The sequence below is a fragment of the Sus scrofa genome, chromosome 1 (assembly GCF_000003025.6).
Source record: "Sus scrofa isolate TJ Tabasco breed Duroc chromosome 1, Sscrofa11.1, whole genome shotgun sequence".
Classification (NCBI taxonomy): Eukaryota; Metazoa; Chordata; class Mammalia; order Artiodactyla; family Suidae; genus Sus; species Sus scrofa.
Window position 1 is genome coordinate 62,842,876 of NC_010443.5, and position 144,179 is coordinate 62,987,054.

General features: G+C 35.9%; 1 protein-coding gene across 1 annotated transcript; it reads left to right on the forward strand.

Moving 5' to 3' along the window:
* MANEA (mannosidase endo-alpha) lies at positions 44,814 to 102,711 on the forward strand. Its single transcript, XM_001927384.4, has 5 exons — positions 44,814 to 45,110; positions 59,354 to 59,932; positions 73,387 to 73,496; positions 96,497 to 96,573; positions 97,392 to 102,711. The coding sequence occupies exons 2-5, from the start codon at positions 59,392 to 59,394 to the stop codon at positions 98,047 to 98,049; spliced, it is 1,386 nt and encodes a 461-aa protein (XP_001927419.1). The 5' UTR covers positions 44,814 to 45,110; positions 59,354 to 59,391; the 3' UTR covers positions 98,050 to 102,711.

Here is a 144,179-nt window from a genome sequence, read left to right on the forward strand (position 1 = left end):
GTTTCACCACCCTAAAAATCCTTTATAGCCCTCTTATTTATCCTTCCCTCCTCCTAAGTCCTGGAAAACACTGATCCTTTTATTGTCCTCATAGTTTTGCCTTTTCCAGAATGTCATATAGCTGGGATCATACAGTATGTAGTCTTTTCAAACGGACTGTTTTCAATTAATAATACACATTCATGGAGTTCCCATTGTGGTTTAGCGGTAACTAACCCAACTAATATCTATAAGGATGCAAGCTCAATCCCTGGCCTCGCTTAGTGTGTTAAGGATCCAGCATTGCTGTGAGCTGTGGTGTAGGTTGCAGATGTGGCTCAGATCTGGCATTGCTGTGGTTGTGGTGAGTGCCAGCAGCTACAGCTCTGATTTGAATCCGAGCCCGGAAACTTCCATAAGTCAAGGGTGCAGCCCTAAAAAACAAAAAGCAAAAAAAAAGACACATACACACACACACACGCAAAATAATATGCATTTAGGGATTCTGTTGTGGTGCAGCAGATTAAGGATCTGGTGTCACTGCACTGGTTTGGGTCACTGCTATGTCATGGGTTCTGTTTCGGGCCTAGGATTCTCTACATGCAGGTGTGGCCAAAGTTTTTTTTTTTAAATAATATGCATTTAAAGTTCCTCCATGTCTTTTCATGGCTGGATAACTCATTTTGTTTTACTGCTGAATTATATTCCATCATTGTGTATAGAATAATTTATTCATTCATTCCTGTTGAAGGACATCTTTGTGGCTTCCAAGTTTTAGCAGTTATTAATAAAGTGGCTATAAACATTCATGTTGAGGTTCTGTGTGACATAAATTTTTGGTTCCTTTAGGTAAATACCAAGGAGCATGATTGCTGGGTTGTGCGGTTAGAATAAGTTTTGTTTTGCCAAAAATATACCATACTGTTTTCCAAATTGGCTGTACCATTTTGCATTCCCACCAACAATGTATGAGATTTCTTGTTGCTCCATATCCTCACCAACATTTGATGTTGTCAGTGTTCTGGACTTTGATCATTCTAATAGATGTGTAGTTATGTCTCGTTGTTTTAATTTGCTTTACCATGATGACATATGATTTGGAGTATCTTTCCATAATGCTTATTTGGCATCTGTATATCGCCTTTGCTGAAGTGTTTAAGTCTTTGCGCCTATTTTTTTAATGGTGTTTTTTGTTTTCTTATTCTTGAGTTTTAGATTTCTTCATATATTTTGAATAACAGTCCTGTATCAGATGTGTCTTTTGCAAATATTTTCTCCGCATCTGTGACTCATCTCCTCATTCCCTTAAGTCATTATATATTTAGCATCAAGTTATGTATACCAGTTTACAAAGCTGTCATTGACCTAGGTTAATTGGACAAAATATTATTAATTTTGTTTTAAAGAAAATATTATTGTGATTATGGAGAGATACAGTAATAAAAACAAGCTTTTCTGACTGCAGTTAGAGGGAGATAGCTTGCTGACTGCAATTAGAGTAAGATAGCAGAAGAAAATCCGCCTCACTAGCTGCAATGCTTTGGTGTCAAGGGCATAATCCTTAGGTTTATGGATAAAAGATACTTGAATTTCTCAGTTCTTTCATATTATAATGTCCTCATGTACTGATTGACATTAATAAAGTCATAAATTAATACATGGACACTGATATACTAGCCTACTCACCAGAACTCTAGTACCCACCATCTGGGTTATTCCTTTATTACATAAAAGTGCCCAGGAGAAAGATTTGAAAAATAACTCAAGGATAATTAGAAGATTGCCCAATGAACATAAAATTAGATCAAAGTGATACAGAGAGTCTTGGGATGTAATTCATTCATGCCATGATAAATCCTGAATAATTATCACTGCCTCGTAACGAAGTACATCCTTTAAGGCAGGTTAGCAGAAATTGGGTAAAGTTCACAGCGGAAATGGGACATTGTAAACAAAGGGGGAAATGTGGCAAATGGTCGGGGATAAGGAAAAGCTATTTCTTGGAAGTACAAGTCTTCTAAAATATTTATCTATATATTTTTAATAGATAGGTATACAGAGATTAGGAATGAGATTATAAGAGAGGATGAAGCTGGGTCACATGGTGAATAGATGTCTCCCTAAATGGTCTAGATGTTTTGCATAAATGGGTTTTCTTTTTATTTAGCTTTATGACATGATTCAGGCAGAGGGATTCAGAGTTATAGCATCTTCTTTCTCAGCAACCCCATGTACATACATTCTTTTGTCTAGCACTCCACAGGATGTTTGGGTTCCACTTAATAAGAGCCAAAGTGTGTGGGGGTCACCTTGTTGCATAGAAGCTACTAGCTGTATCTTCTGCCAATTCTTGATACCATTTAATCCCCAGACCTGCTTGCCAACATGCACTCCCATCCCAGGGCTGACTTCACACAGCAGACACTTCATTTCTCATTTTTTCTGAGCTCCATTCCTTCCAAGGAAAAGAGTACTCTGGGAAACTGAGGTTGTTCTCTGAGAGGCTGTATCAGACCAGGCTGATTTTAAATTCTTTCTCACAGTTTCACCCCCATGACCTCAAGTCAATATTTTCAAAAAAATATATTCCTTAGATGTCCTGCAATTTTTTTTTTCTGATGGGCACATCTGATATTTTATATGCAGGAAAAAGCAAGCTAACATATCTGAAACTACCATGATATGGGCTATCCAATAAAGTGTAGGTATCATTTTCCTAAAATGTTTTAATCTTGAGCAATGTGCTTCATAAATCTTTGATACTTTCTTATGAATTGCACATCTTCCTCTCATTTATTATCACTTGTACCTTTCAAAAATCTTTAGAGACATTTATATGTGTGTTTAGTTTCTCAAAGGCCAAATTCACCATTTTGTCTGGACAATTAGTTTCCAAGGGGTTAAGGGAAATTGAAAATTTTAAATCAGTTTCCCAAAATATCTTTTCGTCCTGGAGGTCATCATCAGTAAACATTTTATTTTCTTTAATTTCCATATGTAAGCCCATAAAATACTTTATTATGCCAAATAGCAGTAGATGAGACATTAAAGTTATGCTTAGCACACAAATTGCTTGTTAATATTACACCAAATAGCGGTAGATAAGATATTACAGTAATACTTAAGTACACCAAATATTTGTTTTTATTGCGGTGTAATTTCCCCATCCTTCCCAGCAGAATCATCTCTTACCCATAGACTATATATTTTCAGTGACAGGGATGGTCACTAGAGTGTTCAATAAATTCAAGATTCCTTCTGGCCTGGAGGCCTAATCATACTCAGCTATGAAAGAATAGGTTTTTATTGACACTGGTTCCACATATTAATGTAGAGTACAACTCATTTACCCTGCAGAGAGAACACAGTGTTGGTCTTTTATCTGCTCAATACCCAATAACTGTATAGCAAGAAGTTGCCCCTCATTTTAAAACCTGGCATGCATGCAATAAGGGAATGATAAAGAGCACGTGTTCCAGTGACATCCTGCCATGATTTAGATGGCCCTTAGCATTTCAATAGGTATAGCTCTCTGGCTGTGCTTTAAAATACCCCAGCACTGGCCTTTAAACACAATAGCCATCAACAACCATAGACATCCCTTTCTGAACATAGAGCCCCTTCCCAGAACTGTTTCTGGGCATAATATCCCAAGTGGCTCTTCCTTCCTTCCTGGTAACGAGAGGTCCTTTCATTCCTAGAAATAGATGGTATGTTTGCAAAGATAAATGACAATAGCTCAGGAATTCCTGTTGTGGCTAGCAAGTTAAGAACCTGACATAGTATCCACGAGGATGCAGGTACGATCCCTGATCTTATGCAGTGGGTTAAGGATCCGGCATTGCCGTAAGCAGATCACAGACATGGCCCAGATCTGGCATTGCTGTGGCCCCTAACCTAAGAACTTCCATATGCTGCAGTTGTGGCAGTAAAAAGAAAGAAAAAAAGAAAGAAAGAAGAAGACAACAGATCAGTCTCCACCACCAGGCAATAAGGCTACATTTAGAGTGAGTCTTAGCTTGATCACATTAGGCAAAGTGACACTTTAGGGTCACTTTAGGAATAAATAACTGATTAAAAGGAATAGAGTATCTTAAGGAGGAATGCTCCATTCAGCTGGAAGGAGGGCAAATGTAATTCTAATGTAAACCACTAGGTTGGATAACCCCAAAGAAAAAAAAGCCTCTAGAGGTGTAAAAGACACAGATGAGTGTCACAGCTTCATTCCCCACTCTCTTACTCCCAGTCCACACGAACCCTTCCTAAGGCCGTTCTTCCCTCAGTTCTTCTTATACTCAGATGAAGCACACACCCACTGAGCTGCTAGCCAAGCTTTTCTCATCCTTCTTATACTTTGCACACTCTGTCATTCAAAACTAACTGTTTTAACTACTTATCCTAATTTTCACTTAAGCCACTCCTGTGTAACTGATAGGAGTACATTGTATATTGTGCTCTTTGTCCCATTTTGGTAAACTGGCTATGGTGAAATGCATTCTCTATGAGACATGTGAAAGGGACCCCAAAGACTTATCTATTCCTGAAAAGACCCATTGGAATAGTTCGGAAGCTATGAGAAGTTTTCTTCGTAATCCATCTGTCAGTGATGTCCTTGGCCCAATGCAATGCCATTTTTGGAAGTATTTTTTCTCTTGATAGCATTTAGGACAGTCTGTTACCATACTAGTGACTTTTCCAGGTGACACTAGTATATACCATTCTTTCATCCACCATGGCATTGCTTGAACATTACTGTGCCAGCTCATCTCATGAACACAACTTTTTTCTCCAGGGGCAGACCAGGGCATCTGCCTTGGCCTTCTAATGCCATAAAGGGGTCTCTTGGTGGACATCTACAAATGCAGTTCTCCCTAGGAGTTTCTTCAGGGACATTCACAATTTCACTTTCACACAACGCTTCTATTAGGTACGTGTTCATCAAGGAACCATGTGCTACCTGTTTATACAGCACAGCCCTGGGCATGGCCCAGGAGCCTCTATGTATTCAGACATTTCCTTGAAGCCAAGAACCAAATTTTTCCTGCATAGTAATACATACTGCTCTCAATTCACCCTACTATGTATACTTACTGCCTTCTGTTTCCAGAACTGTTACAGACTCTCAGACAGCAGCAGCCTTCCATACACACCTCATGGCAATGCCAGATCCTTTCATCCACTGAGCGTGGCCAGGAATCATGGATTGAACCCACATTGTTATGAATACTAGTCAGGTTCATTACCACTGAGCCACGGTGGGAACTACAGCCTTCCATACCAAGCCCAACCATTCAGTAGGACAACTCCCATGAAGGAATCTGGCAGAGGTTTTGCCTCGACATGTTTCAGACCCCAGGGCGACAAGAGTGGGTGGGTCTTCAGGAGCTCCACTGTAGAGGCAGAAAGGCTACCTACTCATGCACATAATGTACTCCCTCAGAGCAGATCTCTCTAGCATGTTCCCAAACATACCATTTATATTTTATCAGGGAGAGTAAACAGCTCCTTCTTGTTGGAATTGTGTTTGTTTTCTGCTATCCACCCACGACATCATCAGTAACTCAAGCCTCAATATAATCTGACGCTCTTCAGGTTATACCCTTATAGGGCTATTTCTTCTAGAGCCAGATAGTGCACCAAAATCTTTCTCTCACATGAGCTGTTTTTAGACATAGTATCAGGGAGATTTTTAGCCCAGAATTCTAGCAATCACCTTTAAGCAGCATTCTAAAGCTTTTGCCAGGGACTTGAGTAGCCACTTTAAAAATCTTGGCACTTATTATGTCAGGATTATCAATCCCAGAGGGGCAGCTTGGGCTACTCTCTGCTCTGGCTCACATTCAAACCCACTGCTTTCATTAGTCTCTTTGTATATCAGGGCCAACTGGATTCCCAGATATGGTGTATGTGTCCGCCTTTGAGGCCTTGTGCCTCTCTCTTACTGTAAAGACCAGAATGGATAGCAGTTTTCCCTTTGCTGTTTGTGAAATGCCTCTTGTGGTCCTTGCCTATATCATTCCTAGAAAAAGGACTGACTGGGATGGGTCTTGATTCTTCTTAGCCAGATTATCCAGGCATCCTCAGCTATAGCTTTTAAATTACCCTCCCTCCAGTCCCAGCTTTCTTTCTAAGAAGGAAAGTATATTATCAGCTTAAGGAATCAACAGACAGGGCAGTAACTGAATCCTGCAGAATGTGAGTAACTTTAAAAGAAGAGAGTAGAAGTATGCAGAGTGGCATCTCTCTGGTATAAATATACACAGTGCTTAACATTTTTGGAGATTCTGAGGCTATGAGCACATGCCACCACCACTGGCCTGCTTAACTTCCTAATAGTTTTTATAATGCCTGCCCAGTAGAAGCTTTGGGGAGAATTGTTTTCTTCATCTCTGGAAATTTCTCGTAAGCCAGACACAACGAAGATGGCAAGATCTGGAGTTCAATTAGGACACTTGATTCCAAGACTTCTTTTTTTTTTTTTTGTCTTTTTTTTATTACTCAATGAATTTATTACATTTATAGTTGTACAATGATCATCACAATCCAATTTTATAGGATTTCTATCCCACACCCCCAGTGCCTATCCCCACCCCCCAAACTGTCTCCTTTGGAAACCATAAGGTTTTCAAAGTCTGTGAGTCAGTATCTGCTCTACAAAGAAGTTCACTGTGTCCTTTTTCAGATTCCACATGTCAGTGATAGTATTTGATGTTGGTGTCTCATTGTCTGACTTCACTTAGCCCACGCACCTGCAGCCAACTAATCTATGACAAAGGAGGCAAGAATATATAATGGAGAAAAGAAAGCCTGTTCAATAAGTGGTGCTGGGAAAACTGGACAGCCACATGGAAAAGAATGAAATTAGAACACTCCTTAACACCATACACAAAAATAAACTCAAAATGGATTAAAGACCTAGATATAAGACCAGACACTATGAAACTCTTAGAGGAAAACATAGGCCAAACACTCTCTCACATAAACGACAGCAACATCTTCTCAGATCCACCTCTTAGAGTAACGACAGTAAAAACAAAAATAAACAAATGGGACTTAATTAAACTTAGTAGTTTCTGCACAGCAAAGGAAACCCTCAACAAAATGAAAAGACGACCCACAAAATGGGAGAAAATCTTTGCAAATGAATCGATTGACAAGAGATTAATCTCCACAATTTATAAACTCCTCCTACCGATTCCAAGACTTCTTTAACCAGGATGGAGATTTCCTGTTGCCCTCCTGGAGGTAGTACAGTTTAGTCTTTACTACAAAGGAAAGTTAGGGGAATTGCAAGGGCTTTGATTAAGCTGATCAAATTAAAACCTGGCAAAGGGCAGATGTCCCCAACATTCAGCTACAGCTCAATAAGGGCAAGACCTCGGTTCATGTGTCAACATCCTCTCCACTTATAGATTCAAGCACAGGGGATGGCTCTTTTGGATATCTCTTCCTTTATTATGTTTCTATCTGGAGTTTTCTAGGACCATTGTACCTCCTATTACATCTCCTTCATCTCCCATTAACTTCCTTTTTAGCTTATTAATACTGTCATCTTGCTTCCTGGAGATTTCTAGTACATTACGTACCAATACCCACTCAACTAAAAAAGTTTTACCAAACCTAGGATATTCTACTTTAATCAAGGCACGTGGTCTTGGCATTTCCACTGAAGGTAGGACATATGTCGTAACCTTTAAGTCAGTCCTTTTTGGTTTCTACTGCCTGAATTTACAGAGTCAGCCTGAATCAACACCTTTTGTTATCGTTCCCCAAAAACATCATTGAATTTAAATTCATCCACGCTGATTAAAGGAAACATAGCTCATGGGATTTATTAAGGAAGGCAGCTACCAGAATGGAGCAGATTCTCCTCTTTCCAACTACTGTTAATGAGCTAGTAAATCTTTTGAAAGAATTCATTAAATGTCTTCATTTTTTAACCCCTTGTCCTAACTTCCACCTAATAATGGGTCTATACAATTGACCATTTCCTTAATTCTTTAGTTGCCACTTTGCCAGCCTGTCCCACTTTGCCTTTCCTTGACTATTTTACCAGTAATCCAGGAGATAAATCTATGTAATGCTGCTACCCAGGCATCAAATTCTCAACAGAATTTTTTCCCCATTCCTACCTAGTCCTATTTCCTGCATCACAGTGTTTTGACTCAATGGTTTGAAAGCCAAATGTACTTCCAGTACCATCCTCCAGCACCACAGTGGGACTGTGGGTATGAGAGGGCAACCAGACCCAAGAGACCCAGGGAGGAGTGGACACAGTATCAAGCTTACTTGGCATTACACAAGGAAATTAAGCAGTAGGTTCAGCATCTTTATCTCATCCCCATCTCATCTCAGAGCTACATAAGTATAATAAAAAGAGGTTTCATTTGCAACCTCAACCATATGGATGCATATGCCTCCCACAGATAAGAGCCAAGGTATATGTGGGTCATCTTGACACAAGGAAACCTCAGCCTCTTTCCCCACCAAGCTTTAGATCATAGTTATCACATAGGCCCTATGTAGACTCACCACCCCCCTAATCCCAGGCAGATGTGTGTTCCACACAACAAGTGAGGGAGACAAAATATTCCTCATTCATCTTTACTCTTTCCAAGGAAATAGTGCTAAGAGAATAAGAGAACTTTCTGAAAGAGGCTTGATGTTCAAGCCTGATAATAACCCGTTGTTCACAAAAGTTTTATATATATATGCATTTTTATATATAACATATATTATATATATATATGATATATACAAACACACATATACTGTCAGTGTGTTATTCACATTTTCCTATTTCCTATGCCTACACTTAGTTTTCATTGATTACATTCCCTTTATAAAAACTTTTCTAATTTATAAAATGTAACTATCATACAAAAATACATAAAATAATAATCCATAAAAATTGTTTAATATAATCTACAGTATAATAAATCCTATTTATATAGAAATATCCATGCAACTTCCTTGCAGATTGAGAAAACTAACATTGTCAGCAACTCAAAAGCCTTCAGATCATCACTTCCCAGACAAACTCTTTTCAGTAGTTCCTGGCCCCATTTGTGTGTTTGACTTATGGTAATTACAACCACGTGCTTCCCTTTGGTTTCACCAAGAGGTATACCTCACTAAACAAGAGTTAAGATTTTCCTATTTTAATTTTTATATAAATATGTAAATACTATATATTGTGTCTTGATTTTTTTATGTGAAGAGACTCAATATTACCTAAGACTCGGTCATGTTGAAGTGTTCAATAGTAGTTTATTTTCATTGCTATGTGGCATTCTGTTTATGAAAACATAATAGTCTACTTAATTCAGTCTTTTATTAATGGTCATTTGTATTATTTTAAGTTGTGGATAACACAAACAGTGCTTTCCTTGTAATAGTTTTTGCAATCTTCTAAGGTAAGCAAAACAATTTTTGTTTTCCAGGCCAAAAAAATAATAATAATAATGAATAGAGATAGGAAATGTAATTTACCCAGTATCTTTCAGCTAGTGGACTTGAACTTCAACCCAGCTCATGTTGACCCCATAGTTCATGTTCTTCATTTCTTAACTGGTCTCTTGTAATAAGAGATATGAGATTAAACTAAGATAGCGGCAACAGAGAAGAAGAAATTGGACACATTCAACCAATTCTAAGAACACAGATTCACTATGATTTGGTGATTAATTTGAAGTAGTCACTATAGGAGATGGAAAATCAATGATAACGTCATTTAGTTAGGACTTGAATCCATTTCCTTTGGTAAAGGCAAGATAGCCTAGTGACTAATAGTAACCAGCTAACATTTATTTTGAACTTATAATGTGCCAGGAATGGTTGTAAACTCCTTACGTGCATTAACTCATTTGATTCCGCACACACCTAGGAGGTAGATCCTATTCTCATGTCCATTTTATGGATAAGGAAACTTATGCAAAGAAAGACTCGATGGTATCCCAGCTTTACTAAGCAGGCAGGTGAGTTAAAGTGCTTGCAAAAGCAGTAGTTTCCAGAGTTCATTTTCTTAAGCACAGAAATATAATGTCTCCTGATAAAAGGATTCAGCCAGTAGGCAGTTAGTTATATAGATTTGATGCTTAGGCAAGAGATCTGGGCTGGAAATATGAATTGAAGACTGTCAGAATATACATGCCCATGAAAGCATGAAAATGGAAGAGTTAACCCTGGAGCATGATCAGAGTTGTAGGCCTCATATGGAACTCGAGATATGAGGAAGAAAGAATGACATGTCAGAGCTGTCCAGACAGAATTAGAGTGAATGGGTGAGCCTTTATATGCTTAGGTCAGCAGTTCTTAACCATAGGGGATTTTGCCCTCTCCCAGCACCCTCACCCCAGGACATTTGGCAGTATCTGGAGACATTTTTGATTATTGTGACTAAGGTTGGGTGCTACTGGTGACTAGTGAGTAGAGACTGGGAAGGCTGCTAAACATTCTACAATACACAGAGTAGACCTCCATGATAAAGAATTATCCTGTCCAAAACGTCAATAATACATACCAAGGTTAAGAGACCTGTGCTAAGGCATATATAAATCATTGGAAAGGGAGAGTGCTGCAGGTGAGGAAACTCTTCAGCTAAGAGGTGTTTGCTGACAGCACTGCCAGCAGCTGATAAGTCATTTATTTCTAAGTAAGAATGCGGCACTGCATCACAGCATTTGCCTTGGCTGTGGAAGGGAGATAAGGAAGCCTGCTTTTGACCACCTGCTGGGATCAGCCGTGTATTAATCATGCCTTTTTATTTTCTTAGTTCCAATGCTTTGACATCTTAGAGTCTTTCTGACCCTGGGGAGATTGCTGTTTGCAGGTGCTAGGGGACCTAGAGGTGGTAAATGATTATCCATATGCAAACCAACCAATTCAGAGCTCTCAAACCTCACTACCTCCTCTCTCATGCTCAGGGCCACAATCCCCCTGCCATAATCACCTCGGAGTTAGGTACTAGAGAGTTTGAGAGAGCACCTACATCCCAGAGCCTGCTGAAAGTATTCAAACTAGCTAATCCTAGACCTGCTTACCCTGCCATGCTCATTACTTCCTGAAGGCATCACAGTAAAGGCTCTTGCCCAGATTTTCCCCTTGTAACTTCTGCTTCTAGACCAACCCTGGTGCTTCCCCATGTGGCCCTGTCTCTCTTGGGAAATGTGAATAACAAACTATCTTCTCCATGGTAATCTCCTTTTCTGTTGACCTCACCATACCTAAATAATAAAACCTACATTTTAAAACAAGCAGGTTATTAGAATGATGAGTGAATTTTTGTTCAGTGTTTTAATTTATTTTCTTGTTTTATTTTCTCATATTGAAAGATTTTAAAAGATAACTTAGTTTTGGCTACAGACTTACATTTTTTACTATATCCATGAATATTTTTCTCTTTTAAAATACGCTTATTCTCCATGATAAAAATATAGTCACACCAGGCATTTGGCCATGAATATTATAGGTGAATTGCATTAGTGTTACTGACTCTCTATGTAGTTGCTAATACATCCCATCTTCTGATTTTAAGCCAAAGTGTTTGTGGACATAGAGCTTCTATCAAATATTTAATAATATATTCTCATTTGTATTACCTTGTAAACAGTCAATAATCCCTTTGATTGATGTTAATGAGCCATGCATTGTTTATTTCCAAATAATTAATTTTCAACATTTGTTACCAATGGCTATTATTTTATTGTGATCTCTTATCATGACAGGCACAATATCAGCTTTTCCATGATTTTTTTAACTTTTCTTATGTCCTATTAGACGTCCAGTTTTTGTAAATGACCCATTGGCTTTTAGAAGGAATGTATACACTGCTTATTTGGATCTTACTTGGTCTTTCTTTTAAATTTAAGTTTAGATTAAAATATTTATAGCTGTTACATTTAGATTTTTTTCCTATATGGGTCTTCAAAACCTAGAAAATATATATCTAAAGTTACATTATTTTTTTCTTTTCAAATTTTTCCTTATAATGTTTTATAGCATAGTTTTTACTTTAAATATTTTGTAGCCATGTTAGCTGTCATATAAAGGTTTATGTCTCTAATATCTCCATGGTGAATGTATCATTTTCCAATATAAAATGAAAGTCAATTTTTTTCTGATCTATGATTTATGTGCCTCAAAATCTAATATAGCTGATTTTAATATTATACTATATCTTTTGTTTGCCTTTATACACTATGTCTTTGCCAGTTTGTTTCTTTGTTCTTGTCTTTTTTATTTCTTACTTTTTCTTTCCTAGGTCATATTCCATGAGGTATGTCTTTTGGGAACAACATATAATTGAACTTTGTCTTTAACCCATCCAACTTTGAAATTTTTAAGCTTGTTTTACCTGAAAAGCTTGTCCATTTGCCCATTAGTTTTTGTGTTCCTCTCTTTCGCCAACCCCCACTACTCCCACCCCAATCCACTTTTAACTGATTCTATAATTTTATTACCTTTTGTCCTAGTATTTTTTTAAAAAATACATCTTATTTTGTAATTTGACAGACACATACAAGTTAAAAAATGAATTCCAATAATTGGAGTTCCTATTGTGTTTCAGACATAGCAAATCTGACTAGTATCCATGAGGATTCAGATTTGATCCCTGGCCTCACTCAGTGGGTTAAGGATCCAGTGTTGCCATGAACTGTGGTGTAGGTTGTAGATGCAGCTTGGATCTGGTGTTGCTGTGGCTGTGGCATAGGCCAGAAGCTGTAGCTCCAATTCGACCTCTAGCCTGGAAACTTCCATACGCCACAGGTGCAGGCCTAAAAAGCAAAAATAAATAAATAAATATCAATAATCAATTTCACAAGTGAAATAGTGTTTTGATACCACCCAAGGTAATTATGGATGTTAGTATTATTTTGCTTTGCTTCTTTCATCTGTCATTTACCTCTCAATTGGAAAATAGGGGACTGTTATAATCTGGAATCTGAGGCCCAGATTATTACTATTCTTTTTACATGTTATATATTTTATTTCAGTAATTGCTTTTGTATTTTGTCTCATAGCCTATTTGTAATGTTTAATTCAGCTTATTCTGTATCATTGCTTTTAATGCTTAATATTAGGTATTCTTTAGTCTTATTTGAATTCCTCTCTTATCTAGATTTTTGCATATCTTCAAGTACTTTTTTCCATAGAGAGTCCTTGTTATTCTATTTTTGGTTTTAATTTATACCTTCCTCTCAATTAATGCCTTTCCTTTGTCAATCTATTGAATTTTCACCTCATATTTTTTTCTTTTGCAGAGTCCCTATTTTCTTAAATTGTATTAAGGTCACAAAGCAGATGCTTTTTTTAAAAAGTACCTTAAATTTCTGACAATAGACTTTTTCCAAAAATATGTCCTTGAAGCTTACATACTGTTATTTTTCTTTTATGTAGCATTTGTTATAACACCCACGTATCTTTTACATCTGCTTATCTTGATAAGGAAAATGTATCCAAACATGGTGAGTTTGGATAAGGAAAATGTATCCAAACATTGTGAGTAAATTTATGAACCATCTGACTCTATTACAATATCCCCTCAGATGGATGTTGAGCCAGTGGATTTATGAATGTGCAGAGCCTCTATTAAAATTTCTTACATCTAGCCAAAAGACATTTATCTTTTGTGTCTATCTGATTGTCTTTCAAAAAGGATCACTTACACCTTGATGATGGAAACTATTCTTTCAGTCTTCCCTTGTTAGACACGGTACAAACAATAATAGCATACAGTGTGCAGTGTACCATAGCTCCTGATCACAGCCCCTCCCCACTGGTACTTCCACATCCCGGAAGGGCACTAGTACCTTCCATGTCTGCCGCTGACTTGCCTGGAATAATAATTATGCTATTTCCAGAATGGACGGAGAGAATGATGAATGGGAGAAATTGGAGGATTGAGTGGTCTTATATGCTTGGGAAAGCAGCTCTTTCCTTTACATTATAGGAAAAGAAGTTCAGTAGTTGGCACAGACATTGGGCACTGAGGCCAAGAGGCTATCTGTGGCAGAACAGTGAAGACTAATGACCTTTAGGTTTACACTCTATCCCTTGTGAAAATTAATTATATGTGTCAACCTGCCTGGATTAGGGGGTGCCCATTTATTGTGAGGTTTGTGAGATTGCTTCCAGATTTCATTAGCATTTGAATCTGTGAACTCAGTGGAGTAGAAGGTCCTCCCCAAAGTGGGTGGGCATCATCCAATCTATCAAAAATCCGAAAGGACCAAAAAAGAGGGAAGAGAAATGTGCCCCTTCTTTTCTGGCTCAATGCTTGAGCTGGGACCTGTCGTCTCATCTTCTCCTCCTCTTGGACTGGGATTTACATCATCAGCTTCCCTGAGTCTCAGGCCTTCAAATGCAGACTGAATTACACCACTTACTTTCCTGGATCTCCAACTTGCAGATGGCTGATTGTGAAGTTTCTCAGCCTTTGTAATCTCAGGAGCCAATTCCTTACATAATCTATATCTGCATCTATAGCTATATAACCCATTGGTCCTGTTTCTCTGGAGAATACTTCCCTCAAAAGGCAAAGTATCACTCATTAATTATAGTTCCTCTTTCAGGTCAAAGAAAATTTGTAATTTGTGTAGATAATACTGGTTCTCTTTATGTGGGGGATTATGAATGTTCATATTATAATATTTTTATGGCTATCAACTTGGAAGTTGGGAAAACTTGATCAAATACTGTTAATAGAGGTGATTTTTGTTGTTGTTGTTGTTGTCATTTTTAGGGCCTCACCTGCATCATAGGGAAGTTCCCAGGCTAGGGGTTGCACAAGAGCTACAGCTGCTGTCCTACACCATAGCTACAACAATGCCAGATCCAAGCAATGTCTGCAACCTACACTACAGCTCACAGCAATGCCAGATCCTTTACACACTGAGTGAGGCCAGAGATTGAACTCGCATCTTCATGGATATTAGTCAGGTTTGTTACTGCTGAGCCACAATGGGAACTCCATAATAGAGGTGATTCTGATGCTTGTATTCATCACTTTAAATGTGCAGCACAAATCCTTAGCACATTTTAGGTTTGCGTAGTAACATTTATTCCATAATTCATGTTGCGCTATCATCATCCAGTTATTTAAAGCACAATGTATTTTTTACCTGTAGAGACTTACCATCTCCTGCTCCCTATTTTCCTGCAGCTAGTTTTTCCTAACCCCCACACAGCACTGCAAATTTTAGGACAAGCCTGATCCAATGACTTCTGGTCCCACCTTCTGAAACCAAGCTCATCACCTATGTCTCTGGTCTCACTGGAGTTTTGAAAACTGTGCTTTGGTTTAATTCTCATATGTTAGTTACATGAGCTCTGCCTTTTCCTCTGTGGGTTCAAATCCCTCTCTTGGTTACCTAAGCATTACTTTAATTCATCTGGGTTTAATTTTCTCCTGTAACAAAGGGAGAGATTGTAATTCTGCCCTATTCAAAGCCTGATGCTTGGTCAGAGGAGGATATTCAGCTGCTGCCTGGCTGCTTCTCTGCCTCTGTCTTCCGCCTGGAATTTCTTTCTTTCTTTCTTTTTTGCTTTTTAGGGCCACACCCATGGCATATGGAGGTTCCCAGGCCAGTTCTATTCAGAACTACAGCTGCTGGCCTATGCCACAGCCACAGCCACATCAGATCTGAGCCACATCTGTGACCTACACCACAGCTCACGGCGATGCTGGATCCATAACCCATTGAGCAAGGCCTGGTATCGAACCCAAAACCTCATGGTTCCTAGTCAGATTCATTTATGCTGTGCCACAATAGCAACTCCCATCTTGGAATTTTTAAACCTGGCTCTCTCAGTAGGCTTCTTCTGACACCATAGCCTCTAAAGCTAACACCTCTCATGATTTCTTTTCAACATTGTACTCTACTTCCCAAAATGCACTTTTCTTAACTCCTGGAAGCAAGCTCTATTTCAAGGTTATGGTTAGACCTGGGTCTCAGTCAAGATTTTTCCAGGAATATCCAAACACTATTTCCTGGGCACGTCTGGTCATATTAAAAAATGAGAACATGTCACATAAAAAAGACATTCTTATCTCTGGGTTATGCTTGATGTTCCCTTTACTCTCATCCTAGACAACTCCATAGCTAATCCATCCCCAATTTAGGTGGTTGTATATTCAATATATATTTCTAATTTCACTAGAAGACCCTAAATGTAGTCACCATTATTTTTACCTAGAATAAAATAGTCTCTAATATGTTCCCCAAGTTTGCTATTTTCTCTGCTCCCATTTCTTCTCCATGGAGCATCCAAGAGGATCCAGTCACTCCCCTGCTTCTAATCCTTCAGGGGCTCCCCATGGTTTCAGCATGTGCTTTTATTTTCTTTCTTTATATGGCCACATCTATGGCATATGGAAGTTCCTGGGCCAGGGGTGGAATTGGAGCTACAGCTTCTGGCCTACACCACAGCCATAGCAACACCATGTCTGAGACACACCTGTGATTTACACTGCAATTTGTGGCAATGTCAGATCCTTAATCTACTGAGGGAGGCCAAGGATTGAACCTGTATCCTCACAGAAACAATGCTGGGTCTCTTGGCATGTGCTTTTAAGCCTTTTCTTTGACTCATGACTTCAGCTTCAGCTTCTTTTCCAGTTATTCTTTCTCTCTCATTCATTAAGTTCTAGCCATACTGGACTGCTTTCTGGATATTGAAGACATGGTTTACATTCTCTATCTGGAAATTTTTTACCCTCATTCTTGTAGACAAATGTTAGAGAATTTTTCCTTTAGGCACCAGACAAATGGTGGTGAATTTATCCTTTAGGCACCAGGTATCATCAAAGGGTATCATCAAAGATACCCTCACTGACCTCCCTGTTAGTTAACTGTCATAGTCTCTGATAGTACCTGGTACTTTTTATTTGGTAGCACTTCCAGCTTTGTAAAAACGCAAATTAAAAAGACCATACACCATGATCAGGTAGGATTTATCCAAGGAATGCATGGATTCTTCAATATCTACAAATCTATCAATGTGATACACAACATCAACAAACTGAAAAACCATATGATCATCTCAATAGATGCAGAAAAACCTTTTGACAAAATTCAACAGCCATTACTGATAAAAACTCTCCAGAGAGTGGGCATAGTCTCTAGAGAGTGGACACATAGGGTAACTACCTCAATATAATAAAAGCCATTTATGACAAACCCACAGCTAACATCATTATCAATAGTGAAAAACTGAAAGCATTTCCACTGAGATCAGGAACAAGATAAGGATGTCTTCTTTCACCAGAGTTATTCAACATAGCCCTGGAAGTCTTAGCCATGGCAATCGGAGAAGAAAAAGAATCAAAATGAGTCCAAATTGGAAAAGAAGATGTAAAACTATCACTGTTTGCAGATGACATGAGTCTATACCTAGAAAATCCTTAAGACACTACCAGAAAACAATTAGAGCTCATCAATGAATTTGGTAAAGTTGCAGGATACAAAATTAATACACAGAAATAGATTGCATTTCTATATAATAAAAATGAAAGATCAGAAAGAGAAATTAGGGAAACAATCCCATCTACCATTGCATTAAAAATAATAAAATACCTAGGAATAAGCCTACCTAAAGTGACAAAAGACCTATACTCTAAAAACTATAAGATGCTAATGAAAGAAATCAAAGAAGACACAAATAGATGGGAAATATATACCATGTTCTTGGATTGGAAGAATCAATATAGTCAAAATGACAATGCTACCTAAGGTGATCTACAGATTCAACTCAATCCCTATCAAATTACCAATGACATTCTTTATAGAACTAGAAAAAAATATTTTAAAATTTATATGACAACACAAAAGACTTCAAATAGCCAAAACAATATTGAAAAGAAAAAATGGAACTGAGGAATCAGGCTCCCTGACTTCAGACACTACTGCAAAGCTAAAGTCATCAAAACAGTATGGTACTAGCACAAAAACAGAAATACATATCAATGGAACAGGATAGAAATCTCAGAAATAAACCCAGACACCTATGGTCAATTAACCTATGACAGAGGAGGTAAGAACATACAGTGGAGGAAAGACAGTCTCTTCAATACATGGTGCTGGGAAAACTGGAAAACTGCATGTAAGAGAATGAAATTATAGCACTATCTAACACCACATACAAAAATAAACTCAAAATGGATTAGAGATCTAAATATAAGGTAAGACACTATAAACTCCTAGAGGAAAACTTAGGCAGAACACTCTTTAACATAAATCACAGCAACATCATGTTTGATCCACCTGCTAAAATAAAGAAAATAAAGACAGAAAGAAATTATTGGGGACTAATTAAACTCAAAAGCTTCTTCGCAGCAAAGGAAACCATTAAAAAATGGAAATACAACCCACAGAATGGGAGAAAATTTTTGCAAATGACTCAACCAACAAAGGTTTAAACTCTAAAATATACAAACAACACATGCAACTCAACAACAAAAAAAACAAACAACCCAAATGAAAAATGGGCAGAAGACCTAAATAGACACTTCACCAAAAAAGACAAGCAGATGGCCAGCAAGCACATGAAAAAATGCTCAGTGGAGTTCCCGTTGTGGCTCAGTGGTTAATGAATCTGACTAGGAACCATGAGATTGTGGGTTCGATCCCTGGCCTTGCTCAGTGGGTTAAGGATACGGCATTGCCGTGAGCTGTGGTATAGATCACAGACGCAGCTCAGATCCTGCATTGATGTGGCTCTGGCATAGGCTGGTGGCTACAGCTCCGATTCAACCCCTAGCCTGGGAACCTCCATATGCCATGGCAGCAGCCCTAGAAAAGGAAAAAAGACCAAAAAACAAAAACAAAAAAAACTCAACATCACTAATTATTAGAGAAATGCAAATCAAAACTACAACAAGGTACCACCTCACGCCAGTTAGATTTGCCATCATTAATAAATCAACAAAAAGCAAATGCTGGAGAGGATGAGGAGAAAAGGGAACCCTCCTACCCTGTTGGTGGGAATGTAAATTGGTACAACTACTATGGAAAACAGTATGGATATACCTCAAAAAACAAAATATAGAACTACCATATGACCCAGCAATCCCACTCCTGGGCATATATCCAGACAAAAATTTCATTGAAAAAATACATGCACCCATATGCTCATCGCAGCACTATTCACAATGGCCAAGACATGGAAACAACCTAAATGCCCATCAATGGATAAATGGATTAGGAAAATTTGATATATATACACACACACACACACACACACACACACATATATATACACACACACACACATATATACACACACACCCGCACATATATATACATATATACACACACACACATATATATACTTATATACACACACATACATACACATATATGTATATACATATATATACACACACACACGATGGAATGCTACTCAGCCATAAAAAAGGACAAAACAATGCTATTAGCAGCAACAGACTCTCATACTGAATGAAATGTCAGAAAGAGAAAAATAGAAACTATATGATATCACATGTGGAGTCTAAAATATGACACAAATCATCTATCTACAAAATAGAAAAGATCATGGACATGTAGAACAGACTCTCATTTACCAGAGGGAGGGGAATGGAGTGGGATGGATTGGGAATCTGGGGTTGGTAGATGAAAACTCTTGGATTTAAAGTGGAAGGGCAATGATATTCTGCTGTACAGAACAGGGAACTATAGATCTAATTACTTTTAATGGAACATGATGAAGGATAATGTGAGAAAAAGAATGTATATATATGTATGAATGGGTCACTTAGCTGTACAACAGAAATTGACAGAACATTGTAAATCAATCATAATAAAAATTTTTTAAAGAAAAATTTTATTTTAATAAAATAAAAATGCATTAGTTTTAATACCCATCTGCTACTTGGTTCCTCCATTATCCTGTAATCTTCCTGTTGGTGTCTATTTGGTTCATCACTTCCTAACAGTGTCTTGTACAAGTAGATACTCAAATTATTTGGTCAAAAAAATGAATGAAGAAAAATAGGTGAACATGAAATGTGAATAAAGTGTTAGCAATTTACCACTAATTATTTCTTATGAATAAGTTTTATGCTTGGTGACAATGCTAGGTATTGTGTTAAAATGTCAGTTCATACGTCTACTAATATTTTCTTCATAAACAGAAAAAAAGGGAGAGAATGTAGGAAGTGGGGTGGAGTTTAATGAAAGGAAACAATTGTTTGTATGACAAGTTACGGACCTAGTTAAGAGAATATCAGTTTTGTAGACATACCAAAACTCCTTGAAACATTTACTTGTCCATATAAATATTTATCTATGGTTGGAAGAGTGCAAAAATTATTTTTATTCTTTTATACCTGTGGATAAATAGATGTCAAACCCTATTTTTTCCAAAAATTCAGAGATCAGGTAGGAAGGTAAGTACATTTCTTAACTTTCTGTCCTAAATTTTATCTGCAAAACTGCTGATAAATCATGTTCCTGCACCCTCCACCCTCATGTTGTTCTGAGCATCTAACTCTCCTGAGTTCTGTCTTCCTAATGCAGTTACTAAAGCATCTATGGCACATGAGACTTGTAAAATCAGCTGCTCTCAGAGAACCAATCAGTGACCTGTGTTATCTTCCTGTGCTTTTTCTTTCCCTCTCCTGTGGATTCTTGCCTCACACCGTGCAGACACTGATTGTAAGACTTCTTGGAGGTGTTAGTAAGGCTTTGGGTAAATGCAAATTTCTGGGTTTTACTGCAGAAATTTGGCTTTGGTTATTCTAAACCAAGGCCTATATATCTGGATTCCCTAAAAAGCACAGCAGGCTCTCCTTATGTTAATGGTCTTCAGAAAACACACTGGAAAACCGTCAGCTACTTTTGTTGTTTTCCCTGGTTACATATCCTCTGAAGTTGGCACAAGCATTCTTTTGTCTAATGTCACCAAATTATATCACCGAAGCAGTTGCCTCTGTACACGGTCAGGCTTATCTAAAAAAACCAGTGTTATCCACACAATAGCATTCAGTAATTTAGAATTACTTTTGAGAATTCATATGCATTTTTCAGTTAATTTTTAAACATTTAAATTATTTAATTCTTTTATTTATCCAGCTATCAACTTAATGAACTTAGACAATATGGAGTCAATTTTTGAATTTTTATATAAATCTTTTATTCTACCACTTTGATAGTACCATTTAAAATGCTTCCAAATAATGAAAACATGACCTAATAAACTTTAAATGAATTTGGCAAGAAAAATAAATGTCCATTAATTTGTTCTTGAAAATTGTTTTAACAGCTCAAATATACAGATAAAATTGGCATTATGTTACAGTTTCGTGGCTATATTGTGCTGGATTATCTCCAAGAATCCCCTTTCCAATCAAAAATGATGATAGAAATGTGGTTTTACATCAGACACTTGACTAGAATATCCTTACTCATCAGACTTCTAAGAGTCAAACTGCAGGTGGTCCTGAATTTATATGTCTGCTACTTTTCTCCATTTGAAATCTCTTTCGAGCAAAACAACTTGAATATCAGGAAGTAATTTGTTGGAGATTATGTCTTTATTTTAATCAACATAGAGAATTAACTCAATGACTGTAATACATCATCTGGATTCAGCTACATACACGTGTTTTATTTCTAGAGGAAAGACTAAAATTTTCAGTGGTTCATTAAGTGTGGTATGGTTTCTTCTCTTTTTAATTAAATTTGAATCCAAATCAATTATTATTTTTCACATTAAGTACTATTCTTTACTCCACTTCAAGATATAAAGTTACATCTCATAATCATGTATTGCCTCATACAATTTTTCATACTTCTAAAAATTCTTATAAATTCTACTATGTTTATGCTTTGGAAAAAACAAAATTAAACCTATACTTAATTTAATTATCTATGTCAAAACTAATGCAGTGTATATTTATTTACTTCTTTCTTTTTTTTTTTTTTTTTTTTTTGTCTTTTTCTAGGGCTGCACCCTCAGCACATGGAGGTTCCCAGGCTAGCTAGGGGTCCAATCAGAGCTGTTGCTGCTAGCCTTCGCCACAGCCACAGCAACACCAGATCCCAGCTGCATCTGTGACCTACACCACAGTGCATGGAAACTGCGGATCCTTAACCCACTGAGCAAGGCCAGGGATCAAACCCACAACCTCATGGTTGCTAGTTGGATTCTTTTCCACTGCGCCAAGACAAACTCGTATTCACTTCCTTTTAAGATGAGGAAATCGGTATACATTTCATTCACCTTCTCGTTTTCAACATAATCTGCATGTTTGAAACAACTTACTATAACTTTTAAACATTGTTTATGTTTTCTTTCAAAATGTTTTTTGTCATTTTTCCTATTTTACACCAAATTAGAATTGTTTTTCTACTTATATATTTAACTTTTTAATGATCACAGTTAAATGACCTAATTCTTATTCATTTAAAATAATTTTTTATTGGAGTTCCCATTGTGGTGCAGTGGAAACAAATCTGACTGGGGACCATGAGGTTGCAGGTTCGATCCCTGGACTCACTGCTCAGTGGGTTAAGGATCCAGTGTTGCTGTAAGCTGTGGTATAGGTTACAGACGTGACTCTAGTCTGGAGTTGCTGTGGTGTAGGCCAGCTGCTACAGCTCCGAGTAGACCCCTAGCCTGGGAACCTCCATGTGCTGTGGGCAAGGCCCTAAAAAGACAAAAAAATAAAATAAAATAAAATAATTTTTTATTTTAATAGAAAGAAAAGCTCATTGTTAATCAAAAAATATAACAACAAAATGAAAAATTTCTATAATCCAGAGAAAAATATCTTCGTGTTTTTCTTTTCAGAAATTTTTTATAACATATACGTAAAAAATTTTCTGTAAGTACCTAAAGCATTTCACTGTATTTTTTGTTACATAGCCTGCTTCTTACTTAGCAATGAATTATGGACATCTTTCCATATCATTATGTATCTTCACTTATATAGATGTCTTTATATGTATATACAATATATCTATCATTTCAGGTTAAACTATAATATGCAACTACATAAGTACATCTTTCCATGATCAATAATTTTATGGACATTTAGATTTTTTGATGGTTTTGCTATTATAAACAATACCATGGTAAATATGCTTATTTTTACATATCAGTCCAATTAACTCCTGTAGATTTAATTCTGAGGAAAAAATGGATCAAGGTATTCATTTTAAATTTTGGTATATGATTCTAGAATATTTTCAAATGGTGAAACAAAGAATGTCTGAGAGTGATGCTTTATCTATGCTATGGATATTATATGATATAAAGTTTTTTATCTTTTTCAATCTGAAAACAATTTTTAAAATTTAGGGTCACTTTGTATTTTGTTTATTTTATGTGAAGATTTATCAGAACTGGCTACAGCATGTTCAGGACCCAGTGTAAAATGAATATCCAGGGCCATTGTTCAAAAACATTAGTAATTTCAAGACTGTGACAGCAGAATGTTACACTAAGCATAGGGCCTTGATATTGATGGGGCTCTGTGGACTCTAAAAGTTTTACAGTAATAAATCTGGCCTGATTAGCTTTTTAAATGCATATTATCCCTTTTAGTTAGATTTCTTACTATTTTTTATGAGGGGTTTCATCAAGTTAATTTATTATTTTTTTCTTTTTTGGGGGGGCTGCACCTGGGGCATATGGAGGTTCCCAGGTTAGGGGTCGAATCAGAGCTGTAGCCACCTGCTTACGCCATAGCCACAGCAACAAGGGATCTGAGCCAAGTCTATGATCTACATTACAGATCACAACAATGCTGGATCCTTAACCCACTGAGCGAGGCCAGGGATCGAAACTGCATTCTCATGGATGCTAGTCAGATTCGTTTCCTCTGAGCCATGACACTGAGCCACAGAAACTCCCACCCAGTTTTTTTAAATTCTAGTCTATCTTTTCAGTGGTTTGTAAAAAATTTTTAGGTAGCCCCATGCCCAAATTATTGAAGAATTATCTAATTTTTTTTGTTTTTTTGGTTTACATTTAAATATTTAATCCTCATGTTTTTTACTTCAGGTCAGATTTAAACTGTATTTTAAACTGTAGTTATTCAATTGACCTGATATCATTTATCTTGTAACTTATATTTCCCCAGTGATTAGACATTCCTCATTTTTCATGTGCTGATAGAAATGTAGGAGCAAATTTCTAGATTTTCTGTTCAGTTTCCTTGACCTGACAGTTCTTTCCCCCAAACCACACTATATTAATTATTATAGTTCTATGATTTTTTTCACTTATCTTCCTTCAAAATGTTTCAGTTATTTTCTAATTGGTTAATTTTCTAATTTGTATTTTTTAATTGTTTTATCAAGTTGGGAAATGGAAACTTTGGGATTTTGATTGCAAAAACAATAAATATGTTGATCCAGCTGACTAGGTCACTGTCTTTAAACATTAACTTTTCACACATGAAAACAAGATATGAACCTCCATTTATCCAAGTCTTTATTCATGTACCTCAGTAAAATATATCTTTCTTCTTAGAGGCCATGCATATTCTTAAGTTTATTCTACTTTTAGATTTGATCTTTTCCAAGGAAAAAAAAACTGGTTATTTTTTATATTAACATTGTTAGTGGTCACCATGCTGTTTGCTTCTGGAAGTTCGTTTTTCACCTTGCCCCACACTGTGCCAAAAGGGAAAGTTCACTGTGCCTTGAATCAGTTGGGTTCCCTTGTATTCTGATTGCCAGGTAAATTCATCTGAAAAGGATAGCTTCAAGCTCTTTTCAGCCCAGAGGCCCAGTGTCATTTACTATTTGCAAATGAGTGATTTATCTGATACAAGAATTTGGTTGACACTTCTTAAGTCTCATTCTATTTAGTCAGCCCCATTTGATCATTCCTTTAAAATTTAAGTTTTTATTACCTATTCAGTTGTTTAGCTGCCTGATGATAGGGGAATGAGAGCTGTACTCTCAGACCACCAGAGCCTAGGGAATTCCATTTCTAAGATTACTTCATTGGGTACTATATCCACCACCTATTGCAGTTATGTGTGATGTAGATTGTTCTTTCATTTTGTTGTGAACTTGCCACATTGCTAAGAATTTTGAAGAGATTTAAAAAACAAAAAAACCTCTCTCCTGGTTCTGTTGCATGGATGCATATGTTCTCTGCATTTGCACCTTTTTTTTTATGTATGCCTCCATTTATGGACTCTGAACTAAGCAATTTGGAGGTACTCTTGCACCCAAGTTTTATCCATCCTTCTTCTAATGAAACTCTTTGCTATTAGCCAACTGGCAGGTCAGAGGAGCATGACAAAGAGTGTCCCTTTGAATATATTCTCCTCTAGCTACTCCTGTCTTAGGTAAATAGTCTCTTGCTATGACTGAGGCCTGGGAAGGATGCCTCAGTTATAACCCACATCATCAGCCCAAATCCTTGACAAGGAGAGATAATAAGGAGAGTATTATAGGACTTGAAGGTAGTATTTTGATTATCACTTCATTTTTTTTCTTTTCTTTTCTTTTTTTTTTTTTTTTTTACTTCAAGCGTCCATCTGGGAGTTCCCACTGTGGCTGAGCAGGTTAAGAACTTGACATAGTGTCCATTAGGATGTGGGTTCAATCCCTGGCCTTGCTCAGTGGATTAAAGATCTGGTGTGGCTGCAAGCTGCAGTGTAAATCACAGATGTGGCTTGGATCTGCTGTTGCTGTGGCTGTGGCATAGGCCAGCAGCTTCATCTCCAATTTGACCCCTAGCCTAGGAACTTATATTTGCCTCAGGTGCAGCCCTAAAAAAAAGAGTGCATCTGATTTTGTTGACAGCAGGAGAGACAACAAATAACAGGGTGTGGCATGCTATTTTAATTAATTCCCTAATATCAAGCTATTATTCCATTGTTAAGGTGAATCTAAATGTGTTGTGGTGTATTTTTTTTTAATGTACTACTGAGTTCTATTTGTTAATGCACTTGTATTTATTTATCTCTTTATTTTACTAAGGTGTAATTAACATATAACATCATATCAGTTTCAGTTGTATAACATGATGATTTGATATTTGTATATATTGCAAAGTAATCACCATAATAAGTCCAGTTAACATCTGTCACAACCAAAAGTAGTTAAACAGAAATTCTCTTTTTTGTGGTAAGAACCTTCAAGATCCCCTCTTTTAGCTATTTAACTATAGCCACTACTTTTGTCCATTATATCCGCTTAACTTATTCATTTTAGAGTGAAGTTTGTACCTTTTGAGCCCTATCATTGCTTTTGCCCACCCCAAGTCCTTCCTCAGGCAACCACCCATGTATTCTTCCCCAGCACAGTTTTGTTTGTGTGTTTTTTGTGTTTTTTACATTTCAATGTAAGTGAGATCATGTAACTTTTTCTGAGGCAGAAACTTTTAACATAATTTTTATTTCTCAGGAAAGTTTTCTCAAGAACCTTAAGAGAGTTGTATTCTTTTTTATTAGAGCAAACTATTCCTTGTGATAGTCTTGATTTCTTTCCTTATTCTTAATACAAAAAGGTCATGTATGGCCTGGTATTTCTCCTGTGTTACTACCCAAGCCACTGAGAAAAAATTATAGTAAATTAGGGAGAAAACCATGACCTGCTGGCATCCTCCTTGAGTAGTTTACATTCTTAAATGTCTCCCAGTGCAGATCATTCAGAACCCTGCTGATCAGAACAAGTAAAGGAACCCCAGTGGTGCCTCCTATTTATTCTATGCTATGGCACTGCCTTTATCCCTCTCTCTGGGAAATTGTGAAGGGCTAGAATCTCCCAGATTTATTTTCTCTAATGTCACACTGTAATCTCAGGAAGAATAAGAAGCAATGGGTCTTCCCTTGTTTGTTTCCAGGTAAATTAACTCAATTGGACATATACTGATTAGTCATGATTTCTAATACTACGTAGGCCCTTTACCATTCTTATGTTTTTTGGGCATTTTGTTATTAATTACTAGCTCACTGAGAATGCTGGGTTGGCACAGGGGCTAGGTATACCCATACTCAGGTCATTTGCTTATGGGAAGTCATCATCGATAGCATCTCATTTACAATCCCTCATCAACTGTTTATGGTCTGGAATCCCTAATGGAGTTTTTAATCAGGTGTACTGTGCTTTCACCTAAATATAGATATAGGTATTATCCTACTGTTTTATTTTTAGTTCTGTGCTCCTTTTCCCTATAGTTTCCTCATACAATTTCATCCAGTTTTGTAACTTCAATCATCTCTACTTTGCAGGTAACTCCCAGATCTTATCACTACTTTTGCCTTTCCCATAGCTGCTGGTTCTACCATTCAGATGAGTGTCTGCTCCTGCTTTGATTATTATGATTATGCCTTAAGTCAAAGCAATGTGTCCAAAATTGAGCTCATCACCCCCTACCTTCCCAAGTCTATTTCTCTACTTATTCGTTCACCTGCTTATTCATACATTCGTTCATTACTGTAGTTAGTGAATACTTTCTTTGTATCAAGTTCTGCTGCTGAGTGTGTATTAGCAAAAATGGTAGACAAGGTCATTCCTCTGAGGAAGTTTGCACAGAATCAAGGGACTTCTATGCACACAATTTAGCAAGCAAGTGTGGGATGCTATGATAAGTGCCAAATTATGATAAGGTTGGATTGGGAAGAAAGAACAATGGGAGTTTTGGTGTCAGGAAAAGTTTCTTAAAGAAAGTAATGTCTAAGTTGAGTGCTAAAGCTTGAGTGGTAATTTAGCCATGTAAAAGAGAGAAGAGAGTGTTCTAGGTAAAGAGGACAGTAAGTATGAAAGTAAGAAAGATCATGGCACACAGGCAAGCCTAGAAATAGAGAACCGTTCATTATAGCTGGACTGCAGTAGAGATGAAGTAGTGAGTTTCACACTGGAAAGGTAATCAGCAGCCAAATCCTTAAGGGCTCTTTAGTTGTGTTAAAGATGTTGTTCTTGATCCTGAGGGATAGAGAAAACGTTGAAGGATTAAAAGGAAGGGAGATACATGATCAAATTTGAATTGAGAATTGTTACTTTGACTGCAGTGTGAAGGTTACATTGAAAGGCGAAAGGAGGGGGAAGAACAATTAGAATCAAATGAGAGGTGATGAAGTGGTGCTATCAGAGATAAGAAAAGCTAAGGATCTTAAATTATATTTTGAAGGACATGGTGATTTTTTCAGTTGGGGCTCTAGGGGAAAAAAAAGCCCAAAGATTTCTGGCTTGATTAATGGTGTGTATAAGGATGTGTGTGTGTGTTTGTGTGTGTGTGTGTGTGTGTGTGTGTGTGTGTGTGTGTGTGTGTGTGTTTTCTTCTGATGTCAGACAACTCTGACATCAGCTGGGTGTCCTGCAATTCAGTTAACTTCTGACATTAACTTACCCTGGAGGTAGCATCAGACTCCAGAGGCTTAAGGGCTCAGTCCACAATTCTGTCCTCACTTCAGATGCCAGTTGCAAGTATTGAGTCACCAGGTTATCTACACTTCTGATCCACTATGCTAGACAGTCAGGGGTTTCCTTACTTCAACCCCTCTTCTATTTTCCAGGCTGAATAATTTGCTCGAATGACTCAGAAGGACCAGGAAAACACTATAATTACTATTACTTCTCTGTTAGAAAGAATACAACTCAGGAAGAGCCAATGGAGCAAATGCATAGGGCAAGGTATAGGAGAAGGGATAGGAGCTTCCATGACCTGTCCAGCCAAGATGGCACCTCAACTTGTTTACCAGTCCAGCAACTTTCTGAACCCTGTTATTTTAAGTTTTTTTGGTTTGTTTGTTTGTTTTTGTTTTTTGTCTTTTTGCCTTTTCTAGAGCTGCTCTCACAGCATATGAAGGTTCCCAGTCTAGGGGTCAAATGGGAGCTGTAGCCGCCAGTCTATGCCAGAGCCACAGCAACGTGGGATCCGAGCTGCATCTGCAACCTACACCACAGCTCATGGCAATGCCGTATCCTTAACCCACTGAGCAAGGCCAGGGATCGAACCTGCAACCTCATGGTTCCTAGTCAGATTCATTAACCACTGTACCACAATGGGAACTCCTATTTTAAGTTTTTTTATGAAGGTTTCATCAGAATCACCTCATTAGAACAAAAGATGCTCCTATAACTGGTCACTTAGGAAATTTCAAGGGTTTTAGGAGCAATGTTTGGGAAACAAAGATCAAATATCTGTTTTTTTTTGTTACAACCTTCCTACTGAGAAATGGAACAGAAGAAGAGGAATGGGTTAGGGAGGAAAACTTGAGTTCAATCTTGGACATGTTGCATTTGGGTTTCCCAAAGTGTTTATAAGTATAAATAATCACTAGAAAATGAATGGGTCTGGAGTTTAAAAGAAAAATCTCCTTGCCTTAGTGATCCATAGGATACTAATGGTTATTGAAACCATGAAACTTAAGGGAGATTGTCAACAGTAAGTACCATGCATGAGAAGAGTGAGGATCCAAATGTCTACTTAAGGGTTGAACCAAGAAAGGGAAGCCAATAAAGGAAATACTAGAGTCATCAGAAAAGTAGTAGGAAGACTCACAGGACTTTGCAAATATATTTTGAGAATGTGTGTGCCCTGAGAAGTGAGAGCAGTGAACACTTTCCATGGATTGGTTTATGTAAACCAGAGAGTGTAGAATTAAGAAAATCAGAGGAAGAATGTGTTCAAGACACATGGACCTGGAGATAGAGCTGAATGCAACCAAGACATTAGATATGTAGAGACTGAAATGTGTTTATTGTATTTAGTGCAAGGAAGTCACTGGAGAACTTGAGAAAAGCAATTTCTAAGGAGTATTGGAAGTGTAACCATCCTACAGTAGGTCTGAGAAGTAATGGAAGGGAAGATGTTTCTCATGACTACTGCTAGGAACTCCACCACTCTGTGTATCCAGAATTGAAAACCTGGCTTCGTCTTGGATCTGTTTTTCTTTTGTCTTCTGACGTTAATTCTAAATGTATAATTACTCTTGCTTCTCTTTGACTTTTCCTCAGCATTGCTCTAGGAGGGCCACTTTTGTTCAATCCTAGCCTCATACCCCACACCTTTATTATAGTTCATGTTTAGGGAAAATCACGCTATTTAGGGTCCAATTTAAATGCTACTTATTTGATTAAATCCCCCAATAGGATCATACTCAAGCAATTTACTTCTCTCTAAACTCTTCTAACACTTTGTAAGTATCCTTTTTATAATACTGATAACTTTGTGCCTCGAGTGTGACCATCTGCATACATGTTTTATCTTCCTTTCTATACTGTTAACTTCATTAGAGCAGAAGTCATAGTTATTTTTACATTGTATATACTTCCTAACACAGAACACCTAAGTACTTATTTTGTTTCTGTGTGATTTCAATCTCTTGGACTTGGCCACTCCTATCTTGGTGTTCTGAATATTATTCCTTCCAAAAAGTGATGATAATATTTTTTTCTGCCTATTCAGTATTGTAGAATGGTTTTTAGGATTTTAAAAATCTAATGTTTGAAAATGCTTTGAAAATGGTAGCAAAATACCGTTAAGATAAAAACAATTTATTATTTGCACTGTTATTACCATTGCAGTGTAATAGTGTTATTAGTGCTATTATTTTAGTAGTGATACCAATATGGTTATTCTCTGCTAAAAATTGCTGATTTATTTAGATATGCAGCAGTTCAGCCAATTACTAGTTTAAAGTTTTTTTTTCAATTCATAGCATGTATATAACATCTGTGATGAAGTGTCTGCCAATTTATTTTGATGAATAAGTCAAGAAACATATATTTTACTCAGAGACTGTTTCTTTCCCTAGGTGTTTATACTAGGAGACAAAGCTGGTGATTTTGATCAAGTGTCTTGAGGCTCATTTATCAATTTATTATTCTTTTATTTTTTAAGCACAAAATTAATGTGTGCTTATTGTACAAATGCAAACCATTCTTAAGTGTGTATATAAGAACTGAAACTCCAATTCCCAGAAATATCCACTGTTTAAAAATGTTTGGTATATTTACTTCTAGAAATTTGTTCTACATATATACATATTTATATTTTGCTGTTGTCACTGTTGTTCTCTATCTTTCTCTTTCCTCCCCCCTGCAGTTAGTTGTGTGTATGTATATGTGTGTGTATGCATGTATATACATACAAAAATATGAGTGTGTGTAAATATATACATATATATTTGTATAGTTATATATTAAGTGTACATATAGACATTGTGATAGTCTTAAAAAAAGGTCCCCAATTATGTCCACATTATTCCTCAGAACCTGTGACTATTGTACTTTATGTAATAAAAGGGACCTTGTACATGTAATTAATATTAAGGATCTTGAGATGGGGCTATTATCATGAATTATTTACTTGGGTCCAATACAATCTCATGAGTCTTTAAAAGTGGAAGAGGAAAGCATAAAAGTGGGTCATGTGGAATCTAAAAAAAAAAAAATGAACTTATTTACAAAACAGAAATAGACTCACAAGCATAGATACAAAATAGATAAACAATAAGGAGTTACCATATAGCACAGGGAATCATATTCAGTATCTTGTAATAACCTATAATGGAAAAGCATCTGAAAAAAATATATGAAACTAACACAATATAATAAATCAACCATACTTCAATTTTAAAAAATGTTAAGTCAGATGAATGTGACATGAGGAGACACTGACCTACCATTACTGGCTTCAACAGCAAAGGAAGTGGGCTATGAGCCAGATAATTCTATGGTCTCTGGAAACTGGAACCTGTCCTCAGTTTACAGCCAGCAGGAAAACGCAGATCTCAGTCATGCAACTTTGAGGCACTGAATTCTGCCAATAAGTTGAATAAGCAGGAAAAGGGAATCTCCCCTGGAGATCTTCTCTCCAGTAAGGAAGGCAGCCCTTTTGACAGACACCTGCTTCTCTAGCCTAAGGAGACCTAAGTATGACTTCTGCAGAACTGCCAGATGATAGATTTGTGCTGCTCATGACATTAAATTTGAAATAATTTTATAGGCTAATAATAGAACGCATACAGATATAAATATATTTCTACACAGTTTTACAACTTCAATTTTTCTTAAAAATATGCTTAGATGCCTTTTCATGTCATTTACAAAGACAGCTAGTTATGTGCACAGCTTTGCACACTACAGTGCAATTTTGTAGAAGAAATTGATAAACATAGAATAGCTCAGACAAAGAACAGATATACCACTTTATCAGAAGCATCCAATTTTCCCTTCAAAAAGATTCTTTCAACTAATATTTCTACCAATGTATAAGAATGTCCATATTCTACCTAGCCCAAACTAGATATTTCAGTCATTTTAAAGCCAGGGCCTTTACCTTTTCCAGGAATCAAAAGTTGCTTTTTCAACTATTGAGTGCCATTAGTATTTTTCTGAGTCTCACATTTATTCCAATGTGAAACATTAGAGGGCTATGTATGATTTTAAATTTATAAGTAAATTTTCCTGGTGTCTGTGATGAATTAGTATTGTTATATTAATTATAAACTCAAAAATATTTAAATACAATTTTGAATAAAAGGTCCATATTTCTGAGTCCTGAAGCTTTGGGCTTCGACTCAATTGATGGGATAGTTAACTGTCCACGTGCAATGGAAACTTCATGTACCACAGTTGATGATATTGCGTTCACTTACCCTCATCCCCCTGCCACTCTCCAGCCTCTTCCTACCATTTCTACCCTTCCCATCCCAAGTTCTGAGAGTATTAATTCTTAAGTAATTTAAATAAAAACATAAGAGGTGTCAGGATATTTTTATGAACATATAATAGCTAATATGTAGTGTGTGAAGGTCAATCCCCAGTCAAGAGGGGCCACACAAAAATAGAATATCTTATAAAAAGAGTGGATAAACTTTATCAGAAAAGGCTTTCATAAGGAATTTATTTAAAATTGTACTTGCTTACCAAGTGTTTCCAAGTTTCTTCTAGAATCTGCTTAGTTTTTTAAAATCATGAAATATTTTGGTTTACCTTAAAATTTACTTTAAAATATATTTAAAAATATAAAATGCATGTACCTATAACCCATTTACAATTCAGTCATATTTACCTGAGAGTTTTTTCTTGTTTATGTGAATATTTTTAGTACATTTTCTAAAACTGTCTACATTTAATGTTTTGTTACTATTATTTATAGTGTTGCCTTTGTTGTTTGGGTTTACACTCCATCTCTCTCTCTCTTTTTTTTTTTTTTTGTATTTTGTCCTTTTATGGCCTCACCCATGGCATATGGAGGTTCCCAGGCTAGGGGTCTAATCAGAGCTGTAGCCACCGGCCTATGCCACAGCCACAGCAACGCCAGATCCAAGCCACTAGTGTGACCTACACCACAGCTCACAGCAATGCCGGATCCTGAACCCACTGAGCGAGGCCAGGGATCTAACCCACAACCTCATGGTTCCTAGTCAGATTCATTTCTGCTGCGCCATGACGGGAACTCCTTCATCTCTTCTTTATTTTATTGGAGTATAGTTGACATACAGTTTTGTGTTAGTTTCAGGTGTATAGCAAAGTGAATCAGTTATATAGATACAGATGTCGATGTAGATATATACAGATTCTTTTCCCATATAGGTTATTACAGAATATAGACTAGAGTTTCCTGTGCTATAGAGTAGGTCCTTGTTATTTATTTTATGTATAGTAGTGTGTATATGTTAATCCCCAACTCCAACATTTCCCCTTTGGTAACTATAAGTTTTATTTCAAAATCTTTAAGTCTGTTTCTGCTTTGTAAACGTTCTTTTGTATCATTTTTTATTAGATTCTACATATAAGTAATATTGTATGGTATTGTCTTTGTCTGGCTTACTTCAGTTAGTATGATAATGTTTTCTTTTTTTCTTTTTTTTTTTTTTTTTGTTTTTTTTTTTTTTTTTTTTTTTAGGGCCACTCCTGTTGCCTATGAGGTTCCCAGGCGAGGAGTCCAATCGGAGCTGTAGCTGCCAGTCTACGCCACAGCCATAGCCATTCCGGATCCGAGCCACGCCTGTGACCTATACCACAGCTCACAGCAACTTAACCCACTGAGCAAGGCCAAGGACAAACCTGTGTTCTCATGGATGCTAGTCAGGTTCGTTAATCACTGAGCCACTATAGGAACTCCAGTATGATAATCTTTAAGTCTATCCATGATGCTGCAAATGACATTATTTTGTTATTTTTATGGCTGAGTAATGTTCCATTGTATATATGTAGCACATTGTCTTTATCCAGTCCTCTATTGATGGGCATTTAGGTTGTTTCCACATCTTAGTTACTGTAAATAGTGCTGCAGTGAACACTGGGCTGCTTGTATCTTTTTGAATTATGCTTTTCTCCAGATATATACCCAGGAGTTGGATTGCTGAATCATATGGTAGTTCTATTTTTAATTATTTATTTATTTACTTATTTATTTATTTTTGTCTTTTTGCCATTTTTTGGGCCGCTCCCGCAGCACATGGAGGTCCCGAGGATAGGGGTCAAATCGAAGCTGGAGCCACCAGCCTATGCCAGAGCCATAGCAATGCCAAATCCGAGCCACGTCTGCAACCTACACCACAGCTCACGGCAACGCCGGATCCTCAACCCACTGAGAAAGGCCAGGGATCGAACCCGCAACCTCATGGTTCCCAGTCGGATCCGTCAACCACGGAGCCATAATGGGAACTTCCCTATTTTTAATTTTTTAACTTCTGTACTACTTCTGTACTACTCTCTATAGTGGTTTTACCAATTTACATTCCCACCAACAGTGTAGGAGGGTTCCCTTTCTCCACACCCTATCCAGCATTTACTGTTTGTAGAATTTTTGATGATGGCCATTCTGACTGTTGTGAGGTAATACCTCATTGCAGTTTTGTCTCTTTATTTTTGAACTGAAAGCTCTCTCTTTCTTCCAATTCTGTCATATATTAAAATAAAAAAAAAACTGCAATTACACTTCACCCAGCATTTCTATGTGTGTATGTGTGTGTGTGGGTGGGGGTGCTATCCACCTTGGTTAGTTCATCCAGTGTTACATTCATGAGAAGTCTTCTCTTGAAATTTAAAGTAAGGTTGATATGAAGAATTAATGCATTTCCTTTCCTCCTAATACTGATATCTCAGGCTACATAGACAGAAGAATACTTTCTAAAATAGAATGTATCCTGCACTGGAAATTCAATTCTTTATTATGGCTATAAAGAATTTTTAAAGAGGTCAAAATAATCCTTTCTAAAAATTTGGAAAGAATATTAGAACTATATTCATTTATTTTAGGGCTATCTTGTAGAAGAGGAATTACAGTTTTCTGTGGTTCTTCAAAGAGCTAGGACCAGAGTATGGAAGAGACAGAAACTCATTTGGGCATACTTTGAGAAAAACTTGCAGAAATTTTTCCTTACTGAGTCATTTGTCTATTCTTGGATGTTTCAGAGGAAAATACTGCAACCACTTGTTTGGAATGGAAGAAGAGATTGTCCTACTAGGAAATGTCCAGCAGAACACCCTAAAATCCTATAAGTGTCCATAACTCTAACAAAGCGCCAGTAGACGCAAAGCTGATGTAATCAAATGTGGAGTAAATGAGTCTAAACCAGGTACCTCCAGTCAGTTTTCAGACCTGAAGGTGAGTATAGGTAAGGAATATTGCTGAGCTGCTCACAGTGGAGCTAAACAAAAAAGAAATCTCAGCTCAGGGAGTTCTCATCATGGCTCAGCGGTTAACAAACATGACTAGCATCCATAAGGATGCAGGTTCCATCCCTGGCCTTGCTCAGTGGATTAAGGTTGCGGCATTGCCATGAGCTGTAGCATAGGTCACTGGTGTGGCTCAGATCCTGTGTTGCTGTGGCTCTGGTGTAGGTCAGCAGCTACAGCTCCGATTGGACCCCTAGCCTGGGAACCTCCATATGCTGCAGGTGTGGCCCTAAAAAGACAAAAAGGCAAAAAAAAAAAAAAAAAGAAAAAGAAAGAGAGAGAAAAATCTCAGGTCAGGAAACAAACACTCCATAGAGAGAACCAGGAAGACAAGAATAGTGTGGGGACTTGAACAGGTGTAGGAAGAAATCAAAATTGAAAGAAGTTTTGGAGAAAGGTTGGGGAGAAGTCAGAATCTTCTATTCCTGATAAATCCTATCTAAAATTTCCCCATCTCATTTTCTTAATAGAATATATATGAAAAATAATTTGGAATTCAATATTTTCTCATTATTTTTATATCTTTTCACAGTTTCCCTGAACAAGTTATATGAAATATAAAAGTTAATGTTCCAGAATGAAGATATTTCATAGCTTGCAATAAATTCTAAACCTGCAAAACAGTTAAAATGCATGTATAAAATAGTGTTTTTAATACAGATTTTTGGGAACACACTGTATTTTTTAATGAATCATAAAATATTGTTGAGATAAAGTAGTTTGCACAATATACATATTCTTTTCTCTGCTGTGAATCATAAATGATAATTTGATAATTTCTGTTTTTGTTGCACTTTTTTCTTTTCTTTTCCTTTTTTTTTTTTTTTTTTTTTTTTTTTGCACAGCACATGTAGGTGCCCAGGAGGCAGGGGTCCAATCGGACCTACAGCTACCAGCCTATGCCACAGCAATGCAGGATCTGAGCCACATCTGTGACCTACATCACAGCTCACGGCAACGCTGGATCCTTAACCCACTGAACAAGGCCAGGGATCGAACCTGCAACCTCATGGTTCCTAGTTAGATTTGTTTATGCTGTGCCACAATGGGAACTCTGCACTTTTTTCATTTTAAAAGATGATTAAATATCATATCAGAGGATTTATTCTGAAAGAAGCAAGAATAAAAAGTCGCCACCAAATTATCACATTCATGAATAAACATACACACACACACACACACACACACACACACACACACACAGGGCTTTGTTTCAGTCAGTAAAGTATGAGTTTTTGGTCACTAGGTACATTCAATTAATCAAATATATTTGAGGACTTGTTATATGAAATGTTTTGAGCTAGGTGCTTTAAAAATACACATGAGAAAAAAAAAAAAAGCCTGCCTTATAGGAGAACAACCTCTTTGTAAAAAACTGACCATAAAATATTACTGAAGTAACTTAAACAGTGGTGAGTGGATAATTAATATAATTATTTACAGTGACTATCTCTGTATCAGTTGGTAGTTAGCAAGCTCCTAGAAAACAGATTTCTTATGAATTGAAAGACTACAGGAGCCACCCCCACCCCAAATTATGAATAATGCATAATCAAATAAAGCCTGTTATCATAAAACTAACATACTGAGCAAGCTCAACAAACCAAAACCAACCAAAACAGCCAGAATAAGATTTTATAAATAAAATCAAATCAAGCTTAGTTAGTGTAATTAGCTTTAACTCTGTGGATATATTTGAAGGATGCTGTTTCTCTCACATCTCAAGAAACTTTTCAGGTCCATAACAATAATAAAAAAAGAATATACAGTATTTTTAGACCATTGTGGGCATCATATAATTAATATAACATTTACTGAATTCCTACTATTTGTCACTTCATTTATCCAACCATTTACTGAGCAATGTATTTGTGTCCTGTGGCTGCTGAAACACAATTCTACAAACCTGGTAGCTTAAAAAACATAACTTTAACCATTATTTATTTATTTATTTGCACTTCTGGAAGTCAGAAGTCTGAAATGCATTTTACTGGGCTGAAATCAAGCTGCTGGTATGGTCACTCTCCCTTTGGAGGCTTAGGGGGGAATTTAATTTCTTCCCTTTGTCAGTGTCCAGAGCTGTGTTCCTCACATTTCTTTATTGTGGCCCCTTTCTCAGTCTTCAAAGAAAGCAGCATAACATTTTGCTTCAGTGATCACATTGCCTTTATCTCTGTCAAATCTCTCTCCATCTGCCTTCTATAAGGACAACTGTGAGGACAGCCAGGACGTACCCAGGTAATCCTTGTCTCAAGATCTGTAATCACATCTGCAAAGTTCCCTTTGCTATAAAAGTAAGATTCAAACGTTCCAGAGATTAGGACCTAGATATCTTTAGAAGCCATTATTCATCCTACTACAAGCACATACTCTGTGTTGAAGGTAGGAGATCCAGCTGTGAATTATGCTTCTCTGTGTCTATACTCAAGGAGCTTGATATGATGGAAGGTAGAACAGATGCACAAGGCACAGACCTGCTTTTTAATTTAATTCTCAAGCAGAAAAATGTTTTATCAGAGAATATGTTTTTTCTTTTTCTCTTTTGACAAGAGAAATTGCCAGCTTCTTAGAATAAGCAGGCACAGAAAATCACCAACTACTTCTTAGAAAATAAGAAGACACAGAATATCACCTTGCAGCAGATACTTTTGAGAAGGATTACTTGTGGACTTTTGTGTGTAAATAGAAGATGAATGCCTCATCTATGTTAGGAAATAGCAAGTCCCCCCTACCTTTTTTTAAACTTTCAGTGACTTGGCAAACTGCTCCATTTTTTATGTTAGGAGAGGGTTCACTTATGGCCAAAGAAAGGTTGTGTTAAGTTGGTTAAAGAACACAAAGCATCCTGGAAACAAAGAAACCCAAACAGTAATGCCCTAGGAAATGGCTCTGTAAAACCTGGATTTGAGTGGTCTGAGGTTTGGCTGATTAGGGTATGTAACAAATGCATTATCACAACCTGTGCAGTAATTTCCCTACTCAGGAAGTGTTGAATTTCCCTCCTTGCCCAGCTTTCAACTAAAGGCATGTATCTGTCTCAGTTGCCACCATGCCTGTGAATGGAACAGGGTCTTCCCTCAGGAGAGATGGCCTACAGCCAGTCATTGGTGCATTCACATCCAGCAGAGCCAGTCAACTAGAGGTGAACCTCCTACCACCTCTTCATGGGAAGGTAACAACACTAGAACTCTCTCCCATCTCAGTCACTAACAAGTGCCATGACCCAGACACATGCTTCAATCAGAGAATGAAAAGAATTTTACTCAAGGGATTGGCCCATTTAGTTGGTGTCTTCATTTGTTTGAGATGCTATAACCAAATATCATAAACCAGATGGCTTATAAACATCGTTTATTTCTCACAGTTTTAAGAGGCTTGAAGTCCACGCTTAGGGTACCAGTATGGTCAGATGAGGACCCCTTCTGAGTAATGGTCTTCTTGTTTTATCCTCATATGGCACAAAGTGGTAAGAGATCTCTCTGAAGCCTCTTTTATAAGGGCACTAATCCCATTCATCAGGACTCTGTGCTCATGACCTAATAGCTTCTCAAAGGCCCCACCTTCTAATACCATCAACTGGGGAAGCTATGGAGCTACGGACATATAACCTAGGTTTAGCCAAATGGATTATTCCAGCCCCAAACTTGAATCTTGAAGATGTGAGGCAAATAATGAAGGAAGATTTGAGAAATTATTCATGGTATCAACAACTTTGAGCATTCAGTACATCCCAGAAAATATCAATGCCTAATCTGTACTGTTATATGAGGCTGTGCTCCCAATGCCAGCCCTTCTGCATTCATACCCACTGCCATTGCCTAAAGTACGAGCCTTCACCATCATGCTGTACCCTACAGCTTGTCACATAAAATCTGTGTTTTAGTTGCCAGATTCAGTTTCTATACCCTGCACAAAATAACTCTGACTAATGGGAGTGGAGAGAGTGTGAATAGGAACTGAGAAGACATCTCAGGTGAGTAGAGATAAAATACCATGATTTATCTAGAAGACTCTAATAAAACTTCTAGGACTGGACGGAAAGAGAATACTTGAGATGTAGCTGGCCCTCTGGGAGAATAGGTTCTACATTTGTAAATTCAAAAAAATATATTTTTTAAATCAAAATTCCAGAAAGTTCCAAAAGAGCAAAACTTGAATTTGGTGCACTCTGGCAACTACTAACGTAGCATTTATATTGCATTTACAATTATTTACATAGTACTTACATTGAATTGGGAATTATAAGTAATCTAAACATAATTAAAAGCAGAAGGGAAGATGTTTGTGGGTTGTATGAAAATGCTACGCCATTTTATGGAAGGGATTTGAGCATCCAAGGATTTTGGTATGCCGGGCAGTTCTGGAGCCATCAACCCCCCATAGATACCAAGGGACAGCTGTATTTAAGAGGCAGACAGTAAAGACAGTTTAAGACCAGAACAAACAGTACATATCGGGAAGTAGGGTTAAATAATAATGGCTAAGTAACCATATTTTTTTTTCACACTTTTATCAACCCCCCAAATTGTTTGAGTCCCTGTTCTATGACAACAACTTTTGTTGGCTCTGCACATATAAAGATGGCCACATTTACGTGCTCAAGAAGACACTAGTCCTTACCAGCACAGTAGGGGAGTTCAGGATATAAATCCCTTTTGTCTTTTAATTTGACTGTTTATATAACTCTCTCTCTTTAGAGCAAATAATTATCACTCATTTATGAGCTTTAAAAATTGATGGAGTTCCCATTATGGTACAGCAGGTTAAGAATCTGACTGCAGTGACTCCGGTTGCTGCAGAGGTGAGGCTTTGATCCTCGGCCAGGCACAGTGGGTTAATGATCTAGTGTTGCTGCAGCTGTGACAATCCCCAGCCTGGAAACTTCCATATACTGCTGGTGCAGCCATATAAAAATTATAGGAACAGAAATTAATATCATACTTAATATATGTGTGTTAATATGATTAATTACGTTAATTAACATCATAAATCCTAGAAGAGTGAAACTAAGAGTGTGGATCCTGAGGGCTATATTCTTAATTTTAAGACCACATACCTATAAATATCCATAGACAAATGGATTAAGAAGATGTGGTACATATATACAATGGGATACTACTCAGCCATAAAAAGAATGAAATAATGCCATTTGCAGCAACATGGATGCAACTAGAGATTCTTATACTAAGTGAAGTAAGTCAGAAAGAGAAATACAGTCACCATATGATATCACTTGTACGTGGAATGTAAAATATGACAAAAATGAACTTATTTATGAAACAGAAACAGACTCACAGACACGGAAAACAGACTTGTGGCTACCAAGGGGAGGTGAGAGGGAGTAGGAGGGACTGGGGGTTTGGAGTTGGTAGATGCAAACTATCACATTTAGAAAGGATAAGCAATGAGGTTCTACTGTATAGTACAGAGAACTAAATCCAGTCTTTGGGATAGACCATGATAGAAGATAGTTAGGAAAAGGAATGTATGACTGGGCCATTTTACTGTAAAGTTGAAATTGGCACAACATTGTAAATCAACCATACTTTAATAAAAATGAAAAGACCATATATCTATTTGCTAGTTATGGTTAATTATAAATTTACAAGTTTACTGTGAAATAATGTAGAAAGAAAAGATGGAATTAGAAAATCTACATTTGGTAACACTAAGGCTGGTGCTACCAAAGTCTGCCCTTCTAGTTACCATTTGACCCAGCTGCCCTTAGGCCTGCGTCAACTTGGACTCTCAGCCCCCTTCTTCCTGGAATACATAGGCCTGGATTAAAATTCTACTATGACAATTCTACTAGTTCTCTTGAAACTGTAATCAAATAGAATAGGAAGTTTAAAGCATGAAATGGTATAAACTCACTACCCAATCAGAAAAGATACATGACAAAAGCATCTCTTATTTTCCAAAGGACACTGACGTCTTATTTTTTCAAAATCCCCCATTACTGCAAGAGAAGAAAAGAACTAGTAATACATACACTAGGCTATAAAACAAAAGTACAAGATGCAGAGCTGGCAATAACACTAATGCATAGAAGACTTGCAGAGGCTTACTTATAGAGAGCACTGCTAAGGAAACTATCCAAACCTAATCCTCATTCATAGATGAATGTCACAGGTGGATGGTTTCCAAGTGTATGCACAAGCTACGGTGGCATACACTGTGGTCCACAAATATCTTCTAGTATAATCGCTGCAGTCTTAGTTTCCTGAAGCCTCTTTACATAGTGGTGTGTTATGGTGAAATGAAATTAATTAGCTAGGGAAGAGCTTCTCATGCAGGGTATCACTAATGTGTAACAGGTATGACAAGATATGAATCTCCTTAATCCTAGGATTTACCTGATAGGAGGATCTGGGGTAGTCAGAGCCACAGATCCATAATGTTTACTGCAAGCAGACCATTTGCCTTTTTTATGTTTTATGAAAATACTATTTTCTCTGTTTGGGAAAATGTGAACAAGGATGGAAAGCCCTGGACAGAACCAACACTCACTAGCCTCTCTAGCCAGGAGAGTCTGGTGGCACAATCCAGTCAGTGTCTACATAGACCTCAGTAAATCTTTGCCAATTCTATTCCAATTAAATCCAAATAGGGTTTTTTTTAAATGGATCTTGGTTGACTCATCTTAAAATTTATATGAAAAAGCAATGAGCCAAGAATAGTTAAGGCAATTTTAGAGAAGAATCATAAAGAAGAGGGGCTTGCAAAATGTTTGAATACATAGAGTTGAATGCAGGGGAATTCATTGTTATTATCTGTACTCTCTTGATTCTACAATGTTTCATAATTAAACTTTAAAACTTTTAGAAGAAAATAAAAGAGAAGAGCTTCTGGTGTCTGGTTGGGAAGACTTTTGTGAGCAAGAAAGAAAAAAGCACAAAATTATAATTTAAAAAATCATCAAATTCAACTAGCAGTACCTTAAAATATACAGCTTTTGGTCATCAAGACACCATAAAAAGTTAAAAGACAAGCTACACACTAAGGGAAACTATTTGTAACACATATAACTGACAAGAGGAGAAGAACTTCAACTTTTAACATATATTAAGATTATCTACAAATTAATTTTCAAAATTATCCAGTCAATAAAAAAATGAGCCAAAACTGAGAACAGGCATTTTACAGAGACCCAAAGAGTCACTAAGAATGTAAAGATTCATAACCCTATTAGCAAGGGGGAAAATGCCAATTAAAAGATCAATTGTATGCTACCAACAGGCAAAGTTTTTAAAATAACAATAATTATAATAATAATAATAAAGCATGGCTGTTATGATAACTATGTGCTAGCTTCCATGTGAAATGGATTTGTGTGTAAATGAATCTCAAAACCTGAATGTGTAGTGAAAAGATGTTGGAAAAAAATTCAGTATAGCTCATTACATAAAAGACAACAACAGCATACTTATGTTTTTAGGGAATTATACATATATACCTATTTTCAAAAAAATCAAGGAAATGAGCAATATAAAATTTAGCATAACAATTATTTCTGGCTGGTAGGGAAAGAAATACTTTGGAGCATTCTTAGCTGGCTTCAAAAATGCTGATATTTTTGTGAATCTTCAGCTCTGTAGTGGGTACCTGAGAATTTTATTATTTTTTTAATTTCTTTGAATTTATTATATTTATAGTTGTACAATGATCATCACAATCCAATTTTATAGGATTTCCATCCCACACCCCCAGCACATCCCCCCACCTCCCTAATTACCTCCTTTGGAAACCATAAGTTTTTCAAAGTCTGTGAGTCAGTATCTGTTCTGCAAAGAAGTTCATTCTGTCCTTTTTTCAGATTCCACATGTCAGTGAAAGCATTTGATGTTGGTGTCTCATTGTTTAACTGACTTCACTTAGCATGATAATTTCTAGGTCCATCAAAGTTGCTAAAAATGCCAGTATTTCATTCCTTTCAATGGCTGAGTTATATGCCTGTGTATATGTACCACATCTTCTTGATCCACTCCTCTGTCAATGGGCATTTAGATTTCCATGTCTTGGCTATTGAAAATAGTGCTGCAATGAACATTGGAGTACATGTGTCTTTTCAATTCATGGTTTTATCTGGATAGATGCCCAGGAGTGGGATTGCTGGATCAAATGGTCGTTCTATTTTTAGTTTTCTGAGGAATCTTTGTACTACTTTCCACAGTGGTTGCACCAATTTACAATCCCACCAACAGTGTAACAGGGGTCCTTTTTCTCCATACCCTCTCCAGCATTTATTGTTTGTAGATTTTTTGATGATGGCCATTCTGGCTGGTGTAAGGTGATACCTCAGAGTGGTTTTGATTTGCATTTCTCTAATGAGGAGTGATGTTGAACATCCTTTCATGTGTTTTTTGGCCATCTGTATGTCTCCTTTGGAGAATTGTCTATTTAGATCTTCTGCTCGTTTTTTGATTTTTTTTTTTTTTTTTTGGTATTGAGCTGCAGAAGGTGTTTATAAATTTTGGAGATTAATTCCTTGTCAGTTGATTCATTTGTAAATATTTTCTCCCATTCTGTGGGTTGTCTTTTCGTTTTGTTTAGGGTTTCCTTTGCTGTGTAGAAACTTTTAAGTTTAATTAGGTCTCATTTATTTTTGTTATTATTCTTTTTTAAAATGTGCACATATGGGATACATTCATATATGTATATTTCACAATTAAAATTTGTTTAAAAAAATCCACCGAGATTTTAAACAGAGCCTTTAACAAAATTGTTTACATCAGCAACTTTATACTGTGAGCGAGGATTTCCTAATTACTATGTAACCAAACAAAACAGAGAATTCCCTTGGCTTCTGAGGCTGATGCAAGGTGATGACCTTCACCTGTAACCCCTTATTTCAAGAGTTGTACTTCACAGCTGCCTCACTGTTCTCAACGATTTAAGTATTCCCACAGAAATGCGATTTTATACATTTGCAAATTAAAACTGTCCTCTCTGTCGACTTTTAGCTTCCAAGTAGTTTCTTTTTCCTTTCTCTCTCTCTCTCTTTTTTTTTTTTAAAGGCAAACGGTTGCTTAATTTTAAAAGTTTGAAAACATCCAGTGTACTCAGAGCTTTTGCAACTTTTGGACACCTCACATCAAAAAACAGCACTCCTCTATTAGTGAAACTTCTGAGCGGAACCTTAGAAGACTTGGTTTCTAAGAGAGGAATGGGTCATTTCTAGTTGGGGAAAGAGAAGGAAGTCCAGCCCAATGCCACCTTGCCCCTCTGCTCCACTCCTTGGATGCTCAGAAAAAGCTCTCCCCCTTTCACGCATTCGCATTCGTGTTCCTCACAAACCAGAGGCGCCTGTGCCTTGAAACCAGTGCCCCACCCACTCAAAGTCCCGCCCCGCCAGGCCCCGCCCTTCCAGGCTCCCGAAAGCCCTGCGCGCGCCCTTTGGGCGGCGGGGCTGGCTGGGCTCGCAGAAGAGTGGCCGCGGCCTCTGCGTGTTCTTCGCCTTCAACGTTTCCGGCGGCCGAGTCTCTACCGGTAGCTGGATTCCAGACCCTGGTGAGTAGCTGGTAGATTCAGGGCCTTGCAGACATGTTGCGGCCGGCTTTGGGCCCACCCGCGGCGCCTGCGCGCTCACCTGCCTATCAGTCTGCCAACGGCCTTTGACCCCGTGCCCAGAAGGGCGGCCGTGGGCGGAGTCGCGCTGCGAGCCTTGGGATCTCGGGACTTCCCACTTTGTCACTCCTACCCCTTATTTTGTCTGGGTTATTTTTATTGCCTTCTATCCTACTTTATCCCGACCCCGCCGGCCTCGTCTCCACCACTTCTTTGTAGCTGAACCTCCTGTCGCCTTGGTTTTCCTTTCTTTCCCCAAGTTGGGAAGTTCCGGAGTCACGGAAGCTTTTCAGCACCTAGTCCTTTTGTCGGCAAACTCGGCCTTGAGCCTTGGGGCGAGTGGAAAGGTCGGGGCCTGTTGGGCTTGGGCTGCAGCAGGAAGGTGGTGATGGCCGGTCCCTAGACACCTGGGCACCGGGAGAGAGGAGAGCGAGGATGGCGAGACCGTCGCATTGATAGTTTTTCCATTCACCTGTTCACGTTTGGCACTATCATCTTAGACTTATCTTTTACTAAGTCTCAGGATGCATCCATACTGGAATAGTACCTTTTCCCTTTTTTCCAAAGGACCAAATTGAATTCAGGCATTTAGGATAGTTTGTTTTTGTTTCATTTTCGCAAGACCCTACGGATAATATTTAAGGGAAATTGGAAGTGCTTAAAGAAATAATTAAAACAAGGGAGGCTAATGTTAATTATATGACTTTAAAAAAAAAAAGCAAATGGAACAGGGATGAGTACATTAAAGTATTTTTTATGTTTATGTTATTTAGACAGTAGTTTGGAAGAAAAATACAAAATAAAATCTAGATCTTGGTAATATTAAGTCACGTTGTTTGCACATCATTTTTATGACACTGTGTTACTCCATTCATATTGAGCTATATGTAAACCTCGAAAAAATAGTTTTGTACAGTGAGTCTTGTGGGTTTTCAGGACCTACGCATAAAACATTACCAGAGCTCTTGCTGTTAGTCACATGATGAATAGTAAGTGTATAAGAAAATAAGATTTCTTCAGATTAAATGTGGACTGCAGTTTATGAGTAGGTAATGGATAATCATTGTCTTCTAAGCCCATAATCTTTAAATCAAAACGTGACCACATGTCACCAGTTTTCATTTGTCACAATTTACAGTGTTAATAATCTCTATAAACTTGATTTGTCTGAAATGTAGGATGATGGAATGACATAAGAGGAAGAGCTTGAGTTCTAGAGCGGTACTTGCTCTGCTCCACACTAGTTGCTTAACCTCAGACAGGTTACTTAGACACTTGTTAGCCCAGAGGCTTGGAAAAAGTTCCCAACTGCTCTGTACTTTGGTTCTGTCATCTGTAAAATGTTGTTGAAAAGAAGTTCTACTTCATAGATTGCTAAGATTAAAATGGATGAGATTATGCCTAACTCATTTCTTTTGACAAAAGGGTACAAGTGTTTACATTAAAACCAACTTGGGAAGGAACCCTGGGTACAGAAATTGATTTTGAAAATTCCAGGTGTGTCTTCTGGTATTAGTTATGTTTATCTTCAGTGGTTTCTTAGAAAATAATATTAGGAAAAGGGGAAAAAAAATCACCAGAAATCTGTATAAGAACAGGATAGCAGCAAATACTTTTTGAAATTGCAATTGATATCACACTGATTGTGATCACTTATACCTCACCAGGCCTCCAAGTCCAAAACAAACTTTTCAAAGATTAAAAGACCTCCGAGTCACAAAGCACAGTGTAGAAACCACAGAGTTTCAAAAGAACCTATTATGTATTACTTCTCTGCATTATTATGTCATGTAAACTGCCCTTTGAAGATAACAAATTTTAGTTATCTAATACCTTGGGTAGGTTACTGCTTTGGGAAACTGTCTATCTGCAGTTAACTTGTAACTTTTTTTTTCTTTCAAGTGATTGCTGAAACTTTTTTGTTGTTGAAGCCAAATAAATAGTTCCTCCACTCCTTTCCTACTAAAGATCATTAGACCTGTTAGGCATCTCAAGTTTCCTAGCTTTGCTAAGTTGGACTTGGTAATATTTTATTGAAATGGGTTTTTGGTATTTTTGGATCTATTTATCTATAATTCTTCCTATATATGTTCAGTATAGACTTTAAACATGTCCAATGTAGGTATAGTTAATAGAATCTTATTTATATGCATACTTCCCAGAGAGATACCAATATTAAAAATACATATAAATAAGTAGCATGATACAACACATAAAGAAAGAAATGCCAATTTAAAAAGTAAGTAATGCTGTGACAGTAAATTATATGGGAAAGTGAGTTCTTTTCACTTTGGAATCATTAGGAGAGGTGTCACGAAGAGGCAACATTTCAGCTTTGTCTTGAAGAATTAGAGTAGTATTTCAAAAGGTAGCCATATGGAGATGAAGTATTTATTTTATGATTTTTATTTATTATAGTTGATTTAGTGTTCTTTCTATTTCTACTATATAGCAAAGTGATCAGGTTATACATATATACATACATTATTTTCCTCACTTATCCTCAATCATGTTCCATCATAAGTGCCTGGATACACTTCCCTGTGCTACACAGCAGGATCTCATTGCCTATCCGCTCCAAACACAATACTTTGCATCTACTAACCTCCAAATTCCCAGTCCATCCCACTCCCTCCCCTTTCCCGTTGGCAGGTGGTACATATACACAAGTCTGTTCTCCAAGTCCATGTGGTACATATACACAATGGAATACTACTCAGCCATAGAAAAGAACAAAATAATGCCATTTGCAGCAACATGGATGGAACTAGAGATTCTCATACTAAGTGAAGTCAGAAAGAAAGGCAAGTACCATATGATATCACTTATATCTAGAATCTAATGTATGGCGCAAATGAACCTTTCAACAGAAAAGAGATATTTAGAGAGAGTAAACTATGCATTGGTTATTGATTGCTTGCCAGATACTCATCTTTAATAACAATCATCAGAAAAAATAATTGTTCATATTTATTCAGTGTTACAACAAGCCAGAAATGATTCTAAGTGTTTTGCAATACTAACTTCTTTCATCCTCACAGAAATCCTATGGGTGAGGTAATAACTCATTACAAAGGTGAGAAAAGGAGCAGGGAAAAACCAGGTCACATATAGGTGAAATAGCTGAAAGATGCCCAGCGAGAATTTGAACTCAGGCATTTGACTGCAGAGCCCATACTTTTAATCACAATGGTCTGCTGCCTTTATTTAGGTTGAGATGACTTTCTGTTCATTGAGATCTGGAGGTGGGGTTGGAGCCAGGGGATCACCTATAATGATATGATAAACAGTTTTAGTGAATGAATTAAATAAGTAATGTAAAAGGAAAAGAGCGAGCAGCTTAAGAAATTAGATTTATAGGCAAGAGGGGGAAAAAGGCAGCTTTTATAAACAGGTGTTTTGTGTTCATCCTGTAGCTCTGAGGAATAAATATAAAAATATCTCACAACTATTCATTTCTTACATTTCTTCACTGTTCATTTTTAAAAACCCAATTAGTATTTACATTTGATTTAAAATTACCCTTTTGCATTTTATTTCACATATATTTCTTGTGTGATTTACAGCGAACTTTTTAGGTAGCAGGTAATTTTTTTTTTAAGATAAAAAAAAGAACTCAGGGTCACAGAGTTAGGTCAACATAGCTGACTTGAACTTAGATCTTCAAATTCTAAAATCAATATTCTTTCCACTGTATATATCTTGACTCTTGCATGCATTTCACTCCTTTCAGGTGATCAGCATTTCAAAAATCAATGTCTTAGTAATTTCTAAATCCAGTAATTATTTCTTCTGTTCTCTGTGGTTTGTCATTATTCATTAGCATTAATTGTTTCTTTATGAAATACCTAACCCCCAAAAAACTTCTTCCTTAAGAAATGTTCTAATTTTAGAAGACAGCATAAGAAAATATTACTGAAAAATGATTACTCAGAGGTAATCATTCTATGTGTTTAAGTAGACTTCCTCTATATATCTTTAATATAGTTGAGATCATAATTACGTCCCTTTTTTTTTTTTTTCTATTTCATGGCTTGTCAAAATTCTCACTTTCGTTAAGCAAAGGAAAAGATTTGTTTATATCTTGACAACTTGGAGATTTTAGGACCGCAAATCATAGCAGCAGGGCAGAATGTTTGTATCATCTCTTTATTCCTCTGCACAGGGCTGTCACATACATACATAGGCTGTCACTTTCTGCATTCCTGCAGTGCAGAGCTTGAGGGACTGTTGGAGTTTGCCCTTTTCGGAACTAAGCAGGTGTTATGTTAACTGTTCATGTTCTCCCATTTGCTGATGATAATCTTTTTTTTTAATTTCAATTTTCAAATAATTTTAGACAGTGAAGAGTTTCAAAAATAATACAAACAACTCAACAATCCGTTTATTTTTCCTGCATTTTCACCAAATTGTAATATTTTGCCACATGTGCTTTATTATTACACACACATTCATATATTACATTTTATATAATTTTACATAATATGTGTAATAGTTCTACATATGTATTTATGCATACATGTATATGTACACACATATATGTATGCGTGTGTATGCGAGTGTCCTAATATGTTGACTAATGTTTCCTCATGATTAGATCCAGATTAATTTTGATTGAAATATAACAGCAGTGATTCTGTTTTCTTCTTAGGGCATCCTCTCTGTAGACTCATATCTATTTATTCAGAATTAACTGATGAAGTTAATTTTGATCACTTGTTTAAAGTGGTATCTTCTGGGTTCTGCACTGTTAAGTTACTGTGTCTCCCTTCATAGTTAATTAGCTACCTTGAGGGGAGATATTTTGCTGATATGTAGATATCCCGTTCCTCATAAACTTTAATCTCTCATTTCATATCCATTTCCATTAATGAGTCTTTCTTGATACAGTTATTACCATGGTTGTAGTCACATAGTGATAGTCTAATTCCATTATTCTATCTAAATTTATAAGTTGATATTCTGAGTCTTCTTTATTCCATATATTTATTTTCACGTTTAAAAAATCAATATAGAATCATGAATTCCTATTTTAATATCTGTAATTTATTATTAATTATTTTGATGCTAAAATTGTCCCAGATTTAGTCAGTAATTGCCCCTTGAAGTTGGCTCCTGTGTCCTGTGAACATGTCTCTGCATTTTTTGAGTACTTACCAACTTTCAGGCAAGATGAGCCAGGTTCTTATCATACTTTCCTAGCCACATCTTTTGGGGTTTTTTTTTTTTTTTTTTTTTGGTCTTTTTGTCTTTTCCAGGGCTGCACTGCAGCATATGGAGGTTCCCAGGCTAGGGATTGAATCAGAGCTGTAGCCGCCGGCCTACACCAGAGCCACAGCAATGTGGGATCCAAGCCATGTTGCAACCTACACCACAGCTCATGGCAACACCAGATCCTTAACCCACTGAGCGAGGCCAGGGATTGAACCCGCAACCTCATGGTTCCTAGTAGATTTGTTGACCACTGAGCCACAACGGGAACTCCCCTAGCCACATTCTTGAAATCATCATTTCTCCAAGGAACCTGGTTCTGTTAAATAGAGAAGGGTATGTAAAAATCACAATCTTGGCATCAGATGTGTTCATTGTTGCCAAGGTTTCTTTGGTCGTATACTCTCTCAGCAGAGTTAGGAAATAATGTGAATATATTTACATGTGTGCACACAAACACACACCAATTTATTGATCTTTTAAAAGCTATACATCCATACTGATACTGCCAATTATAGTCTGACAACGCAAGTTTCATTTTAACCTCCCACTTTCTACATTTGTAATGCATTTTTTTTGTCAGTAAAACACCTGGGCCCCATTTCCCAACTTAGACTGCTTATTTTTACAATACTCATTATGTATTTAAGAATTGCTAACCAGTATCATTGCAAAAATAATCCACCTACTAATGGGAATTTAACATTTAATTTTTTTTTGTTTTGAGTATATGAAATATAACATGGCTCAAAATGACAGAACTACATAAAAAGGTATACTCAGAGAAAAGTTAACTTTCATTCCTCAGCCCTCTATCCTCTTTTCATCTTTCCATATCTTCCACATGGTTTCCCTCTACCCACTGTAGATAATCAACCTTATTATATTCTTGTTTTTCTGTGTTTCTTTTGCTCACTTTAGAAAATGTATCTTTTTATTTGCATTTTGCTTTTTTCAGTATATCCATAAAATCCCTTTATGTCAACTCAAAGAGCTCTTCATTTTTTTCTGAGTATTCAACATTGTACAATTATAAACAATGCTGTATATAAATTTATTTACTACTATGTTGTGTATTTTCAAGGTAAATTCCATGAAGTAGGGTTGCTGAGTCAAAAGAAAATGGTTGTGTAATTGTTAGATATTTTCAGATTCATAAAAAGGTTGTACAAATATGTATTCACTAGCAGTGTATGGGAGTGCTTGTTTTCTCACTGTCTTGTCACCAAGATGTGTGTGTGTTTTTAAGATTTTACTGGAATATAGTGACTCACAGTGTTGTGTTAGTTTCAGATGTCCAGCAAGGTGAATCAGTTATACATATACATATATTCTTTTTCAGATTTTTTTTCCCATATAGGCCAGAGTATTGAGTAGATCCCCCCGTGCTATAGGTAGGTTCTTCTTACTTAACCATTATATATATAGCAGTGTGTATATGCCAATCCCATCCTCCCAGTTTATCCCTCCCTTCAGCATTTCCCCTTTTGTAATCATAAGTTTGGTTTTAAAATCTTAAGAGTCTGCTTCTGTTTTGTGAACAGGTTTTTTTGTATCATCTTTTATTAGATTCCACATGTAAGCAATATCATGATATTTGTCTTTGTCTGTCTTACTTTACTTAGTAAGGTAATTTCTATGTCCATCCATGATGCTGCAAATGGCATTATTTTGTTCTTTTTATGGCTAATATTCCATTGTATATATGTGGCACATCTCTTTTATCCATTCCTCTGTTTATGGACATTTAGGTTGCTTCCATGTTTTAGCTGTTAGAAATAATCCTGCAGTGAGCATTGGTGTGCATATATCTTTTCAAATTATGGTTTTCTCCAGATATATTCCCAAGAGTGGGATTGCTGGATCATATGGTAGTTCTGTATTTAGTTTTTTTAAGTGAAAAGACAACTTATGGAATGGGAGAAAATAGTTACAAATGATGCAACTGACAAAGGCTTAATTTCCAAAATATACAAACAACTCATACAACTCAACAATAAAGCAAAAAACCCAATCAAAAAATGGGCAGAAGACCTAAATAGACATTTTTCCAAAGAAGACGTACAGATGGCCAGTAGCACATGAAAAAAATGCTCAGAACAAATGGTGGGGGAAAAAATGTAATTGTAATGTATACATGTAAGGATAACCTGACCCCCTTGCTGTACAGTGGGAAAATAAAAAAAAAAAAATTATAAAAAAAATGCTCAGCATCACTAATTATTAGAGAAATGCAAATCAAAACTACAACGAGGTACCACCTCACACTGGTCAGAATGTCCATTATTAATATGTCTACAAATAATAAATGCTGGAAAGGGTCTGTCAAAAAGGTAACCCTCCTGCACTGTTGGTGGGAATGTAAATTGGTATAATGGCTATGGAAAACAGAATGGATATTCCTCAGAAAACTAAATATAGAACTGTCATATGATCTAGCAGTTCCATTCCTGGGCATATATCTGGACAAAACTGTAATTCAGAAAGTTACATGCACCCGTATGTTCAGTGCAGCAGTATTCACAATAGTCAAGACATGAAAACAACCCAAATACCCATTGACAGATGAATGGATTAACATGGGGTACAAATGTACAATGGAAAACTATTCGCAGTAAAAAGAACAAAATAATGCCATTTTGCAGCAACATGGATGCTACTAGAGATCTCACACTAAGTGAAATAAGTGAGAAAGAAAGACAAATTCCATATGATATCACTCATATGTGGAATCTAAAATATGTCACAAATGAACCTATCTACAAAACAGAAACAGACTCATAGACATGGAGAACAAACTTGTGGTTGCCAAGAGGGAGGGGGGAGTGTGATGGACTAGGTGTTTGGGGTTAGTAGATGCAAACTATTACACTTAGAATGGATAAGCAAAGAGATCATACTGGATAGCACAAGGAGCTGTAGTCTCTTAGGATAGACCTTGATGGAAGACAATATAAGAAAGGGAATGTATATATATATATGTACAACTGGGTGGGTCACTTTGCTGTTCAGCAGAAATTGGCAAAACATTGTAAATCAACAATACTTTAATAAAAATTTTTAATATAGTTTTGTAAGGAACCTCCATACTGTTTTCCATAATGTTTGTAACAATTTACATTCTCACCAACAGTGTGGGAGGGTTCCCTTTTCTCCACACCCTCTCCAGCATTTATTGTTTGTAGACTCTTTTTTTTTTTTTTTTTTTTTTTTTCTTTTTAGGGCTGCACCTGTGGCATGTGGAAGTTCCAAGGCTAGGGGTCAAATGGGTGTTGCAGCTGCCAGCCACAGTCACAGCAACGTGGGATTCAAGCTTCCTCAGTGACCTACACCCTAGCTCACTGCAACACCAAATTCTTTACCTACTGAGCAAGGCCAGGGATCAAACCTGCATCCACATAGATACTAACCACAGGTTTTTATACCACTGAAGCACAACAGGAACTCTCGTTATAGACTTTTTGATGATGGCCAGTCTGACTTGTGTGAGGTGATAATAACCTCATTGTAGTTATGATTTGCATTTCTCTAATAATTAGTGGTGTTGAGCATCTTTTCATGTGTGTTTTGGGTGTCTTTGGAGAAATGTCTATTTAGATCTTCTGCCCTTTTTTGATTGTGGTTTTTTTTATATAAAGTTGTATGAGATGTTTGTATATTTTGGAGCTTAATATACACACATCTTGTCAGTAGCTTTGTTTGCAAAGATTTTCTCCCATTCTGTGGATTGTCTTTTTGTTTTCTTTATGGGTTCAAACTCTGCTATAATAAACCTTTGTGTGGTTTTAATTTAATTTACATTTTTGTCATTTTGAATGACATACAAGATCTTGCAAATATTTTCATTCATTATTTCAGTTGTCCTTTCAATTTTATGTGTGTGTGTATATATATCTTTTAAAATAATGCAGTTAAATTAACCTCTATTTATTTATTGCATCTGAATTCTGAGTTATAAGTATCAAAAGTCTTTCACTATACTAAGGATATAGGGAATTCAGGTGGGATTATGTAAGTATTTGAATGATTCTGAGCCCTACACTTTACGTTATTCTTTGAGAGATAAGAAATAGGGAGGTTATTTAACACCTCTGACTCAAAAGTAGTAGCAGAGAAGCTGAGACTATCAGTAAATAGTGGCATCTGAGAAGATGAACAGGTCTTTCAGTAGTTTCATGGCTCTGTGGGAACTAAAATTAGAATTCAGGGCACTTCCAAGGCCCGTTCTAGATGAGGGATTTTGATAAATACCTATGACTTTGATTTCAAAACTCATGGGTATGAGAGAGTAAAGATGAATCAGAAATAAGACAAATATTTACAACACCTTAACATTAGTTTTTAAAATTTCAATCTCTGATTATAAGATCATCTTCCTCTACCCTAGAAGTCTTCAGGAAGCAAAAATAATTGGAGTTCCCTTCGTGGCTCAGTGGTTAATGAACCCGACTAGTAACCATGAGGTTGCGAGTTTGATCCCTGGTCTTGCTAGTGGATTAAAAAAAAAAGCAAAAATAAGCTTTCTCAGAAGGAAAATAACATACAGGGCCTCACATTGTCTCTGAAAATGTTCCTACATGATGCTAGCATACAAAAAAGAATACTGTCAAGATATTAAGAGGAAAAAGCTAAACAGGTAATAGAAACAGAGCCCTAAGGTCCAAATTCAGGTTATTAGAAGTAGACTTACAATAAATGCGATTGAAAAATTCAAGGAATTATAAGAGAAGAAAATTTTAGCAGAGAGTAAATGTCTTAGAGAAAATTCAAATGGAAATTCTAAGACTGAAATTAATAAGTCATAGCCGAAGAAAATTAGAAAACTGATAGTTCAGAAGTAAATATTCAGACTAAAGCATGGAGAGACAAAAGAGGGAAAATTTTTTTTTAAAAGAATGTTTAAGAAACACATGGGACATAAAATTCTGATATGTGTAGTGTATTCCATGATGACAGGTGAGAGATCAAGAGAGCAATAATTGAGCAAAGGCAGTATTTGGAGAGATAGTGTTCAAAGCTAAGGAAAGATATCAACCCACAGATGGAAAAGGCACTTTGAACCTAAAGTAGGATAAATGTTAAGAGGACCATACTCCTATATATTCCATAGGAAAACAAGTAAAAACCAAAGGAGAAGAAAAAAATATTAAAAGTAGCCAGAGAAAAAGAAAACACATTATTTTTAAAGTCTTTAAGGAATCAAGAAGAAGAAAAAGAGAATAGTAGCTGAGTTTTCATCATAAGCACTCAAAGGCAGAAGGTAATGGGTGGTGCTGAAAGAAAATAATTACCAATATTGAAGTCAATATAAATAACTAAAAATGAAGGAGAAATAAAGATATTTTCAAACAGGTTAACTAATATGAAAAGGGTATCAGTAGCAGACCAAGACTAATGGCCCTATTAAAGGGAATTATTAATTCACCCTAAAGGAGATTATTTTGAATGGAAATATGGAAATATTTTCAGCACAGTACAGTACCTGAAGGGGTTTAAGATGTCTATACAGCACAATACACTATCTGGAGGGGTTTTCTATGTAAAAATATAGAAAAACACAAAGTTAGGGCAGGGATAAAGGAGCACAAAAGTTGGGGCAGGGATAAAGGAATCAACGTATTCTAAGTGTGTTTTCACTGTTTAAGAAATAGTACGGGAGTTCCCGTTGTGGCGCAGTGGAAACGAATCTGACTACTGACCATGAGGATATGGGTTTGATCCCTGGCCTTGCTCAGTGGGTTAAGGATTCGGCATTGCTGTGAGCTGTGCTGAAGGTCACAGACACGACTTGGATCCTGTGTTCCTGTGGCTGTGGCATAGCCTGGCAGCTGCAGCTCTGATTTAACCCCTAGCCTGGGAGCTTCCATATGCCACAGATGAGGCCCTAAAATGCAAAAAAAGAAAAGAAAAGAAACAGCAAAGTTGTACTTCACACTGGATTTTGACAAGTTAGAGTACATACTGTAATCGCTAAGATAACTAACAGTAAAAGTATGTATGATTAACAGAGAAATAGGGAAGAATGAAATAACTAAAAAGAAAGTAAGAGAGAAGATAGAGCCTGTAAGAAGGAAACCAAAAGAAAAGCAAATAGAAGGTAAGGATAGATTTAAGGGTAAGAGTAAGGAGTAGATTTTAAACTGTATTATCTATATTTGTAGAATTGTAAATGTGCTGAATACTGTCATTATCGGACAAAGACTATTTGAAGAACCAACAGTAACAATAGAGGAATGTCATATTTAAGAAAAAATTTAATCATTTAAGGTGACAAATGCTAAAAATGATACTCTGTGCCAACATGAACCAAATAAAATCTGTTAAAGCTATACTAATATCAAACAGTGGACTTTATGTCATAACCTTTCAATAGAGAAGGAAAGGAACATTTTATTATAAAATAAGATTTAAAACTTTAGGAAAATATAAGTCCTAAATTTGTTTCCACATAATAACATCAATGAAAATTATGTAATGTAAGCAGTTACAGACATGCCTAATGATAGTTGGTAATTTTTAACACGAGTCGAAAAAAGATGGGTGAGGATAAGAAAAATATAACCAACATATTATATTAGCGTATTTGGTTTGATAAACAGGTAGAACTCTGTAACACTAACTGCAGGATATATATTCTTTTCAGGTGCATATGGGGTACTTGACAAAATTGTTCATTGTTGAGCCTTAAAGAAAGTCTCTACATATTTCAAGGGATTGAAATCACACAGGGGGATGTTTTCAGTTTACTCACACTAGAAATCAATAACAAAAAGAATCTCTTGGGAGATTTTCCTATTTTTATAAATTTATAAATGTCATCAAAGAATAAATCATAATGAACATTAGAATATATTTTGAACAAAGTAGTCATGAAAATACAGAAGTGAAAAACTCATACTGCTGAAGATGTACTTAGAGGTAAAGTTATAATATTAACTGCATTTTTAGGAAGGTACAAAGAAATTTGGAGATGATAGCAGTAGCAGAGGTATAGCATTTAAATCTTCCTGAAATTGAGAGTTCCCTTTGTTGCTCAGTGGGTTAAGAACCTGACATAGTATGCATTAGGATGTGGGTTTGATCCCTGGCCTTTCTCAGTGTGTTAAGGATTCAGTGTTGCCACAAGCTGTGGCATAAGTTGCAGATGTGGCTTGGATCCCACGTTGCTGTAGCTGTGGCATAGGTCAGCAACTGCAACTCCGATTTGACCCCCTAGCCTGGGAACTTCCATATGCTGCAGGTATGGCCCTAATACTAACAAACAAAAAAAACCAACTTTCTGAAATCATTAAAAGAATAAAATGAAAACAAAACTACTATAACAAAAACTGAAGTGAGAGTTGATCTCCACAGATCCCCAAAATACAAGTTAATGGGGTCAGCTTACTAGTAACTAAAAAGGACATATTGTTTCTCTGTGCCGGTGAAAACAGAGGGAAGCAGTAGTTTAACTGCTTGAGATCTGAGAACAGGAAGATCCCTGTATATGTATTAATTGGAAAGAGTGACAGTTCAACTTGAGTAGTGCCTGCAGTGGAGGATGGGGGCTTTGAAGTCATATTTTTTCATCTTTTTTAAAAATTTAATTAATTTTATTACATTTATAGTTGTACAACAATAATCACAAGCCAATTTTATAGCATTTCCATCCCAAACCCTAGCTCACACCCCCATCCCCAACCTGTCTCCTTTGGTAACCGTAAGTTTTCCAAAGTCTGTGAGTCAGTCTGTTATGCCATTTTCTCTATGAAATACAAGGCATGGTTGTGTGAAGAGAATAAAGGAAATTGGTAATGTAGAAGTAGGGTTGATGAAAAATGAGAAGGAATGAAATCATTCTTTTGAGATTAGGTAAGTGTAAGTACTGGGGTGTAGTAATAGATTTGTTAAGCCGTCTTAAATATCTGAAATTTATAATCATAAATTCAGAGGGAAAAGTCAGAGTGGTGTGTGTTTTTCTCTAGTATCATTTTTTGGTTCTGGATCAAGGTCAAGAAAGGCATCGTTTATTTGAGATTATACCAGGTAAGTATTAAGAAAGGAGAGAAATAAAGGAAATTATGGATATATTTGTCTCTTGGTATCTGTGAGGGGAGCTGGGATTAGTTCTAGGAGTGGGTACCAAAATTTATGTATGCTCAAATCACTTAGTAAAATGGCGTAGTACAGTTGGTCCTCTGTATCTGTGGGTTCCTCCTCTTTGGATTCAGCAAACCATGTGTGCCAACTGTATTTGCAAGTGAGGAATTTCAATGCTGGATTGTAGGCTACAAACTGCTTCATTAGAGATAAAACAAAACAAAACAAAAAAATAATGAAGAAGTGGTGGAATCAGTGGATTAGGCATCTCAATAAGGTCAAGGAATTGATTGACTGAATGAGAGTACTAAAACAGAGAAGGTTAGAGCTTTGAAGGTTATGTTTAGAAAAATGTAAAAAAGTGAAGTACATATTTTGGAGTGGATAATGATTAAAAATGACAAGATCAAATTTATGAGTATGACACATGAGTTGGTGAAGTGGGATGGAAGAACAACAGGTCATAAGAAATGAGAGGCACTAAAAGAATGAGTTGTAATTCCATTTAATGACTAAGCTTTTAATATACTTTTAAGCATTTCCTTTTTAAACAAAGTTTTAATTTTATATTTATATTTAGAAATCTTAGTCTCTCTATATCAAATATTCCCTTTTTACATTCAGTACATATAAAATCTCTCCAAATGATGAAAAATATATTTACTTAAATAAAATTCCTAAAATCTTTATCTGACAAAATGTAACTGTGTTATTTCCAAACAAAAACTATTCAGTCTAGCTGTAGATTCTTTTGTAGATATTAATATTTGATTACATAATTTGTCACAATATACTTTAAAACTTTTCATTGTAACACTATTTTAGTTTTCATTTTGAATACATTGGAAAATATGGTTAATACCACTTACTAATTAACATTTTCCAATACATTACAGCCAAACATTTACCATTTTGGATTTTAAAGCATGACATCATGGCAAAGTTTCGAAGAAAGACTTGCATCGTTTTGTTACTTTTTATTCTATTTATTTTCTCTCTGATGATGGGTTTAAAAATGCTGAGACCAAATAAAGCTGCTTTTGGAGATCCCTTTGGACTTGACCTTCTTCCAGAAATTCGTCAACACTCTCATTTGGTGAAAACTTTTGATTCCCAAAAGAGTGACAAAATCAACAGTGAAACAAACAGCAAGAATTTAAAAAGTGTTGAAATCACCATGAAACCTTCCAAAGGCTCTGAACCTTACCCAGAAGAACGGCCACCTCTGAATTATTATTTGCATGTATTTTATTACAGTTGGTATGGAAATCCACAATTTGATGGTAAATATATACATTGGAACCATCCAATCCTGAAGCATTGGGACCTTAGAATAACCAAAAAATATCCACAAGGGACACACAACCCCCCAGATGACATTGGCTCCAGCTTTTACCCTGAGTTGGGAAGTTACAGCTCTCGGGATCCTTCTGTCATTGAGACTCACATGAAACAAATGTACTCAGCTTCAATTGGTAATTATTTTAATGTGTCTGTTTAGATGTGTTTTGTGTGTATGTATATGTGTATAAATTTTTGTAGAACGTTAATTCCTAACTACTCTTCACTATGTTATTAATTACAATTTTAAACTTAAAAACTATGAATTAAACAATGTTAAGCATCTTTTAACACTAACATGTTCATACTAACATTTCTGGATTTTTTTTTTATTGATTTCTAATTTAATGCTCTTTCTGAATTTTATTAAATTATGACTGACATAAGGTACAATTAATTCTCTCACTTTGATATACATCTATTTAAATATCACCCCAATTATGAAGTAAAATATTCACTAGCCCCCCCCCCAATTTTTGTCATGTATTCCTTATGTAGCTCTTCCTACAACCCAGGAAACTATGTATCTGGGTTGAGTAGTAGTTGTAAATATTCCATTATTACATAAAACAGAATCTAACACTTATGTGTATGTGTGGCAGTGTATGTCTTTTGTTCAGAATGCTATTTTGAAATTTACCCATGTTGTTAACTATACCAAAAATTTAGTCATTATTATTACTGAGTAGTATTCCGCTGTATAATAGTTAGCTTCTGCAGTCATTCACCTTGATGGATAACAGTTAGCTTCTGCAGTCATTCACCTTGATGGATAACAGTTAGTTTCTGCAGTCATTCATCTTGATGGATATTTATGCTATTTCAAATTTTAGACATGCAGCATATAATTTGGTCTTTTTAAAAACTAGTCTGACAATCTCTTCTTTTTTAACTCCTCTGTTTACTTCATTTCTATTTAATATATTAATGGTATGGTTGATTTTAAGTATTTCATTTTGCTATTTAACTATTTATCCCTTCTGTACCCCTCCTTTTTTCTACCTTTTCTTGTATTGAAAATGTTTATTCCTGAGTGAAATGAGCCAGAAAGACAAAGACAAATACCATATGGTATCACTTATAACTGGAATCTAATATCCAGCACAAATGAACATCTTAGAAAAGAAAATCATGGACTTGGAGAAGAGACTTGTGGCTGCCTGATGGGAGTGGGAGGGAGTGGGAGGGATCGGGAGCTTGGGCTTATCAGACACAACTTAGAATAGATTTACAAGGAGATCCTGCTGAATAGCATTGAGAACTTTGTCTAGATACTCATGTTGCAACAGAAGAAAGGCTGGGGGAAAAATGTAGTTGTAATGTATACATGTAAGGATAACCTGACCCCCTTGCTGTACAGTGGGGGAAAAAAAAAAATAGCACATGAAAAACAAAACAAAACAAAAAAAAGAAAATGTTTATTCCATTTTATAATAATCTCTGGCTTATTAGATATTTTCCTTCATTTTATTTAGTGATTTCTTTGAAGTTTACAATATACACCTTTAACATAACTGATGGGAAATCAAAAATTATTCATATTGTTTTCACCACTTCCCCTCAAATTTCTCTTCCCTCTAACTCTGGCACTCCAATTACACACATTTACATAGAGCAATGTTGTCCAAGAGGTAAATAATATGGAAAAGTTTGTATTTGGGTGCCTGAAAATTCTTCAGTTAATTAATATACCCTTTATAACCTCTCCCCCCCGTTTTTGTTTCCCCTAGGATGTGTCACTTATGTATGTTTATATATTTATAATACATATAAATATAAAAATATACCATTGACATATTGTATATGTTATAATTTTTTATTAAAATATAGTTGTTTCTTCAATTTATGTTGTACAGTAGAGGGACCCAGTCACACACAGTTCCCTGTGCTGTACAGTAGGGTCCCATTGCCTATCCATTCCAAAAATAACAGTTTGCATCCAAAAACCCAAACTGCCTATCCATCCCATCCCCTCCCCCCTCCCCCTAGGAATCACAAGTCTGCTCTCCTTGGCCAGGATCTGTTTCTGTTTTGTAGATACGATCATCTTGTGCCATATTTTAGATTGCACAAATAAGTGATACCGTATGGTTTTTGTCTTTCTCTTTCTGGCTTACTTCACTTAGTAGGAGAATTTGTATTCCATCCTTGTTGCTGCAAATGGCATTAATTTGTCTTTTCTTATGGCTGAGTAGTATTCCATTGTATGTATGTGCCACATCCTCTTAATGCATTCATCTGTCAATGGACATTTAGGTTGTTTCCATGTCTTGGCTATTGTGAATAGCACTGTGATGAACATAGGGGTGCATGTATCTTTTTGAATGTATATGTTATAATTTTAATTGTCATTAAAGAAAGAAAATCTTCAGTTCGTATTAGTTTTATGGTTGTCTAATGTTTATAAAGAACTTCCTTCCATATATTATTTTACTGATAAATAATATTTATGAACATGAGTTGCTTGAAAACGTCAGCAATACAGTTTTAATTTTAAATGTTGACAGTTTCACTATTGATGCAAATATTTTATTTCTCTGGTAGATTTTATATTGGGGAAATTTTTTTTCTTAATTTTATAATGCTTTTTGTTTTTTCCATTATAGCTGGTTTACAGTGTCCTGTCAATTTTCTACTGTACAGCAAGGTGACTCAGTTATACATACATGTATACATTCTTTTTTCCCACATTATCATGCTCCATCATAAGTGACTAGACATAGTTCCGAGTGCTATACAGCAGGATCTCATTGCTAATCCATTCCAAAGGCAATAGTCTGCATCTATTACCCCAAGCACCCCATCCATCTCACTCCTGCCCTCTCCCCCTTGGCAATCACAAGTCTGTTCTTCATGTCCATGATTTTCTTTTCTATGGAAAGTTTCATTTGTGCCATATGTTAGATTCCAGATACAAGTGATATCATATGGTGTTTGTCTTTATGATTTACTTCACTTAGTATGAGAATCTCCAGTTCCATCCATGTTGCTGCAAATGGCGTGATTTCATTCTTTTTTATGGCTGAGTAGTATTCCATTGTGTATATATACCACATCTTAATCCAGTCATCTGTTAATAGACATTTAGGTTGTTTCCATGTCTTGGCTGTTGTGAATAGTGCTGCAGTGAACATACAGCTGCATGTGTCTTTTTCAAGGAAAGTTTTGTCTGGATATATGCCCAAGAGTGGGATTGCTGGGTTATATGGGAGTTCTATGTATAATTTTCTAAGGTACCTCATACTTTTTTCCATAGTGGCTGTACTGATTTACATTCCCACTAACAGTGCATGAGGGTTCTACCAGGGAAAAATTTAAGAAAACACTTGTTGGTAGTAAAAGTGACAGTACAATTCATCTGTGAATAAATTATTTCCTTTTCAGTTAAAAGGTGAACTATAGTTGCTAATGTTTTGTTGAGAATTTGTGCATCTGTGTCCATCAGAGTTATTGCTCCATTCTTGTAGAGTCTCTGTCTACTTTGGTATCAGGAAAATGTAGGCTCATAGAATGAATTGGAAAGTGTTCCCTCCTCTCCAGTTTTTTGGAAAATTTTGAGAAGGACTGGCATTAATTCCTCTTTAAATGTGTAGTAAAATTCACCAGTGAAGCCATGTGATCCTGAGGTTTTCTGGGTTAGGTAGCTTTTGTAGTAGTTCAGTCGTCTTGCTTTATAGGTCTGTTTAGACTGTTTCTTCCTGGTTCAGGCTTAGAAGGTTATATAGTTCTAGAAACCTATGTATTTCTTCTATGGTTTCTATTTGGTTGATGTGTATTTGCTTATAGTAGTCTCTTGTGATTCTGTATATTTCTGTATAATTTCTTTCGTTTCTTATTTGAGTCATCTCTTATTTTCTTAGCAGTCTTTGTAAAGGTTTGTCAGCTTTAAGTATCTTTCTGAAAAACCAATTCTTAGTTTTGTTGATTTTTCTTTTGTTTTTTCGGACCATATTTTTCTGCTCTGATCTTAATTATTTCTTTCCTTCTGCTAACTTTGGGCTTAGTTTGCTCTTTTTCTAGTTCCTCGAGGTGTAAAGTTAGGTTGTTATTTGTAATTTTTCCCATTTCTTAACACCTCCTTTTGTCACTATAAGCTTTCCTCTCAGAACTGCTTTTGCAGCATCCTAAAGGTTTTGCTATGATGTGTTTTTATTTTAATTTGTTTCAAGATAATCTTTGATTCCCATTTTCGTTTCTTTTTTCACATTGGCTGTTCAAGAGTTTGTCGTTGAGTTTTCATGTATTTGTGGATTTTCCAGATATTTTGATTATTACAAGTATAGCTTCCTGGCTTTCTTTTGGATTCTACATGCATGGGATATCTTTTCATCCCTTAACTTTGAGCATATATGCATCCTTAAAGCTTTGTTGTTGTCATTCTACAGTTGAGTCTTTTTTTTTTTTTTAAATCCTTCTAGCCACTTATGTACCTTTTAATTGGGGAAATCAATCCATTTACATATAGAGTAATTATTAATATGTAAGGACTTATTAATGCCATCTCACCAATTACATACTGGTTTTGTATTTCCGTTATTTTTTCTCTTTCTGCCTGTATTTGTAAATTGGTTATTTTCCATGATGGTGTGCTCTTCCCCCACACCCCTTTTTGTCTTCTGTGAATCTGCTCCAGTTTTTGCTTTGTTGTTACCAAGGGTGTTACATAAAGCATCTTACTCCAATTCAGCTTATTTTTAACTCTCTGAAGTTTTAACCGTACTGCTCTTCCCTTTATATTATTGATGCCACAGTTTACCTCTCTTTTGTTGTATATTCATTAACAGCTTCTAGTAGTTATACTTATTTTTCCTCTTCTTTCATTTAACCTTTATACTATAGTTGAATAGTTAACAAATTGCCCTACTATATAACTATAGTTTTTAAATCTGTGTATTTCTCATCTTTACCAGTGTTGTATAATGTTTTTATATTTTCATGTGGCTTATTATCTTTTTTGCATTTCAGCTTTAAGAACTCCTTTCAGCATTTCTTTCAAGGCTAGTCTAATGGTAGTGAATTCCCTAAACTTTGTTTTCCTAGGAAGGCCTTTTCTTTTCTTTTATATCTGAAGGATAACTGTGCTAGATTAAGTATTCTTGGCTGGCCATTTTTATCTTTCAACTCTTCAAATATGTCATCCTACTGTCCCTTGGCCTGAAGGGTTTCTGTAGAGAAATCTATTGATAGCCTAATGCCTAAAAGGTTCAAATCCTTTTTTTCCCTGCCATTAATATTTTGGAGAATGTCTTTTTGTGTTGCAATAATAGGATGATCTATTAGCTTTGTAGACTTGTATGTCCAGGTCTTTCCTTAGATTTTGGAAGTACTCAGCTATTAGTTCTTTAAATTAACTCCCCGCCCATCCTTTCTCTGTCTGGAATCCCAGTTATCCTGATATTTTTCTTCTTGATGGATATCCATGGATTATGTAGACTTTCCTTGCTCTTTTATAATCTAAATTCCTTCTTCTCTGCTATTTCAGAAATTCTATCCTCCAAGTCATCTATTCTTTGTTCATTTGCTCTGTCCTACTGCATATTTTCTCTATTCCATAGTTTCAGTTTGTTCTTTGAGTTTTTAGCTCCAGAATTTTGTTTTTTTTCCTATAATTTCTTTCTCTTTAATGAAGAATCATTTTATTCAAATATTTTATTCTCAATTTATTTGAATTGTCTTTCTGAATTTTCTTGAAACTTGTTGAGTTCCTTCAGAACAGCTAATTTGAATTCTTTTATTTTTTAATTTGTAATTTTTTTAATATAATAATTTTTATTTTTTCCATTATACCTGGTTTACAGTGTTCTGTCAGTTTTCTACTGTGCAGCATGGTGACCGAATTACACATTCATGTATACATTCTTTTTTCTCATATTATTATGTGCCATCATAAGTGACCAGACATAATTCCCAGTGCTACACAGCAGTATCTCATTGCTAATCCATTCCAAAGGCAGTAGTCTGCATCTGTTAACCCCAAGCACCCCATCCATCCCACTGCTTCCCCCTCCACCTTGGCAACCACAAGTCTGTTCTCCAAGTCCATGATTTTCTTTTCTGTGGAAAGGTTCACTTGTGCCATATGTTAGATTCCAGATGTAAGTGATATCATATGGTATTTGGCTTTCTCTTTCTGACTGATTTCACTCAGGATGAGAGTCTCTGGTCCCATCCATGTTGCTGCAAATGGCATTATTTTGTTCTTTTTTATGCCTGAGCAGTATTCCATTGTGTGTTTATACTATATCTTCCTAATCCAGTCATTTAGGTTGTTTCCCTGTCTTGGCTATTGTGAATAGAGCTGCAGTGAACATGCAGCTGCATGTGTCTTTTTCAAGGAAAGTTTTGTCTGGATATATGCCCAAGAGTGGGATTGCTGGGTTATATGGGAGTTCTATGTATAATTTTCTAAGGTACCTCTAATATGTTCTCCATAGTACCAGCTTACATTCCCATTAAAATTGCATGAGTGTTCCTTTTTTTCCACACCCCCTCTAGCATTTGTTATTTGTGGACTTCTTAATGATGGCCATTCTGACTGGTGTGAGGTGGTATCTCATGGTAGTTTTGATTTGCATTTCTCTAATAATCACAGATGTTGAGCATTTTTTCATGTGCTTGTTGGCCATCTGTATCTCTTCCTTGGAAAAATATCTGTTCAGGTCTTTAGCCCATTTTTCAATTGGGTTGTTGTTGGTTTTTTTTGCTGTAGAGTTGCATAAGTTGTTTGTATATTCTAGAGATTAGACCCTTATCTGCTGCATTGTTTAAAACTATTTTCTCCCATTCTGTAAGATGTCTTTTTGTTTTCTTTTTAGTTTCCTTTGCTGTGCAAAAGCTTGTCAGTTTGATTAGGTCCCATTGGTTTATTTTTGCTTTTATTTCCGTTGCTTTGGGAGATGGACCTGAGAAAATATTCATAAGGTTGATATCAGAGAATGTCTTGCCTATGTTCTCTTCCAGGAGTTTGATGGTATCTTGTCTTATATTTATGTCTTTCAGCCATTTTGAGTTTATTTTGGTTCATGGTGTGAGGGTATGTTCTAGTTTCATTGATTTTCATGCAGCTGTCCAGGTTTCTCAGCAATGCTTGCTGAAAAGACTGTCTTTTTCCCATTCTCCTTAAACTTTTTTGAAAGGTTGAAGAAGGAACACTGCCAAAGACATTCTGTGATTCTACCATCACCCTAATTCCAAAACCCCAGACAAAGATACCACCAAAAAGGAAAACTATCGGCTAATATCTTTGATGAATATATACACAAAAATTCTCAACAAAATTTTAGCCAACCGAATTCAACAACGTATAAAAGAGATCGTACACAATGACCAGGTGGGATTCATCCCAGGTGCACAAGGATGGTTCCACATATACAAATCAATTAACGTCACACATCACATTAACAAAAGAAGTCAAAAACCACATGATCATCTCAACATATGCAGAAAAAGCATTTGACAAAGTCCCACATCCATTAGGATCAAAACTCTTACCAAAATGGTCATAGAGGGAACATTCCTGAATATAATCAAAGCCATTTATGACAAACCCACAACAAATATAATACTCAATGGAGAAAAGCTGAAAGCCTTCCCACTAAAATCTGGAACAAGACAAGGATGCCCGCTCTCATCACTGTTAATTTGAATCTTTATTAGTTAAATCATATATTCTGTGCCTTCTAGCTTGGTCCTGGAAAATACTATTTTCTTTTTGTGATGCCATGTTACCTTGATTTTTTTATAGTTTGTCTGGATATATGTTGGTACTGTCCCATTTGAAATAGTACATATCTCCTTAACTCTGCTTGTGCCTTTAGCTTATGACATGTTATCTTTATAGTGTTGATATTTAAGTTTTTTCCCCTGTGAAGGTGCACCTCCTTCACCATACTTCTTACCTCTTGTGGGCAGACTTTTATCCTTTTATGTCTACTCAGCTTTTTATATTTCACCAGACTGGCTGTTGGAAACCTGTTTTGCTTAAAGCCACTAAATTTGTGTTAATTCATTACAGTAAGAACAGAAAACCAATACTCTTAGCAAAACATAGTTCACTCTATGTCTTTAAAATTATCTTCCCTTTACTTCAGTTTAAGCAATAAATATTTAGAGTTTCTACCATGTCCCACTCTTGGGCTAGATTCTAGGCACAAAAAGATAAATAAGTCACACTTCCTGGACTTCCCCTTGTTTTCTTCACTAGTACTTCAAAAGCACTAGGTGAAAACTAAAAATATTTTCTAAAGATAGAAATTATCAGTTTTTATAAGGCCACAATTCTTATTTCTGTATCTCTTGCCTTTAAAATTTATACATAAAGGTAGATGAAATAGAACTTATAATAAGATGAATTAGGTATTTGAAGTTTAAATGAGCCTATTAATATCTAACACACTGTCATAAATTTTCCTTTTAGAGTAACCGTGTTTGTGTTAAGTATAAAATGCATATCTATGTAGATTGGTGATAGTTTCATACTGCTTTAGATATCTGAGTTTAGTTTTACTAAATGCTTTATCTCTTGGGTGTATACTGTGTTGTTTTTTGTTTTGTTTTTGTATGCCTTGTAATTTTTTCTTGAAAGTGTTTTATTTTTTGTAGGCTCATAGAGACTGTGGAAAGTACTTTTTTATCTCTGGAAAATGGGCCTGCCTTTCTTTGTACTAAGCCTGTAACATGGGCATTTTTCACTTTATTTGTTAAGAAAACTGTACTATCTCCATTGATATGTTCTTCCACTTTTATCAAAAATCCAGTGACTGTATATATTTGTTTGGGTTTATTTCAGGACTGTATCCTGATCTTGATTTAGATGTCTCTCCTTTCATCAATACCACACTTTCTTGATTTTTTTTAGCTTCCTGAAATCAGGTAGAGTGTGATTCCTCTTTGTTCTCTTTCAAAATTGCTTTGACTATTTAATTCCTTTGCCTATCCATATCAGCAGTCCATATCTTCAAAATATCCTGGTAGAGTTTAGAATGGGATTCCCTTAAATAAATAGATCAATTTGGAGAAAGTTGACATTTTTAAAATATTAAATGAAATTACCAATATTGAACAATAAAAAGCTGAATTTTCCATTCCATAAGCATGATGTATCTTTCCATTTATACAGGGCTTTGTTTTAAACTTTCTTTGGATTTTTATAACTTTCAGCATACAGATCCTAGACATATTTCTTACATTTATTTCTATGTATTTTGGGGAGATTTGCCATTATAAATAATACCATTTCTTAAATTTTTTTTTTTTTGCCCATCAAAAATATAGAAATATGATAGATAGATCTGGAGCTTGTGATTTTGATACATCCAACTTATTAACAAGGAAGATCTCAAACACCTTTACAACTTGAGGAACTAGAAAAAGAACGAACTAATTATAGAGTTGGCAAAAGGAAGGAGATAATAAAAGATTAGATCAGAGATAAATGAAATAGAAAACAAAATCAGTAGAGGAAATCAGTGAAACCAAAATTTGTTTTTGGGAAGAGATTACAAAATTAACAAACCTTTAGCTGGATGAATTAAGAGGAAAAGCAGACACAAAGATGAGTGTGAGGACATTGCTATTGATTCTACAGAAACAAAAAGATTATTAAAGAGTACTATGAACAGTTTTACTCCAGGAAATTAGATAGCCTGGATGACATGGACATATCCCTAGAAGCCCAAAACCTACCCAGACTGAATCATGAAGTAAACAAATTGAATAGATTTATACAATTCCTAGCTATTATTTCCTCTATATATAACTTTTACTTCTGACTTTCCAAATTATATGTATGTTAGAACTTTGATATTTATCACAGAGCTCCTGGATGCATTGTTTTTTGGTTTTTGCCTCAATATTTTTTCTCATTGTATTTCTGTTATGGTGATTTCTTGTGACTCTGTCGAGTCTGTTCTTAAGTCTATTGAATGCACTATTTTTGTCTTTTAATGTTTTTTCATTTCTTTTAAAGCTTTTTCATTTCCAGTATTTCTATTTGTTTTGTTTTGTTTTGTTTTAGTTTTCATCTCTGCCAATATTTCCCACTTGACCTTACATGTTGACTAGCTTTGGATCTTTTAACATTTAATTATAGTAATTAAAAAATTCTTTGTTTAATGACTTACTATCTATTTCAGATCTGAGTCTGGCTATAGTGATTGCTTTAGCAGTGCATTAGTTTTCTTGCTTTTTATATGCCTTATAATTTTTTTGGCAAATGTGTCAGCCTGTGTAATGATTATAGTGTTTATGCCTGGAAACGAGCTTGCCTTTCTTTCTGTTGAATCTGTAGTCTGAAAGAATGTTTGAGATGTTTGAAAGAAGCACTAAATAAATTCCCTATATATGAGAAGCTATCACAAACTCTGTGCAGGTAAATATACTCAATTTTATTTATTGTTTTACCATCTTATCATTAAATGTTTTTTGCAGTCACTTTTTGGGGAAGGTCTTGCTCTGCATAATGCCTTCTCTCATGTATAGTTTTTATGAACTGAATTTATTCCCATTTTACAAGTGTGAAAACTTAGGTAATATAACTTACCTAAAAATAAACACCTATCAAATGACAGAATTAGGATTGGATTTCTCCAAGTCTGTCTGATTTTATAACTTGTGTCTTAATTATCACCCTGTTTGGAAGTATCATTTAGCTTAACAAAAATATTATTGCTGGATTTCAGGTATATTGAAGGTCCTTGATAAGTGCTATGGAGAGGATGACATGATCACTATGAAATGATCTTCCCTTAATATTGCTAATATTCTAAGAATGGACTTTTAAAAGAGTATCCCTTTTCACTAAGCAATGGGAATGGTAGAAGTACACAGTAATAGATTTTATTGATAAATGATCCTTGGTTAATGTATTTTAGAGAAACTTTTTGGGTTACTATGAAGGATTCATTAACATTTTAAATGGGCTAGTCCTCCTCAGGCCAATCATTGGCTTGGTTCCCTGGCCACCACTTATTCAGTGATGACAAGTGACACAGTCAAAAAGACACTGTACAAGGATAAATTGGATTGTGGACCACAATATGGGGATATGATTCAACATATAGAAGTGATTACTGATGCAATAAAGCAGCTGAAACACAATAATAGGATAAGGAAGAACAAGGAGCATTCTCCCCAGGGCTCAGAGTATACCTTCAGCAAGGATAGGGAGGAAGAAATATCACTGGACAAGAAAAAGGTAGTAAGGTATTTAGAGAATCAGAATACTTTAGCAAGGCTGTATACTATAACTTTCTGTGATAATGAAAATATTCTATACCTGTGCTTGCCAGTAAAGTAGAAAATATTAGCCACTTTAAATTCACTTTAGAACTAGAGGACTTCCTAAGCATTGTCTACCTGGGATTTAATCTACTGTTTTGAGGGTTGGTTTACTTCTGCCAATTATGCCTAGGGCAAACTGATTTCCTTTCTCAGTTACTTCTCTGACTTCACATTTTTGCTTCATTTTGGACAGGTACTTCTTTACTCTCTTCAGCTGTTTGGCTTTTGAAAGTTCTTGTTCCCATATTTTAAGAGTTTGTTTTCATAGCGAATATTAGTCTAGATAATCTAATTGACTATTAGAAAAGCTGTGCTCATACTTTTCCTGAGCTCTGTGGTATAATTTTTTCTTTTGTATGTTTCTCCTTTATAATTTTTTTCTTATGTTCTTTTTCTCCATTTTTTTGTAGGATTTCTTCATAGGTTTCATGTAAAGAAAATTTTTATTGTCACTCTTCAGTAATGATGTTCATCCTATAAGCTGGGGAAGTAGGCAGCTGATCAGTTAGCTCCAGACACTTTTCTCTTTTTTTCTTTTTTTAATTATTTTTATTTTTAGAGCCACACGTGCAGCATATGGAAGTTCCTGGGCTAGAGGTCAAATCGGAGCTGCAACTTCCTGTCTATGCCACAGCCACAGCTCTCGGGATCTGAGCTGTGTCTGGGACTTATATCACAACTCACAGCAACACCAGATCCTTAACCCACTAAGTGAGGCCAGGGATCAAACCTGCATCCTCATGGATACTGTCAGGTTCTTAACCTGCTGAGCTAGAATGGGAACTCCCACCTTTCTCATTAACATTTTTTTTCCTGTATATGATTGTTTACTTTGCTAGCCAGAAGCTTCTCTAAAGCCCCATTTATTATAGATTCTTTTTTCTACCTCTTTGTGTTCTTGTTGCCATTTTTATTTTCAGGTTATATAAAGGACAGAGGTCTTTTTTTCCCATTAAATTACCTAGAAGATCTGTTCTCTAGATGGGACTGCTCTGTTTGTGTGTGGTGTGGCTACCACAGAGTTTAAGTCGTGAAATTTAGTTTTCTGCCAGTTTCTGACTTTGTGTTTTCTGTATATCCACATGCTTGTCTTTTGGTAACATTTTTTCCCCGTCTTAAGGAGTCTGTTGGATGATTTAAAAATTATTACCATACTTTCAGTGTCCTCTTACTTCTTTGTGTATGTAATAAGGCTCTGAATTAGTTGCTTTAAAGGATTTCCTCTCCAGTTAGTAATTTCATTGCAGGCTTTTTGTTTCTAAAACTTTCTTTTTGTAGTCTATTATTCAAAAGTAAATAGGTACTACAAAGATAAACTAATTTTAAACGTTCTTGGATCTCTATTAGATGATATTTATCCTCATAAAAATCTTCATTTGAATGTTTATTGCAGTTTTATTTATAACTGTCAAGACTTGTTAAAAAATTAAGATGTCTTCAGTAGGTAAATGGACAAACTGTGGTACATCCGTATAATGGAACATTATTCAGCAATAAAAAGAATGAGCTGTCAAGTCATAAAAAGATAAGAATGAAACTTAAATGTTTATTTCTGAGTATAACAAGCCAGTCTAAAATGTTACTTTATTTCCACCTATATACCATTCTGGAGAAGGCAAAATATATAGAGATAATAAAAAGATCAGTTATTTTCTGGGGGAAGGAGGAGGAGTTAAGTGAAGTAAGCATGGTTTCTAATATATTGTGAAATGATCGTCACAGTTAGTCTAGTTAACTTCCATCACCACACATTATTTTTTCTTGTGATGAGAATGTATGGTGGACTTATGACATTATATATTTCAATGGTGGACTTATGACATACATTTGTCAAAAGCCGTAGAACTATACAATACAAAGAGCAAACCCTAATGTAAACTGTGGACTTCAGTTAATAATGATGAATCTACATTGGTTCATCAATTGTAACAAATTTACCACAGTAATGCAAGCTGTTAATATTAATGGAAACAGTATGTGTCACAGGAGGTGAGTAGGAGAGCAGTATATAAGAACTCTACTTTCTGTACAGTTTTTCTGTAAATCTAAAACCAATTCTAGTAAGTAAAATCTATTAATTAAAAGATTACAGTGATGCCTAAAACAGAGTTTAAAGTTTTGAGTATACAAAGTAATCAATTAACCATAAGTGGTATCTTAGTAAAATAACAAAATAACATTATTTGAAAATGTTACTTTTTATTGTTAACAATTTTGCCCCCAATCTGCCTTTTTTTTTTTTTTTAATAACACCTGTAGTCATTTCTGTTCCTGTGTTTATTTTTTTCTTTTTGGTTATTTCTATTAGGTGTACTAGCCCTATCTTGGTACCCACCTGATTCAAATGATGAGAATGGAGACGCTACTGATTACTTGGTACCAACTATTTTGGATAAAGCTCATAAATATAACCTGAAGGTATTTTATTTATTTCTATTGAGATGTAATTGACAGTTTAGTTTAAGATGTTCAACATAATGATTTGATACATGTTTATATTGTGGAAATGATTGTCACAGTCTAGTTAACTTCTATCACCACACGCTATTTTTTCTTGTGATGACAATTAAGATCTGTTCTTTTAGCAACTTTCAGTTAATATAGTTTTATTAACTGTAGCTACCAAGTTATACTTTACATTCTGAAGGTTTGCTTATTTTATAATTGGAAGTTTGTACCTTTATCTTTACCCACTTCACCAACCCCTGTCTCAGGGAACTGCAAAACTGTTCTCTGTTATGTACGAGTTGGTTATTTTTTGTTTTTTTCTGTGTGTGTGGTTTTGGTTTTGATTACACATGTAAGTGAGATCATGTGGTATTTATTTTTCTCTGACAGACTTCCTTCACTGAGCATAATGCCCTCAAGGTCTATCTGTGTTGTCATAGATGGCAACATTTCCTAGGTTTTTTTTTGTTTTGTTTTGTTTTTTTGACTGAATAATATTGGGGGGTATGTGTGTGTCGTGTGTTATATACCATTTCTGTTTCCTTTTATTCATTCATCCATTACAGATACTTATGTTGCTTCCATTTCTTGGCTCTTATAAATAATGAGGCAATGAACATCAGGTATTTTGCAAGTTGGTGTTTTTGTTTCCTTTGGATAAGTTGCATCAACTTATATTCCTACCAAAAGCACACAAGGGTTCCCTTTTCTCCACATGCTCACCAACACTTGTTATTTCTTATCTTTTTGATAATATCCATTCAAACAGTTATGATGTAATATCTTATTGTGGTTTTGATTGGCATTTTCCTGATGATTAGTGATGCTATGTACCTTTTCAGGTATCTCTTAGCCATCTATCTGTATATATTCCTAGGAAAAATGTCTATTCAGAACCTGTGCCCATTTTTTTTTTTCCAATCACATTGTTAGGGTTTTTTTGCTAGTGAGTTGTATGTGTTCTTTATGTATTTTGGATATTAACCCCTTTTCAAATACATGATTTGCAGATACTTTCCTCCATTTGTTATGTTATCTTTTTGTTAATGGTTTTCTTTGCTTTTTACCAAAGCTTTGTAGTTTGATGTAGTTCCACTTGTTTATTTTTGCTTTTGTTGTCTTTGGTTTTAGTGTCAAATCCAAAACATCATTGCCAATACCAATTTCAAGGAGGTTGTTACTTTTGCTTTCTTCTAGGAGTTTTGTGGTTTCATGTCTTATGCTTAAGACTTTAATTCATTTTTTAGTTAATTTTTGTGTATGGTGTAAGATTGTGGTTCAATTTTATTCTTTTGCATGTGGCTGCTTAGTTTTTCTAACAACATTTATTGAAGAAACTATCCTTTTTCCATTGTGTATTCTTAACTCCTTTGTTGTATATTGATTGACCATAGGTGCCTGGTTTTATTTCTGGACTCTCTAGTCTGTTACATTGATCGCTGTGTATGACAGTGCCAAACTCTTCTAATTACTCTACCTTTGAAATATAATTTGAAATCAGGGAGTGTGATACCTCCAGCTTTGTTATTTTTTCTCAAGATTGCTTTGGCTATTTAGGGTCTTCTGTGGTTCCATACAAGTTTTAGGATTGTTTGCTCTGTGAAAAATGCCTTTGGGATTGCATTGAATCTACAGATTGCTTTGAGTAATATGGACGTTTTAACAATATTAGTTCTTCAAATCCATGAGTATGGAATATCTTAACACTTATTTCTGTTTATTTAATGTCTTTCATTAATAGCTTTTAGTTTTCAGTGTACAGATCTTTTACCTCCTTGGTTAAGCTTATTTCTGGGTATTTTATTCTTTTTGATGCAGTTGTAAATGGGATTGTTTCCTTAATTTGCATTATTAGTGAATAGAAATGAAAATGGTTTTTGCATATTGATTTTGTATCTGGCAAGTTTACTGGATTTCTTCATTTTAACAGTTTTTTGATGTAGCCTTTAGTTTCTATATGTCACATACTGTTATCTGCAAACAAGGACAGTTTTAATCCTTCCTTTCTGATTTGGATGCCTGTCATTTGTTGTTGTTGTTGCATTATTGCTCTGGCTAGAAGTTCCAATACTATATTGTATAAGTTGGTGACAGTATCCTTCAGTTATTGTTGATCATGGAGAAAAACATTTGGCTTTTCTCCTTTGAGTGTGATATTGTTTGGGAGCTTGTGATATATGGCCACTATTTTGTTGAAATACTTTTTCTCTCTACTCACTTTGTCGAGAGTTTGTATCATGAATAGATGTTGAATTTGTTGAATGCTTTTTCTGCATTTTTGAGATGATCATATGTCAAAATAATTCATATTACTTTGTGAATGTTGTGTATCACATTGATTGATTTGCCAGTCAGTGTTAGGCCATCCTTGCACCCCTGGAATAAAACGCACTGGATCATGGTATATAATCCTGTTATTGTATTGTTGAATTCAGTTTATTAATATTTTGTTGAAGATTTTTGCATCTCCGTTCATCAGAGATATTGGCCTGTGGCATCCTGTCTGGTTTTGGTATCAGGGTAAAGCTTGTTCCATAAATGACTTTGGAAATGTTCCCTCCTCTTCCAATTGTTAGAAGAATTTGAGAATATTGGTATCAATTCTTTGAATATTTGGTTGCATTCACCAGTGAATCTGTCTGATCCTGGATTTTGAATTTTTGTTGGCGTTTTTTGATTACTGCTTATCTCCTTTCTAGTAATTGGTCTGTTCAGATTTTGTTTGTGATTCAGTCCTGGAAGCTTGTATATTTTTAGGAATATATCCATTTGCAATGTCAGTGAGGTATTAAAGTCCCCTATTATTATTGCATTGCTCTTTCACCCTCATGTCTGTTAAAATTTGCTTTTATATTTCAGTGCTACTATGTTGAGTGCTTAGTTATTTACAAATGTTATGTTTTTATTATGTTGATCCCTTTATCATATGTAATGACCTTCTTTATCTTCTCTTACTACAATCTTTGTTTTATGTTCTTCTTTGTCTTACATAAGTATTATATATACTTATGTAATACTTTGGTTTCTATGAGCATGGAATATCTTTTTCCGTCCCTTAGTTTTCACACTGTGTGTGTGTGTGTTTGTACATCTAAATGAGATTCTTGTGGGTAAAATGTAGATGACTTTTTAAAAATCCATGTAGCTACTATTTTTTTTTGCCTTTATTTTTAGGAGTTTTGTCCATTTATACTTAATTATTGATAGGTATGAAGTTATTGCCATTTAGTAGTTGTTTCATAGCTGTTTTGTGCTTTATTTTTTCCTTGATACTTTTCTTGCTTTCTTTGTGATTTGATGATTTTCTGTAGTGGCAGTCATAGATTCCTTTGTCTTTTGTGTACTTACTTTAGGTTTTTGCTCTATAATTACTGTAATGCTTACATAAAACAATTTGTACTTGTAATGGTCTAATTTAAGTTGATAAATTAAATGTAATAAGTCTAAAGCTCTAAATTTTTACTTTCCCCCTTTTATATTTTTGAAGTCACCATTTCCATAATCTTATCCTGCATATTCATTAACAAATTATTTTAGTTATAATTATTTTTACTGTTTGTCTTTTAACCTTCATACTAGTACTTCATAAAAGTGGTTAATCTATCACCTTTATAATGTTAGATTTTTCTAAATTTTACTATGTGTTTATTTTTACCAGTAAGGTTTATACTTTTATGTTTCTTCCTGTTACTGATTAGCCCTCTTTTGTTTCTTGAAAAGTCCCTTTAACATTTCTTGTAGGATTGGTCTGTTGATCATTACTCTGTTTTATTTTTCTGGAAATCTCTTTATACCTTCCTCAATTCTGAAGGATAAATACCATGTAGAGTATTCTTTGTTGGCTGTTTAATTTTTTCAGTGCTTTAAGAATGTCATAACATTCCCTTCTACCATTTTCCCGCTAGGAAATATGCTAATAGTGTTATGAAGTTTCCTTATATATATAAGAAGTTGTTTTTCTCTTGCTTCTTTAAAGATTCTGTCCTTTTCTTTAACTTTTCACAATTTATTTATAATATGTATATATTGGTGTTGGTCTCTTTGGTTCATCCTACTTGGAACTTCCCTAGCTTCCTGGATCTGGATGCCTGTTTCCTTCCCTGGATTAGGAAAGTGTTCAGCCATTATTTCTCCATATACATTTTCTGCCTTCTTTTTCTTTTCCTTCTGCAATCCCTGTAATATGAATGATGGTCCTCTTGATGTTTTTCTATAAATTCCTTAAACTATCTTCATTCTTTTCTATTACTTTTTCTTTTTGCTACTCTAGTTGGATTAGTTCAGCTGCCCTGTCCTTGAGTTTACTGATCTTTTCTTTTTGCTTCTTCTTGTCTGCTTTTGAACTTCTTGTTATATGTCAGCACAACAGTTGTATTCTTCTACTCCATTTATTTCTGAGAGTACTCTCCTGTGTTTTCTGTTTGTTGAAATTCTTAATTCTCATTTTTTTCATGTTTTGTTCTCCTGGCCTTGGTGAGCATCTTTATTAGTTATTTTTGAACTTTTTTGTCATGTAAATCATTTATTTCTTTTTCATTTAGTGTTTTCTTAAAGTTTTTACCTTATTTTGTTCAAAACATAACTCCTTTGTTTCTTCAGTTCCCCTAACACTCTGTGTTGGTTTCTCTGTATTAGATAAAACAGCCTCTTCTCTCAATCTTGAAGGTGTAAATCATGTAGGAGATGAACTTTAATGTTCAACCCTATCCTATTTCTTGGTTGTCTTTAATACCCTTGTGATTGTCTAAGCAGCCTACTTCATTCTTAGAAGCTCTCAGCAGTTGAGGATTTGCCAAGACCTTCCATTGTGCTAAAGGGGAGGGTCTCAGTTAGTGCCTAAATTCAGGCTGATTGGAAGCCAGACTGCAGACAGCACTTTTAAGTTATACACATATTCATCTTTCTGTGGAAGCCTGGGAGATAGGTATTTGGTCTGCTCCCTCTGTATTATGCTCTTCCTGATAGTGAAGAACAATTTCTTCCTTTGTGCAATGCCATTAGATCCTTGTATATAAGACCCGTTAGCCACCAGAGCCAGACTATCAAGGCTTGTTTCTTCTGGGCAACAACCACAATGTGTGACCTGCAAAGAGCCAGGTGGTCAAGGTGGTGTCCACTACCTTTTTAGCAGCAGCCACAAAAATCAGGCCACCAAACTTGTACACAAGTTTCTTTGCAGGAGATATAGTGATCTGGAGTGAGGCAGAGGGAAAACAACAAGTTAGCTCTTGCCAACCTCCTTGTATTTGGAAAGTGTTCAGTAAGCCTCACTGTATGCTTTACCTTAGATGCCTGCCTCTTAGGCTGAAGCTTTTAGATAAGCATAGGTCTGTTTTACAGAAAGACTACGCATTTTAGTTGGCTGCCTTTGTGCTGGGCCCTGGGGTGTAGGCACAGTGAATCCTTTAAATTATGTTTTGTCAGTTTACTCTAGTCTTGTGGACACAAGCCTTGTTCACTTTCAAAGCTGAATTTTTTTGGAAACTTGTCTCTCAGTCATAGGCCTTAAAAGTGGGAATGCCAGATGTAGAGTTCAAATCCTATGCTCCTCAAGAAGAAGCTCAGAGTTATGGATTCCTTCCTGATTGTGGATCTCCTGCCAGAAGTGTAGTTTATGGTTAGATTTTGTTCCTCTCATGCCCACTTGAACATGGGTCTTTTTTTGTTTACCCAGTACGCAGGAGTATAAGAGCCACTCAGCTAGTTTTTGGATTTCTTTCAGAGAAAATTCTTCCCTATATAATTGTAGATTTGGTGTGTCCCTTGGAGGAGGTAGGTTAAGGATTCCGCTGCATTGCCATCTCGAACTAGAACCGCTAGAGGTATCTTCTTTTCAAGCTACTCATGAATTATTCTTTGGACATGAGAATAGTAATTACATTTTTGGAGTGGTTGTTTTAATTAAAAACTTGATGTGAAAATAATGACTTAAAATCTTTTTTAATAGTACATTTTTCATAAAAAATTCCTGAGTTCCAAATTTCATTTAGATTATAAACTTAAAAGTTCCATTATTATTTTCTATATATATATTGTTATTCATGTACTTATTATTTTAGCAGAAAAGAAAGGATTGCAGAGCTCTTTATGAAGATAATAATTAGTGAGATTTACATATCTAAGTGTCAAAGATGTACTAAAAGAAGATTTTATTAACTATGTCAATATAAGTATTTCTAAAGTAGTTAGAAAACAAACTGCTGCTGAAAAATTTGCCAAAACCTGATTTCTGAGAGTTGTGGAGCATTAGAAACATGGATCCAGCTAATATCCATGAGGATGCAGGGATCTGGCATTGCCATGAGCTGTGGTGTACGTTGCAGATGAGGCTCAGATCCTGCATTGCTGTGGCTGTGGCATAGGCTGGTGGCTGTGGCATAGGCCGTTAGCTGAGGCTCTCATTCGACCCCTAGCCTGGAAACTTCCATGTGCCACAGGTACAGCACTTAAAAAAAAAAAAAAAAAAAAAAAAAAAAAAAAAAAAAGAAGAAGAAGAGAGGAAAAAAAAAAGAAAAGAACATAGCAGTAGATAAACAAAGATGTCTTTGGCATTTTATTGAAGGAAACGAAAGACTTCCATAAATGGATAAATGGGGGAATTTTGTAAGATTCAGTCACAAAAGTGGCCATTCATCTCTCAAACATTTGTCTTTTATTTTTAATATAATTTATAAATTTAATGCAATCCCAGCTAAAAGTTTCAGTAAGATTTTAAATGAAGAATTTGACAGGCTAATTGTAAAGTTTATAAATGTGTTTGAATAATGTAAGACTTTTTAAAACTAGTTTATTGGAGTATAGTCTGACAAAGTTGTGTTAATTTCACATGTGCAGCAAAGTAAATCAGTTTATACATATATATATATATATATATATATTCCTTTTCCGATTCTTTTCCTATATAGGTTCTTACATAATATTGAGTAAATTTTCCTGTGCTATACAAGTAGGTTCTTGTTACCTATTTTATATATAGCCATGTGTTAGTCCAAACCTCCTAGTTTATCCCTCCCCCTACCATGTTTCCCCTTTGGTAATCATAAGTTTTTGGTTTTGAAATCTTTGAGTCCATTCTTGTTTTGCAAGTTTTTTTGCATCATTTTTATTAATTTCCACATATTAGTGATCTCATATGATATTTATCTTTCTCTGACTTCCTTCATTTAGTATACCTTCACTTAGTATAACCTTCACTTAGTATAATTTCTAGGTCTAGTCTAAAAAGAATTGAGGGAAAACTTGTCTTTGCAAATGACAAAATGTATTTTAAAATGGCAAAAATTAAGAGTATGGCATTAGCATCAGTATACACAGAGAAATCTGTGGACCATACGAAGTCTAGAAACAAGGCACTTTGTGTGAGAATCTAATATGTAATTCAAGAAACATTTAGGTCAAGTATAAAAGGGATGTTTACTAATGATTTTAGCTTCATGATACTGGTTTAGTTTTTTGCATTATCCACTCTGCTGTTCTGTTTCCTTGGGTAATAATTTTCATGTCTAATGATTTTACTTCTCATATTGTTCATTCTTCTTCAGGTTTATTCTTTTCCAATGCAGTGTGTTTGCAAATCTTATTGACAGCGTGAATTAGAGTATCTTATTAACTAGAGACTCTTCACCCTGAGTTTGCAAGTTGCTATCCCTCTTAAAAAATTGCTGAAGATTTTCATTTGATTTGAGACTTCTTGCAGTTTATATTGTCTAATTGAATACAGGCTGATTTGTCTAGTATAGATAGTTGAGTAAGCTCTTTAAGAGATCATATGGCTCATAGTTGAAACATTTATTCCAAATAGAAATGTGAAAAATTACTTTTAATATTCCCTTTGCAGCTTAAAGACTCAGTAGTTACTAGGGATAGAAAAGGGAAAATAAATAAGGAAATGGGCAAGAATTTATATTTTATTCTTGTCCATGAATCCTTCCCTTTCTACTTTACAATCCTGAAGCTAAGGCAGCATCTCTTAAATTAGCTGACTGGCAAGAGCTGTCATCAGCCATGTTCCTCAGTTTTATTTATTGAGCTCTTACCAGGATTTGAAATCTGCAAGTAGACAGATCTGCAGGTTCTGGTCTCAAGTCTCAGACTGGATAAATATGATTTATTTTCCACAAAACAAGGCCAAAGTCCACTCTTCTGTCTAGACCCTACCATAACCATGGGAGATAGGAGGTGAGTAGCCTTCACAACTCAGTAGATCTGGCAATTTTAGTGCTTTCAGGAGGTTTTTAAAGAAAAGTGAAATGTTCTGATGCAAAAAGATAGCTTGATTTTTCGCCTGTTTAAAGCTTCTGTGTAGAAGGAAAATGCGGCAAAGGTCTAGTCGCCAACATACTTGATCTCTCCGGGCTTCGGATTGCATATATCATGATGAGAATTTGGAACTGACAGGGTAATATTTTCCAAAATTTTTAGAACAATTTCTTGGCCTCGTGTCTGGGAATGAACTCTATACAGTTATTTAAAAAAAAATAGACTGGGAACTAAGAGACTGAAATTCTTATTCAAGCTGAGTAGCTCTGGAATCTTACATAAGTTACTTCATCTTCGGAGTTCCCCTTGTGGCTTAGTGGTTAACGAATCCAAGTAGGAACCATGAGGTTGCGGGGTCTATCCCTGGCCTTGTTCAGTGGGTTAAGGATCTGGTGTTGCCGTGAGCTGTGGTGTGGGTCACAGACCCAGCTCGGATCCCGCATTGCTGTGGCTCTCATGCAGGCCTGCAGCTGCGACTCTAATTAGACCCCTAACCTGGGAACCTCCATATGCTGCGGGAGCGGCCCTAGAAAAGGCAAAAAGATCAAAATAAATAAATAAACAAATGTTACTTCATCTTCTTGGCTTATCTGATGCCTTCATAGAATGATAGGATGAAACCATAAGATGGTTTTATTTAATGGATTTTTGTGTGATCTCTGTTGTGTTGATGTTGAGCATGAACATTTTTTATAATTAGATGATGTGTAGTAAGTTGTTTTTGTAAAAAATGGAAAACTTACCTTTACTTCTTAATATAAGGAAAACAGTTATTGATTAGGATAAGGAAAACAATAATTATTAATAATTTATTAGAATATTGAAACTTCTAAGGCAGTATGATACAAATAAATGAATAATATTGTGAGTGCTATGCTGATAAATTAGGGCCTATAAGGTACATAACTGGCCACATATGAAAATTAAAATTAAAATAAGTGAGTCCAATATTAACAACTATTTTTGGCTTGCTAATCTTCAAAGCCCTTTTTCCTTCGAATTTGGTTAGTACAAATTTACTTAGCCCCTTTCCCCAAAAAACAGCCCTTCAATTTATCGATTCTATTGTTAAAATATTCTAATGATTATGATTTATTCTGATAATAATGATTCTCTTCCACCTTTGATTAATGTGTTTCACATTCTTTTACTTGGGTTTGTTTTAATCTTCCTATTTTTTGAGCTGAATTTTTTTTTTCTTTATTTCATTCTTTTTTTGCTTAGGAATAGAGTTTTTAGGAAATTATTTTTTCTCACAGTTAAGCTTTTGTTATAGCTCATTAGTTTTGATTACATAATGTTTAAATAACATTCATCACTAAATATGTTGTAATTGTAATTTTGATTTAAAACTTCAATTAAAAGTCACTTAGGTGAGTGTTTAAGTCACAAACAAGATAACAAAAATGTTTGACACTTTACTTGTTTTATATTGTCTTTAGCACATGTATACTGATTTGTTGTCTTGGAAGAGTAATTGAGTAAAACTAAAATGTAAATCATGATTTTTCAAAGCGATTTAGATATCTGCTCTTTATATGCTGGTTTGCATATTCACTAGAGCAAGCACTTGTAGCCCTTTTAACAGTCATTGAGTAGTCTGGTTTTGTAGAGACTACAAAAATCAGATCTGGATAAAAATCAGAACTCAATGATTAACTATCACTGAGTAAGCTGGTTTTGTAGTGACTGTAAAAATCAGAACTTGATTTTGGATGTTTAGTCAGGGTAGAGCTGATTTGCTTTGCCTAATAAGATGTAAGAAAACATCATCTAGTAGTTCATCTAGTGGCACAGTGGGTTAAAGATCCCATGTTACTGCACCTATGGCATAGGTCACAGCTGCAGCTTGGATTCAATCCCTGGCCCAGAAACTTCCACAAGTATGGCCAAAAAAGGGGAAGAAAGAAAAGAAAACAATCTATATCTTTTCTGAGCAGAAGAATTATATGTGCTTCCATGGACGTGTTCCTCTTCTATGACAATGTGCCCGAGGTGCTCCTTCTGCTTAGGACTCAGAATGACAGACATATGAAGCGGAATTGAACTTGGTCCACAATACAGAGTAGAGCTATCATAGCTAGTCCATAAACCTATGTGCAATAAACAAATGTTTGTCTTTGAAAGCTACTCAGATTGTGGGTTGTCATACAGCATCAACATACCATACCTGACTGAATTAAAGCATCCAGTTAGATAAAAGAAAATCAGGCCAATAGAGTGATTCTTTTTCTTTGCTCAGGATTATAGGGAAAGAACTAACTCAGCCACTGGTGGTATTCCTGCTTTTTAATGAATTTAGTATGCTGTTTTAAAAGGGCAAATTTTTTTCTTTATGTATAAATCACATTTCTCATACTATTGTTTTATCATCATCCATTGTTTATTTGGCTTATTGCTCTAGTCATCATTATATCTGCTTCTCAGGCTTATACAGATTTTTGACCAGGTGAAACTAACATGTAGTATGTCTGTGGATTTTTCTCAGTGATTTTTCAGCTCCATTTGAAAAATATTTTACCATCCCTGACCTCTTTTTTCCTTTATTATTCTTAAATTAACAATATGAATGTATGGTGAAAACTTAGTGAATCTTACCTAAATGTGGTATATAAATGGCAGACCTAGAGTTTAATTTGACTATTTTCTCTTGCATGGAATCATTCACTCATTCATGTATGCATGCATTCTCAGGGCCTGTTAATTAGCAGGTACCATTGGAAGTGCTCGTAGTACTGAGAAGGACAGGATGTCTCTGAGACCTTGCAATCCACTGGTGGTCAGAAACAAATACAACTGATTGCAGGAAGAGTATAATGACACTACACAGGAGTAGGAAGATCTATCTCATTCTAATTGTACTGCGGAATGGAGGGTATGCAAGAGTGAAGGAAAGAATGGAGGAGTTTGAGAAGGAGAAAACATGATCAGATTTTCATTTTTTTATTTTGAGGTGTAATTGACGTAAAATTGTTTAAGTTTAAGGTATATAGCATTGATTTGAAACATTTATGTTGCGATAAATTTTTATAAATTTTGGGTATTAACCTTATCTAACACATGGTTTGCAGATATTTTCTACCGTTCTGTAGTTGTCTTTCATTTTGTTTTTTTTGGTTTTTTTTTAATTTTTTTTTTTTTGTCTTTTTTTTTTTGCTATTTCTTGGGCTGCCCCTGCGGCATATGGAGGTTCCCAGGCTAGGGGTCGAATTGGAGCCATAGCCACCAGCCTATGCCAGAGCCACAGCAACACGGGATCCAAGCCGAGTCTGCAACCTACACCACAGCTCACGGCAACGCTGGATCGTTAACACACTGAGCAAGGGCAGGGACCGAACCCGCTACCTCATGGTTCCTAGTCGGATTCGTTAACCACTGCGCCACGACGGGAACTCCTATCTTTCATTTTGTGATTACTTTAGCAGTGCAAGAAGCTTTAGAGTTTGATGTAGTCCCACTTAGTGGTTTTTTTATTTTGTCATATGTGCTTTTGATGTCATATGCAAAATACCATTGACAAGGCCAATGCCATGCAACTGCTTATGTTTTCTTCTAGGAGTTTTGCAGGTTTAAGTCTTTAATCCATTTTAAGGCAATTTTCGTGAGTGGTGCTAGATAGGGGTCCAATTTTATTTTCCTGCATGTGGTTATCCAATTCTCCCAACACCATTTATTGAAAAGTCTGGCATTTATTATTGTATATTGTTTGATCCTTTGTCATAGAGTAATTTGCTGTCTATATATATATATATATATATATATATATTTCTGGGCTCTCTAGTCTATTGTTTTGATCTATGGGTCTGGTTTTATGCAAGTACCAACTGTTTTGAATTCTATAGCTTTGTTCTTTTTTCTCAAGATTACTTTGACTATTCAGAATCTTTTGTAGTTCCATATAAGTTTGAGGATTTTTATTATTTTTGAGAAAAAAAAATGCCCTTGTATTTTGATAGGAATTGTGTTGAATCTATAATTGGCTTTGGGCAGTAGTGATGTTATAACAGTATTAACTCTTCCAATCCATGAACATGACATGTCTTTTCTATTTTATTGTGGCTTCTTTGATTTCCTTCAGCAAAGTCTTGTAGTTTTCATTGTATAGGTCCTTCATTTCTTGGTTAAATTTATTCCTAGTATTTTATTGTTTTTGAATGTATAATGAATAGGATAGTGGTTTTTTTTTTTTTCAGATGTTTCATTGTTAGTATAATATAAATGCAGGTGATTTCTGTGTACTGATTTTATGTCCTGCAATTTTACTAAATTCAATGGTTTCATTGAGTCTTTGGGATTTTTAATATATAAGATATCATCTGCAAATAGTGATAGATTTTCTCCTTCCTTTCCTATTTGGATCCCTTTTATTTCTTTGTCTGGTTTGATTGCTCTAGCTAGGACACTGCCAGTATGGTGTTGAATAAGAGTAGCAAAAGCGAGCACCCCTTATGTTCCTTATCTTAAAGAAAAATTTGCTTTCACTTTTCACTGAGTATAATATTAGATGGGGGTTTAGTATATGTTGCATCCAGTATTATTAGGTATACACAATCTGTTAAGAGATTTTTATCATGAAAGAATGTTAAATTTTGTCAGATGCTCTTTCTGCATTTATTGAGATGATGTACTTTTAATCTTTCATTCTGTTAATGTGCTATATCCCATTTATTGATTTGCATATTTTGACCAATCCTTGAATCTCAGGAATAAATCAAACTTAGTTATAGTATACATAATCATTTTAATGAAATTCTTGAATTTTATTTGCTAGTATATTTTGTTGAGAATTTTTACATCTGTGTTCTATATTGGTCTATAGTTTTCTATTCTTGTAGGGTTCTTTTCTGGCTTTGGTATCAGTGTAATGTCGGCCTTATAGAATGAGTTTGGAGGTGTTCCCTCCTTTCCAATTTTTTAGAAAAATGAAAAAGATTGGCATAAATTCTCCTTGAAATGTTTGGTAGAATTCACCAGTGAGGCCATCTGGTCTTGGGTTTTTCACAGTTGAGAGGCCTTTGATTACTGATTCAGTCTCCTTAAATGTTACTGGTGTCCATACTTTCCATTTCCTGGTTCATTCCTGGAGTGTTAAATGAGTCTAGGAAATTATCCACTTCTTTTCGATTATCTAATTTTTTGGCTTATAAATGATTACGGTAGTCTTTTACCATCACATGTATTTCCATATTGTCAGTTGTAACTTACTTCATTTCTGACTTTATCTCAATTTTCTCCCTTATTTTCTTAGTTATCCTTGAGGCTTGTCCATTTTTTTTTTTTTCTTTCTGAAAAACTACCTTCTTCTTGATCTTTTCTGGTCTCTATTTCATTTATATCTGCTAGGATCTTTATTCCCTTCCTTCTCCTTACTTTGGGCTTAGTTCATTGTCTTTCTAGTTCCTAGCTTTCTAGTTAGAGATACAAGGTTAAGTTGTTTATTTGTGATCTTTCTCATTTCTTAATATGTGCATGTGCATTTTTCACTCTCAGAGCTTTTGTAGTGTTCCATAGGATTGTGTATATTACATTTTCATTTGAAATAGTCTTTATACTTCTTTAACATTAAGTTACAATTGATACACAACATTGTTTCATGTGTCCATGGTAAAGATTTGATGTTTGAAATGATCACCACAGTCAGTCTAGTTAACATCCATCACCATATATAGTTCCAATTTTTTTTAGTGTGATGTAAACTTTAAGATCTACTCTCTCAAGGATTTTCAAATGTGCAGTACAGTAATCATGCATTATAGCCGTTAGGCAGTACATTACAGTTCCATGACATACCTATTTTATAACTGGAAATTTATATGTTTTGAATACCTTTGCCCACATTCTACCCCCAGCCTCTGGCAAACACCAGTCTGTTCTCTGTATCTGTTTATGAGCTTGGGTTTTTTGTTGCTTTATCTTTTTCATGTATAAGTAGATATCCTACAAATGTGGCACAGGCCTCAGCTGCAGCTCTGATTTGACCCCTAGCCCAGGAACTTCCATATGCTGCAGGAGCGGCTCTAAAAAGTTAAGTAAATAAAATAAATAAATTTTCAGGTTATGGAATTCTTCAGTGATTACTTCTCCCTTCCTTCAATAGGTTTTCAGCATATACATATACATATATATACCACACACACATATATATACCACTTTAAAAAAATCCATTCATACACTGATCAACATTCAGTTGTTTTGATATCTTAGCTATGTAAACAATGCTATAGGAGTTCCCATGGGGTTACTGGGTTAAGAATCCAAGTGCAGCTGCATGGATTGATGCGGAAGTAAAGGTTCAATCACCAGCCTGGCATAGTGCATTAAAGGATCTGGTGTTGCCACAGCTGTGGCATAGGTCATGGCTATGGCTCAGATTCAGTCCTTGACCTGGGAACTTCCATGTGCTGTGGCTACAACCATTAAAAAAAAAAAAAAAGCAATGCTGCAGTGGCCATTAGGGTGCATATATCTTTTTTGGGTTAGTGTTTTTGTCAAATGAATACCCAATAGAGGAATTGCCTGATCATATAATAGTTCAGTTTTTAACTTTTTGAGTACCTCCCTCCAGTTTTCTGTAGTGGCTGTACCAATTTACATTCCCAACAGTACACAAGGTTTTCCTTTTCTCTACATCTGTTGATATGGAGGAGAATGACAAGAAAAACAAAAAGTAATTTTAAAATACAGCATCATTGACATAGCACATAGAAACATTTCCATAAAAATCAGCAGCTTCTACTCATTTAATTTTTCAGCCCTTTTATAATTTACATTCAGACTTTTATATTCCACTGCAACTTCTACCTTTTCCATCCCTTCACTTTGAGAATGTGTATGTCCTTAAAGCTCAACTGGCTCTCTTGATAACACCATACAGTTTGGTCTTGTTTTTTTAACTCATCGAATCACTATGTGCTTTTTAAACTGATGATGTATTTACATCAAGTAATAATTAACATGTAATCTTATTAATTGCAATCTGCTTTTGTATTTCCATCATTTCTTTTTCTATTTCTGCCTACACTCATAAATTGGTTATTTTCCATGGATGTATGTTCTTTTTCCCCTTTGTCTTTTGTCTACCTGCCCCAAATTTTTGCTTTGTGGTTATCAAGAGGGTTACAAAAAATATCTTATAGGAAGTCCATTTTAAGTTGATAGAAACTTATTTTAACTCCCTAACATCTCCACCATTTTGTTCCTCCCTTTTGTATATTGAAACAATTTACCTCTTTCTTTTTAGGACCACACCTGTAGCATATCAAAGTTCCCAGGTTAGGGGTTGAATTGGAGCTGCAGCTGCTGGCCTCTACCACAGCCACTGCAATGCCAGATCTGAGCCACATCTGTGACCTACACTGGAGTTTGTGACAACGCCAGATCCTTAACACTCTGAGTGGGGCCAGGATCAAACCAGTGTCCTCATGCATATTAGTCAGTTTCATTACCACTGAGCCACAGTGGGTGCTCTTACCTTTTTCTTATTGTACATTTATTAACAACTCATAGTAGCTATCTTATTTTTCTTACTTTTTCATTTAATCTTTATTCTATATAGTAGGATGGTGTGCTAAGTATCCAATTAGAGTTATAGTTTTCTATGTCTATTTCTCATTTTCACCAGTGTATCCTGTAATTTCGTATGCTTTCATTCCAGCTTGAAGAACTCCTTTCAGCACTTCTTCCAAGGCAGGTCTGGTGGGGGTGAACTCTCAGATATTGTTTGTCTGGGAAAGTCCTTACTTCTCCTTCATATCTAAAGGATAACTTTGCTAGATAAATATTCTTGACTGGCCGTTTTTATTTTTCAACTATTCAAGTATGTCAATCTCCTGTTCCCTGGCCTGTAGAGTTTCTGCAGAGAAATCTGCTGATAGTGTAATGGTGTCCTTTGTAAGTTCTGTTTTTCTCCCCTGCCTGCTTTTAATGTCTTAGAGAATATCTTTGCATTGAGATAATAAGATGATCTATTAGCTTTTGTAGACTCGTATGTCCATAATCTTTTCCTCATATTTTGGAAGTTCTCAGCTATTATTTCTTTAACTCCTTGCTCACCCCCTTCTCTATATGAAACCCATACTATTCTGCTATTTGTTTCTTTGATGGATATCCATAGACCACATAAGCACTCATCATTCTTTCTCTAAGTTTCCTCTTTTTTGTAGTACAAAATTTCTGTGCTCCAGATCAATTATTCTTTCTCCATATCCTCTGCCCTGCTACAGATCCTCTCTGTTGTATGCTATCCAGCTCCAGAATTTTTGTTTGGGTCTTTTTATCATTTCTTTCTCTTTAATAATCATTTTTTTCATATATTTCTTCCTGGTTTTATTAAATTGTCTAAGTTTTTTCCTAACCTGTTGAGTTTCTTCATAACATTTTTAATTATTTATCAGGTAGAATGCACTAATTTATGCTTTGAGTTTGATTGCTAGAAATATATAATTTTTATTTGATGCCATGGTTCCTTGATTTTTTCATACTCCTTTTAGATATACATTGTTGTTTTTGCATTTGAAGTAGTAGATACCTTCCTCTTGTTGCCTTCAGCATGTGGTATGTTATATTCCATATTGTTGCTACATCTCTGAGTATTTTCTCCGTTTTTGTGAATTTGTACACTCTCCAGTCTTCTTGCTTCCTCTTTTAGGTGAATTTTTTAACCTTTTATGTCCTTGGTGGTGCTTACAGTTCACTACTCTGGCTATGGGAAACCTGTCTTTTGTTTTCCAAAAGGTTGCTTTAGCTCAAATTTGGGTTTCTGAGCATTCTCTCAAATCTGCTGGCGCTTTCTCTTGCACTGGTACCTGGGAGCCCACACAAAAAGCCAACATAGAGTGGGGGAAGTATGAGTTTAGCATTAGGCGCATTGGGATTGCCTGCAGATCCAGTAGGATGATCCCAATGGCTCCTAGGTGGACTTCTGCTAAGAATAATCCCTTACAACAAATTGAAGTTCCCACCTGCATCTTTCCTAATATCCTTCTAAGCCGCCAGCCCGCAGTTATAAAGCTCCCAACTTTGTATTACAAGTGTCAGTGAAGAGAATGGGTTTCTCCAGCCACTCCCATCCAACTGGGATACCTGGGCATTCACTTACTGCTTTCCTTTTACCCTTTCTGCTTTTCCTTGGGCAGAACATGGTGCCAGGAAAGTTTCAGACCAAACTTGGATTTTTTTTTGGTCTCTCTTTGGAGGACTACACTTCTGCAAGTCTTCTTTGTCATATATGAATGCCTTCCTGGGTCTTCACTGACCCAGTTTTTGCCTGGCAGTGACAAAAGAGGCCTGGGCAGTTTGGCTGGCTCCTCCAGTTCCCCATCTCAGAGGTTTGATTCTCTCTTACCAGCTCTGTAGCAAGTGAGGCAACTCCTGGGTTCCTTGGAGTAAGATACTGGTTCTTAAAACACCATGAAGGCACTTTTGCTCATGTACAAATGTCTAACTTGTTGACTTAAAAAGTGATAAATAGGAACAGTTTTATGCCATCATGTCACTGATAGCACTCTCCAGGATTATCAGATTTTTCACTTTAGAAAGTTCACTTTGGGTTTATGGTCAAAATTAGAAGCATGAAATGAGGAAATGTCTATTACTCTTACATCCCCATATAAAGATAATGCAAACATTTGATGATATATATATTATTCTATAATTTTTAAAGTCCTTGTAGTATTGTCCTAATTTTTCCAAATAGAATGGTGAAATGGTGACTCTCACATCATTAATTAAATCTAAAAAATACTACTTCATTTAAGTAGTTAGAAATAGAGGAGTTAAGATGGCAGAATAGAAGGATGTGTATACCTCTTCTCATGAAAACACCAAAATCACAACTAACTGCTGAACAACCATCAACAGCAAAGACTGGAACATACAAAAAAAGATAGTCTACATCTAAAGGCAAAGAAGAAGCCACAAGGAGATAGAAGAGATGCTGTCATGATATAGTCAAATCCCATAGCTACTGAGCAGTTGATTCACAAACTGAAGAAAAATTGTGTCTCAGAGATTCCTCCACAGGAATGAGAACTACTTAGCCTGAGGGTCTGGCATCGGAAGGAGGAGCCCACAGAGCATTTGGCATGGAAGACCAGCAGAGCTTAAGTGCAGGAGCTCCACTCTTAGAGGGAGCACACAAGGTTCACATACACTGGGACCCAGGGCAAAGCAGGGATCCCATAAACGCCTAGGCCAGACTTACTTGTGGGTTTTAGAAAGTTACAATCTTCAAGACTGACCAAGGAAGAAATGGAAAATATGAATAGACTAGTGACAAGTACTGAAGTTGAAAGTGTGATTTAAAAAACTTCCAACAAAAATCCAGAACCAGATGAGTTCATAGGTGAATTCTATCAAATATTTAGAGTAGAATTATATCCTTCTGACCCTCTTCCAGAAAATTGCAGAGGAAGGAACACTTCCAAGCTCATTCTATAAGGTCATCAACACCCTTGATACCAAATCTGGACAAAGATACCACAAAAAAAAATAAAATTATAGGCCAACATCACTGGTGAACATAGATTCAAAAGTCTTCAACAAAACACTGGCAAACTAAATCCAACAATATATTTAAAAGGATCATACACCATGATCAAGTGGGATTTATCCCAGGTATGTAAAGAATTTGTAGTATCCTCAAATTGATCAGTTGGATATACCACATTAACACACTGAATAATAAAAACCATGTGATCATCTCAATAGATGTAGAAACAGCTTTTGACAAAATTCAATACTCATTTCTGATAAAAACCCGTCAAAAAGTAAGCATAGAGGGAACATTCCTGAACATAATAAAACTTGTATATGACAAACCCACTGCTAACCTCACACACAATAGTGAAAAGCAATGCATTTCCTCTAAGAAGAAGACAAGGATGTTCACTCTCACTACTCTTATTCAACATAGTTTTGAAAGCCCTAACCATGGCAATCAGAGAAGAAAAAGAAATAAAGGAATCCAGACTGGAAAAGAAAAAGTAAAATTCTCACTGTTCGCAAATGACGTCATACTCTACATAGAAAATCCTAAAGATGCTACCAGAAGGCTTCAGGAGCTCATCACTGTATTTGGTAAAGTGGCAGGATATGAAATTAATATACAGAAATCTCTTGCATTTCTATACATAACAATGAAAGATCAGAAAGAGATATTAAGAAAACAGTCCCATCTACCATCACATCAAAAAGATAAAATACCTAGGAATAAACCTACATAAGGAGGTGAAAGACCTATACCCTGACAACTGTAAGTCACTGATGAAGGAAATTGAAGATTACTCAAACAGATGGAAAGATATACCATGCTCTTGGATTGGAAGAATCAGTATTGTCAAAATGACTGTACTATCCAAGGCAATCTACAGATTCAGAACAATCCCTATCTAATTACCAATGGCATTTTTCACAGAACTAGAACAAATTTTAAAATTTGTACGGAAACACAAAACATTCCTCAGTGGGACACAGAAAGCACAGAAATTAATTGACCATATTTAACAGTGATAGGAATATACAATGAAAAACAGTCTCTTCAATAAGTTGTGGTGGGCAAATAGGACAGATACATGAAAAGGAATGAAATTAGAACATTCTCTTAGACCATATACAAGCATAAACTCAATGGATAAAGAGTTACATGTAAGACTAGATACCATAAAACTCCTAAAGGAAAGCATAGGCAGAACACTGATATAATTCGCAGCACTGTCTTTTTTGTTCTACCTCCTAGAGTAATGAAAGTGAAAACAAAAATAAACAGATGGGACCTAAAGCTGAAGTTTTTTCACAGCAAAGGAAACCATATCCAAAATGAAATAACCTACAGAATGGGAGAAAAACTTTGTAAATGAAGTGACTGACAAGGGATCAATCTCCAAAATATACAAACATCTTATACACCTTTGTATCAAAAAAAAAAAAAATGGGCAGAAAGATCTAAATATACATTTCCCCAAAGAAGACATACAGATGGCCAAGAAGCACATGAAAAGATGCTCAGTGTCACTAATTATTAGAGAAATGCAAATCAAAACTAACAGTGAGGTACCACCTCACACAGGTCAGAATGGCCATCATTAATGTCTACAAATAACAAATGCTGGAGAGGGTGTGGAGAAAAGGGAACCCTCCTACTCTGTTGGTGGGAATGTAAGTTGGTGTAACCTCTATGGAGAACAGTATGGAGGTTCCTCAGAACACTAAATATAGAACCACCATATGATCCAGCAGTCCTGCTCCTGGGCATATATCTGGAGAAAATCATAAATTGAAAAGGTACGTGCACTCCTGTGATCATTGCAGCACTATTCACAATAGCCAAGACATGGAAGCAACCTAAATGTCCATCAACAAAAGAATGGTTAAAGAAGATGTAGTACACATGTGCAGTGGAATATTACTCAGCCATAAAAAAGAATGAAATAATGCTATTTGCAGCAACATGGATGGACATAGAAGTTATTATACCAAGTGAAGTAAGTCAGAGAAAGACAAATATATGATATCACATGTGGAATCTTAAAAAGTGACACAAATGAACTTTTTTACAAAACAGAAACTGCCAGACTTTAAAAACAAATTTACAGCTACCAAAGTGTGAATTGGGGGGGTAGATTAGGATTTGGGGATTAACATACATATACTACTATATATAAAATAGATAAACAACAAGGCCCTCTTGTATAACAGAGAAATCTACTTAGTATTCTGTAATAACTTACATGGGAAAATAATCTGAAAAAGGATGGATAGTATGTATATATATAACTGAATTGCTTTGCTGTACACTTGAAAATAGCACAACATTTTCATCAACTATACTTCAATATAAGATAAAAATTAAATTTAGAAAAGTTAGGAATATGAGGGAAAATTTTAAATGTTATACATCAGTAATGGCTTTTTGAACTCTTATAAATACATTGATCTGTACTTTATAGAAAGAAGGATGCCATTTATAGTTTGCAACTTTAAAAGAAAATTTAACATAGGATATTGGCTTATATATGATGCGCTTTATATATAAAATGGAAAATTATTGAAAAGAAGAAACTTCAGTTGCATCTAAAGGGAAATTACCCAAGCTGGCAATATGTAAGAGTATGATAATACCTATACCCTTGTCAGTTTTCCTTCAATTGAGTTAAAAAGCAAACAGCAGAGCTACTGTAAAACCTAACTGTCCAGCCAATACTTAAAATATACTGCAGAAATGAAATTGACCTTACTTTCTTAGTAATGAGAATTTTCTTTGTACAATATTCTGAAATCTCATTTTATTAAAGGTTTCACTAAATGCTGACGTTAAAATTAATTCTATGAAAACTAGTAGCACTGATTAATGTAAAATACATTTCACTTTAATGGGGGAGTTGAAAACAAAGGCATTTTATATTGCAGTAGCATAGAAATCTCTAATTCCATACATGCTTCATAGAAAACAAACTCTAAAACTATCAGTAAGTTTATTAGGTTGCCATAAAGATTTTAATTCTTTTTTTTTTTTTTTTTGTCTTTTCTAGGGCCACGCCCACAGCATATGGAGGTTCCCAGGCTAGGGGTCTAATTGGAGCTGTAGACGCAGGCCTATGCCAGAGCCAGAGCCACCCCCACACGAGATCCAAGTCGAGTCTGTGATCTACACCACAGCTCATGGCAATGCCGGATCCTTAACCCACTGAGCAAGGCCAGGGATTGAACTCACAACCTCATGGTTCCTAGTCAGTTTCATTAACCACTGAGCCACGATGGGAACTCCAAGATTTTAATTCTTAATGGTAAGTCAGTAAAGTTAGTAATAATAGTGAAAATTCTCATATTTGTTTTGCAGATCTTAGTACACATGATACTTCCCTTAAATGACCATTTACTCTACTAGTTAGAAATTACATACAAAATGATTTTGCTAATGATAGTTTTTCTTGATTTATATATAAGTAAACCTTCTTTTAGTTAAAAATTTAATTTTCTGTGCACAGTGTTTTAAAAATATTTTTGGTTACTGCTTTCTTCTATTATGGTAGAGATATATAAACTGCATCAATAACAAGCATTCTGAAGATTATCCATTATAGTACCAGTTTCAGATTTTTAAGTAATTTTGATCTTAATTATTTGAATGGTAGTACGTATTGAATATAAATTATTTCATAAAATGCTGTTTTAATGGTGTAGGAGAATTTGTCATTTAAAGGAATTTGTTTTGGTTTCATTTAAATGTCAGCTTAATGTTTCCACCTGAAAAAAGAATCCAGGCTTTACTAGATCATGATTTTGTTTCACCTTTTTTTAAAGAAAGATATGTCTAATATAGAATATATCCCTATTTAACATACAGGAAGAAGTATTGCACAGTGGTCAATACTTTGAATTCAGGTTGATCTTATTCCTCCAGTTGGCTGGGTGAAAAGTCACTGAACCTATCTTAACTTCATTGCTTCATATAGAAAATGAAGATACTAATAGTAATAGAGTTGTAAGAATTACCTGAAGTTAAAAAAGATAAAGTATTTAGGATATTATTTAACAGAGAAATCTCTTTTATTAAGTGTTATTACGATTAAAATTCTCTGGCACTTAAATGTTCACTAAGTATTCATATAAAATGAAGGTTATTAAATCAGTTTATTAAAAATGAGGGCTATGCTTTTCATTTTTATTTTTACATCATAGATAATTTTTTGTCTAATCAGTGTTTTCTGTTTTAGGTCACTTTTCACATTGAACCATATAAGAATCGAGATGATCAAAATATGTACAAAAATGTCAAATACATTATAGACAAGTGAGTTTCTTTTGTGCTATAATTACTGTTATATGATCCAATGATAATTATTAAAACTATAAGTTATATTTGAGAGATTTGAATGATAGTCTGACATAATAAAATTAATTTAAACTAATTTTTTAATGAATATTACAATCGTTTTAGGGAATATTTCTTAATTTCGTTATAATTCACTTTCTATATGAACAGTTAAAGGGTGCTGTTTTTACTGTTTTATGTGTTTATCATACTACTTATGATTTCTGTCATTTGACATTTTAAATTGATATTATTCTGTAAATCTTATGAATATAGAGTTGTCTTTTTATAAGGAAGTTCAGAGTATAAAATGTGAACTGCTTTTACAGCAGAGAACCCACATCTACTATTTTCATGTATATTTAGGGTGATTACAAGGAAAGCATTAATGCAGTTTCATTTTGTTTGCGGTTTTACTGATAATTGTCTGTGACAGATATACTCTTACAAAGAAACATGTCAGCACTAATGGGACATTTATCACTTATATGAAAAAGCAGTATTTTCATGTAGAAAATGGGCTTTTTATTGTGTTAGTCATTAATTCTAAACCTCGATATAAGATAATTAATTTCTTGTTTGGTAATGTCTTAATGTGTCTAGTATCTCATTTCCCAATGTATAAAATTAAAAATGCATGTTTAATGATTATATTTACATAGCTAATTCCCCAAAGAAGGTGAACAGTGTGCTTAAATTTCACTGATTACCTTCATTTTCAATACATAAACAGTTACTGTCCATGGCAAGTGAGTTAGGAATATTCATTTTTGCTTTTACGTATGTTTGTATTCTAGGTATGGAAACCATCCAGCCTTTTATAGGTACAAGACTAAGAATGGCAACGCTCTTCCCATGTTTTATGTCTATGATTCCTATATCACAGCACCTGAAAAATGGGCCAATCTATTAACCAGCTCAGGGTCTCAGAGCATTCGCAATTCTCCTTATGATGCATTGTTTATTGCACTTCTGGTAGAAAACAAACACAGATATGAAATTCTTCGAGGTGGTTTCGATGGAATTTACACATATTTTGCCACAAATGGCTTTACTTATGGCTCATCATATGAGAACTGGGCTAAACTAAAGTATTTTTGTGATCAGTTCAACTTAATGTTTATCCCAAGTGTGGGCCCAGGATACATAGATACCAGCATTCGCCCGTGGAACACTCAGAACACTCGCAACCGAATCAATGGAAAATATTATGAGACTGCTCTGAATGCTGCACTCCAGGCCCACCCCAGTGTAATTTCCATCACCTCTTTCAATGAATGGCATGAAGGAACTCAGATTGAAAAAGCTATTCCCAAAAGAACCAGAAATACTGTGTACCTGGATTACCGGCCTCATAAACCAAGTCTTTATCTAGAGTTAACTCGCAAGTGGTCTGAAAAATACAGTAAGGAAAGAGCAACTTACGCATTAGATCACCAGCTACCTGTTTCTTAGTGCACTGACTAAAGTTTAATAATTATAGAAATCACCTAATTTGAATACATTCCTTTTGTCTTGAGTTATGGAAAGAAAACTCAAAATCAGTATGTACTTTAATCTCTAATAAAGAATTTGTACATTTTTAAAGTTAGTGATATTTGCCAACTTTCACATTGTTGCATTGAGAGAATATCTGAGAGAAAAGTACAAATAACATTCCTTGTGGCATAATTTACTAAATTTCTGACTGAAATTGAAATCCTGCTTTGATAGCTGTTTTTATTTCACAATGGGTAATTGCTTGTGTTACATAAGTCAGCATACAGTTAAAACCTACTTGTAATCTGGGCCCAAAGAAATAGTACTATGTGTATATTTGGTTTGTCTTTTGAAAAACAAAGATCTAAAAGATAATATACATGATTCATTTTTAATTTTTTTCAATGATCCAATCAACTTTCCCACATTAGCATACAGACTGGGTAACTCTCCAATAATAATTCTTAAGAAAAATAAAATCACATACCTTAAGCAATACTGTGAACCATATTTTGTTAGGAAGGTCTGCTTTCTGCAGCACAGTATGTATCATCATTTGCAGATTTTTGATTTCCTACAGCATGCGAGGTGTTTTGCATGTCTAATGTTATAATGCCTAATCCAGACTTTAGAATAAGGAAAATCCTTTCATAAAGGTTAAGGATTGTTTCTCAGTTATTAACAAAAAAATAGCTGTTTCACAATTATTATGACAATATAATGTCCCAAATAGTATTTTTAGGACTCTATCAATCTTTAACTTGTAAATCTATTATTCATGTTTTAAACTTCAATATTTTAACTTTAGTGTTATCAGAGACCAAGTATAAACATTGAATTACTTTAAAATTAAGCTATTTTTTACTAGAAGTCATAGAGAAAATTACTTAGCATTTTAGATTTTAAGGACATAGAAATGAAAATTCCTTTATATCTTAAATTCATTCTTAAAGTTCTTAATGTTTAATGCTTAGTGATGGAAATAATATTTTATTTAAAATACAGTACTTTAAATTATTGTTTATAATAATATCCCCATTTAAAAATACTACTTGGTATGGACTTTTAACTTTTTAAAGTTGCTTTTATGCTGCCTATAAGGTTAAAGACTTGTGATCAGTTGTTTTCATATTGTGAACAAATTAATAACCTGTATGCTAAAAATGAATCTCTTTAAACTCAAGACAGTTAAAAGGCAGTCTATAGTTAATATTTGTAGCTAGAATTATAGTTTAAAAAGTCTAATATATATGTACTAGCATTTTTAAAAGATATTTAGTAAAGATAAGTAATAGGGAAATACTAAACAATAATACATGTATATATTCAGAGTATAAAACATTTCACTTGGAAATAAATTAGTATTGGAGTTGATCATGAAATAACTCCTCAGACAGTGAAATTCATTTTTAAGCAGTACTTTTGAGGTAAACTATCTTTTCTTTAAAAAGAGACATGATTACTATATTAAACTTATTTGTAACTTAAGAATTTGCCATTTTTTTCAGGGAATATTCAGACTATTGGAAATTAGTATAGAAGTAATTAATCATTTATTCTCTAGAGGAAATTACAAAAATAAGTCACTATAATGTTATAACTAAGCATCTTCATTGGAACACCCATACAGCCATATAACCTGTGGATTTTTTTTCTTACATCCAATTAGCACTATAAGTTATCTTAGGGATAAACTTTAAATATGTCACACCTAATAATTTCCATGATATACATATTTTATTAAATTTTAGTTACAGAGGTATCTACCACACAGGGATTTTTGTCATTGCTTAATATATATTTGAACCCACCATGACATACAATTTTATCCAATAGTTCTGAGATTAAGAGAAAGCGTATAAAAAACAAGGTCAGCAAATCCTCAACATGGACACCACCGTTTCTCTCCTACTCCCACTGCAGACACTGATCATCTAGGACAGGAGACTTTGCCACTGAGCTTTGTTGTACTGCCCAACAATTACCTCAACCAGCCAAAGTTCAAAGTGGGATAAAATAGTCTTCATTGCAAAAAGTTATTCTTAAGGGAAGAATGTTTGGAATCAGCTCACAAGATAGTTTATTAGTTTTTAATTATTTGAATATCATGTTTCTGTCTTAAAAAAACAATTATTAGAGGAGATTATCTCTAATAATTTTGTTATTCTTAGGAAGGAATGCTTTCAAAATCTTCCTCAGGTCTTCATTACAGCTGCCTTTACCATTTGACTTATAGTAAGTTTAGATTGAATGAGCACAAGTAAATAAAAGCAAAGAATTGATTTCTTAATTTAAAAAACTGTATGTAGGTTTCAATTCAGTAAAGTAACTTAAAAGAAAAAGCAGTGTAATATATGCATTGCATGAACATAATGAATTTTATAGTTTAATCAGTCTGATTTGACTGTATAGAAACCAAATCTTTCTTTTACTGCTCCCTTTAAGGACTGATATTGTCAAAAACTGCTGTTATTAATGTTGATCTCAATTGTATACTAACTTTTTTTTTTACCTTAAGAGTATGTAATTTAAAATGACTATTTTGTTATATGAAGTAAATTTTCAACTAATAAAAGCATACATGAAATAAATCATATCTCAGATATAAATATATATTTCTTTTTATTTATACAATGTTTTATTTAATTTCTGATTAACAGCTTAAAAGTAGTATTCAGTCAGCACTATATATTTTTGTTACTTGAATATGCCTATATTTAAAAAGTAGACATCTTTAATAAGCCTGTGAATTTGTGTTATACACACAAAAATGTGATTGTTTTTAAAATTTGAAAGATGGCTTATTTTTTTATTCTTTGAGCATAATCATATTTAGCTCGGCCATCCTTTAAAAAGTTGATCTTCCCCTAAAACAACAAAAGTAACCAGCCTCCAGAGGACCTACCATGTTCATAACCAAGCACTTTTTGATGATCACGGTTACTCAATTTAAACACAATTACTATTCCTATAAACTCTGTAGTGCCTACAGAAACAGTCCTTGGAAGTCCTTATCTAAATTTTGATAAGGTTGAACACTTATGTCCTATAGTGTAGGAGCAATACTTTATTTACAGTCATTAAAATTTCATATTTTTATAAGTATATACTATTTCAGAATGAAAAATTGAGTCAGTTTTTTGCCTCAGCTATTCCTTTTTTAAAAATGTACTTTAAATTTTATACTGACTTTGTTAAATATCAGCGTAAAGGATAAATGTGCTCATATGCTTAATTTAAGATTATTATCCTGGAGAACTCAGGTACTACTTTGGATTACTTACAGAGACTCAGCCTTAGTCAAATCAAAGAATTTAGTGGTAGTGCTGTGACATTCCAACTATCAGCAAAGAGGGGAATATTTTTCAGTGTGATTAGCTTTTGTGGTTATTCCATAAATTACTATTTCATTTATGATATCAAAAGACAATAATTTAAGACCTAATAAGCCATTAGTCATAGATCTAATATTTACTAAAATCAGAATGTAGAAAATTTTTTATATTGTATGTTCTAAACTTCATTTAAGGCATCATATATTGAATTTCACATTATATTAAAAGAAACATAAATATAACCATAAAGTAAAAAACCTTGTTAGGTCTATCCAATTGAAATAAATATACAAAATAATGATATACCATGGTAACGATAATTCTATATACAATTCAGCTTATGGTGTGTGATTGGATCATTATGCGTTCGTATTTTTATTTTGGCTTTTTAAAAGAATAGTTTAAAAATCTAAATAACAATATTATTAACAACTTAAAGTAGCAGTCCTCAGCTACTCAATAACATTTAAAATAAATATCCATGTATAAAAGTATTTTTGAGTCAGTTTTACAAAGCTACTTTTTTTAATGGCTGCACCCACAGCACATGGAGATTCCTGGCCTAAGTGTCGATTTGGAGCTGCAGTTGCTATCTATAGTACAGCCAGGGCAACACCAGATCCAAGCTGCATCTGTGACCTACACCACAGATTGTGGCAACGTTGGATCCTTAACCCACTGAGCAAGGCCAGAGACTGAACCCTTATCTTCACACAGACAATTTTGGGGCCTTGCTGAGCCATAACAGGAAATCCACGAAAGCCACTTTCAAAACACTGTATATCACAATGTTAATTTGATTATAGTATCTAACGATGTGAGCTTTATCCTGATCTTGAAAATATGAAATGCAAAAGAGAAAAATACTTAGAAGAAATTCAATTGTAATACATGCAGTACATTTTAGAAATTTATGTTTGAACACAGTCACTTAAGGTAGTAGCCACACTTTGTACATACTAAATTTATATTTATTGAATGCTGTCATACCATATGCCATTTTAATTACCCAAACATATCATTCATGTGGCAGACTTTTAAGCTATTAATATCAAAATGGAACAGTCAAATCTGATTTCATCTGATTGCTCATTCTTGAAAATTTGCTATGCTGTTGTATTAAAGTACATTCTTAAAAATTATGCTCCTGAATTTTTATATTGTAAGAAAAATATTTGGTGACAGTCATTATATGAACAGTAGTTGAGCTCAAATTCTGTGTTATTTTTCTTCATATGCACATTATGTGTTTGTAGCTAAAGGCTTAATTTAATCCTAAAATAAAATGTTCTGTTAATGCACACTGATTTTCTCATTTCATTTTTTTTTTACTTGAATCATTCTTAAATAAAATTTAGGTGTTTCCTCTTACTAGAATGTGTGTACACTGACTTTGCAAAAAGAATTTGATATTTTTCATAAATAATTACAAAATTAATAAATTAATAAGGATGGAATTTTGAAAGCAATTTACATATACAGTACTAGCTATGCATGGTTGAGTGCACTTTTAGTATTGAGAAAGATATTATATACCATATAATAAAGAAGCACCTTTTGGTGGGTGGGATCAAGATGGTGGAGGAGTAAGATATGGTGCTCATCTCCCACAAACACATGAAATACAGACATTAACGATTTACACAGAACATCTACTAAATGCTGGCAGAAGACTTTAAAGCTCCAAAAGGGTTAGAAACCCTCCACATAACTAGGTAGAACAAAAGGGGAAAAAAAGAGAAAATAAAAGGAATCAGGACAGCCAGCACTCCTGAAAGGGAACTGGAAAGAGAAAAGGAACCCACACTGTGGGAAGCCACCTAACAAGGAGATCAGCTGAGAAGGAGGGACTTTAAAGCCTCAGAAAATCACAGCAACCAGGTTGAGGAGGGCAAGCAGAGAGCCACACAAACCATTGGTGCCACTGCCTTGGACACCAGAGCCTGGGACGGTCAGATGGGGGCTGAGGACTCAAGATTCAGACTCCGGAGGTCAATTCTGCAGAGAGGACTAGGGTTGGCTGAGTGTAGACAGCCTGAGGGGCTAGGGAGTGGTGCACCATGGCTAGGAAGTGGAGCACCACAGCCAAAGGAGCATGGGAGGAGGCCTGGGCCTGAGGGAGGAGCAAGGTGCCATTGGGGAGGAGGGCAAGAGGAGGAAGATGAGAGGAGACCACTATAGGAATATCTTTCTCTGTGCACCTGTAGGCTCTTGACAGCAGTGGGGGTAAACCCACACAGCCATCTCAGACTTCAGAGGTGGGAGTGGCCCACCACCACCATGAACAGGCACCACCTACAGCCCCAGTCACCTTAAGGACTGGTGGAGAGGAGGGCACTGTGACCAAGCGACACCCATTGATGCTCTCACTCCCCTGGGAATGCACATGCCCTAATGCTGCCACTGCCAAAGGCTCTGGACAATACCTATAACTGCCTAAGGATCACTGACACTTCTGAGGGCCCTGCAACAAGGAGTAGCCTGTGCCACATCCCTGCATATCCTTGCTACTGTCAAGGGCCCAGCAATCAGGTCCTGGCTACTAGTCAGGCCCACTGCTTCCGTCTACCTGACAGCAGCTGCAGGCCATATACCAGCATGAGAATAACAGTCTGCACACACTGAGAAAAGAGACAGCAGGCATCCAAACCCAAAGCAGGGCCTCCCCCCCTCACCACACACAGTAAGCCCCCCCAAAATACCCAGGGATGTTCTTGCATATAAAGAGCACACCAAGACCATAGTACTTATTTTCCCTTAACTCACAGAATAAGAAAAACACAAACAAAATGAAGAAACTCAGGAACCATTCCCCGTTAAAAGAACAGAAGAATTCCCTTGACGGAGCAAACAATGGAATCTGCAGTCTAACAGACACCAGGTTCAAAAAGGAGATAATGAAAATACTGAAGGTGCAGATATGAACAGTAATACAGATTACTTTACAAAGGAAATAGAAAATATAAGGAGGAGCCAAGTAAAATTAGAAAATTCATTTGAAGAGTGGCAAGGCTGAGTTAAAGGCACTGAAGAGCAGAATGAATTGTGCAGAGGAATGAATTAGTGACTTGGAAGATAGAATAATGGAAATCACTCAATCAGGACAGCAGACAGAAAACCAAATGAAGAAACATGAAAGCAATATAAGAGATCTATGGGATAATACAAAGCAGGCCAATCTATACATAATAGTGTTTCCAGAAGAGAAGAGAAAAGGCGATTGAAAATATATTTGAAGAAATTATGGCTGAAAACTTTCCAAATCTAAAGGAAACAGTTTTTTTTTTTGTTTTGTTTTTTTTTTTTTTTTTTTTTTTTTGGTCTTTTTGCCTTTACTAGGCCTGCTCCCATGGCACATGAAGTTTCCCAGGCCAGGGGTCTAATTGGAGCTGTAGCTGCCGGCCTACACCAGAGCCACAGCAACATGGGATCCGAGCTGTGTCTGCAAATTACACAATAACTCACAGCAATGCCAGATCCTTAACCCACTGAGCAAGGCCAGGGATCGAACCCTCAACCTCATGGTTCCTAGTTGGATTCGTTAATTAAGCCAATGTCATGAGACATGTTTCTATAATATTTTCTTAGTTTCTATGCTGAAAACTCCATCTTGTCCTGCTTTACTTTACCCCATCTTCCTGCTTGAAAAACAGTCACGGTGCTGGTGAATGACTTAAGCTTAAGCACAAAGACCTAAAGGTATGAGTTATTCATAGGGTCAGCTGAATGAGGACATAATGTGTTGGTATAGGCACGCTGGACCTGTGCAGATTGGCACTACATTTGCACAGCATGATACATCCTCTTAAGAACAAAAGAAAGAGGAGCCTCATGGCCCCAAGGGGTTTATGAGGGGGTCATTAGCAGGATATGCATTAGCAAGGAGAACCAAGGTGCAAACCTAGGCAGCTGGTTGCTGCAGATACGCAGCCATCAGCAGAAGCACAATAGTGATTCTCTAGATGCTATGCATAGATAGCTGATGCCAAGCTTCTTCAAATGCTAATGATTGTTAAATGCCTAAAGGTCAGAATAAAAGCTTAATCAGCAACTGGCTATGTGACTTTTAAAATAACTTAAAAAAACCTATATCCTGCACCTACAATACCCTCCTCTTTTGACTTAATCCTCAAGAACACAATAAAAGCAGTGTGGTTTCTTGAGGCAGGGCTCTTGGTCCCTGAGACCTTGAGTCCCCCAGTTCCCACCTTTACTTAAGATAAATGTCTCTTTGTCTTGTTTTATGTTAACTTTTTTCCTTACGTTTCACAGCACCTGTTCTTCAGTCCCATCCTGCTAAGCTCGTCTTGGCAAGCCAAGACAGATATTAAGATTCAGGAAGCACAGAGGGCCCCAAGCAAGTTGAACCCAAACAGATCCACACCAAAACAAATTATAATAAAAGTGGCAAAAGTTAAAGATGAGAGGATTCTAAAAGCAGCAAGAGAAAAACAGAGTTAATTATAAGGGAACCTCCATAAGACTAACAGTTGATTTCTCTACAAAAACACTACAGGCCAGAAGAGAGTGGCAAGATACATTCAAAGTTCTAAGAGGGAAAATTTTGCAGCTTAGAATACTCTACCCAGCAAGAATATCATTTAAAATGTAAGGAAAAATAAAGAATTTCTCCAACAAATAAAAACTGAAAGAGTATAGCAACACTAAACCCATTCTGAAAGAAATGCTGAAAAGGCTCCTTTAAATAAAAAAGAAGGTATGGGATGGAGGAAATCACAGTTGGAAAGTGATTACTTAAATAAGCCAGTATACTGGGCTAAAAGAAGGAAAAATCTATTGCAAAAGTATCAATAAACACAAGGAACAGAAAAAAGATAAACATGAAGATTTTTAAAAAGGGACATTAAAACCATAAATTGTGGGTAGAGGAGTAAGAAAATCTTTACTTTTTTTTAGAATGTGTTTGAGGCTTTACGACTATCAGGTTAAAGCAGGCAGATATAAGAAAGAGTTAACAGCTTGAAAAACAGGGCAACCACAAATCAAAACTAAAAAATGCATTCACAAAAAGTTAAAAAAAAAAAAAAAAGGACACAGGCATAAAATAAAAGGAAATCATCCAACTGAAAAAAAGAGAGGAACAGGAGTTCCCGTCGTGGCTCAGTGGTTAATGAATCCGATAGGAACCATTTGATCTGTGGCCTTGCTCAGTCGGTTAAGGATCCGGTTTTGCTGTGAGCTGTGGTAAAGGTCGCAGACGTGGCTTGGACCCTGCATTGCTGTGGCTCTGGTGTAGGCCAGCGGCTACAGCTCCAATTAGACCCCTAGCCTGGGAACCTCCATATGCTGCAGGTGTGGCCCTAGAAAACACAAAAATAAAAAAGTGAGAGAGAGGAACAAAGAAGAAACATAGACTCAAATGGAAAACAATGTTTAAAAAGGTAATAGATACATATTTATCAATAATTACCTTAAATGTCAATGGACTGAATATGCCAATCAAAAGACATACAGTGGCAGCCTGGATAAAAACCAAGACCCTATAATATGCTGTCTAAAAGAGACTCAACTTAAGGCAAAGGACACATGTAAATTGAAAGAGAGTAAATGGAAAAAGACATTATATGCAAATGTAAAAAATAGGAAAGCAGGAGTTGCAATACTTATATCAGACAAAATAGACTTTAAAATGAAGGCCATAAAGAAAGACAAAGAAGGACACCATTTAATGATAAAAGGATCCATTCAAGAAGAGGATATTACAATCATCAGTATATACCCCACTAAGACAGGAGCACCCTGATACATACAACAAATACTAACAGACATAAAAGGAGAAATTGATGGGAATACAATCATAGTAGGAGACTTTAACACCCCACTCACATCAATAGATAGATCCTCTAGACTGAAAAATCAATAAGGCAACAGATAAATGACAAAATAGAAAAGTTAGACTATTTTCAAGACATTACATCCCCAAAAAAACCAGAATATACACTCTTCGCAAGTGCACATGGAATATTCTCAAGGATTGACCACATACTGGGGCATAAAACTAACCTTAACAAATTTAAGAGTATAGAAATTATTTCAAGTATCTTCTCTGACCACAATGGCATGAAACTGGAAATCAACCACAGAAAAAGAAATAGGAAAAAAACTGACTACATGAAGACTAAAACACATGCTACTAAAAAAAAACAATTAGTCGATGAGGAAATCAAGAAGGAAATTAAAAAATACCTTGAGACAAATGACAATGAAATACAATGATTTGAAATCTATAGGATGGGAAAAAAAAGCAGTGCTTAAAGGGACGTCCCTGGGCCTTCCTTAAAAAGAAGAAAAGTCTCAAATCAGCAACTTAACCCACCACCTAAAAGAATTAGAAAAAGATGAACAAAAAGACCTAAAGTCAGAAGGAAGAAGGAAATCATAAATATCAAAGAGGAAATTAATAAAATAGAGATTCAAAAAACAATAGAAAAAATTAATAAAACCAAGAGCTGGTTCTTTGAAAAGGTAAACCAAATTGACAAACCTTTGGCTAGACTCACTAAGAAGAGGACAGAAAGAACCCGAATAAACAAAATAAGAAATGAAAAAGGAGAAATCACAACAGAGACTGCAGAAATACAAACAAAACATAAGAGTATACTATGAACAATTATATGCCAACAAATTTGAAAACCTAGAAGAAATGGACAACTTTATAGAGATATATAGCCTGCCAAAATGGAATCAAGAAGAAATAGATCATCTGAACAGACTGATCACTAGAAAAGAAATTGAATATGTAATAAAAACATTCCCTACAAACAAAAGTCCAGGACCAGATAGCTTCACATGCAAATTCTACCAAACATACAAAAAGGAATTTATACTCATCCTTCTTAAAGTTTTCCAAAAGGTTGAAGAAGAAGGAACACTCCCAAATACATTCTATGATACCACCATTACCCTAACACTAAAACCAAACGAATGTATTACCAAAAAAGAAAATTATAGGCCAATATTTTCAATGAATACAGACACAAAAATTCTCAACAAAATTTTAGCCAACTGAATCCAACAATATATAAAAAAGATCATATACCACAACCAAGTAGAATTCATCCCAAGTTTACAAGGATGATTTAACATTTGCAAATTAATCAGCATACATCACATTAACAAAGGTCAAAAACCACATGATCATCTCAATAGATGCAGAAAAAGCATTTGACAAAATCCAACATCCATTCATGATAAAAACTCTTACCAAAGTAGGTACAGAAGGAACATATCTTAACATAATAAAAGCCATGTATGACAAAACTACAGCTGATATAATACTCAGCAGAGAACAGCTGAGGGTCTTCTCACCAAAATCTGAAACAAGACAAGGATGCCCTCTCTCACCATTTTCATTCAATGTAGCATTGGACATCCTAGCCATAGCAGTCTGACAAAAAAAATAAAATAAAAATAAAAGGTATCCAAATTGAAAGAGAAGAGGTAAAACTGTCCATCTATGCAGATGATATGATACTATATATAGAAAGCCCTAAGGACTCCATGCAAAAACTATGGTACTGATCAATGAATTCAGCAAAGTAGGAGAATGTTAATTCAGATTAACATTCAGAAATTGATTATATTTCTGTATACTAACAATGAAATATTAGAAAAGGAATATAAGAATACCTTTTAAAATCAAACTCCCAAAGATTAAATACCTAGGAACAGACCTGACCAAGGAGATAAAAGCCTTAATACTGAAAGCTATAAAACATTAATCAAGGGAATTAAAAAGGATTCAAAGAAATGGAAAGATATTTCATGCTCCTGATTGGAAGAATTAATATTGTTAAAATAACCATGCTGCCTGAAGCAATCTACAGATTCAATACAATCCCCAATCAAATTACCCATGACATTTTTCACAGAACTTGAACAAATAATCCAAAAATTTATATGGAACCATAAAAAGATCCAGAATTGCTAAAGCAATCCTGGTGGGGCGTGGGGGGAAAGACCAAGCAGGAGGCATAACTCTCCCAGACTTCAGACAATATTACAAAGCTATAGTCATCAAGACAGTGTGGTACTGGTACAAAAACAGACATAAAGACCAATGGAACAGAATAGAGAACCCAGAAATAAACCCAGACCACCTATGTCAATTAATTTTCAACAAAGGAGGCAAGAATATAAAATGGGGAAAAGACAATCTCTTCAGCAAGTTGTGCTGAGAAAGCTGGACACAGGGCATGTAAATCAATGAAATTAGAACACACCCACACCATGCACAAAAATAAATTTAAAATGGCTTAAAGACTTAAACATAAGACAGCATAAAACTCCTAGAAGAGAATATAGGCAAAGCATTTTCTGGCATCAACCACACAAATGTTTTCTTAGATCAGTCACCCAAGGCAATAGAAATAAAAACAAAAAATAACCAATGGGACCTAGTCAAACTTACAAGCTTTTGCACAGCAAAGGAAACCATAAAAAATGAAAAGACAACCTATAGAATGGAAGAAAATAGTTGCAAACAATGCAACATACAAGGGCTTACTCTCCAAAATATACAAACAACTCTTACAACCCAACAGCTAAAAAATAAACAACTGCACTGTTGGTGGGAATGTAAATTGGTACAACCACTATGGAAAACAGTATGGAGGTTCCTTGGAAAACTAAATATAGAACTACCATATGATCCAGCAATCCCATTCCTGGGTATATAACCGGAAAAACTTTCACTGAAAAAGACATATGCACCCCTATGTTCACAGCAGCACTATTCACAATAGCCAAAACATGGAAATAACCTAAATGTCCATCAACAGATGAATTGATTAAGAAGTTGTGGTACCTATACCCAATAGAAAACTATACACCTATTTTAAAAAGAACTAAATAATGCCATTTCCAGAAACAAGCAGGAAGCTAGAGATTTTCAGACTAAGAGAGGTAAGTCAGAAAGACAATTATCAAATGATATCATTCATATCTGGAATCTAATACATGGCACGAATGAACTTATCTACAAAAAAAAAAACTTTGGACATGGAGAACAGATTTATGGTTGCGAAGGGGAAGGGGGAGCGAGTGGGATGGACTGGGAATTTGGGGGTTAGTAGATGCAAACTATTGCTTTTGAAGTGGATAGGCAATGAACTCCTGCTGCGTAATATAGGAACTGTATCCAGTCACTTATGATGTAACATGATGGAGGATATGTGAGAAAAAGAATGTATGTATATGTGTAACTGGGTCACTTTGCTGTACAGTGGAAATTGACAGAACACTGTAAATCAACTATAATAAAAAACTGGAAAAAAAAAGAAACATCTTCTTTCCTATGCGAGGCAAACTTTACCTTGTTGATACATTTTAAAATATATTTCTCAAATAGACCTAGTACCTAGAGTTAAAAATGCAGAAACCCGCAGGAAACTGTCAGGTAATATAAATAAATCCATCAGGGTTAAACTGTATACAGTCCCAAGGACTGTGGACAACTGGCATCTAATGAGAGTAGTTGTTAACACCTCTTGTAGTGTTGCCTCTTTTAGCCATAGTTCCCTAAAATGAGCAAGAATATAGGTCTGCATGTAAATTTTTCTAATGATAACATATTGGGAATATTGCAAAAGATTTTTTGAATATTTGCTGGTTGGATCCTGTTTGCTGGTCACTAATTTGTGATATCTGATGTAAAGAATGAAAACTGCATTATGAAAAATGTCCTCATTATTTTATTACACTCAAGGGTATTTCATCTAACTGGTTATTGTGATGGTTACTGGATATATTCCAAGTATAAAATAGTACAACACAAGCCAGTGAAAGTGAAACCATGTGGCTCTTTCCCCAGGCTTTATCTGATCAGAAATTAAACACTGCTATACTGGTGGTCACAAATTTATTTCTAAACTTTTGAGTAGCCATACTAAAAAGGACATCTAATCATCTACATATTGTGCAATTTCCATGGTGTAAGATAGAAATGTTTCTCAAGAAAAAGTGCAGCTGCTTTGATATTAAGACAGGAACTTCTTCTGAGGACTACAGTATCATACTATACTATAATAAGCAATATCTTTTTCAGCAACTTTCCCTATAATGAACCAATATCAAATTTTATAACTTTCTTATATTGTTATAGTATGTGATTATAGTATCATGCCAAAGCATAATTAAATAAAAGCAGTTATATATCTCTGTATCTATCCATCCATCTACATCCATCCCAAAGAGTGGGCGCCTCAAGCAATTCTTGCAATTTCTTTTTGGGTATTCATTGAGTATTTCTTGACTTCCTGCCAGAGTATAGTGGTAAAGGGGATATACTCTTAAGTAAGGTGCTATCTTTCATCTTTCAAGACAGTTTTTAACTGATAAAGCCTTATGTTTTAGGTGATGTCATTTATATTTTTTGATTCCTTATGGCTAATCAGCTATGATAATGATAGAGCCTTTCTCATAAATAATCAAGATGAAAGGCAATTAAATATATTTTAGCTCCAAAAGGGGAAAATGAAATTAGCTATATAGAAAAAGATTTACATTTGCTGAGTCAGTAGTATATTAACCATAGCTCATCATTCATTAACAACAACCAAAAAAAAACTCCAAATATTTACTAAAAACTGATCTGTGTGGTTTCCATGTCTTTAAAATGAGGGGATTGGGTTGAATTATGGCTAAGACTGCTAATCACCACTAAAATTATTTTTGTTAATGTTATCAACAGCATAAAAGAAGAAAAAGTCTGCATTTCTATAATTAAGACATAAAATCACCCAGGAGGAAAAAGAATTCTATAAAATCATACCAACCTTAAAATTAACATTTGCCATCTACTCTGTACCTTTTTTTTTTTTTTTTTTTTTTTTTTTTTTTTTTTTGTCTTTTCTAGGGCCGCACCGGCAGCATATGGAAGTTCCCAGGCTAGGGGTCTAATCAGAGCTACTGCCAGCCTACACCGCAGCCACAGCACAGTCGATCCCAGCTGTGTCTGCAACCTACACCACAGCTCACCGCAACGCTAGGTCCTTAACCCACTGAGCGAAGCCAGGGATCGAACCCGCAACCTCATGGTTTCTAGTCGGATTGATTAACCGCTGAGCCATGATGGGAACTCCCTACTCTGTATTTTATTCTAATCTTTTCCTTTCAAATAACATTGTTGTGGATATTAAATATGTTAGTACCAGCAAAGTGCCTGAAACATGGTAATGTTCAACAAGAATTGGGCTTTACTGTTATTTTTACACCCAAAATAGGAACACCCCAATGTCCTTTAGTGGGTAAATGGATAAATGACCACTGGTACAACATTGCATGGCAATAATAGGTAACTAAATACTGATGCATACACCACATGGATTGAATCTCAAAGGTATTATTATGAAGAAGTCAGCTTCCACAGAATTAAGTACATTATGATTGTATTTATAAAGCATTCTGGAAAAGACATACCTCTAATACATTATAGTGTCACCAAGGTTTAGAGGTTGGGATCAGGGGGTTGATTACAAAAAAGCAGCACAAGGCAATTTTGTGGGGTGAGGGAATTATTCTATATCCTAACTGAGGTAGTGATTATCTAGGTCTATACATCTGCCAAAATTTAGAGTCCTACAAGTCCCCCCCACACACAAACACACAAAGAAAATGAATTTTCTGTGTATTAATATTTAAAAAGCTCTTAATGTGGTACTACTACACACTCACACATATGGCTAAAATTAAAATAACTGAAAAGGCTAAAGCCCTCATGCTTTCATGGTGGTAGTAAAAATATACATCATCTACTTTCAAAACTATTTGGCAATTTCTTTATAAAGTTAATCATATCTTTACCATAGGTCCAACAATTCTACTTCCATTAGTAATAGGTTTTCTCATCTTCCCTCCTCATTCTCCAGTTCATGACACTGCCATTCATGCCACACAGCCAGAACCACAGGCAGAACCTCTGCCTTATCATATTTTCTCATGCCCTAAATCCCATCAACTATTAAGTACTATTTCCTTTTTTCCCCCTAGATTTTTCCTAAATATTTATGCTATTCTCTGTATGTATGATCTCTGATCACATCAGGAAATCATTTTGTAGTTGGTCTATTCTATCTTCTCGACTAGTTTATAAATCTACAGTGTTGTCTAATTCAAATAAATCTCTAGACTGGAGGAGTCTAGGCCATTCTCTTACTTCCAATTACTTAAGTGACTCCCAATTGCCTGCCTAGAGATAAAGCACAAACTTCACAAGGTATACAAGATGTCCCATTATTGTTCTGTGGCTACAGTGACAATCTTATCTCTTGCTTTTTTTCCCCTCAAAATTTCTGCTAAAATATTATACTTCAAATTATACTTAAGGGTATCACCATACAAAATTTGTTATTTAATAACCTCATGAAGATTGTTGTTGTGTTTTTTTTTTTTCCAGGTGATGTCACTTGGTTTACTCCTACTGAAAAAAGGGTTAGAATGGGACAGAAAGCCAAAGAAGAAAGGAAATATTTCTAACAAGTATTTGATGTGTATCAAACATTGTATTAAGTATTGTACATGTTGTTCCACATAACACTCATTCAACATTCTGAGGCAGTTTTTGTTTATTTTGTAGTTAAGAAAACTATACAAAGTTGCCAATGTTCCAAGTTGAGAGAGCTGAACAATGGCACTCTACTATAATGTCAACTTGTCTGGTATTTCCCTACACCAACATTTTTTTCTATATTCACACAGGTTAGGCAGTCAGAGTAGACTTCTATTCTAGCACCTATTACCTTGTGTTGAGAGAGGTTTCCTGTATCAGTATGTTTCTCTCAACTACAAGCAACCAGAGGGAAGGGAATATCTGTTTTCATTCCTTTTAAGAATATCAAATACAGGTGTTCCCATCATGGCTCAGTGGTTAACAAATCCAACTAGGAACCATGAGATTGTGGGTTTGATCCCTGGCCTAGCTCAGTGGGTTAAGGATCTAGCGTTGCCATAAGCTGTGGTGTAGGCTGCAGATGCAGCTCAGATCTGACGATGCTGTGGCTGCAGCGTAGGCCAGTGGCTACAGCTGCTATTAGACCCCAAACCTGGGAAACTGCAAATGCTGCGGGTGCGACCCCAGGAAAGAGAAAAAAAAGACAAAAAGAAAATTAGATACAAAAAGAAAAAAGAACATAAAAATAGATTTTTTTTTTTTTTTTTTTTTTTTTTTTTTTTTTACATACAGTCATAGAGCCAACACTAAATTTAATGAAATCCAGCAATCCCTATAGCTTTGAAGCCTGGACCTAACTAGTGAGTGTGTCTTTTCTGCCTTTATATTCCCAGTTCCTGGCATACAGTAGGTATGTCTTTTTTTTTTTTTTGCCTTTATTTAAAAAAAAATTTTTTTTATTGTTATTTCCCCAACACGATTTTTTTTTTCCGTTATACCGAACAGGGACCCAGTTACACATACATGTATGCATACTTTTTTATCCCATTATCGTGCTCTGTCACAAGTAACTAGACATAGTTCTCAGTGCTACACAGCAGGATCTCATTGTTAATCCATTCCAAAAGCAATAGTTTGCATCCGTTAACCCCAAGCTCCCAATCCCTCCCACTCCCTCCCCTTCCCCCTGGGCAACCACAAGTCTATTCTCCAAGTCCATGATTTTCTATTCTGTGGAAAGGTTCATTTGTGCCTTATATTAGATTCCAGTTATAAGTGATATCATATGGTATTTATCATTCTCTTTCTGACTGATTTCACTCAGGATGAGAGTCTCTAGTCCCATCCATGTTGCTACAAATGGCATTATTTCGTTCTTTTTATGGCTGAGTATTTCCTAATCCAATCGTCTGTGGATGGACATTTGGGTTGTTTCCATTTCTTGGCTATTGTGAACAGTGCTGCAATGAACATGAGGGTGCATGTGTCTTTTTCAAGGAAAATTTTGTCCGGATATATGCCCAAGAGTGGGGTTGCTAGATCATATGGTAGATCTATGTATAGATTTCTAAGGTACCTCTATACCGATATCCATAGTGGTTGCACCAGCTTACATTCCCATCAAAATTGCATGAGGGCTCCCTTTTCTCCACGAGGGCTCCCTTTTCTCCACACCTCCTCCAGCACTTGTTATTTGTGAACTTCTTAATGATGGCCATTATGACTGGTGTGAGGTGGTATCTCATGGTAGTTTTGATTTGCATTTCTCTAATAATCATGGATGTTGAGCATTTTTTCATGTGTTTTTTGGCCATCTGTATCTCTTCCTTGGAGAAATGTCTATTCAGGTCTTTTGCCCAATTTTCCAATTGGCTTGTTTTTTTTTTTTTGTTTTTTTTTTTTTTTGCTGTAGAGTTGCATAAGTTGTTTGTATATTTTAGAGATTAGGCCTTTGTCTGCTGCATTGTTTAAAACTATTTTCTCCCAATCTGTAAGTTGTCTTTTTGGTTTCCTTTGCTGTGCCAAATCTTTATCAGTTTGATTAGATCCCATTGGTTTATTTTTGCTCTTATTTCTGTTCCTTTGGGGGACTGACCTGAGAAAACATTTGTAAGGTTGATGTCAGAGAATGTTTTGCCTATTTTCTCTTCCAGGACTTTGATGGTTTTTTTTTTCTCTTATATTTAAGTCTTTCAGCCATTTTGAGTTTATTTTGGTTCATGGTGTGAGGGTGTGTTCTAGTTTCATTGATTTGCATGCAGCTGTCCAGGTTTCCTAGCAGTGCTTGCTGAAAAGACTGTGTTTTTCCCATTTTATGTTCTTGCCTCCTTTGTCAAAGATTAATTGACCATAGGCATTGGGGTTTATCTCCGGGTTCTCTATTCTGCTCCATTGGTCTGTCTGTCTGTTTTGGTACCAATACCACACTGTCTTGATGACTGTAGCTTTGTAATATTGCTTGAGGTCTGGGAGAGTTATGGCTACAGCCTCACCTATGGCATATGGCTGGTCCTAGAGGTCAAATCAGAGCTGCAGCTGCTGGCCTACAGCTCCAATTGGACCCCTAGCCTGGGAACCTCCATATGCCGCAGGAGCGGCCCTAGAAAAAGGCAAACCCCCCCCCCAAAAAAAGAAAGAAAGGCTATTGTGTTGATTTAACATAGTAGTGGCAGAGATCCTAGATGTGTCCCAGTTAAACAGACTTTTAATCAGCCATTCGCTCTAATAGTATAATGTTTGAGACAGTCATAGCCTCTCAGTTATTTGCATAATCCCTGTGCTCTTTCCACTAAATGTTTTGCTAAATTTAACACAGCTATTAAAACAGAACATGCACCACAAACTTTTAAAAAGTAAATATTGACATGCTTTTCAGTTAATATTAAGATTTAGAAGACGATGCATTGAATATTAACCTCATTTCTCCATTAATAATTCCTCATTGATCAATAAATCTTAAGGACAGTAGAATTAACTCTTATTATTTATGACAAAACACCACAAATATCATTCAGAATATTCATTTATTTACTTATTTATTTATTTTTTTTCTTGTCTTTTAGGGCCACACCCATGGCATATGGAGGTTTCCAGGCTAGAAGTCCAATCAGAATTGTAGCTGCTGGTCTACACCAGAGCCACAGCAATGCAGGATCCAAGCCTCATATGCAACCTGCACCACAGCTCACAGCATCACCAGATCCTTAACCCCCTGAGCAAGGCCAGGGATGGAACCTGTGTCCTCACGGATACTAGTTGGGTTCGCCAACCACTAATCTATGGCAGGAACTCCCAGAATATTCAGTAATTGCCTACAGCATGAGGATTAGGTTGAATAAACAGTTATCCTAGAAAACAACATGGTGGAGAAGCCCTATGAATATTGAAGAGATTGCTTAGAGGCAAAAGGTACATTCACTGTTAGACACATTCAAACTTTTTCCCATTTCCTCAAACTTTCACTACCTTCTCCTCTGTCCAACCATTTTGTAATCCTGCTCCCAACTTAACCAAGAAAGTAGAAGCCATTGAAGATGATGCCTAGTGAACTAGGCCCTTGTACAACCCCTTCCTTTGAGTATGGGCAATATTACCTCTAACAGAATATGGCAAAGTTAATGGGTTATCACTTCTGCAATTATTAAATGGCAAAGTGAAGCGACACTGAGAATATAATTGATATCCCTAATAGTTGACTTTAAGTTAATTAAAAGGTAGATAATCCTCAGTGGGCTGATTAGCCAGATGAGCCCTTTAAAAGAGGTGTAGAAGTAGAGACAGAAGACATGAGAGATGCTTGCTTGCTGGCCTGAAGATGCAAACCACCATGAGTCTACAGCTTAAAGGAAATGAATTTCCCCCAACAACCAAGTGATATGGGAAAAAGATTCTGAACTGTACATAAGTCTTCAGCACCAGCTGACACCTTAATTACAGCTCTGTGAGACCCTGATCAAAGAAATGGGTTAAGCCATGCTGGTATCCTAATTCATGGAAACTGTAAGATAAAACATACATTGTCTTAAGTTGCTACATTTGTGATAATTTGTTACACAGTAACAGAAAACTAATTCAGAAAATAAAATGCCCAAGCTTTCACCACCATAATCTCTTACATGTAGGCATCTGTGTTTATAAGCTGTGTCAGCCCTTCTTTTAACCATGAACAAACTGTCCTTGTTTACCTCTAAGGGTAATCTCTCCCTCTGGTTCTAAACTCCTGTTTTCTCTTGTTTACTCAGACAATGGTCCTCTTTCACTCCTCCATAATTAAATCTACCCATTTCTAGTAAATAATTCCCAACAGCAAACAGGATCTGTTTTCTTCCAGCTTCCAAAAGCATGCTCCCTCTGTGGTATTCTTTCAAAAAACAGTAACTCTGGTCAAGTCATGAGAAAAAATATCAGACACAGTCTAATTGAGGGGCATTCTGAAAAACACCTAACCAGAACTCCACAAAACTCTTAAAGACATGAAACAAGGGAAGACCGAGAAACTGTCATAGACTATTGGAGAATAAGAACATAGATATGAAACTAAAATGGTATTTGGGACTGGAGCCTGGAATAGTAAAAAAGACAAGAGAACAACTGCTGAAATGTGAATGAAGTCATAAATAATCCATGTTCTTAGCTTTGATATATATTATCTTAGCTTTGATATATATATATATCATGGTGGTCCCTCACCTTCTGGATATCCTTTCTCAAATAACATCTTCCCAGTCAGGCCTTCTTTGACAAGTCTATTTCATTTTATATTACACCTGCTATTTCCAGTCAACACACACATAGTTTTAGATGATGAGGAAATAAATGTAGTATGTCCATGTCTAAGGAGTTCAGTTTAAAAACAGAAGAATCATTTCCTCACAAGATGTGTGGTTTTGATGGCCCAGTGTCCCTCAAATCTCACTGATAAAAATTCCATTCTTTATACTGAAGGAACCAATCTTCTGTACTTTGGGTGGTCCTGGTGGGAGTATTAATTTTTGTATTGGGGTGTTGTAAATATGGTATAGACTGGTAAGGGAATTTCCTCCCTTTACTACAGTGATTTCTCCAGGGCTAGGCATGTGAACCAAGCTCAGTTGCGTTCTAGTAATATAGGCTTAAAGCACTCCATAGATATACTTTTACTGACATGGAAAGCTTCCATCTGAGAGAAAAGTCAACACATGGAAGGAAACAGATGAAAGAGGTTAAGAAACAGAGCCTTGATGACATATTTTGAGCACTCAGATTCTACCCTGGAATTTGTCTGCCCTTTTGGCTCTATTTTGTTGGCCAATAAACCTTAAAAGTTAATTTAATGAGATTTATTTCATGGAACAGAAAGAGTCTTGATTAATATAACTGGGTATAGATGATCAGTCTCAAAATACAGGTAGATATAGAGATGGCATCAGCAAGAGAAAGGATTATGGAAACATTCACAGAGGAGTTACTCTTAAGTTTTAAAGTCAAAGGACTCAATATATGGACAAACAAGGGAAATGCCTTATTGAATATCTGAGTTCTGTATGCCAAGCACTATCTTAAGTATGTTATGTAATTATGAAATAGATTCCAGTATTGTCACCAGCTACCTGAGGAAAAAAGCAATAATCTGCCCAGGCTTGTACATCGCTAATCAAATCCTCACAGCTGAATTCCACAGAATGCTTTTCTTTCTTTAGAAAAAAGTTTTATGATGTGTAGGTTTTGAAATATTTTCCATGTGTTCTGAAAACTGAAACTAATACACTATTTATTGTGGATTGGATTTCCTTATTTATAAGCATATATTTTGAGCCCTGAAACTATTTAACTTTGGTTTAATTAAGATGAACAACATACTAAAGACCAGTCAGTGAGTAAAATGGAAATGTGACTTAAGAAGAGAAAAATACCTATATATTTTTATAAAATCTTGTAAGACTTACAGTCTTATTGTACACAGTCATAATTGTACAGTTATGTACAATTTCTTATGAAAATCAAGTATTTCCCCTACTGTGGCTGAAACACTGAATCAGATAATACTGTGACAACTGCTTGGATGGGATAGCAGGTGCTCTCTTCATGAATGCAACTTAGGCAAAGAAAAAATTTGAGACACATTAGTGTGATGCTTGTCATGCTGTGTTTCTGAGTAGTGGTAGGGTAGTTTTCTAAAAATATATGTTAATTTCTATGAGGAAAAGGGTAAATATTATAGTTCTATAATAGCTGGCAATCTTGAGAAAACTTCAGGTTTCTTTTATTTGCCCATAAAATCTTCTAAGTTCCAATATCAATTTATATAGATTTTTTTCTATATACAGCCTGTTATATATTTCCTCTCATAAATATCCCTCATAATATAAGCCATTCATTTTATTCAAATAATATCTGCTTTTCTGAAGATGTGACTATAGTGCCATGTAGGTTGATCTCGATCATCTTTTTTTTTGGATGGGGGCATACCCACAGCATGTGGAAGTTCCCAGGTCAGGGATCAAACCTGCACAACAGCAGTGACCCAAACCACTGCGGTGATAATGCAAGATCCTTAACCAACTGTGCCAAAAGAGAACACCTAATGTGGTTTTTTTGTAGGTGTTCTTTCTTTTCAGTCATCTTTTTATCATTATTGAAACACCCAAAATGTTTCCTTAATTAAGGTATCTCTCAGTAATTGGCACTCTTTTTGTTGTTGTTGTTGCTGTTGTTTTGGTTGCTTAGCATTATGGCATCATGTATTATTAAGATAGCTGATTTTCTTTAATTATGCCCTTCAACACTTCAGTCTTTTTGAATTTTTAACTTTTGTAGGCATAAATCCAAGAATTCATAAGATGAAATTTTCTTCTTTATTGTGAATAGATTTCCAAGAACTCTAGAAAATGTGCTTTTATTGACCATTTGGAAGCATCATACCTTCCTAATGGTAATTACTATGCTCTAGGAAATAAAATATTTTCAACTATGAATTTGAGAAACCTATTTTACCTAAGAAACTTCAAGTGAGCTAACAATTCATTAGTGGAATTTTCACTAAAAAAATTAATAAGCACTTTGGAAATAAGCTTAAATGTGTTTTCCCAATAGTTTGAGAAAAATAAATGGAAAATATGTTTATATCACTCAAAAATAAAGGTTATTGCCAGGGGTACAGGGGTGGGGAAAGATGAATTGGGAATTTAGGATTAGTGGATGTAAACTATTATATATAAAATAGAAAAATATCAAAGTCCTACTGCATAGCACAGGGAACTGTATTCACTATCCTGTGATAAACCACACTGAAAAAGAATATGAAAAAGAGCGTACATATATGCACAACCAAAACACTTTGCTATAAAAAAATTAACACAATATTATAATTCAACATTTCAATAAAATAATTTTTTAAATGTATCTTCAAACTTTTAAAAATTTCTCTTTTTATCTTTTACTTTCTCTTCATTCCTTCGTGGCTTTCTGTTGTTTTCTCCCCCACCTTCTTTCCCTTTCCTAGTTTCCTTCCTTCTGACATTTCTCCAGATCAGATTTTTTTTAAAAGCAGAACTGTCAGGATCCAAAATAGGATACCATATCTTGTAAAATTCTATTTTCAATTCTTTAATCTAAACATCAAAATATTTTTTACATTTTGTAATCTGCCTTGAACTTTATGTTCTGTGAATGATCTATTACATATTTTCATAAATTACAACCTCTAAATAAGATAATAGTTGAAATTGCTTGCCTCTCTGCATATATTTTGATTAGAGCATATTAATTCATCCTAGATGAGTATGACATTTTATCATTCTGAGTATCTATGAATTTTCTTTAACTCTATTGTCTCATTAACCTTCAAAATATCCTTGTAGGCTAAGGGAGCTATCTTTAGCAGCACTTTTAGTTTCCTCAGCCAGAAAATGCAAATGATAGTAATACTTACTCCCTGCAGTTATGTGCTATTATTTGAGGTAAGTGATGCACAGTAAACTCCCAAGTGTTGCAAAGCTAACTAGGGATAGGACCAGGACTTCATCCCAGGTATGTTTAACTCTGGAGCTTGCGTGCTTAATTGTGCTATGATGACATACTGAAAGCTAACTGCTGCTGGGAAGAACACCTTCCTCTAGTTCCTGCACTGCTCTCAGTTGGATTATGGCAAGGATAACATAGCTCGGCTTACTTTCACTATGACCATGACCTCCCATGCTCCAATAATTCCAATCTACCTTGAACCAGATCAACGATGGGCCTGCATTTCAGCTTCGTCATCCATCTTTCCATAAGAAAACATCAGTACAAATAACATTGTGTCCTATATTCCCACTTATCTCAGTCCCCCTGACAAGAAGGTCAAACCTGGTATCCTTTCTCAGTTTAGCCCCATATGGCATTGAACATTTCTTATTCAAGGTCCCATTCTTTCCTGTAACCGACAGATTCTAAGATAACCCCAGTTACACCACCTCCTGGTACTCAAGTTCTTATGTAATCTGTTCCCCTTGAGTGTGTTAGAATCAATCTGTGACTTGATTCTAACCAACAGAATACTATAAAAGTGACTAGACTTAGACATTCCATCTGTGATTAGATCATGATAAGCAATATTGTAGTGTCTGTTTTGCTAGGAGACTCTCTGCCTTGCTGGGTTTATTATTATTATTATTACTATTATTATTATTATTTATTTTATGGCTGCAAACATAGCATATGGAAGTTCTCAGACCAGGGGTTGAACTGGAGCCACAGCTGTGACCTCACACCACAGCTGCTGCAATGTTGGATCCTTTTAACCCATTGTTCTGGGCAGGAGATCAAACCCACTCCTGAGCCACTACTGTGGGATTCTTAACCCAATGCACTACAGCAGGCACTCTTCCCCCCTGCTGGTTTCGATAAGCAAGTTGCCTTATATTGGAAGGTCTACGTGACAGAGAACTGAGGCAACCTCTTTGCAACAGCCAACAAGAAACTGAGGCTCTCAATCCATCAGTCTGTAAACTTGAATTCTACCAACAACCACATGAGTATGGAAGGGAATCCTTCCTCAGTCAAGTCTTTTTTTTTTTTTTTAATCTTTTTGCAATTTCTTGGGCCGCTCCCGTGGCATATGGAGGTTCCCAGGCTAGGGGTCTAATCAGAGCTGTAGCCGCCAGCCTACGCCACAGCCACAGCAACGTGGGATCCGAGCCACGTCTGCGACCTACACCACAGTTTAGGGCAATGCCGGATTCGTTAACCACTGAGCTACGATGGGAACTCCTTCCTCAGTCAAGTATTAAGAATGCAGCTTTGGCTGACACCTTGGTTGCAGCTTTCAGAAGGCTAGATTAAACATGCTTAGAGTCCTGACCCAGAAATTGAGAGATGATAAATCCTCGTTGTTTTAAGCTGCTAAACTTATGCTGCTGTTATCCAGCAATATGTGACTAATTCACCCTTGAATCCTCAAAACCTTTCCTGTGCCCTCTGGAATTCACTGAGGAAATAGAGACCATCAGAAGAGAATTTCTACATCCACCAGCAAGAAGTCCAGTCTACCTTCATTTTTTTCGACTCTTCAACTGTCTTTCTTTTTAAAATGGATGAAGTTGCTATGCTAACATTATCTTCCATATTATGCATTTGATTCAATTACCCTCTCTCTATCTCAAAGACTTTGCTTTTTAGTTATTTTATCCTCACCACCATCATTTTTTTCCTTTCTATTAGATCTTATTTTCATAGAACCATGTACAATATCCTCATCATAAAGTGACAGCAAAAACTTCCCTGTGCTTCATCTCTCACCAGTTATAGACCCCTGTTCTGTGATACAACAAATATTTTGGAAGAGTGGTTTATACTTTCTTACCTATTTCTGCTCCCTCTTTGGGATCCAATTAGTCTTCTTCCTTATCCCTCCACTAAAAGTGCTCTTATTAGGGTCACTAATGACTTACATTTTGACAAATAAATTTGAGGTAATTCCCAGTCTCTATCTCATTCAAACTCTCAGCAGTGACACAATTGATTACTTCCTCCTCCTTGAAGCACTCTCTTCTCCTAGTTTTGGTGACATACCCGCTTCCAGTTTTCCTTCCAACACTGACTGCTCCTTTTCAGTCTCCCTTGCTGTATCCTCCTCCCTTTCTTAACCACTGACATTCACAGCGATCTGGGCTTGGTCCTTGTACATTTTCTCTTCTGTATCCACATTCCCTTCCTAGGCAATCTTGTCCAGCTCCATGGCTTTAGGCTTAAGGATATGCATGTTACCTCCCAAACTGTATCTGTAGTTCTGACTTTTCACATGAATTCTAGCCTCATGTACCTATTCTGAACTTGGATTCCAAACAGGTAACTTAAATCTAACCTTTTAAAAGCTGAACTCTTAACTTTCCACATCCCACAAACATTTGCTTTCCCAAGAAGTGGCATCAGCCTACTTTCTGTTCTTCATGCCCAAAAACCCTTGAATCAATCTTGATTCCTCTATTTCACAATCCCCGCCCACTCCTTTACTGAGAATCTGCCAATTCTACCTTCAAAATATGTTCTAAATTTGACCACTTTAACCACTTTTATTCTAGTCACTACTTTTTCCTCTCTAGCTATAGCTTCTCACTTTGCTTTTATTTTTGGAAACATCAGGTTTATCCTTCCTTTGTAGCTGATGAGTGATCCTTTATGATATGTTAAATTACATTATGACATTTTATATCTCAAAAACATCCAGGGTCTCCCTTCAACATTAGGAACAAAATCCAATGTCTCCATTCTCCTTGTTCCTGACCAACATGTTTCATTTGAAATAACCCTTCATTTAACTTTCATAGTGATATTTATCCAGGCTTTTAAGAAATTCTCATCAGTTGATCCTTTTCTCCTCCAAGACTTTCACTGAAGAAAAATAATTTGGTTTCCTTTGCTGTGCCAAATCTTGTCAGTTTGATTAGATCCCATTGGTTTATTTTTGCTCTTATTTCTGTTCCTTTGGGGGACTGACCTGAGAAAACATTTGTAAGGTTGATGTCAGAGAATGTTTTGCCTATGTTCTCTTCCAGGAGTTTGATGGTGTCTTGTCTTATATTTAAGTCTTTCAGCCATTTTGAGTTTATTTTGGTTCATGGTGTGAGGGTGTGTTCTAGTTTCATTGATTTGCATGCAGCTGTTCAGGTTTCCTAGCAGGCATCGAAGCCTGCATGATCTAGCCCTTGTTTCTGCCACAAACATTCCTCATCCAGTCTTCCTTTGTTCACTCCACCCCAGCCACAAAGACCACCTGCTGTCTCTGGAGCATTCTATACAGGTGCATGACTCAGCCTCCTCCTTCCTTGGTCTTTGCTGTTTCCCCTTCCCAGAATGAGATTCCCTAATATAGCAGTAGGGCGCACTGCTACCCTCATTTTATATATGCTTCTGGCCAAAGTTTCCAAATTCCTTCCCCAAGTACATGATCTAAAATAGCAGTCCTATCACTCTCTATTCTCTTATGCTACTTCATTTTTCTTCAAGGTTCTTTTACCAACAGACAATATACTTGTTTTTAGAGTCTGTTATCCTTTCTGGAATATTAGTTCCATGTCCTGCTGGGTCCTTTGTTTACTCACTGATGTATCACAACTCAGACAAGTTCATGGGGGCAAGCAAAGCATCAACAAAATGGCAAATCATGAAAATGAAAACCAAAATTTCACCATTTGTTGAGTTATAGAAAAGGCAATTTGCCATTACAATGTTTGTAGCTCGATGAAGAATTTGCTGTTATGCAATAGATCTATCACCTATATGCTACAATTTATTTTTAGCCATTTAGATAGAGATGATCTTATCACATTTTTATGAGGTTCCCCCCCCCCTTTGGGGAAGTAGGGGATTTTATCTCCATTCTCCTTGTTCCTGACCAACATGTTTCATTTGAAATAACCCTTTATTTAACTTTCACAGTGATATTTATCCAGGCTTTTAAGAAATTCTCATCAGTTGATCCTTTTCTCCTCCAAGACTTTCACTGAGGAAAAATAATTGGTTAGAACATTTTATAAGATTCATTACCTAATCAGTAATACCCTAGTTAGCTTTGATTTTTCCCAGGTTGGTGAAAACATTAAAAAGATTTTTCAAAACTTTTTGAAGACATTTTATTTGTCCTTGCTGGCAATACCTCCTACTTCCTTCCAACTTATTCTTTACATGTGCCAATGTATCCCTGAATGTTTTTGAAACTGCCACAAAGCTTCACCTTTTTATTCCATTTCTTTTTCATTACAAATATTACAACAGAATTCTACTCACTCAATCTGTCTTTGTTTAACACATTGCTCACACACCTTCCTGTCCTCATAGTTTTAAAACATAACCAATTTGTCATTTAGTGCCTAAGAATAGTGTTATGCTTCCACAGAGATGAGTCTATGCCAACTTTCACAAACCCATTGTGCATAATCACAAAACTGTCCCTTCATAATACACCTCCTTCTAAAAGGCTTTCTCAAATTCCCCTTAAAAATAAAGATGAGAGTCTCTTACTAAAAGGGCTTCATTTTCAATGTGCCTGGACCACTGACAAAAATCAAACCTGGATACACTATTGGTAAACTATATGCACACAACAAATATAACTTTAGGGTAAGTTTTAAATTTGCAGACAGCAATCATTCTGTGGCTTCGAATTAGCATTTCTTCCATAACTCCATTCGTCTTCTCCATTTAGAATGTGTAATTCTGTGCTTCTTGCATTTGAGATTAAAACCTGACTCTATGAGTTTTTCTTAAAACTGCAAGTCGTTGCCATGGAAACACAGCATGGCTTCTCAAATGTCACCTTTCTCAAATAGGCACTTGCAGCTTATGAGGGATCCTCCATTGAAGTGTGACAATCTCTTCCACGTCTGTAAAATAAGTAGGGAAAATTGGACCAAGAAGAGATATTTAAGGGATGCCTGTACAACTAAATAAAACTATGAGGTAAATTCCCATCAATTAAACATTGATGTTTTAAGGAAGAATCATTGCCCTCCTGCATACTAATCCAAAAGCAGGGGCATAGAAACACACATAAGAAGCATATTGATTTCCTTTTTCAGAAAATAGTTCAGAATATATCAGAATAGTTGTGTCCCGCCTCTTCTACTGGCTCTCAAATCTACTTTATATAGTATGGTCTCCTCCCCCAGTTGGGAGCTCCTGAGCCTGGCTAAGCACTGGGTTAATAAAATGTAGAAACTGGGCACTGATAAAGCAGAGAGAAAAGTGGGCAACTGGGCCTGTGGATTGCATACACTGAGCAGGGCCCTGTGTTGGAGGAAGTGATAAGCAGGGGCTGAGCTCTGGGTTTCTCCTGGATAGTGCCACAGGGAAGAAGATCAAACACATGAGTCTGTGTGCACATGGATTTCTTTCATGAGCACAGCCACATGCTCCCCACTGTGGCCTCAGACCAAGAAGTCTCATCTCTCCATCTGCTAACAGTACTGTTGTCTCAGATCTGCCACAATCCTTGCTGCTTCAGTGTCTCAGTATACCCTGCACCAGAATTCATGATTGACAAGAGGTAAAGCAGTGGATTCCAGGATTTCTGATGTAGCTTTTGCCTCCAGGATTGCTCCTGCAGGTGACCCAGAAGACCTCTAGAGATGCAAAAGGGTCGTTTGGGAGCCTTTTCTGTCTCAGTTCCAAAACAGGCCAAGAAGAAAGAGTTCAACGTGTTCATAACTGTAGCCAGAATTCTGCTAGAAAAATTGAGCAGCAAATTGAGGCCATGATCAAAAGAGGTCTTTAAATAAATGTTCATTATCAGTCCTTATTTTAGGAGTTTCTTTGAATTTCCCTTAAGCCTGTCATTTATCTGCTTGATTATCTCATATTTTGATTTCTTCATGTCAAGAAAGAAATGAACTGGTCAATTAACACAGAAAGATTTCCTTCTGAGCACTGGCTGATAAAAATTTGGCTCAGTTTACTACACAAGTTACCCAGAAAGTGGTCTGCACTCTCTCCTGCCCTTCTTCTTCCTACCTCCCCTCCCTTCTCTCTCCTCTTTTGCATTCTTCCATCTCTACACTTCCTCCTCATCTTTCCAAATCCTTTTGGTCATTCTTTGTCACCTTGAATTTTTTAAATTTTTATTATTATTATTATTTGTCTCTTTTTTTTTGGCTTTTTAGGGCTGCACACATGGCATATGGAGGTTCCCAGGCAAGGGATCTAATCAGAGCTGTAGCTACTGGCCACGCCACAGCCACAGCCATGCCAGATCCAAGCTGTGTCTGCTACCTACACCACAGCTCATGCAACGCCTGATCCTTAATCCACTGAGCGAGGCCAGAGAACGAACCTGCCTGCAATCTCATGGTTCCTAGTGAGATTCATTTCCACTGCACCATGATGGGAACTCCAGAATTTTTTATATATATATTTTAAAAATAAAACCAAATTAGAGTTGAGCATGAGGAAGTTATTTTGATTTTTTTTATCATTGTCTAGTCTCTGTTTCCTCCAAGATACTTTTTCACTTTTTTTAAATTTTCATTTTTTCCGTTCTAGTTGGTTTACAGTGGTCTGTCAATTTTCTACTATAGTCACACACACACACACACACACATATATATACATATTCTTTTCCTGACATTATCCTCCATCATATTCCATCACAAGTGACTTTACTCACTTTTTGTGTTCATTTGTGGGCCTTGTCTTTCATGTTAAATCTACTCCTCTAATGTCAGATTACCATGAGCTGTCCACTTGTATTTCAGAGTTAATAATAAAGAGCTGACAGGAACATCTGGGTAGGACCTGCTGAGTATAGCTTTCATGTGGGATGTTCATATGGATCATTTATTGAGAAACTTCCTGTCAGCATTTGTTAGGATTTCCCTGTTGATCCAGGCTATTTGGAGAAGATTCTGTCATCACCTGATTGGCTGCTGGCATTTCAGGGGCCAGGATGTGAAGAAAGTCGAGGGACTCAACAGTCAGTATGTGCACTCTTACTTCCTGTGTCTTTTCTGTGTGGATCCCAACTTTCACTTTGGTCTGCTGGCCCCCAGGTCAGAAACCCTCAGTTTGACCTAATCCAAAAACATAGAACTTCAGTCATTGGATGGAGGAAGAGCCACTGCCTGGTTGCAAGAGTGGGAAGGTAGATTAGAAGTCCAATATACCTTAAAGTGATTTTCTTTTACTTTTTGTCTTTTTAGGGCCATACCCAGAGCATATGGAAGTTCCCAGGATAGGGGGTCAAATCAGAGCTACAGCTGCTGTCCTATGCCACAGCCACAGCAACACTAAATCCAAACCACCACCGCAACCTACACCACAGCTCACAGCAACACTGGATCCTTAACCCACTGAATGAGGCCAGGGATCAAACCCATGTTTTCATGGATTCTAGTCAGGTTCATTACCACTGAGCCACAATGGCAACTCTCTTAAAGTGATTTTAAATCAGACTTTTATAGCCCTATCTTCACTCCATTTCCAGGGTTAATATAAAAGTATATTCTGGAGGCTTTTGAAGTTTCCAGTTTCCAAACACTGTTGTTCCTCTCTTTCCTCACTGTTGGCTTTGGGTTCAATTTTCTTGGGTGTACCATGTCAGTTGCTTCTTGTGCCCCTGTTTTCTAGCTTCCAAATTTTGTTTGTCTTGTATCTTCTTCCATTCTCATTTTTCTTGTCATTTTCTACCTTATAACTATTATTTTGGTGTCATTGAATGGGAATTTAGGAAGGAATAGAACATAACACACACACACACACACACACACACACACACACACATATATATATATATATATATATATATATAACATGTCATCATTTGTGGTTTTATCCTTTATTTTGCTGCTACTATGTATGAATCGAGTAATCTATAGTCCTTAATGTTAAACTTGGAAAAGCCTATGGAGATCAGACATGCTCTTGTCTCACAGATGAAAAATCTAACCCCAGGGAGGTAAATGACCAATTGACAGTTTGTCAGAGTAGGTTTGGGATGTGGACAAGAGCTTTTTGACATTGAAATTGAACCATTAAGAATCTCAGAATTTTAAAATAAGACATTGTAAATGATCTCAGCAAAATGCTTATATTATGAACCAAATACCAGAAAATCTAGGAGACTTATTCCTAGTCAGACAGCCAGGTAGATCTCGGGTTTCTCGACAACTAATTCATATTGTCACGAGTTAAGTTTAGAATATTTTCTTCAATGGTGGTGAAGATGGATTTAGAAGAGAAAATAGACGTGACTTATGTTTTAGAATTTAAATGATATCTGTGCTTTGGAGTCCCCCTTGAATTTCTAAACTTTGTAAGACTAGTTGAGTCAATACTGGTGTTAGCCCTTAGCAAAGTTCTGGTAAGGTCAATTTCCACTGCAAGAAGACAACTCAGATATAGTTGGATTATTCATAACTCACACAAATGATAAGATGGTAGAGGTGATTTATCATCAAAAGTTTTGATGAAAAAATGTTGCTTCAGATATATGTAACCCAAACTATTTGTAGCAATGATAAAACAACTGCTAATTAAACTGTTCAATCATTATAAAACTGAATTAAACTTCAACTTGAGGCTAAGAAATGAAAATAAAAACAGAATGCAAAACTTTTTGAAAAAAAAAAAAAGAAAAACAACTTTCTGAACTTTTTACCATTCCCAAACTCAGGGAAAACATACACATACAAACATACACATACACCTCAATATATAAAAAGGAAATGCAAATAACTGGGTGGATTAGTACTAACTTCAGGGAATACTTATTTACTTATTGTCATGCTATAAAACTCAAAAAATAGGATTTTATAACGAAGTGGTAACTTTAATTACAGCAAAGAGAATACTAGTATGATAGTTTACATACAAAGCATAAGAAAATAGACCATTATATAAAAATCAAGCTAAAGTTCAGGGCCAAAAATTGGCAATGTTTAGTAAAAGCAAATAAAAAGTTATGACTAAGTCACTATAGACTCAGAGTAGCTTTAAAAAAATCCTAGAATTTCATAGAAATGGAAGGAAAAGGAATGGGCTTGATGACTTGTTTTAATAAAAGGAATAACTCTAGCTGCTTTCTGGACACAACATGCAACATTGACCCAAGTATGGCTTATGAAATGGAAAATAACTTCTCAGATTGATTAAATCCTTAAGCTGGAATCAATATCTTAACTTTATTATTTTTCTAGTTAAGAAACATAAGCTAATAGTGTGAGGGAGTTTCCCACCTATTTATTAAATTTGTTTACTCCAAGTGACTTGGAAAATATTTGTGCTGAAGAGAAAAGGAAGTAAGTTAGAAGTCACCCAGCCTGGGTCCTTTAGGAGCCCTTGACATGGCCCCCTCTGGAGCACTGAGGTTCTGGAAAGACCAACACCCAGAGTCAAGATTAATGTGAGAGAGATGTGTGTTACATAGCTTGTTGTTCATTAAAAAACCTTCTGTTGTCCCTTGCCAAAATATATGTGGGTTCCTGAGCAGGATGGATTTTGTTTTTTCTGGATCAGAGATCGAGGTGCTGCTATTTAGAGTGAATAGAAGCCACACAGGGAAAATTCGGATTCCTTTTCTTTGTCCCTTGATTCACTCTTTCTTTTGGTCTGTATTATGTCTTATTTCAAGTGATCAGAATGTCTTTCCTTTTTTTGTCTCTCCAGTCAGAAATTCTTGTTTGTAATCTTTACCAAACTCCAAATTAGGGATATTTTCTGGGTCACTTCCATGGTCTGAATGCTTGTGTGCCCCTCCCAATTCATATGTTGAGAACCCAATGCCCCAAAATGACGGTATTAGGAAGTGGGGCCTTAGGGAGGTGCTGGGTTTGCAGGTGGGACCCTCTTGAATGGGACAGTGTTTTCTTAAGAGTCCACAGAGAGCTCTCTTGCCACTTCCCATACATGAAGACACATGGCAAGACTGTGACCCAAAAGAGGGTCCTCACTTGAGCATGCTGACCCTCTGATCTCCATCTTCCAGTTCCCAGAACTCTAGAAAGAAATTTCTATAGTTTATAAGCTACCCAATCTGTGCCATTTTGTTACAGCAGCTTGAACTAAGCCGGTCATAACAGCAGTGATTATATTAGATAACAACATAATCTACTCTCTTATTAGTGCCAGGCACCAGGCACAGGAGATTATATGTATAGTGGAATTATATCCTGCAGTATTTGTTCATCTAGTTAGTTTCTCTAACCCGCTATCCCTCTCTTCTCATACTGGTAACCCAAGTATTATCTTCCCTCTATCTATCTTATACTAAAGGAAAAAGTAAAATTGAAAGAAATGGCCAATTTAAGAGGAAAAAAAAAGACTTTATTTTCAGAGATAGGCTGTTTCTTAAATAAAATAGCCCCATGGAAATGAGAGGGAAGAATGATTTGACATCTTAAACATAAAAGAGAGACCAGATGGTTTGGAGAAACCTCCAAGATTGGAACCATAATGAGTCATGAATTCCCCACCAACCTGGTCTTCCATCATTCAGATGTTTATAAGGAGAATGTGTCTTGAGTAGGCAGTAGGAAATTTGAACACCCTGACAGAAATAGGGCTTAAGGAAGAATTCCTGGCCAAAGCAGCACTAAATTAGTCCAGTGGGGTATTTCCTTGTGAGCCTACTTAACATTAGACCCATTTTGATCAGGCATAGGTTAAGAAACTGAGAGTAAATAACCTGTATGAGATCACTCTCCAGTCAGTTTTGGAACTGGGACACAGACCATGGGCTGTGGCACAAAAGCATCCATTTATCCTAATATTTTATTGCTTCCAAATATCTACCGCAAAATAATTTACAATAAGGACTTATCAATATAGTGACAGTTTATTGTATCTAAAAAGTATCCATATTCTCCAAGAACGATGTTGGGCTTTACTTTTACTCTATTATGTACTTATTTTCCTCACAGAGAGATCTGGATCAAGGGCATTTCTGACAATGAAAAACAACTCGCCAATGCCTATGCCACCTGGGCTTTAGACTATCAATATCACTTGCAGGTGTTCACATTTCAGATCTGAGGGAAACCTAATACGATTTAGATAAATGGGTTTTTAATTAACAAAAACTGAATTCCAAACCAAGGGAGAGTACTTCAACCTTAGAATTAGCTGTATAATGAATCCAGTTTTTTAAATGTCAGCCATGCCCACCCGCCTGAATTTGCGATGACTCTGCAAGAGGTTCCAAGGAATTGTCTATCAATCTGGCCTCCTGATATCCATTGTTTGGGGAAGATTTGTACAAGAACAAAGTAACTTTAGCTCATATCATCAAGTTACATTACTTTTCTTTTCTTTAGCATAATACCCAGAGTCCAGGGTTGAGCCTCAAAAATTAGACCAAAGATCTTAGGAGTATGCCATGTACAACCTGTCCCTACCTTTGGCCCTTCCTCTCCTTGATACATTCTTAAAAAAAAAAAACCCAAAAAACAACCTTTAAAGGAAAAAAATCTGGTCAGTCAGTCTAATAAAGTTTAAGACTTTTCTGTAAAAGATACTATTAATAAAATGAAAGACAAGCCATAGACTGGGAGAAAACATTTGCAAATACATATATGAAAAAGATTATACATCAAAAGTATACAAGAACTGTTAAAACATAAAAATAAGTTAAATCAGTAAATAATGGTCACAAGATCTGAACAAATACCTTGTCAAATAAGATACAGTGATAGCAAATAATCACATGGAAAGATGCTCCACATCATATGTCATTAGGGAAACAAATTAAAACAATAATCAGATACCACTCTACACACATTAAAATTGCTAAAATCCAAATGATGACATTTCCAAATGCTGGTGAGGATGTAAAGCAATAAGAACTTCTATTCATTACTGGAGGGAATGCAAAATGATACAACTACTTTGGAAAATAGTTTGGCTGCTTCTCACAAAGCTGAGCATAATCTTACCATGCGATTCAGCAACCAAGCTATTAGACACTTACCCAAATGACTTGTAAACTTATGTCCACATGTAAACCCACACACAAATTTTTATAGCAGCTTCATTCACAATTACCCAAAACTGGAAGTAACCAAAATGTCCTTCAAGAGATAAATAAAAAAGTCGTTTTACATCCTTACAATGGAATACTATTCAGCAATAAAAAGGAATGAAGGATCAAGGCACACAAACAGGTGCATGCATCTCAAATGCATAATGCTAAAGGGAAGACGCCAGTCTGAAAAAATCTACATACATATTCTTCCAATTTTATGACATTCTGGAAAGGGTAAATTATAGAAACAATAAGCAGATCAGTGACTTCAGCAGGTTCAGTGGTGGCAGGGGAAGGATGAATCTTTGAAATACAGGGGATGGGAATTTTGAGGAGGCAAAACTGTAAGATAGTGTAATGACAGACAGATGAAACTACATATTTATCAGAACCCACAGAACTTTATAGCACAGAATGAACCTTCATGTACACAAGCTTTAAAAAGCCATTCAAAAGATTTAAAAGGATACCACATGGTAGAATGAAGATCTAAATGATCTAAATATATGAAACCACCTCACTGAAGAAGATGGAATAAAAGGTGCTGACTGAAGAATTCTGGAAATGAGGGGAGTCTACAACTAAAGGCAAAAGGAATTGCATATAAGACCATACCCTTGTTTATAAATAAACCACACAGCAGAAGTGGTTAATAATTCTCATAATTCTTTACATGCACAGTTGTCCTTCCATATCTATGGGGGACTTGGTTCCAAGGACCTGTAGGGATACCAAAACCTGAGGTCCCTATATAAAATGGCATAGTACTTCCATATAACTCATGCACAACCTCATGTACACTGTAAATCATCTCTATATTACTTATAATGCCTAATACAATGTAAACACTATGTCAATAGGTATAAATACAATGTAAAAACTAGGTCAATAGTTGTTAACACATGGCAATTTCAGTTTTTGTCCTTTGGGAATTTTCTAGAATTTTTTTCAAATTTTTTTTCTGAGAAATATTTGAATACTTTAAATTCACGGATTTGTACTCCATGGATATGGAGGGCCAAATTTATATTGTGACTGAACAATTAAATTTGTGCAGGACATAAAGTGGGAACCAGTTTTCTCGTTGGAGTGGTAGATTCCAAATAAGCAAGGGGAAGAAGCTAGAGTAATAGATTTGAGTTTGAGACATCTGTGTTAATTGATATTCAGCTTAATATAGATACAGGTGATGACATACAGAAGTGTATATTTATACATGTATGTATACAAGTATATACATGTATTATAGATACATTGGCTTAGTATACACATACATATATTATCTTGCTCCATCAGCTGAGAGGGCTTAGAACCAACGATATCCTAGTAGCAATAATCCCAGCACCCAGACCTTGGTTTTACTATGGCCCAAACAAAGAACCAGTTGATCCTTAACAAAATGTCTGATTCAAGGCCTCGTGAAGAAAATCCGTAAGATGAGCCCAGAGCATACTGCCAGAAAAGGAGGCATTTATCAAACGAATGAGAACAAATGCAACAAAAACAATACTAAAAGACACATGTAAGAGAGGGTCAAAGAGGCACAGAAGTCAACTAAGATGACTCCCGATGGCTGAAACTATAACAATTATAGCAGCATAATTCATAAAATAAAATTGGATTTAACTCAAAGAGCAATATAAATATTTATGCATTCATATGCTATAAATAAATGATAGACTAAACAGAAGAAAATGAACAAATTTCCTGAAGAATTCCAAATAATTTATGTAGGTATTACAACCTCAGATAGATAGCGAATAACTTCCCACTCACTAAGTGTGAACTGTACACAGTGAATTCCTTTCATAGAGCACAGTATAGAAAGAGAGAGAAAAAAGAGTAATTTTACAGAGGAGAAATCTGACAATCACTATCTTAGGTAGGTAATGAAGGTCAACATCTAGTTAGTCATGTTGATGGAATGCACTGTTGACATGATGTAATGATAAGGGCACTTCCTCCCCAAAACCCATGACCCAGTCTAACCATGAGAAAAATAACAGACAAATCCTCATAGACAGATATCCTGCAAAATACCTGACCAGGATTCTTCAAAACTGTCAAGGTTATCAAAACTAAGAAAACTCTGAGTAACTTTCACAGCTAAGAGGGAATGACGTCTAAATGCAATGTGGAACCCTGGAAGAGAAAAGGGCAATACATAAAAATTGAACAAATTTTGGCAAATATAAGATGTTATATAATAGGGAAACTGGGTGTGAAGTATGTGGTAAATGTCTGCATTATCTTCACAATCTTTCTGTAAATCTAAAACTATTCTAAAATTTAAAATATATATATAGTGCATGACCTCAATACATAGCTCAATGTATTTACATTTTTGTATATCCAGCTCCCAAATCAAAAGCAGAACATTATCACTATGGCCAAAGCCTCAACTTCCCCAGACCCCCAATCTCAGGCACTGTTGCTCCTCCCCAAAGAATAACTACAATTCTCTAAAACATAGGCTAGTTGTGCTTGTCACTGACCCTAACATACAGATGGAATCACACAGTGGGAAGATTACTTTTTAAATGTCAAATTGGCTCAAGTCACTTTGAGGCTCCTATAGAAACACACTTCTCTTGATTATGTACAATTATAGGTATAAAATTAAGGTGCTTGTCAGAAGTCGGCACAGCTTGGTATTTGACTACAGATATAATTTAAGCTATTTGGAAAGGAATTAATTAGGGAGAATGGAAGGATAAAATATATGAAATATTGGCTTCTTTGTAAGATTTTTCTCTAATTTTTAAAAAATTATATGGAGTTTGCATTCTCAAAATTTTTTCAACTTTTTCTCATTAGCAGTTAATACAACAAATGTTGCTTATTAGATTTTTCAGATCATAACTAAATGGCATTTCAATTTCCAAAGATTTACTCCTTACTTTCCAGACAATTTTAAATCTGGGCATCTTATACTCCTGTGGAAAGGCCCTGTGAAAGCTCCTTCTTGATTTGTCATAACTACCAGTGGGATAAATCTCTAGGACATAGGGTTTTATTTAAATTTTGTCCTCATGCAGCTTGCCACATAATTAGTCATCTAATAAGATTTTTAAAATGCAGATTTATAGGCCCACCCAACCCTACTGAATCAGACTCTTTGGTGTTCAAAACTGCAGATCTGTAATAGTATAATACTACCATATGATTCCTTTGCCCACTCAAGTGTAAGGATCTATTCCTAGGTGTCAGACGTGGCATAACTTGATGAATTTTCTCCACGGTATTTTTTATAACGTTATTCAAAACTATTTTAAATGGTGTGTATGGGTATGTATGGAATGTCAAAATATATACCCTATTGTCTTTTTCATTGTATAGTAAGTGTATTATCCCAGAGTCATACATTCTCAAGAATAACTCATGAGGATTTGGCTTGAGGAAGGGGCACAGATACTAGGGAAGTGATAAGATGTGAGCCCTGCTTTCTTGGTTTTCTTAATTCAAAAGAAGTCAGTGTAAAGTCCAGAAGAAATTGGTAGATCATAGATTCCAAGTTCAAATCAATATCACCCTAATCCTACCATTTCCTTTTTCATTGCAATGAATCCAATATTTTGAAATAAACTAAGGCACTTTTTTTTTTTTTCTGTAAGGAGTTCACAACTGACTTGCTAGTCTGTTGGAAGCAAGACATCCCTTTGAGTTTATGTGTGGTACCTAAAAGTTGCTGCTGCAGGAATGCAAAAGGAATGAAAGAGTTAATTCTGTATTTTGTTTATGATATTTAAAACGGTATTTGATGAAAGCTAATTATCCAGATAGATATCTCAGTACCCTTGGAGAGAAATGAATTTTCTAAATTCTTTTAGAACATGAATAAACAAACCCAGGAGACACCAGCCATAGGTTTTCTTTCATATTTCAGAGAAGACACTGCATCTGCCTATGCTGATTAGGTCAACAGTCTTACTTCTCCTAAGGTAGATAAGATACAGTAGTTTCAGGGTCAAAGCTCCCTTCTTCTATTCCCACTCAGCACCAAAACTTTAAGCTGAGAGTTTCGAGAAGCATCAATTCTTACAGGCTAGATTTAGGAAACACTGCGGCAAGTTGTATAATTCCATGGGAATTGTATGATGGAGCCTTCAAACCCCTGGGAAAATGCTTTAGATCCAACAGGGTGTAAACATGGCTCAGAGGTGGTGGCCAGAGGCAGGCAGATTGATAGACTTGAAAGAGGTACCCATGTCCCTCTAGGCCTTCACTTGTCTGAAGCTCTGGGAGTTCCTGTATACCCTGTGTGGGGAGGGGGATGTGGTAAGAGGGATGGTAGGTGGCCTTTAAAATTTTCAGGTTCATGATGGAGCTATTGCAGATAGAAGTTCTAAGACCTAGGGCAAATATCTGTACCTACAGTCTCCAGCAGTGGCTGGAGCACACATGGAGCAAAATATGGTCAGTCACACCTCACGAGACCAGGGAGCTGACCAGCCCAAGGCTCTCTGTGGCCAAGATCCTGGAGGACACACAGGATACTATAGGGGTCCCAGCCCAAGTCCCTTTTGCTGACATAAGACTGCATAAGTGGAAGTTCCTATTGTGGCTCAGTGGTAACAAACCTGACTAGTATCCACGAGGACGTGGGTTCAATCCTTTGCCTCGCTCAGTGGGTTAAGGTTCATGGTATTGCTGTGGCTCTGGTGTAGGATGGCAGCTGTAGCTCTGACTTGAACCCTAGCCTGGAAACTTCCATATGCTGCATCTGTGCCCCCCACTCCCAAATAAAGACTGCATAAGTTGTTGTCCTCTCTTGAAAAGGAAGAGACAGAAATGTGAAGGAAAATATTTTTATTCCAAAAAGATGAATTACTTGCAGTGGTTTAACACTATTAACTCGAAGATTACTAGATTAGGTAAATTTTTTCTTTCTTTCAGCTGCCCAGTGGGAGTAAAGGTCTCTGGAAAAACAGATCAGATAGAATACAGGGTTTACACACTATATATGCTGTTAAACCGCAGCAGAAGTGAAAATACGTTTTTCTACTGAAATTATCTCCTTGTGAGTGTGATTATGTACCAAACTTTTGTAATTTCAGGAAACTGCAGATAAAGTCTGTTTATCTGTTTTAGTTACATTATTTTATAAGAGAACAAGAATAGGCAACCCAGACACAATATAATTTTCGAGTCTAGATCCTACTATCATTATGAAGACATGACCTCATGATTTTTCAGACTCACTGACTGTATTGTGATTTTATGCCATTTAGAGCATCTATATTATAGGGAAATAAGAGGCTATCTCTCTTAATGGGAGATGCCTGAAATTTTTTTCTAGTTCAAAATGTGTCCTTGTGAGTGAATAGCATTATTTACCACTCTCTGAATGCATATACGCTAAGATAACTTATTTTTATGACAACAATTTCCATGCATTGAGGCATTTTGCATTTTCAGTTAGCTTGCATTTTTCTGAGACATAAATAAATCCACTTTAATCTTTTTTTCTAGATCTGTTTCTTTCTTAGTTTTTGTAATAGCTATTAAAGAATTTCTTAGAAATAAATTAACTTTCCTAAGGCTGTGTATGTTCAGTCTATTAAAATTTACATCAAAAGTTTATAATGAAAGCCATTTAGATCATTCAGAGATGAGCCATCATTACAGGATTAAAATAAAACTTAGCTCCTTATATGGTCTATTTTGTGAGCAGGGGCACTAAGAGAGAAAGAAAAAAAAAGTAGATGATTACTTCTGTTAATGTTAGTTGCCAGATACTAATTCTTCTCCCATTCTTCAGTGAAATTAAACTACTTTCCTTTATTTACCAAATCCTTGAAATTCATAATGTTAATAGCATAGCTTCTTCTAAAACACAAGAACATCCTATCCCTGTTATTTCTTCAGCATTCTATCAACACAACTCTGAATACAGTTTTCCTGTTTTCAATTTCCCATTTATTCCTTCCTCTTAAATTTTCTCCACATCAGCGTAACTTTTTCCTCTTTTCTATTCCCCACATCACTCCTCTTCTTATTCATGTGCTTTACCACTAAATGGGAGCTGCACCGCCCCCCTTTTATTGTGGTAATAATTCTTACCAGATCTACCCTTTTAACAAATTTTTAAGTGTACAATACAATGTTGTTAACTATAGGTACAATGCTGTACAGAACTTATACGTTCTCTAGAACTTAATCATTTCACAAAACTGAAACTTTGCACCAATTAAAAAGCAACTCCCAATTTCCCTTGTTCTCCAGCCACTGACAACACCATTCTACTCTCTTCTACCACTTGGATCATTTTAGGCCCCTCATAAAAGTTGCTAAGTGAAATAAGCCGGTCACATAAGGACTAACACTTTTCATTTTTTGCAATGAAAAATGAAAGCAACCTACTTTACTATGAATATTGAGACCACCTGGAAGGAACTTACTCAATTTCTCCCTCTCATAATTTAAAAAAAAAAAAAAAAAAAAAAAAAAAAAACAGAAAAAACCCCAAAAAACCTGCAAACAATGTCTCTCTCTTCTTCTTCCAAAGCTTTTTTCTTAAAATGCCCTGTACAAATTTTTCCATCAGCTGCATCTATTTTGTCTTTACATTATTAATGTCTCCCACTCAATTTAAGACACTCAAACCTTTGTACTCAAAAAGAAAACAACAAAAAAGTCCTTCCAGTCTTATACACTGAAGTGACTATTTACATGTCTTCATCTCCCATTCAACCACTCGGTCCTAAACCCTTCACATTCACTTTGCCATCCCTGAAACACTAATAAACCATTTTGTTTATGAATTCTATAGCTTATGTTTTTAAATCTATTTCTCCTTGACCTATCTAAAATTAATTGTAGATACACTCCATTATCCTTGCTTTAAATGCTTTTCTTTCTCCTCTGTTGTTATGGGTCAAATTGTGTCTCCTCAAAATTCATATATTGAGCCCTAACCCCAAGTACCTCAAAATGTGACTGGTTTTGGAGATAAGGTAACTTTAAAGAGATGATTAAGTTACAATGAGGCTATTAGGGTGGTTCCACTCCAATGTGACTGGTAATAAGAAGAGCATATGAGGACACACAGAGACCCTGGGGAACCCTATGTACAGAGAAAAGATCCTGAGGGGCACCGAAAAGGCAGCCACCTCTGCAAACCAAAGAGAGAGGCCTCAGAAAAATCCAAACCTGCCAGCATCTTGATATTGATTGCAGCCTTTAGAACAGTATGAAGAGAAGTTTCTGTTGTTTAAGCCACTCAGCCAATGTATTTTGTTATGTCAGTCTAAGGGTTCTGCACTCAATAGCAATGCAGGGCAGGGGTGCCAACACCATCTACAACTCTAAACAGAGTGTCCTACTCAACTCAGTCCTGGCACTCTCTACCCAGAAATAGCATCATATCCCATAAGTTAAGGTCTCAGTCTTGCAAGATCACCTCCCACCTCACTTCGAATGGCAACCACAAGCCAAGGTTTTTACTTCTGATCCACCTACAGATTGGAGATTTCCAAGACCTTCTCTTGGAATTCCGTTAACTTGTTGGAGAAGCTCACAGAACTTAGAGAAATAGTTTTTTTTTCCCCCTTTTTAAAGTTTTATTGAAGTATAGTTGATATACAATGTTGTGGTAAGGGACACACTGGGCAAGTTATGGGAAAAGGGCATGAAGCTTTATACACTCTTTGAGGGCATCATTCTCTGAACCTCCATGTGTTCTCCAACCCAGAAGCTCTCTGGAACCTCTCTTTTTGGATTTTTATGGAGGCTCATTACCTAAGCAATATGGATTAAGTCATTGACCATCAGTGATTAAACTTAATCTCCAGCAGCAACTGCCACCCCCACCCTGTCTCCAGGTCAGGGCAGGGGACTAAAAATTTCAACCCTCTAACCATTTGGTTGGCTTTCCTGGCAACTGACCCCCATCCTTAGGTGTATGCCAAATGTCACCTGATTAACATAACAAAAGACACATTTATCTCTATCACCACTTAGGAAATTCCAACGGTTTTTGGAACTCTGTGCCAGCAATGAGTCGAAGACCAAATACATATTTCTTATTACAAGTCACAACATCACACAGCCCTAGCAAACTAATATGCTCACTTAACCCTGAAAGTCTCACTTGTGTCTTACCACTCTTCTATTTTTGCTGGCTCTTCATCAGTTTCACTCATCTGAATGTCAGATTTGCCTCCCAATTTTATCCTAAACTTTGTCATCTCCCTTTAATGTTGACCTCTTTATTAATTACTTCCTGCGGTGTCTATAGTCACCTCCAAGCAAATCACCTTAAAATCTATATTTTTAATTCCAACAGGTCACATAAAGCATGTCTCTTTTTTTCTGTTATCAGATGCATAGCTCTACCTCAGTGCTACACCAGCACTTCCTATTCAGCAAATCCAAAATTGGACTCATCTCCACAAGTTCAAATTATTGCCTTTTTGTATTCCCGCCTATTATACATGTTCCATGTCCTATTAACAATGCCACCATTTTCTTTCTTTTTAATCCTTGAAACTCCAGTCCTTATTCCTCTGTGGCATCTCTCAGTTCATTTCCTTCTTTTTCCATGTGCCATCATTGGACTGTAGGTTATTAATGGAAAACTTTGATCTCTTTAGTTGAATTCAAGTCCTCTGTATTCTACCGCCAAGGAAAAGAAGCACTGATGGGGGTCACAGCTGAAAACATTAGCAGACCATGGTGCTAAGGGATAGGAGCTTTTGTAGTGAGTATAAAAGTGATTCAAAGCTCATGCCTTTTATACAATTTGTTCTTTTCCCTTTTGATGTGAATATGTCTGAGCATGTGTGTGTGTGTGTGTAAAGGTGTATCCTTTTAATGTTTATTTTCTCTCTCCTGTTTTTCCTCATGTAAGAAGAGGGTCACATATTCACCTTCCTTTTAGAAAAGTTTACCCTCATCCCACATCCAACTTTAGAAAACAAAACAGGAACAAGAAGGGGTCTGTGAGAAGGGAGGAATAGAGGCTAGATTACTTAAAGACTATCTGCTGTATAGTAAATTCTCAACAGAATTTTGTGGGTGTTCAAAAAGATATCTGTACTCTGGTTGGTCAGAACTCAATATATTTCTTTTCTTTTTCTTTTTTTTTTTTTTTTTTTTTGTCTTTTATTAGGGCTGCACCTGAGGCATATGGAAGTTCCCAGGCTACCGGTCAAATTGGAGCTACAACTGCCAGCCTAGGTCACAGCCACACAAACTCGAGATCTGAGCCATAGCTGTAACCTACACAACAGCTCACAGCAACACTGGATCCTTAATCCACCAAGCGAGGCGAGGGATTGAACCTGTGTCCTCATGGATGCTAGTCAGATTCGTTTCCACTGAGCCACGACAGGAACTCCCAGAACTCGATATATTTCATCTCTTTGAAAATTTCATCTGATCATTTTTCAGCAAATAGTTCCCAGAATCTTTCCTGACCCTGCAATCATTCTTTGCATAACCTCATGGAATTTTATCATGTAATGACTCAGTGGAATGCTGCAGGCTCTCTTTGTGTTTCACCCACTCCTACTCTGCCCTGCAAATTCTAGCTACCTTAGCTTCCCTGATCTCTGCTTGCAAACTCTACTGAGTGGTAGTGTCTTCCTTATACAGATTCCCTCTCCCTGCTCTATAGTCTGCAATATGCAGCTAGGCAGAAAACTCAAAAAACTGTGGGGCTCAGCATGGTTTTTCTCCCTCTTTAAAGGCAAAATGCCCTACTCTGGCTGTTGCCCAATATCTGAACACAGTTGTCTCATATAGGCTGTTTATATATATATACTTATATCCAGTTCTTTACAAAGAAAGAGAAGTCTGGTGCCAGCTACTCTCTCATGACCCGAAGTAGAATTACTCAGATATAATTTTTATTCCCACTTCACAGATAAAGAACCTGAGGCAAAGATAATTAAAACAATTTTCCCAAATTTACAAATATTGTATGTAGAGCCAGAATTCAGATATTAATCTCAGTGACACAGGCCTATTATCAATGCATGGTAATATACCTCCTTTCATGGACAAAAGGATATTTTAGATTCCTTCAGCCTCCATAAAATCCAAATTTTTTTCTTCTTTTTACAGCTGTACCTGCAGCATATAGAAGTTCCTTGGCTAGGAGTCTAATTGGAGCTGCAGCTGCTGGCCTACACCACAGCCACAGCAATGCCCAATCCAAGCCAAATCTGCAACATACACCATAGCTTGCAGCAGAGCCAGATCCTTAACACACTGAATGAGGCCAGGAATCGAACCCACATTCTCACAGAAATAGCATTGGGTCCTTAACCTTCTGAGTCACAGTGGGAACTCCTATAAAATCCAAATGTTAACTCTGGTAGCAGTAGCAGCAGTGATGGTGGCAGCAGCAACAGCAATAACAATAGAAAGAAGAATGGCAATATTTATATGT

What these genes read in the sequence shown, in the direction of transcription:
- MANEA (XM_001927384.4), top strand. Translation starts at nt 59,392, where the DNA reads ATGGCAAAGTTTCGAAGAAAGACTTGCATCGTTTTGTTACTTTTTATT. An exon ending in CTCATAAATATAACCTGAAG is followed by an intron (nt 73,497 to 96,496) that starts GTATTTTATTTA and finishes TTTCTGTTTTAG; the next exon opens with GTCACTTTTCACATTGAACC. An exon ending in GTCAAATACATTATAGACAA is followed by an intron (nt 96,574 to 97,391) that starts GTGAGTTTCTTT and finishes TTTGTATTCTAG; the next exon opens with GTATGGAAACCATCCAGCCT.